General features: G+C 46.0%; 1 protein-coding gene across 1 annotated transcript; it reads right to left on the bottom strand.

The window, feature by feature from the left end:
* Positions 1 to 37,176: 37,176 nt before the first annotated feature.
* LOC138287044 (olfactory receptor 8U1-like) lies at positions 37,177 to 38,124 on the bottom strand. Its single transcript, XM_069227405.1, has one exon. It carries the CDS (start codon positions 38,122 to 38,124, stop codon positions 37,177 to 37,179), a length of 948 nt encoding a protein of 315 aa, XP_069083506.1.
* Between the last annotated feature and the right edge of the window lie 106,055 nt (positions 38,125 to 144,179).

Raw genomic sequence — 144,179 nt, 5'->3', positions numbered from 1 at the left:
CTTCAAGCCTACATTGCAGCTCTTTCAGCTTGCTTGGCTTTCCTCCCAGCCTCTATCTTTAGTTTTGCCAAATGCAGCTGGAATTTTCTCTCCTTTCTTGCGGTCAGGCCATGACTAGAGACATTGCTCCTTGTTCTCATAGGTAGTACAAATCTAAGGTTCTCCCCCTCAACTGCTGCACATAGCTCCTCAAAAAGCTATTGACAGGCTGCCCCCATTCATCATCCTCTTGGGTGTGGGACTCTGTCCAAGCCCTCAGTGCCAATTGAAACTCTGCCTTCTTGGTGGCTCCTCTGACAGGCACCCACATCCCTTTGTTGAAGCTTTTGAGCTAGTTAACATTGTAATCCTCCAGCTTAGCCTACTCAAACTCCATGACTCCACTCATAGAACCAGCCAGTTATATGATGTATAGAATTAAACATGCAAAGCAGGAAAATTTGCAGGAAAAGGAATAAAATGGTCTTTAAATGTGGGTAGGTAGTGTACAAGTAGCTATTGAATGGCATTTCACAAACACAAGTTCTATCCTCACCATTGATAACCATTGTTAAGAGTTGGGTCTCTAGTTGCAGATGTTTGCACCCTGTCCAAGTAGGGACTACAATCTTAGTAAGGGTAAGTCACAACACAACCTAAATTATCCTGTGCTCACCCTTTGGTATCTGGGCACATAGCAGGCAGGCTTAACTTAGAAGGCAATGGGTAAAGTATGTGTGCAATAACTCATAAGTAAACACAGTGAAAACACCACAATAAGTACTTCACACAAGTTTAGAAAAAAAGATAATCTTTATCTGAATAAATCAAGACCAAAACAACAAGAATCCAATATGTACGAGTCAAGAAATAATGATGCAGAAGGCCACAGAGGAGGAGATGATTTTGAAGAAACAGCAATGCATCAGTTCTTCTGTTGCAGCAGAGGGGATGCGTTGTTTCCTTCCATGCAGCAACGTGATGTATCAATTTTCAGGCACACAGCCTTGGTTCCTCACCGCGGCATGGGGATATTGTGATCCCCAGTGACAATATGTGAGAAATCCAGAATGCACTGTGAAGAGGCAATAGGCGCTGCGTCTATCTGGCAGGCAATGCAGTGATTTTCCAGCTGAGAGACAGGCGCTGCATTAGTTCTGAAGGAGATGCATCAGATTTTGCAGGCGTTGCATTGATTTTCCAACAAGGTGGATTTTCTCTCTCTTAGATGAAGTCTTTGATGGGACTGAGACTTCTTAATAGTTAACAGAGGCAAGCTAAGTCCAGTCCCTTAGAGAGCACTTGTGGGGCAAGGCAGAGTCCTTCCAGCAGAGTCAGGGGCCAATAGGCAGCAAAGCAACAATCAGGAGAGCAGTACTTCAAGCAAAGCAGTCCAGATTAGTCCTTTAGGCAACACAGCAGTCCCTCTGACAGAGTCTAGGAAAACACAAATGATGGACGGAATGCGGAACCAATCAAACATTCACCCCCAGTCACAGATCTGGGTTTAATCCATCGTTCTTTTGCTCACCATGCCACCCCAGTTTAGACCTAGCCACATGCAAATCAGTCTTGACCCTGTTCCTAATGGGAACAGTCCAGCCCGAACTGCCAGGCCAGGTCCTCACTGGAAAGGAAACAAGCATCCTGGGTCCAGTTTCAGGGTTTCACCCTTTATCAGCCAGGCTAGTTTGAATCCAGTGGCATAGTGAGCCCGGGACCCATGTCTGGGCATACCCGGCGCAGTTATGGCAGCAAAAGCAAAGCAAAACACAAATGATGGACGGAATGGGGAACCAATCAAACGTTCACCCCCAGTCACAGATCTGAGTTTAATCCATCATTCTTTTGCTCACCATGCCACCCCAGTTTAGACCTAGCCATATGCAAATCAGTCTTTACCCTGTTCCCCATGGGAACAGTCCAGCCCGAACTGCCAGGCCAGGTCCTCCCTGGACCTGAAATAAGCAGCCTGGCTGAAGAAGGGTGATACCCTGAAACCGGTTCCAGGATGCTTGTTTCCGCAACTTCACGGGGTCACTATGATGTTACAGGGCCGCATGTGTTGTGTTGGTTGCAGGTCGTGACGGACATTGGACTTGCAACACTCCTGTGTCAGCGAAGTAGGGTGAGATCAGCGGCTGCAGTGACGCAAGGCCTACTGGGTCTTTGGACTTCTACGAGGGGTAGCTAACAGGGTCGTTGGATCCGTCACACTCAGCGAGGTCCACAGTCTTGGGGCAAGCAGCGTCGTGGATCCGGGCGGCAGCATCCTTCGCAAAATCGCACATCATCATCCGCCATCATTAGACTGTTCTTTCGCCAGGAATTCACTTCCAGGGCCCAGGAACTGGAAATGACCCTCTAGCAAGCTAAAGTCCACAGTAAGTAGACTCAGGTCTGGATGGTAAATCCTTTCCTGTACCCGAGGCTTCAAAAAAGGAGTCAAGCTCTACTCCAAGCCCCTGGAGTTACTTCTCAAGCAGGAATACAACAAAGTCCAGTCTCTGTCGTCTTGCACAGGCAGAAGCAGCAACTACAGGACAGCCCAACACAGCACAGTCACAGGCCAGGGCAGCACTTTTCCTCAGCTCTTGAGCTCTTCTCTAGGTTCCTCTTGAATCCTTGAAGTAATCTACAGTCTGGGTTTTTTGGGTCCAATACCTACACCACTTCCTCTCTTTGAAGTTGGCAAACTTCAAAGTAAAGTCTCAAGTGTTTATTAGATCCTTTCTTGTTCAGGTCAAGCCCCAGCCACACACCAGGGGGTTGGAGACTGCATTGTGTGAGGGCAGGTACAGCCCATTCAGGTGTGAGTGACCACTCCTCCCCTCTCTTCCAGCACAGATAGCTCATCAGGATATGCGGGCTACACCCTAGCACCCTTTGTATCACTGTCTAGGGAAAGGTGCAAACATCCCAACTGTCAAACTGATCCAGACATGGAATCCACAAACAGGCAGAGTCACAGAATAGTTTGCAAGAAAATGCCTACTTTCTAAAAGAGGCATTTTCAAACACACAAGCTAAAAAACAACTTCAGTAAAATATGTATTTTTAAATTGTGAGCTCAGAGACTCTAAACTCCAAATTGCTATCTGCTCCCAAAGGGAAACTTCACTTTAATAACATTTGAAGGCAGGCCCCATGTTAAGTTATGAGAGAGATACGCCTTGCAACAGTGAAAAACTAATATGGTAGTATTTTAATGTCAGGACATGTAAAAACATAAGTACATGCCCCACCTCTAACATACTGTGTGCCCTGCCCATGGGGCTAACTAGGGCCTACCTTAGGGGTGCTTTACATGTATGAAAAGGGAAGGTTTAGGCCTGACCAGTGGGTACACTTGCCAAGTCGAATTGGCAGTTTAAAACTGCACACACAGACACTGCAGTGGCAGGTCTGAGACATTGTTACAGGGCTACTTATGTGGGTGGCACAATCAGTGCTCCAGTCCCACTAGTAGCATTTGATTTACAGGCCCTGGACACTTCTAGTGCACTGCACTAGGGACTTACTAGTAAATCAAATATGCAATCATGGAGAGCCAAATACAAATACATTTTACATATGAACACTTGCACTTTAGCACTGATTAGCAGCTGTAAAGTGCCCAGAGTAACAAAAACAGCAAAAGCAGAGTCCAGCACACATCAACAGCCTGGGAAACAGAGACAGAAAGTTAGGGGAGACCACAACAAGGATGCCAAGTCTAACCATTCTTATGCTCCCTAAAATGACATTCAGAGACCAGGTAATGGCGAGCAGTAATATGAGTCTGCACTTTCCTGTTGACCTCCATACCTTTTAAAAAACTTGTGTTTGAGTACCAATATACTGGGCATGGCATTAATGCGCATTTCTAATCTTTTAGCAACAGTTTGATACTCATCCATGTTCACAACAACATTACGATGTAATTCAGGGGATGCTTGAAGGAGCCCTCACTTTGAAACCAAGAGAATGTGGTATCAGCCATTTCTTTCCTCTTTCATTTAAATCTAGATCCTGCTATCATTCCAACGTATATTTCAAAAGCATCAAATAAGCTTCTCCAAGTAGCTGACGATTCTCACAAATTCTCTAAAGAAAAAGTGGGGGTTCATTGAGCAAATGCTTTTGATGTGCGAAGTCAAAGAATTTGAAGAACTAAACAACTTTAAATGCAAGTTAGGTAAAGATTTTCAGCACAAAATCTCCCAACGTTAGAATCCCAAGTAATGTTAGAAATATAACACAGAGACTGGACTAATGCTAGACAAAATGAGGGTTAAAGTGTATGTGCCAACCTAAATTCATTTTTTATACTGATCAACTATTTTGCATATCACTTAATAAATTGTAAACACAAAGGTGTGCTTGCCATTTATCAATTGACAAAGTGTGCGCATCACTGTCTACCACATTGTATATGTTCCAGGTAGGATTGTTTGGTTTTAGGAAAACAAGAGGAATTTAGACGTATATGTGAAAATGGGTATCAAGTGTAAACTTGGAACAAGTGTTCACATGGAACTCATTTACAGAACATTGTAAAACAACATGGGAATGCTAGGGGCATAACACAGGCCCCCACAGCCTTGCTCCAGGGCCTCCTCAGCACAATACATTGTGCACAGGAGGCAGGCTTCTGATTGGGTACGGGGGAGGGGGGCCCCCTCCATGTACTTTGCAGGTACCCCCATGTTTCGTATATCGCATATATTCGTATATATTCGTATATTGACTCAATCAAGGGGGAGAATATTTCAGTAAGACAGAAGCATTCCATAGTGAATTAATCTCAGAAGACAATCATTTATAAGTCAACTAACATTTCCCATATCCATTTCATCAGAATACAATTTTGTTTTCTACATATACAACTGCATGAAACAGGTGAGTTGAGAGAGAGTAACTCAATAGAGCCCCAGTTGAGAAAAACCATCGCAGAACAAATTATATTGGTATACAGCAAAGGAGAGCCAGTATTGATAAGTACAGGTATCCAGACCAGTGATAGTACTGGGTGTATAGTTAGATCTGAGGTCTGTCTTTAGATGGTGTAGACTGCGTTTCAACTCTGAGTGGGATATGGAGGACTCATCAGGAGTAAGCATAACCTGGGGAGTGGTTGAGAATTGCTTGGAAGGCCTGTGAGCTGGATAAGCATCAGGGGTTGACATTGTGGAGTAATAACAACAACAGTGGTCCCAGGATGGTTAACTAGTGTGTTTGAACTTCAATACTCTGTATTTAGGGAACAGTAAGAGTGATCAAGAAAATGTGACCACGATTGCTAGAGTACAAGAGAGAAAGATAGATTATTTTCACGAGGTATTACCTGTGGTATTGTAATATGCACTGCTGGTATTTGTTTATTTAGGGGTGTGATTTCTCAGTCGGAGAACTGCAAACCTCCTGATGATGAGTCAGACACTTGAGACAAGGATCTTCTATCCCTGAAGTTGGGCATTTCTCTGATCGGTGGAGCGTCATATTCATCTCTCTAGCTGCCTTCAAACATCTCACGGGCACTGTTTAGCTCTCACTTAGACTAAGAAGACACAATGCCAAAATAATTCAACACAGTCTAATTATTGAATGTATTAAGGCACTTCCCAAATATCAAATAAAAGTCACACAAATATAAGTGAATAAGCATATAACTCAAATGCAACAGAAAATGTGTCTATACAAACATAAACAAATTTATGACATGGTCAACATTTAAAAAGAAATATGCAATATATCAACAGAGCATGTATGCATAAGCTAAATAATTAAGATTTAAAATGCATCACCATGAGGGGAAGCACCGTCATCCTCACCAGTCAGACTGGAGGAACCCTTTTATCGGCCAAGGCAGGAGACCCCACCAAATGGAATCAAGAGATCTTGGGAAGCGCGTCAGCTCCACAGGTGAGTTCCTGTATTAGCACCAAATCTCCCATCTTTTCTAGAATACCCTCTCCTTCTTTAATGAAATCAAATGCTGGCTGTACTGCGTCTGCATCAAAAACATGCTAAAAGAGCTGGTCAGACTCCCAATGTTTGTTTTGTGGTAGAACTGTACGTTCCTCTGATATGACATTCTCAGCCTGGTGAACAAAATTGAGTCACTGGTCAAACATGGAGTCGGTGGTTAAATAAACATAGCATTACAGGCACTCACCCTGAATATTCAATGCATCCCACATTATATTTATATGTCTCCTGGATCAGGAAAATTAGAAATACTGGTTGACTTGTAAATGACTAGGATTAATTTGCGATGGAGTGCTTTTGTCTTACTGAAATATCTTTCAGCTTGATTGATTCAATACAGGATTCAGCTGTTGTATTATACTGGTCTTTAAATGAGTTCAATGTGAACTCTTCTTTCAAGTTTTCATATAAGAATGTCCAAGTATGAAAATGATCTTTATTTTGATGATGAACATCTCTTGAATGCGAATACATGCAAGCGCGTACTAATTACAGTTCTTGCTGAATACCATGTTGTCCTGTACTTTCAACAGGAATGTCTCCCAAAACATAAAACAGCAATTGGGAAATGGATTTGAAGCTGCTTCTAAGAAACATGTTGAATAAATCACGAAGCAGAGTTTAAACGCACATAACAGTGTGCATTCCACACATTGTAATCACTCTTCACAATAATTCTAGATGAAGGCATATGATTTGTAAGGTTCGCCACCTTAATGAAAAGAAGGCATGGCAGTCAAACCTATTGCTTGATGCATTTGACTGAAAATGTATATGTCTCAGTTGAAGGGAGAAGCCAGAAAATTAAAATACCTCTTACTTTGAACCAAAGATCTTATGGCATCAGACAAGCGCAGCAAGTCATTGTGACCCTCTCCAGACAAGCTCAATTGTCTCTTCTATGCAAGCATCTATCCATTCATCCGATCATCCTTCCATCTACCCACTGATATCTACCATTTCACCTTTACATTCTTTCATCTATATCATTTTTTCAACCATCACTACTATTCTGTCTGTCCATTCATTCATCCATCCGTCCAGCTATATCAAAACCAATCTATCTCAAAACCTATAAATTTATCCTGTAAGTCATACATATCTCCCATTCACACTTTCAATCATTCATCCCTACATCCACACTTTCACTCATTAATATATCCCTGCATTCATCCTTCCAACCAGCATTTCACTCCATCCAACCATCTGCCTATCCATCCTTCCTTTCACTCACCCATTCTGTCTTTCACTCCTTCAACTATCTTTTCACTCATCCATCACTCATTCATTTAGCCTTTCACTTTTCCATATACTGACTCATCCATCCATTTACCTTCCATCCATTCATCCATTTACTCTCATCAATCAGCCCATCTGTCCTTCCATCATACTTTCACTCGTCCACCCATTGCTTCTCTCATCCTGATTCCCATTGTTTCACTCACCTATCCATCTAGCCATCCACCCTTTCATGTCTCACATCCATCCATCCATCCTTTCACTCACTTACCCACGCATACATATTCATTATGAGCCTTTGGCTGTCGAATTTCAGACAGACGAAGCCCATCAAGAACTCCAACCCCACTCTGGCTGCTAGAGAGTGGGGTTCACAATGCTCCTGTCCAAACCCATCCATCTACCTCTAAACCTATCCATCAAACCTATCATCCATCCATTCTTTCAACCATCTATCTATCCATGCATCCAGCTATCCATTCTCTTTCCAACCTTTCACTCATCTATTCATCCTTACACTCACCCATCAATCCATGAGCCCTACGGCCCATCCATCCATCCTTTTACTCAGCCACCCATCCTTTCACTCTTTCATCCACTCATCCATCCATCCTTTTACTGAACCATTGACTCATCCATCCATCCATCCACTTATTCATCCACCATTTCATTCAACCATCCACCCACTCTTTCACTCAGCCATCCATCCTTTCATTCAGCCATCCACCCTTTCAGCCAACCACCCACCCACCCATTATTTCACACATCCATCCTTTCACTCATTCATCCTGCCATCTCTCTATCCACTCACCCATCCATGTGCCCTTTCCCTTGCACAACCATCCGTCCATCCGTCCATCCATCCATCTATCCATCCATTCATCCACTCAGATACTCACCCACTCTTTCACGTTAATCATGAGCCTTTGTATGCTAAGCTGTAGACAGAAGAGGCCAACCAAGAACCCCACCCACGCTGTAGATGCTAAAGCAGGGGAGGTTGGAGGGGAGGGCGTTCATGACTCCCCTGTAGAATTATGCGCACTTCACATTGCAATCAAATGCTATAAATTTGTATCTGGTAAATTGTTGTTGAAATATTTAAAGGATGGTTTCTTTGAACAGCTCATCTTGATAATTGTACTTTTTTGGCCTCAGTGCTTCCTATTTCTATCGCCAAAACAGTTTGTGATGTTCTGACGGAACAACAGAGGACACAACGATATATGTAAGTGATAAATGACTTTGAAAGTTAGCGCCCACCAACATGTACCAGGCCTCTCAGGTAAACAGTGGGTAACCAATTACTCAATTTGAACATCAGTATTCTAACCTAACATGCACAGTCAATTTCTCGTAAGAAGAATACACATGTTGAGAATCCATCTGCAGCAACATATAAATGAATAGCATGGTACAAAACACTGCAACAGGCTAAAGAAAGGGCAGAATATTAACGTTTTCTGATTGTATGCTCCCACCTGCTTTGATACTTTTGTTAGCTAATGTCAGGAGGGATCGTGTTTGCGTTTGTTCTGCATTCCTTCCTGCCAATGGCTTCTGAGTCAGTAAAGTGTAAATAAAACGACAACAAAATAACATAATACACTTTAGAAATGTACTAAGTGGCCTGTTAAATATTGCTAGCTAACAGCATGGGAGCACAATATTTTCCCTGATCTTGACTGAGTATTGTTGGAGAAGGGGTTAATTGTTTCTTATATAAAGATTCTCGACTATGGGATATTTCTTCAACTTCACTTCGGAAAACAAACAAGCCTTACTCAAAGTCAGTCAAATCAGAGGTGGGGTGGACAAGAACACGGCACAAATCTTGCCTTCCTGTCTTGGGAGCCTGCATGGTGTTAGTGATAACGATGGTAGATCAGGCACCATGATATTCTACTTATGGTGTTATGGTGGTGTTGACCACAGGCAATCACCAGTTGAGATTAACCATCGGCGAGGGCATTCCAGCAATGCAAATAGATGTTTCAAATGGTTCAGTAAGGTGAAGTTCAGGTGGTTCTCTCATTGGTTAGTTTTGGGAATTCCCTTATATGTTTTTAGGCTGTAATTTCTGATCCATGAGGAGTAGAATTGTCATGTTTGGTAGTTTGGGATAGTGGTGAGAAAGCCTACTTATTGATGTCATTGGTTTTCACATTACTATTTTAGAAATCCCACGTTTACAAAGTGGGCATTTCTTTGTGCTCATAACTATGCCCCTCATTACAACCCTGGTGGTCGGTGATAAAGTGGCGGTAATACCGCCAATAGGCTGGCGGTAAGTACCGCCAAATTATGACCATGGCGGAAAGCGCTCAGATAGACAGCCACTTTACCACATCGACCACCAGGGCGGAAACAACACACAACCACGTCGGTATCTGCCTACAGCCAGGCGGAAGACAATATTCTGCCCACTGTATATGACAGCCCAATCTGCCACCTTTTCCAGGGTGGTACCAATGACATCAAAAGCCTGGCAGAAACACTGCACAGAAGGGAAAGGACTCAACATTGGAGACACAGAGAACAACCACGCCGCCATGGAGCCCGAGCTGCAGATATTTCCGATACTATTCTATGTTCTGCTCCACCAACGACGGCGAAGACGACCACGGTGAGTACAGCCACTTAGCACACAGGGGAGGGAGGGAGGAAAAAGAGAGTGACACACACACGCACCACCCCCTCTCCCCCAACACCATATACACAATCAGATACAGTAAGAAAACATATTTACCCCGTACCCCTCAGGAATAATGCAAGGACGACTAGAATAGATGAAAGTGAGTGTAATAATATAAATACTGTAGATATATGTGCATCCAATCTAAAAGTATATACATATGTACAATTCAAGGGACACTGCCCAGTCCTCAATGTGCATGGGCCACATGACAAAGTCCAAGGCCCCACTTGTCTCCTGCAACAACACTGAGAGAACACTGCAGGGGCATCAGTTAAAAAAATAGGCAGGAACCTCAGGGGGACGGGGAACGGGGCACCTCAGCCGGAAGATGGAACAAATCTACTGGTTCTCGAGTGGGCAACATGCCCTGCGCTTGGTCCTGGGGAGTGCAAGCCCACAGTCTCTCAAGTGAGTGACTTGTCCACATACTCTGGAGGGGACATTGTGCCCTGTGATCTTCATCCTGGGAAGGATGGGGTGAGTGGGTGAATTCACTGGTTCTGGAGGGGGCATTGTGTCCTGTGATCTTCATCCTGGGGAGGATGTGAAGAGTGGGTGGCTTGATCTTCATCCTGGGGACGATGAGGTGAGTGGGTGGCTTCCCCACTGGTTCTGGAGGGGGCATTGTGCCTTGTGATGCAGATCTTGGGGTGTGCAAGGTCACAGTCTCACAGCTGGGTGTCATTCCGACAGGATTTGCATGGGGCAGGCCGTACAACAGCCCATGGAGGCAGGACTACAGACCATCCGCCGGTGGTGACGGCTGATCAGTGGTGACAGTGGTGCTGCTGCTGCTGGTAATGGTGGGGGGAAGCTCCAGCCCATCCCCTGCAGCCTCGGACGGCTGCCCACTGTAGGTGGTGGTGGTACTGCTGCTGCTGGTAATGGTGGGGGGAAGCTCCAGCCCATCCCCTGCAGCCCTAGATGGCTGCCCACTGCCGGTGGTGGTGGTGCTGGTAGTGGTGGGGGAAGGCTCCTGCCCATCCCCTGCAGCCTCGGATGGCTCCACAACCATGGTTGTTGGTGGGGACTTTGACCGAGTCCCAGCACCAGGCCTCTTGTCCTTCCTGCCTGCTGGTGTAGGCCCCTTGTCCTTCCTGGCAGCAGCTGTGGATGGCTCCTTGCTCTTCTTGGCAGCACTTGGGGCAGGCTCCTTGCCCTTCCTGGCTGCAGCAGGGGATGGCTCCTTGCCCTTCCTGGCAGCAGCTGGGGATGGCTCCTTGCCCTTCCTGGCAGTACTTTGGGCAGGCACCCTTTCTGTGAGGCAGCCTTGGTGCCCTGGATCCTTTACCACCACAAGTGGGTGTGGACACTAGTGGGCCCGTGGACTGGGTGGCTGAGGTGCTTGCCTGAGTTTTAGCCACCCTGGCCAGTTGTGAAGAAGGGGGAGGGGTAGGGAAGAAGTCAAAGGTGGAGAGCTAAAGCTGCTTAGGGATATTGGGGAGGGGAGAGGGAGAAGGTATGGGAGTGGAGGAAGAGGGAGTGGTTGTGGGAGGTGTCTGTCTGCTGTGTTTGGGTGCAGATGCATGGGCTGGATGCTGTTGTGAGGCGAATTGCTGTTGTTTGTCTGAGTGCTTACATTTGTATACCTTGGGAGGGGGGACAGACACAGTGGGGGAGGACACAGGGGACATGTGCATGGCTGTTGGGGTGGTGACTGCCAGTGAGGTGTGTGTTGTGATAGGTGTGCTGATGATGGGGGTAGTGGATGTGAATGTAGTGAATGCAGGTGTGAGTGTAGATGCAACTGGGAGAGAGGTGGAGGAGGAGGAGGACAGGGACACAGTGGAGGCAGTGGATGTTGGTATGTCTGTATCTGGATGGTGTTTCTGTGAGTGCTGTGGGATGAAGTGTGGTGATTGTGTTTGCCTGTGCCACTCTTGTGTGTTGACGTGTGTGCATGCTTGCCTGTCTTTGTGCTTGGGATAGGTTGGCGTTGAGGGAAATGGGACTGGGTAGAGGAAGTTGGAGGGGAGAGGGTAGAAACAGGGACAATGGCTGCCATCAGAGAGGAGGCCTGAGCCTAAATTGATCTCTGTTGGGCAGCCAAGCTAGTGTGAATGTCTTCCAGAAATGCATTGGTCTGTTGCATTTGGGCTGCCAGCCCCTAAATGGCATTCACAATGGTTGACTTCCCAAAAGATATGGATCGCAGGAGGTCAACAGCCTCCTCACTCAGGGCAGCAGGGCTAACTGGGGCAGGGCCTGAGGTGCCTGGGGCAAAGGAGATGCCCACCATCCTCAGTGAGTGGGCACAGGCAACTGGATGAGGGGCTGCTGGTAGGGCGGTGCTGGTACAGGGGGTGGCAGCTGTACCTGTAGCTGGGGTGGTCAAACCGGTGACCTCCACCACCTGGAAGCTTCCATCGGTGGAGGTATCTGTGCCTGAACTGTCCCCTCCAGTCCCCGCTGTGGTGCCCCACTCGCCCTCTGTCCCACTGGTGCCCCAACGTCGGTGGACTCTGCCTCCTGGGTCCTGTGGGACGTAGCAATGCCTCTGCTCCTCCGCCAGATGATGCTAATGCACATAAGGACAGGATGACAAAACAAAAAAGGGGGAGACAAATTATACACTTGGTCAATGGCTGCACCAACACCACTGTTGGTGTACACAGCACACTCACACACAGGGAACAGTCCTGCGCACTATGCGATGCACTACCAGTAACAGTGGTAGTCACTAGGGCATGGGGAGGGACACATACCGCCAACTGCAGCTAACCTGGGACCCACACAGCCCTGCCCAGTTGTGGGTGCCTACAAGCTAGGTAGGAGGACTATCACATCAGAACCCTGGCCAACATGGGACCTACTCTGAAATGTCAGGCCTGGCCTAGGGGGACCCACAGATACACATCCCCCACCCAGCTACCACCCCACAAGGCGTAAGTAGTAATGATGGGCACTGTACTCACCCCCTTGTGGCTGCTGTGATGCCCTAAAGTGCCCATCCAGCTCCGGATAGGCCACTGCCGGTATGCGGGCCATCAGGGGGGTCAGGGTTCGAGGGGCACCCCTTCCTCATTGGGATGCCATCCCCAGCTGGGCCTCCGCCGTTCTCCGTGCCCAGCGTTTCAGGTCCTTTACACTTTTTCCGACAGTGGGTGCTCCCATTGCCATAGACCCCCAGGGTCCACACGTCCTTGGCGATGACATGCCATTTACCCTGCAGACCTGCAGAGGTAATACAGACAAAGGTATTAGTCAGAGAGCCCTGTCTGTTATACTCATGGCCCACCATACCCCTTCCCATCGCCATTAGCGCAAACCTGGCCCAGCACACAAGCTGCACACCGCCCAGGGGATATCCACCAACCCCTCCACTCGAGGCCTTCACACACACCACTCCATGCATTCATACTCCATGCATTCTGCTCACAGTGTACTCACCTGTTGGTCAGGAGGCCCATACAGCAGTCTGTACTGGGGTAGGACCCCATCCACCAGTCTCTCCAACTCTGCTGAGGTGAAGGCAGGGGCCCTTTCCCTAGTCACATGCGCCATGGTTGGTTCCAGACACAGGTCACAGCACCACATGCAGTGTAGGTCGTCTCCTGTAGAAGGTCCGGTAGCAAGTGAGTGAACAAATAGAAAATGACAATGAAGTCCGCGGTGGTGCATACCGTTACTGCCAGCATACATCACCATTGGCCACTGTATCCCACAGGGCCCAATATTATCCAATGAAGCACTGCACAGCGGTTTCCGACCGCCTCCCACAACGGAGCACAACATCAGCGGAATTACCTCACTTACACCGGTTCCTCCACACAGGACAGGCGGTCGCCATTTCAGGGGGGGGGCAGGCCCTGGGTTATAACTGCGTCACAGTTCACAATTGTACCTACAGGACAGATGCCATTTATACATTTCAAATTAACATAATGCATTGTACTGTTGTGGCTACAATGTACAGTTTGTGACCAGCTCCTCACTCTTTTGCCCCATAGATTGCTACCGCTGAGGATGAATAGGAGATGGAGACATACCCCCATGTACAGACCCCTGGTAGACTTGGCAACAAGGGAGGACAGACACATTATCCTCACCTACAGACTTGACAGGGCCACAATCACGGAGCTGTGTGCCCAACTGGAGCCTGACGTAATTCTGCTATCTGTCAATCCACTGTGATCCCCCTCTTGTGCAAGTCCTATCTGTGCTCCATTTCTTGGTAACTGGTTCTTTCCAAGTGACAGTGGACTTGGCAGCAGGAATGTCACAGCCATTGTTCTCAATAGGGCTGACAAGAGTGCTGGATGCCCTGATTAAACACGTGCAGCTACATTGTTTTCCTCCAGGTGTAGGATTTGGCCACAGTGAAGGCTGACTTCTATGCAAAGGGACATACCCCCAAGATCATTGGGGCAATTGATTGTACATATATTGCATTTGTTCTCCCCTGGCAAAATAAACAGTGTTCATAAATCATAAGAGATTTCACTCAATGAATGTCCAGATGGTGCGCCTGGCGAACCAGTACATCTCCCACGTCAATGCAAAGTATCCTGTCTGTGCATGATGCCATTATCCTGAGGAATAGCAGCATCCCAAGTGTGATGGCCCAACTACAGAGGCACAGGGTGTGGCTAACAGGTAAGCCTTGTTCCCACCCAGTGGATGTTGGTATATGGGTATGGTGTGGGCCATATGGCATAGTGTGTGGCAAAAATGTTGTCCCTCAATATTTGCAGGTGACTCCGGTTACCCCAACCTATCATGGCTACTGACCCCTGTGAGGAATCCCCGGACAAGGGCAGAGGAACGTTACAATGAGGCACATGGGTGAACAAGAAGGATCATTGAACGTACCTTTGGCCTCTTGAATGCCAGGTTTCGGTGCCTCCATCTAACTAGGGGATCCCTGTGCTACTCATCCAAGAAGGTCTGCCAGATCATCGTGGCATGCTGCATGTTGCATAACCTTGCCTTGAGACGGCATGTGCCTTTTATGCAGGAGGAGGAGGCTGGAGATGGCCGTATGGCAACAGTGGACCCTGTGGGCATTGAAGATGAGGAGGCAGAGGAGAAGGATGAGGACAGCAGAACTGCAGTGATTCAACAATACTTCCAATGACACACAGGTAAGCCAGTGTAACTTCACATTTCATTGTCATTTGTTTCTTTCACATTGTCACTGGCAGGCTGTGCTTTTCCACTTCTATGCCCACTCACTGCACCCTTTGGCAACTCTTTTTGCAGATGTTGGTGCCCCACTATTGCTCCTGGTGTGTTCACTGCAGCCAACTACAGGTCTATCCTATGTACACGTTACTGTACAGTTGATTTGCAATGTTTGAACCTTGTTAAACAAATACATACTTCAATCATTTGACATACTCCATGCTTGTATTTTTTGAAAGTGTGTTTATTGAAATGCTGTGAAGAAAAGGGGGAAGTGCAATGGGCTGTGGTGATGATGGAGGAAAGTCCAGGGTATTGTTCCAATCTATTTGTAGCACAGGTGCTTTGTCCAAGGGGGACGTAGGAAGGGGAGAAATGGCAGTTCAAGGTGGACAAGGTGACAGAGTGGACACAAGGGTGACAATCAGGAGAGTCTTATTTCCTGGCGGGGGTCTTGGCAATAGTCTCTGGCTTCTGCCTGGATCGCAGGGAACATTTGTGGGGTGGTGCTTCTTCTGCAGGGGGAGAGGTGATGGTGGCCTGTTGGTTCTGTGGCGGGCCTCCTGTCCACTAGCAGCAGGGGGGGTGGAGGGCAGTTCAGTAGTCTGGCTAGTGGCAGGGGCCTGCTGCCACCCTCATAATATTGGCCATGTCTGCCAGCAGCCCTGCAATGGAGACCATGGTGGCCTACGAGTACTCCCTGATCCCCTGGTAGTGTCTCTCCTGCAGCCGCCTGTTCTCCTGCACGTTGTGCTGGATCAGGCCCAGCGTATCCTGGGAATGTTGGTATGCTCCCAGGATCTTGGTGAGTGCCTCCTGGAGAGTCGGTTCCCTGGGCCTGTCCTCCCCCAGGCACACAGCAGTCCTCCCAGTTTCCCTGTTGTCCTGTGCCTCTGTCCCCTGAACCGAGTGCCCACTTCCATTGACCCCAGGTCCCTGATTGTCTTGGGTGTAAGGTGTGCCCTGTGGTCCCTGTAGTGGTGGACACACTGCTGATTGACGTGTCCTAGGAACAGAGGCATGGGTATGCTGGGTGGGTGTTATGGTGGTGTTTCCTGAGGGGAGAGGCTCTATGGTGGTGTGTGACTATGGCTGGGTAACCGAATGTCCAGAGGTCCCTGATGGGCCAGATTGGTCATCCAGATCCAGGCAACCAGAGTTGCTGTCATCACTGTGGGCCTCTTCTGTGGGGGGACTGGATATTGCTGGCACCACTTCTCTGGTGACATCGGCTGGGATACCTGTGCTGATGTAAATGCAGTGTTATTGTTTCTCTTTGTGACATATTGTGCATGGGTGGGTTGCCCTCTTTGGTTGTATTTGTCCTGGCAGCTTTCACTTTTGTGAGCTGGTATGTGGTGGGCTAGGTGATTCTCTCTAGTGTGCATGCTTTAGTGATAGGTGTCCATGCAGGTCTGTGAGTGGTGTCCATGCATTGGTATTGCATGCAGGGCTTGGCATTGGGATGAGTGAGATGTGATGGTGGGGTGTGTGGGAAGTGGTGGAGTGATGAGAGTGAGGGTGGGGGTATTTGATGGAATGCAGGGGTGGGTGATAGTAGTATAGAGTTGACTTACCAGAGTCCAGTCCTACTCCAGCCATGCCCTCAGGATCCATGATTGCGAAGACTTGCTCCTCCCATTTTGTTAGATGTGGGGTTGGAGGTGGGAGGCCACCATCAGTCCTCTGTACAGTGAGTTGTTGTCTTGCTACAATGAAACGTACCTTCCCCCGTAGGTCATTCCACCTCTTCCTGATATCATCCCTTGTTCGTGGGTGCTGTCCCACGGCGTTGACCTTGTCAATGGTCCTCCGCCATAGCTCCATCTTTCTAGAAATGGATATCTGCAGAGCCTGTGCTCCAAATAGCTGTGGCTCTATCCTGATGATTTCCTCCCCCATGACCCTTAGCTCCTCTTCAGAGAATCTGGGATGTGAGGTACGTGGGTGATGTATAGGTGATGATGGCATATGGCTCTGGTCTTGCCTGTGGTCGTGGTGTCTGTCCTGTGCCAATGGTTTGTAGTCGTAAAGGGTTGTGGGTAGTGTGGGTGTGTGTTTTATAGTGGTGTAGGTGTGTGGGTGTGGTGTGTGTATGTGAGTCAGGTGTGAGTAGTTTACATTTTCCAATGTGGTGTTGTTTTGTTTGAGTGTGTGTATTTTGAGCGGGGCGGTATGTACTGCCAATGGTTTACCACCATTGAATGTCCACCATGGTGATTTGTGGGTCATAATGTGATGGGTGTAGTTCTGTTGGCATAACTGTGTGGGTTTGGATACCCCCAGTTTATCACTGACCTTTGCTGTGGCGGAACTGTGTGTTTGGCTGAATAGAGACAGATCTGTGTGTGTGTCATAATATGGTGAACGGATATCCGTAGTGGCGGCGGTATGTATGTTGGTGGCAGTCAGCGTGGCGGTAAGTGGGATTTACCGCCAATGTCATAATGAGGGCCTATGTATTTTGCAGCTGTGTCCAATCCACGTCTGGTCTGTACTCGATGACAGCTCCCCTTGTGCGTTCCATCCAGACAGCCTCAACTGCATCTGCATACCGATGGGTGTTCCTGGGCTGGAAGGGTGGAGGGACTCTCTCTTACACTTCAAAAGGTAATGACCTCATCCTACACAATGGACTCATCATGCCCCACAGATATTCTGTTACCAGGACTGGGTTGAAAGGAGTTGTGTTACACTTGAAAGACTTCCTTTGAAATCATCCCTACATCAAAGACATTTTTGAGTATAGGTACAGGGCTCTGATCCCATCTTTTCAGAGCACTTTGGAACTGGGACTAAACTTCTGTCAGAAGGACAACTGCAACACACCAAGGACTCATCTGGACCGTTCTTCTACTGTTGCCCTGCTACCTGTTATTGTTGGGTGCCATAAAGGACTCACTGTGACATGAATGACTCTCGCCTCACAGGGAGACTGCTGGATTTAGAGCAGCAACCCTTTTGTTTGTAGGTGACTGAGTTACACTTATGTAAGTTAGACGCTGTTGTTCCAAACCTCACAGCTCTCTAGCAGTACCTCACCCAAACCCTGAGTAGTTATGGTGATTTCAGGCAGCCTACCCCATGGACTCTGGAGACCTCTCAGGGAAGTCATGGTGTACCCTTTTTCTCTTGTTATAAATACGTCTCTTATAAACACACAGTGAAGAAGATGCAGGACAGTTCTCAATATGTTTATTGAAAAGACTACAGTCTAGGATAAAATGGATGTGTTGCAATGTGTATGTCAATGATAACAGAAGCAGAATGGTGAGTACAAAAGTGGTACCTATGAAAACCCCCACCATATTGCAACAACTTGAAATATGCCATTCCTAGCAACAAGGTCTAAACTCTACCCTACAGAGAGAGCAGGGCATGATAATCCTAATCTGCCAGTACACTGTTCATGAGAAATGCCCCCAACCCCATTGGGATGAGATCGGCCCCTTAGTCTCCGGATCAGGAATCGTAGAGGCACAAGGATGAGATCTGCTGCAAAGTGGTGTGGAGTCTAGATGGTATATCCTGGTAGAAACCGCTCTAACAACCTTGGTCTTGAGAGGTGTTTTTATAGGGCACATGTTATTGTTTGTGCAGGAATCCCGATGCAGGTTTGTACTGAAAAATCAGATTGTGTGTGCAAACTTATTTTACCAATTGTATAACAAATACCTGACATATTTGTATTCTGTTCTTGTCAACGTAAAACAAAAGAAGCACAATGACATTACCCGTGTACATCACTGATATAGATGCTTTCTCAGAATGACACTGATTAGGAAAATGAAAACGGTTCTCTAAAATGCATTTATCTGCAAGCAGTGCTAAAAGGAAATACATAATTAAATAGAATAGATCAGAGCATGTTAAATAGGTCAAAGGGGACAAGGTAAAAAGGGCAACAGGCTTGCAAGCGAAAAGCTAGGCTATCTCCTGTGCCCAGACAGGGAACTAAAATGGACCCACAAATTGGATTGCTTTTCTGCTTGTTGACCTGCTGCCAGCTGCTCCTTGACTTTGGGTTCACCAGGCACTGTTGGACTGACAGAAGGAACCACCATTATTTGCCTTTATGTGTTGGCCTGCCTGCCCTTTGGTGCCCCCAAGTGTACTCTTTGGACTGGGCTTCCCCAGAATCGGTCATGGGACCGTTTGTCTGGCCCTCAGAGTCCCCACATACAGCATCTAATGAGGGCTTTGTATGCTTTCCTTGCTGGAGTGTACTTCTAGCACGTGATTGAACACTTTATCTCCCTTCATTATTTTTTGGTGTCTGATCATCGCAATCCTTAGTGCCTTTAGTATTTCCCAAGCCCATGCTCTCCAGCTACAGAGAGTCAGCTCTGTGCCCTGGGAAGCCCCTTGTAGAGCCAAAGGAAGGATCTGCAAATGGAAGACGCTACTGCCTGGTCCCAGGTGAGTAGGGTAGACACTTTTCTGTGCACTCACGAATGCTTGGGTCCGATCTCCCACTAGTATGAAGGACAAGAGTTGCCCCCTCCCACTGCTGATGGTACTTGTAGGAGCAGCACCGCTCAGAGATTCCTTACCATATGCTCCCTGAAATGAGTGGCTGCAGGACCTCAGTTCTGCTGTGGGGAACCCAGTGAGATTTTTCCCCCGCGGCTGCCCTATTTACTGTTTGATTCTTTTGACAGCAGTGTTCCAGAAGGTCCCAGAGTGTCCCTGACCAGCTGCAGTGCACGAGCTATAGTTATCTTATGCCACGAGTTGTAATTACTTGAAATAACTCTAACTGTAACTGCTGAATTTGTCTGTTTTTGGTCAGTAAATTCAGAACCTAACTATAACATCCCTGTAACCTTAGGATATTTAATTATATTTCCTAACTATAACAGCCCAGTAACCTTTGTTTTTTTCACTGAATTTTTTTTTCAATATAAAGTAATTTTCATGACTGTACGTTAATTTAACCACATTTGGCCATGCTCGGCCGTGGTTGGCTGCAGAGAGGGAGAGGGAGAGAGATAGAGATAGAGAGTTTTTTAGGTTTTGAGGAATGATTTACATAGAATGAAATATTTCTGGACAAATTGAAAAACAAAGAAACATGTATTTGTCTATTAAAAAGAGTGAGATCTCCTTTTATTATGAATCTTTTGAATTTAAAAAAAATAAATTAAAGAAGGAAAATAATTACGGGCACACCTGGAGAGATTTAATTGTAAGGGCCTGTGACCTTAACCTTTAGGCCATAGGTTTCTCCTTACTGTGATGCTTCCAGACATACCTAGGCAAAAACAACAGATGATGGATGGAATGCAGAACAAATCAATCATTCACCCTCCATGGGAATGGTCCAGTTTGAATTGCCAGGCCAGCGCCACCCTGGACCAATAACAAACATACCGGGACCAGTTTTGGAGTATCACCCCTCATCAGTTAGGCTAGCTTGAAGCTGGTGGTATAGCGAGCACAGGACCCACATCTGAGCATACCCTTCCCAGGGCGACAATTGCAAAAAAGAACAGATAATGGACTGAATGCCGAACAAATCACACATTCACACCCAGTCACAGATCTGGGTTTAATCCATCAGTTTGTTTGCTCACCATGCCATTCCAGTTTAGACCCAGCCATATGCTAATCAGTCTTGACTCTGTTCCCCATGGGAACAGTCTTTACCAAACTGCTAGACCAGGTCCTCCCTGGACCACAAACAAGCGGTGTGGGACCGATTTCAGGGTATCACCCCTGATCAGCCAGGCTAGCTTGAAGCTGGTGGCATAGCAAGCACAGTACCCATGTCTAGTATAACCTTCCCACTTAGGACAACCACTGCAAAAAGAACGGATGATTGACAGAATGCGGAACAAATTAAACATTTATCACCAGTCACAGATCTGGGTTTAATCCATCAGCTGTCCACCAGACATACCTGTGACAGTCAACCCATGTAACATGAATGTTCCTTCAATAGGAAGGTTTAATATTGAAATAAACACACTGTCAAGTGATACTAGATGACCCTTCTGCCTACTGAGTGACAGCCCTTGACCATTAAGTCAGAAGTGACTATATTCTGCTCTGCAACCAAACGTAAATATAACATTCGTAATAAATATCTTTTCAGTCTAAGGGCCTTATTTATACTTTTTGGTGCAAAACTGCACTAAGGCAGTTTTGCCCCAAAAAGTTTTGCACCGGCTTGCACCATTTTTTAGCACCAGCTGGGCACCATATTTATGGAATGGTGCAAGCCAGTGCAAAGGGTAGGCTAGCTTAAAAAAAAATGACGTTAGGCAGTTTTGAGTCAAAATAAATGATTCTGACCAGATTAACATCATTTTTTGACGCAAAGCGGCATATTTATACTCTGTTTGCACTGAATTAGAGTCATTATTTTTTTACTCTAATTCAGTGCAAAACTAACTCCATATTTATACTTTGGTGCTAGACCCGTCTAGCACCAAATTTATGGAGTTAAAGTCATTTTTTTGGAAGTGGAAACCTATCTTGCCTTAATGAGATGCAAGGTAGGCGTTCCCGTGCAAAAAATGACTCTATGGCCATAACACCATATTTATACTCCCATGCAAAAATGGTGCAAGGGATGGAGGAGGGGTCAAAAAATGGGGCAGGGCAGGTGTTAGGGGACCTGTGGCCCTATTTCCATGGAATAAGCTCAGAGGTGCCCTCCCTAGGCCCTAGGGGCACCCCCACCCACACTAGAGGGACTGCGAGGATGGGGGACCCCATCCCAGGTAAGTACAGGTAAGTGCATTTTATTTTTGAAAGTGCCATAGGGGGCCCTGAAATAGGCCCCAATACATGGCACCGGGTGCAATGGCCATGCCCAGGGGACCCCTGTCCTCTGTGTTGGCAATTGGGGTGGAGGGCATGACTCCTGCCTTTTCTAAGGCAGGAGTCATGTGGCATGGTAGGTTTAGCACCATAAAATGACGCTAATCTGGTTAGAGTCATTTTTTTTTACTCTAACCTGCCTAAAGCCATTTTTTGGTGCTAAACCCTCTTCTTCTATACTGCCAGCCCCACCAGACTAAAGTCATTTTTTTGAACTCTAGCCTACCCTTTGCACCGGCTTGCACCATTCCATAAATATGGTGCCCAGCTGGTGCACAGAAATGGTGCAAGCCGGTGCTAAACTTTTTGGTGCAAAACTGAGTTAGTGCAGTTTTGCAGCAAAAAGTATAAATAAGGGCCAATATTTCGTAAGTTTGCGCCACTTTTGTGTCATAAAATGACGTTAATGCGGTGCAAAAAAAGTTTAAATCAGGGCCTTGGTGCTAGATGGGTCTAGCACCAAAGTATAAATATGGAGTTAGTTTTGCACCGAATTAGAGTAAAAAAAAATGACACTAATTCGGTGCAAACAGAGTATAAATATGCCGCAGAGTATAAATATGCCCCTAAATATGGCGTTAAGGCCATAGAGTCATTTTTTTGCACGGGAACGCCTACCTTGCATCTCATTAGGGCAAAGTAGGTCTCCACTTTCAAAAAATGACTTTAACTCCATAAATTTGGTGCTAGAGGGGTCTAGCACCAAAGTATAAATATGGAGTTAGTTTTGCACCGAATTAGAGTAAAAAAAAATGACACTAATTCGGTGCAAACAGAGTATAAATATGCCCCTAAGTCTTTAAACTGATTGCTTGGAGAGACCATTGCAATGACGATCTTTCTATGTCTCTCTTCTATTGAAATAAGGGATGGAAGAGAGAGATAAAGAGACAGTGACAGGACCACAGTGGGAGACGCGCGGCCCCCACGGTCCTAGCCTGGTCCCCACATCCTGTGGGAGCCAGTGTTGCTCCCACAAGCAAGGAGCAGCTTTCAGTAGCAGCTCCCTGCTTGTGGGAGCAATGTTTTCATCTGTTTCCCTGCACGCATATTTGCATGCAGGATAACAGATGAACCCCCCTTTCTGCCACTGGGAGCTGTATGACAGCTCACGCTGTCAGAAAGCAATCTTTGTTTGCATTTGTTTTGTGGGAGCTGTCAGCTGCCATCAAGCAAAATCAAACAGCCATGCACCAGGGGTGGGCACCTTTGGACATACCATGAGCCAGCCCTGGGGAGTGGTGGTCCCCAGAGCCATCTCTGGCTCTAGAAGTGGGCCCACACAGCCACCCTCCAACAAGCATTGCCCCCTTCACTATTTTATTGTAGCCCGAGGAGGTGGTGGCCTTTGGGGCTGCAGGGGGATCAGGAGTCTCCTGCATTATATATTTTTTTAAACCCGGGAGGGTGGCAGTCCCCGTGCTTCCCACGCATCCATTTCCTATTTCACCCTGGGGAGGTGGGGATCCATGGGTCTATGGGTGGGTGGCAGGGACGCCCCTTGCAATGGATTTAAGATTGTTCCCTGTGGAGGTTGCTGTCCCGGGTGCGGCAGGGGGACTGCACAGCACAATTCTGCATCATATTTGTTTAAAGGCCTGGGGAGGTGGCAGCTCCAGGGGCTGCAGGGGGTCAGACAGCTGCACCTTTTTTTCATTAGTTTAAAGCCTGAGATGAGATGGCTGTCCCCAGGACTGCAAGGGGGGGGCAGCAACCCCCCACAATATATTTCTTTAAAGCCCTGGGTAGGTAGCAGCCCCTGGGGGTGCTAGCGGAGCCTGGCCACCCCCACATTCATCAGAAATAAAGCCCCAAGGAGGTGGCCTCCCCTGGGGCAGCGGTGTGGCAGCAGAAGCTGCCCTGCTTTCAAAATATAATTACGCCTGGGCACGTGCCCATCCAGGGACTGATTTTTTTTATTTTATTTTTTACATTTTTGCTGCTAGTTTGCGGATTCACCACAAATTCATAGCATTTTTGACAATTGCTTTTTTTACAGCACCAGGGCTCATGGGTCAGGGTGTCTCTAGACTGGTCCTGTTTATTTCTTTTTTGTATTTTTGGTGGGATTTGGGTGAGGCTCAATCCCAAGATGGTTGCCAACAATTCCTGGTTGAAGTGTTGGCGGCCAATCAGAGCTGTGAATTTCCCTGCACAAGCACATATTTTCTGCAGAGATATCGCAAACACTTTGCAACATCAAGTATAAAGTTTGTTTTATCTTTAATATCTCCAGAACTATTGACATGATTTACACAAAATATGTAGAAGCATAATATGCATATCAAAAGCTAGCTTTTTGCCAAATTCAGTGTAAGTCTGTCCAGCAGATCATGCTGTACTGGTGTTCAAAGGTCCTTTAGGAATTAGCATTAGAAATGCATGTTTTTTTACCCCCCCCTCTTTTTCTCGGCCCTCACTTTCTGTGCGCAACAAGACTCATTGAGGCACTTTTCTTGGGAAGTTTGGTGAAGATTTGTCAAATGGTGTCAACGATGTAGGCAAATCAAAAAATACTTTTTCTATAGAAACATGGCCCTAACTACAACTACCTAGTGGGTACTGCCACTAGATTATATAAATATATATATATATATATATATATATATATACACACACTAAAAAACCAAAGACTACAGGGACTTTATAGTTAGATTCAGATTTTGCATGCACAAAATCTTATAAATCCAGCTGTACAGTTAGTTATTTTAGCAAGTATATCTCCTGACCTAAGGGAACTCTAACTTGTGCCCTCGCCATGCACAGTTTTCTCATCAATAATTCTACTGCAAATGTTACAATGATATTATAAATGATGTCAAAGATGTCATGAGAGATAGAATATGTCATGGCAGGGCACGAGTTATAGTTACCTGAAATAACTCTAACAGCTGAATTTCTTTTGTGCTTGTACAATCTGAACCTAACTACAACGTCACTGTAATGTTTGTTTTTTAGTGATTTTCTACTTTTTAAAAAGAAAATTCTATTTCCTAACTATAACATCCCTGTAACGTTTGTTTTTTTCAGTGAATTTCTAGGATTTTTAACGTTAATTAATATGCCTATTGCAATGCAAGGTGGTGGTGGGGGGGTTGGATGCTGGGCCTGGCTCCCCATTTCCTTATTTTCTGCAGTGTCCTACAATGATGAAGGGGGTCTGCTGTAGACCCCCAGCCCCGGGTGCTATCACCTCCCTGATGCAATTGGTTGTAAATAAGGGGGGCTGCATATCCCATGCAGCCCCAGTGGGGCTGCATATCCCATGCAGCCCCAGTGATCGCCACCTCCCATGGACTGAACTAAAATAATGAAGGGGTCCATCACGGACTCCCAGTCTCGGGGACCACCACCTTCCCATGGCTGTTTAAGGACCGAGGGGGGCATGCAGCCCGCCCTTGTGGAGACAATAATGGTCCTGAGGACTACCACCCGAGGTAGCACTTACTAACTAACCAGTAGAAAGTGTTCCAGTTGGATAGACATATTGCACAAAACTGTGGACTCGTTGGATAAGCAAGCAAGGGTGCTTCCGTTCTGGCCATGATGATCATTTCACAAAAATTAAACCTCAACAGGACGCGCTTACCAATATAAACACAGCAGGTACTCTAGTTGAAGCTCTGCTTCTGAAAAGGACAAATGATCCTAAATCCTGGGTTTGGCGAAGGCAAAGCAAGTGTGTTTACTCCACGAGTCAATATTGAAAAACTATCTGAAATCCTTTGTGGATGTGACTGCATCTGTTGGAGTGCAATCATCCAATCTCATATCCACACAGACCCTCTCACACCTTCTCTCTCACCTAGACAGACACTCTCACAGCAACTTTCACACCTAGAGACACCCTCTCACACCAATTCTCACACCCAGAGAGACAAGCCCTGCGTCAACTCCTGCTGCGCATGGCCAATACCTGTGTTCAGCGTGGGGTTGGGTGGTTAGTGGGATTGACAGCAGGGACTGGCCACAGGCCAGGCCCTGCAGCCCATCTCCACATCGCATGGCTAAATGCGTGAGCAGCACGGTTGGGTCGTTATTGGGGTTTGGCTGCACCAACCCCACTGTGCACGGCCAAAGGTCTTGTACGGCAGGGACTGGATTAACATATAGTAATGAAAGTTACTTTACGTTATAAAAAAACAAGGAAATTCACTGAAAAAAGCAAAGGTTACGGGGACATTATAGTTAGGAAATACAATTTTTTTTAACTTAAAATTACAGTTAGGTTCTCAATTTACTCGCACAAAACTATGGAATTTCAGCAGTTAAAAGTTATGGTTATCTCAAGTAACTATGACTCACGCCCTAAGGTTACTAGAACTTGCGCCTTCGCCATGCACTGGTAGTTACCCCCAATAGTATGCATGATATTTTTTATAACATTATTGCTAACATCGCTGTAACATTATTGATGTGAAAACTGTGCATGGCATGGGCACAAGTTAGGGTTACCTTAGGTCATGAGTTATGGTTACTTGAGATAAATATTACTATTACACATGCCATAAGGTAACACGGTCTCACCATGCACAGTTTATTTATCAAAGGTTTTACTGCAAATATTACATTGATATTATCAATGATGTCATGAAACATGGATTGATTGCCGTAATTTGTCTAACAACCATGGCCTGAATTTATGGGCATTGTGGCACAGGGCACCTGGCTGTGCTGCCCTCATTACAGGAAAAAGGCAGGAATGTGTCGTATTAATCCAATATGGTGCATTCCTGTCCTTTCCTCCTGTCCTCGTGGTGGAAGGGTGTCTGTGTTTCATGTGGGATTGTTTTTGGGCAGGAAGGAGGTGTTTTCCTCTTTCAATATGATCCACAGAATGCAGCACACATTGAAAGAGGAAGAAATTAGGAGGAGTAAAACTATTTCTCCTTATTACACCTCACCTACGTATTTTTGAAGCCACTCAAAGCACGCAAAGTGGCTTTGCATAGCTTCTAAAGTATAACTCAGTGGTTCGTGCCATGCAGGTACCATGTCGTGTGGTGCAAACATGGCATAAAACCCTCATATCTGGCCCCCAGTATCTTACAAAGCCCTTCTGAGATGGCTGTCTACTGATGGAGCTCAGTGACAAATAGTTTACAAGGGAACTACAGGCCAAATTAGCAGCCATAGCACTGAAGGAAAAATGCTTCCATTGGAAGTAAATAAACAAGCTTTAGAGAAGAAGGCCAGCCTAGGACTCCTGAGGTCTGAGAAAGATGATGGCAGCAATACTGAGGTGACTATAAAGGAGCCACACGCCCCTTGTTTGCCCAAGGATATTGTGCCTAGCTTTATGGTGGTAGAATAATTGACAAGTGATTTGCCTCCTATGAAAGAGCATTGTGATTGCACAGGGTTCTTATTGTGGGGGTGTGAATACCTACACAGGGAAGGGACACTATCCTGACTCTAGAAGAAGGAGTAACTAACTTATATATTCTCAAGAAGGATTAATTTGATCCTACACCTGAGGAGCAAAAGAAGATACACACAAAAACACACAACAACCATGGGTTTATTTAATACCTGTCTCCTTGGAAACACTGAAGGGTTTTGTGAAATGCAGTGGAGTCACTATTTATAATGGCTATATGATCTACTCATTAGAGTGCACATCTCAAGTGTTTGCAATTCAAAGTTAAACCAGCATCTAGTGGATTCCAATTTGATTCACCCCAGGCAGCGTGGGAAGTCAGCTGACTTCTGGGTGCTCACCACGCTGTATAGGAGAGAGGGAATCCAGCCCTCCCTCAGGGAAAAAAGAGAGGAACAAGGATAAAAAGAATGATTTCTCACAAAGGTTGGAAATGTCTAACTGGGGGGGAGTCCCTCACTGTTCATAAACCTAAGTGGGGTAGTATGAGGAGGAAGAAACCCTGCGATGCCCCAAAGGCTGGGATATGCCGGGACTGACAGCCTAAGTGCAAGAAGCTCCTGAAAGGTAAGCGGTCCCAATGGATTGTAAGTGAGGTATTGGTGTGAATGTTTACCCAAGGGAAACCGGGGTTTGGTTTGAAGCTACCTTAGTCCCTGCAGATGGGGTGGAAGTTGAAGCCCTGTCTGTCTTACGTAACACTACAGTGAAGTAAAGGTAATGGCCAATCATCAACATGGCCAAGGTAGGGCTCTGAAGGATTCAGAGCCAGCAGGACCAGAGTAGTGGACTAAGTGGTGTTCCCAGAGCAAATCCTCTCAAATGTTTTCCATACGAGGTCAATGCTAACAATGAAGTGAAATTTCATCTCATAGCAATAGTTATCTTTGAGTGGGGGGAGTTAACCGGCCCCAAGAAGGTAGCTGTAAGCCCTGCCATACCAGTGGGATGTGGATGGGAACCCACAAAGTTCTGCTTGGAAGGAGGTGGAAATGAAGATCCTTAACTCATGAGCTGGTAAGTTCCAGTCTTCCAGTGGTCCCTCCCAACAGCTATTGGGAAGAAAATGTCCTGTACAGCAAGGCTCGAGACCCAAAGTCTGGGGGGGAACTGGAAGACTGGACGTTTTGCAGCGTTGCAGGGCATTCCTCAAAAACGTAGCCCATTTAATCTTGTTGATGGGGCAACTAGGACAGAACAAAACATGGAACAGGTGGTAACCCACTTTGATTTTCTCCAGATGTTTGAAAATGTTAAGTAGTTATGTCACTCCTACACCATCTGTCAAGCCACTTATTAAGATGGAAGAAACCTCTCAAGGGACACAAAACCTACATTGAGAACTGTGTTCTGGGCCTGTGATCCTAAATGGCTAGGACATACAGAAATTTAACAAAACATGGAGGCCGCAAGGAGTTGGTCAGACACTAGTAGGACTAGTAAGGACAAAAGGTGTGGGAGACAGAGCCCATGGCTCCCAGGATCCCCAAAGACAAAGCAACTGGGATTTACACTGTGCTGGAGAATATGGGGACAGTTGCCTACTTGGTGGACCTTGATACCCCAGACTCCCTCTCTCGACTAGACTTAAGGTCTGCTTGTAAGAAGTCTATCTTTTTATCTTTGTTTCTCCTTTTCCATGAGGGCCGCTGGGTGCCCTTCCTTGACAGCATCCACCTGAGACTTTTAAGCACACTGGTATCCATCCACACATCAGCTGCCTAACCAGTCTGTATAGGGTCAGTCTGCTTCGTATCCACCTGATTCGGGTCTCAATCAGATCATGCAAAATGTGGTCTTTCTTTTACACTAGTGCATCCTTCATGTGGGCATACAAGTCAGCTATCTCTTCACACTGAGTAAGATGTATATCCCTATCCAGTACAGAAATTACTCATTACGTACATTCACATAATCACTGTCATGGTCACCCTGAAAAACCACAAAAGGAAAACACCTAGACTGAACATAGGTAGGTGAACAAATCAGATGCATATATGGAGATGGCAAGCATGGCCATCCAGAGCCCCAGGCCCATCCAGCAGATAATATGAGGTGTTACAGGGATACAACTAATTATGAGTCATGTCACTCACTGAATTGTACCCAAACTCTAGCCATGGAGTTCAGGGAAAGTAACATTTTGAACTTGATGCAAAGCTAGTATTGTGGCAAAAGCATCCAGGAAAAAAACATTCTTACATGTACACAAAAGAAGCAGTGAAGCTTCCAGAACCTGCTAGAATCTTCTAGAACCTTTTAGAAACTTAAAGAATGAACTACAAATTTTCAAAAACCTGCTGATATTTCGAGAACCTGCCAGAAGCTTTCAGAATGCGCTGGAAACTTCCATAAGAACCTGCACAATCGTTTGAAATCTCAGGGCATCTTGAACTAAGAATGATATGATACCCCACCATGTGAATCACACACTTGCTAGGCAATTGGTGTGTCCAGAGAGATCCAGAAGAATCTGTTGGCATCCTTTTGGGGCAGTGCTAGGTCAGTTCATCTAGAGCCTCAGTTATCTAGCTCACAGTTGTCAGCAGAGGTCAGCAGCTACTCAAGAGGAGAAAAATCAAACAAGTTAATCTATTTACCAGTCATCCCAAAGTAGATCCTGTGAACTTATGAATACAGGCATACTAGAATTAGGTTAGTCAAGATTTAAGAACTATTCAAAAGCTGCACTTAGGAGAAAGAAATAGACTTAGGAACATTGTGTTCAGACCACTGACGGACATGAGAGGGCTGTAGGGCTCTCATCATTAATCACCCCTGCTAGGTCAGATATGTTAGTTTAGTGCTAATGATGAGACATTCACCTTGAGTTTTGACAATCACACACTAGTCTCTAAAAACATTTGCACAGAGTAAGCAATTCTCCATAAAAAGTGCTACAAATGCAGCTGAACAACAGAACACGAGTGTCTGTAGATCATTGTGATTTGTTTAAACACATCCTTGAGTCAATATTAAAGTGTTGATGCATTTAAAGCTAAAATATAGTACACAAAAAGGATTTACATTTTGCATACGTACAGATAATGTCATACAATTTTGCATAATTATGTGAAAGCAAATTGCACAAACTTTATATAGTCCTAATTTTTACCTTCCTGGTTAGTCTTTTTTTTGGGGCTCGGAATCCTTCAGTTTGGAAAGGCTGTGGCTGTACCCACTGCTGAGTTCCAAGACACTGGGTACTTTCTTACAGAGGGTACACTGAATCAGAGTTGCTGCTGTAGAAAAGTTCAGAGTGTGATAAGTTTGATTCCTTAGCCCAGAAAGGTTGCATCTTCATTTGATGGGCTGGGTGGTTTTACCCAGTAGCCTGGAGCTCTGGAACTTCAAAAATGATCTACATCCAAAGCTTTAAGAAGTGGTAGAGGAAGTCCAGTTAGAACCAGCCAATGGTCTCAAGACATCAGGAAGAACCTTCAGGGTCAAGACTCACACCAACAGAGGCCAGCATTTTCCAATTCACATCCAGTTGGCAACAGTCAGCTGGAAAGATCAGGAAAAGGTTTCTTGCAACTTTTAGTCACCCTAAAAGTAGCTAAGAAAGATCAAAAGTGCAGTAGAAAGCCGCTGTCAGAAGCAAGATAATGTTATTGTTTGTTTCCTGAACAATATATCTATTTTTCCCATGTGACTCTTGCTTGTCTTCATAATATTGACGTTCGTTTGAATTCTTCTAATTTTGCATAAGCCTCTGTTACCCTTTGTAAACTATTACAGAGGGTTCCAATGCACTCATTTTGGACTTAAAAGGAAATGTAATCATTGTAAAATGTATTATGACACACCCAGCTCAGCCTAATATGTGAATATGGACATTATCTTGAGCAAAACTGCCTTTCAAAGGATAAATGTTGATCTAGCTCATAACCTGTAAGTGTAAATACCAAACAAGAAACAAGTCATGATAAGTGAAGTCATAGGTGTACTCTTTACCACCTTGTTTTCTATTCTGCTTTGCTAAGGAATTTTACATATTACATTCACATAATCAAATAATATTACAAATATTAAGATGTGTGTATGTTTTAGATTCCCCTCATGCTCAATCCTTTTTTATCTCCCATCCTACTGTTTGGGCAATCTCTACCTCTTTTCAGTTGTTTCTTTCCTTTTGGTGTCTGTATTGTGCAATACTTGAATATTCTATGTTCTATTTGTTTTAAGATTACATATTGATTAGTATTTTTGCAAAACCTTTGTGCATTGAAATATAAAAATTTGCTTTGATGCTGCATACAATATTAGACTGAATATTGTTGCACATATATGTCAGAATTGTAAGGTAAATGGCTTGATGAGGAAACCTGTTTACCTCTTTTGGCAGAATACAGATCCTAATATGAATTTAGGCAGAAGGGAGTCTTTGTCACTTTGGTGTCACTATGTTACAAGTGCCATTTAATATAGTGCACTTGTAATAGGGCGGATGGGACATCTGTCATGTTTGTGATTGGGTATCCCATCCACTAAACTCTAAATCAGGCCCATAGTATACTTTTTATACAGTGAATAGTACTCAAGTTTATTTCAATCTGGTGGCCAGCCATTTGCTATCTCTAGTAATTTAAAAAAATCCTTACATTTGCACAAGAGCTCTGCATGGTGACAGCCCTACATGCTCTAGGCAGGGTTGAAACATGTCAATCCCCATTGCACATAGTTTGAAAATTTGAGTTTATATTACAATTTGGCACTGATTGTATACAATTGTAATGTACTGACTAGCTGTTGTGAGCCTCAAAACCTAATAGGGTAAAAAATAAGATTATGTATGCAGGGTTTTGTCAATTGGCTTTCAGTGAATCATTGAAGGTTAGTCTGAGTGCATAACTACCCTAATAAGTATTTCAGGAAGTGATGATTTGAGACTGAATATTTGAGCTACCATTGTAATAGCCCTGGAGTTTTCCAAAACTAATTATAGAACAGGAACAGCGGTGAGCATTAATAATGGAACACCCTCCAGAGAATGCCTGGAAATGTATGTAAAGAGAAAAGGTTTCTGGTAACATTTCTAATAACATTTTAATTTTGGAACATTAAACGCAAGTTGCAGGTAGGGAGAAAGTGTGGTAGTGTATAGCATGCTCAGGTTTGATTCAGATATTTAACCCTAAATTGACAGCTAAAGTGGACTGTACCCTTTAGCTACCCCTAGATGATGGGTAGTCACAAACATTTCTCAAGGGGCCACAAGTATGGCCTGTGGTACGATTGAGTAGAATATTGATGCTAGCAGGGTGTGGTGTGATGGGGAGCTGTGTAAGGTGGACATAGGGGAAATGAAGCATGTACAGGGAGTAGACAGTGAGTTAAGGAGTTATTTTAAAGGTTTCATTCCATACTGCCCTCTAATTTAATTCCCTGGTTTCTAAAAGAGTCAATGATTTGACAATACTGTATTGAGCTGTATCTGAGTTGCTGTCCCTCTACCAGACCCTGGAGTAAGCCTCCTCTGCATGCTATTGCTACCTTTCGTGAGTATAATATACAATGGAAGTACCATGGAAATCCTTGACAAGATCCCCAACTAGATGTGCAGTTCACTGTGGTGAGCAGACACCCAATTTCCACCACTAGGGGTGATTCAGTGGAAAGTTTTACCATGGTGTTTGAAGACATTACGTTTAACCCTAGCTTGTTTACTTTGACAGAGTATACTGCTAATGATCTCTATATCAAAATGCTGAGCGTGTTCCACAAACTGTGCTATTTCTTTGATGAGAGCAGTCGCAGGGTCTCACCATCAGAACCACTCACACTTGAGTTGTTGTATAGTGAGCAAAATGGAGTTATGAAATGAGGAAGCAGGCTTTTCATTGATCCAGGGCTACCCTTTTGACATATTTTGTGCTCTTCAGCAATGGCTTTGATCACATACATATTTGATCATATTTCTCTGCTACTTTTGTTACAGAGATAGGAACAAATAAATGTATCTAAACACTGGTGGTATGTGAAAAGAAAGGAGGATGGCAATCCAGCAATCGTTTGATTTTACCTGTGGGGAAAGAAAATCCAATCTCATAATCCTCTCCCAAAAATGTGGTGTTATGAGAAAGTTATGGGCCTTGAAACAAGGTCACCAAATTGTATGTTCATGGTCAAATCATGTCCTTGATATGCCTTTGTCCTCTTAATTAGAGGTTAGACAGCCGCTGAAGGCTTGTTTGAAGCTTAAGCCAGGTGCCTGGCTCTGGCTCAGCTCAAGGACCTCTTGGACTCTCAAGCTCAAAATCAGCTGAGCCTTCATGTTTCTTCTGTCTGCCATCCACACTCAGCTCTAGCCTCATGTACAAAAAGACAGAACATTTATCTTTTGGTGTACAATTAGAGAAAGAAAGAAAGACCCGGGTACTGTCCATGAAGTGCACAATGTTAAACCAGAAAACATGGAATAAAGTTTGTTATCCTAGGCAATCATCTTACTTCACCTTGTCTCCTTTTTCTTCATTTTCACACATGAGACCACATTAAAATACATGAGTTCAGGATGTGTGCTGGCAAAACCTTCTTCTGTTTGACTTCATAGACGATCATACTGGTTGATGTTTAACAACAACCTAGGTCACATGGAAAGTACACATCACAAGTGCCTCTTGGTTCACTAATGGCGTTGCCATTAGAGATGGGGGCCCCTGTGAATGTTTGGAGCTCTTGGTTGAAAACTATTGCCCCTAATGAATACCACACAATTATATAGTTTGATGTACTCAGGTGAAACACTTCTACATGTTACAGAAATACTTTTTATTTCTGAATTGACTTTATCATATTTTTACAATCTTGTACACAACATCATTTAACATGAAGGTTTCCCAAAAGATAAGTGGTGCAGGACACCTATTGTTCTAATTATTCTTTAATTTAGGAGTCACGCCCACTCATTAGTTAGAACTGTATAAAAATGTGTTGCTATTAACTAATTTATTCACACTCAAGGGCAGGTTCACTAAGGACTTATGTTGTCCCTGCTTGACAAATGACGTACTGGCATGTCGTAAGACTTTGCAAGAAAAGCAAGTTCTTAAATGGAACTTACAAAGAGAAGCAATGGGCAATTTGTGCCCCCTTTGGTAACTTTGTAAAGAAATATAACACAACATAGCGGCCTGTGGTAGGCGTTCATGCTTGGAACAAGGCTGTTCCTGTGCATCCACCTATGGAATTTGATGCAATCCCAGATTTACTAAAGTCAGTAAACCTGTGATTTCTCCAAAATAGTGTGTACGCCACAGAGAAGGGTAACGAGGAGAAATATGTTTATTTCTCCTCTTTATGTCCCAGGGGGGCTCCTTTGGAACGGCGAAGAAGCATCACCCCCCTGGCTAAGCCAGGAGATAAAAGATAAAATGCTATTTAACTAACATTTTATTTTTCATCTGATGGCTAAGCCAGCAGTGTGTTCAGGGTGGGGCAGGGCTGGCCCGTGGGAGGTGAGGGGGGGAAGAAGGGAGAGTGCACTATGTACACATGTGTGTTTGGCCAGCTGTCTGAGGCCTGGCAAACACACACATGCACTTAGGTTTCTCCAGCCCATCTGTATACATAGCCGGGATGGAGAAACAGCTCAGACCCCAGGCTTATGTCTGAGCGGCACTCAGGGGCACTCAGACAAATCCTGATGCTGATTACATGCTATGTTTCACATGTAAGTAGCGCCAGGATTGCTGTGGCACCTGTGCTGGTGTCCCACAGAAAGACAAGAGGAGCGACGCGGCAGGAGGCAGCAACGACAACGACGGGAAAGAGATACTTTTTTTTTATTTTTTATTTTTTTATTTCTCCCTCGTTCCCTCCCGCACCCCTCCTCTTGAGATTTGCATCAGCCGCCACTGTTATGTCTTCTTTCTATGCTTAATAGATCCTGCAACGTGCATAAAAAGAGGAAAGTGCCTCTTAGGATTGTTTTTGTATAGGAAATTATGTGTATAACACAGGCACCTATAATGCATGCACAAGGGTGCCTCTGTTGGCAGTTGGCAGAAAACAGTACTCCAGCACTGCGTAGAGGGCAGAATTGTGACATATCTTGGTAGATATGGCACATTTCTCTATCATTTTAACGCAATGCAGCAAGGGTTCTTGCTGGGTTGTGTTGCCCATTTATTTACAAACACTTTCAAAATTTTGGAAGGCTAAGTGGGGGGTTCAAACACATGGCCTTCTGAGAGCTGTAGATGCTGGACCTAACAATCAAGTAAAAATAGATCAACTTTCCTGTAGTCAAATCCAATCTGCAATGCTTAGCATTCACTTCTTTCATGATGGAAAGTATGGAAAGCAACCTGAACCCCTAAATCCTCAAATCCTTAATAATTAGTGATTTCTTAGTACATATTTAGTATTTTTAAAAGTAAGTTTAAAAAAACTCAGTGTTGCATAGCACAAGAATGGACATACATGTTCAGACTGACAAATCTAGAACTTCTAGCAGTGCAGACAAAAGAGCTACTGTTTTAGTTTTCCTGTATCTGATACACTATGCAATGAAAATATTAAAGGTACAATTTTCTGCACATTAGAGAAAATTGGTGTAACTGATTGGTGGCTGCTAATTTTCTAAATGTGGTCACTTACTATCTTAGGGTGTATCAGTACTGGAAGAAATTGTATTCCATTATCAATGCTATCAAGAATTGAAATGTCCCAAAACAACAAGTGGTGAACTTGTCAGGTTGTACTCATCAGCTCTTCACAGAGGTGCTAAGATTTTTTGGTGTTTTATTATTACAGACGAAAACAAGAGTTCTCATTAACTGGATCCAGACACCTCTGCCAATGTCATACAATGGTCAAAAGACTTCTCTACCTGCAACTCTATCAGATAGTGAAGCTTTCAATTAATTGTGGTCAATGCCCTACATTTAGAAATCTGTAACCAATACACAAAGTTGTTTGTCTTTAACCCTACATTTATTGCCTAAAATACCCCCTTTATGTTTTTTTGGTATCTGAAAATCTATATTTACCCGATGTAATGACATTTATTAGCAAGCAAATATATGCCACAACTCTATGCAGTTGCACACAGTAGTAAGCCCAAGACGACTAGTAGAGGGTAGCAGATCCGGCATGCTTTGACTTTAGAGTAGGTAAACCCCCAAAAACCCATGAGCTTGAGAATATTCCCAAACTCCTTTCTGTCTCTCTCACTTCCCTTAAGATGGTCAGCGACTTACTTCAGCAAAGTGCAGAAGAGTAGGAACATGAAGGCCCAGATCTAAACCTCATCAGATTGTTTGCAAGAGAAGAGTGTTCTCAATGGGGAAACGTTCTACTTGTGGAAAAAAGAAAATATGGCCACAATGTGGGTCAGCTCTTTCACAACACATAATTATATACTGCATACAGGTTCACATGGTGGAAATAAAAAGTCTTACAAATGTCACACGCCAGTTATACTCCTGTCAATCTGCACCTGAAGAAGCTCCCCAGGATTACTACTGCCAACAGTTCCAACACATGGCAATTTAGGTCTACTTTAATGGGCAACACGCCATAGACCAGAAAAGACAATGTCACAAAGCATTTACATTTATACCAAAACCTGTCAGCATGTCATTGTTGTACTTTTTAAAACTGTTATTGCAATTGAGAGGGTTGGTTTCTAATGGATAGCAGGCAGGAGAGTCTTAGGGATTTGGTTAATTTAAGAAGATAAATCTAGCTGCAAGTTGATTTTGTCCATCAGACAAATGTACACATGTAGGAATGTTTGTAATGACACAAATACAGTTAAAAATACTTAAATAGAGACTTCTAGGGAAAATAAATAGTTGTCTATGAATGTCTGTATGAAGAACTATGCAGCAAATATTTGTAAAAATTACACAGATGCACATAATTATACCTCCTTCTGCATCCCCTCTCAAATACCTTCAAAGCAACTAAAACCTCTGGAATTCCTCTGGGAAAACAGTTCCTCTTTGTCTTAGTGGAATGTGTCTATAGGTGTTCTCCTGCACATAATCTTTCTAACTGCACCTTTTACTTCCTTGTTTCTCAAACTGTAGATTAATGGGTTTAACATGGGGATCACCATTGTGTAGAACACTGAAGCCATGCGGTCCTGCTCCATAGAGTACTTTGAGCTGGGTCTGAGGTACATGAAGACAAGCGTTCCAAATAATAGGACGACACATGCCAAATGAGATGAACAAGTAGAAAAGGCCCTCCACCTATCCTCTGAGGAGATGATATTAAGAATGGTGTTGACAATGTAGGCATAAGATACCAAAATGAATATAAGTGATCCAAGGATAAGACCTCCAGCCACAAAAACCATCATAATGACGTTAAGCGAAGTGTCCGAGCAGGATATCTTTAGAAGTGGCGGTTCATCGCAGTAGAAATGGATGATTTCATTTGACTTACAGAATGACAACCTGAAGGTACAAATAGTATGCAATAGGGCATGAAGAAATGCTACACAATATGCCCCCACTACAAGATAAATGCAAGTTGACTTGGTCATAATGGTGTTATAAAACAATGGTTTGCATATAGCTGCGTAGCGGTCATAGGCCATCACTGCTAAAAGAAAAACCTCCGTACTCCCCACCCCTATAAAGAAAAACATCTGTGTTGCACATGCTAAAAATATAATAGTTTTTTCCTTTGACAGAATATTGGCTAACATATTAGGAGTTATGATGGAGGAATAGCAGAGGTCTACGAAGGATAGATTCATGAGTAAGAAATACATAGGTGTGTGAAGAGATGGAGAAATCCTGATCAGAAGTATTATACTTAAATTCCCCATCATGGTGATGATATAAACATTGAGGAACAGCACAAACAGTGGAATCTGAAGTTTTGCATTTTCTGTGAGTCCAAGGAGGACGAATTCCATCCAAAAGGTCATGTTTGCTCCTGCCATCTCTCTTTAAGATGAGACCTGCGGGGTAAGCAATATATGTTAAAATAAGCCAGGCACTTTTTCTCCTTGTTGTACCAGCCTCAGGTAAATGCACCATTGTGGCACAAACTCATATTTACAAATCTTTGTAAATATGGGTTTACGTCAAAATATATGAGTGAATGCAGAGGAAACCCTACAGAACCTCAATGGTAGGCAAGGCAGAGCTTTACTAAATTCTCAAGCAATCCAGAGCAGCAGCCAAAACTGATGTGCTGCATTGCGTGAAAATGAGAGAGCAGGAGAATATTACATCTACAGGTCAAGCATCCCATCTCCCTAGCGCTGGAGCAGAATTTTAATGTAGCGCACCATGCACATACCATTGCGCTAGTGCGAGGGCGTGTGTGGGAGTCTAGCATAGATTTTGTACTGGAAGGCTTCCACATGCCCAAATGTTCAAATGTCTTAAACAGTTTTGCTGAAGAAGCAGCATCTGAGCACTATTGGCTGCTAACCAATGTCAGACCTTTCATGTATTTGTGTTTTATTGATGTTGGGTTTTGAGTCCCTGCTTTCAGTGAAATGGACAGTCCTTTAGACTGTAAGGTTCCATACTTGTTTGGTGTTGACTCACTGCGATTTTACTGGCATCTTAAAAGATGATCGTCTAGCATCACGCTTGAGCATTCCTGCCTTTATCACTGAGACCTCTAATACAACAAGCCTGCATTGACCTCTAGTGTAAACAAACTACTTCAGCCTCCAGCTTTATTTTTCAGCAGTTCATCAAAGAGATTTTGCATAAAATAAATATTACAGGCTTTTACGGCCCTGATTAGGAGAAGGATGGCACTCATTTATTGGCAATTTGTGTAGGGCAGTGCAGCAGTGACCTTGCGCATTGCCCTATGCCAAACTGAAAGGGCAGGAATGCACCGTGACCTATATATACGAGAGGCTTGCTATGCTGTTGCATCACTTTTAGTACACTGGCACTGTTTCAACACGCTAGAGCCAAAGCAGGCACCCTTGCTCCATGATTTTTGAATCCTGAGAGGCATATTCATCTATCTATGTGTGTTGCAGAATGCTAATAATAATAGATATGCACTTTAAAGTATCCCTATCCAACTAAACCACTATTTATCCCACAAATCATAACAACATATTCAGAAAACACATACCCAATTAATTTTATAATTTACATTTAATTAAACAAATAAAATATGTTTCAGCGTATTACAAAATTGTATAATTAATACAGTAATCAATGTTGATTTTTATATGTTCAATTTAAAAGATTACCCACATAGGCCCTCATAATGACATTGGCGGTAAGTGCCACCTACCGCCGCAGCGATGGCCGCCGAAAAAATGTCGCTGCGGCTAACACCCGTCCGCCAAATTATGACCACAGCCGGATTTCTGCCACATGAAGGGTGAAAATACAGCTGTGGCCATGCTGGCAGATAGTGTTAAGGTGGCGCTGCTACCACCAGCAGCGGCGCACGAGTAGACAGCTGCCAGCCCTATTATGAAAATTAATATGGGCTGGCGGTGTTCTGCTGGTAGGCGCTGCTGGTAGTAGCAGTGCCCCTTACCGTCCCCTGCCAGAAGATCCCTTGGATGCAGGTAAGTTGGGTTTCTGACAGGGGAGGTGTGTGGAGGGTGTTGTGTGTAGGTGTGTGCATGAATGTGTGAGTGTATGCGTGAATGTGAATGTGTGTGTAGTGTTGTTTGTTTGCATGTATGCATGTGTGAGAATGCGTGTATGAATGGAAATGTGAATGTGTGTCTGCGTGTCAGTGTGAATGTGGCACCAATGTGTACGTGAATGAATGGATGCATGCATGAATGAATGCGTGTATGCCTGTGGGAGTCAGTGTGTGTATGCGTGGTGCGTGTCTGTGAGTGTGCGTGTACAGGGGTGGGGGATTGGAAAGGGGGAGCGTGGATGGATGGGGGATGGGGGCATCTGGGGAGTGTTAGGAGGGATGAGGAAGCCTCCTACCAGTGACAGGGAAGGAATTCCCTGTCATAAGTAGGGCCTACCGCCATGGTTTTCGTAATGCCATGAAAACCATGGCAGTAGGCAGGGTCAAAATGCCTGCAGTGGTACAGTAGCAGCCGCCAGGCTGGAGATTCTTATCTCCGGCCCAGCGGCTGCTACTGCCATGGCGGTTGGTGTGCTATTGTGGCGGGTTGGCTTCAGCCAACCTGCCAATGTCATAATGTGGCGGTATGTACCGCCAGCCTGTTCGCGGTACTACCGCCACATTAACACTCACCGCCGGAGTCATAATGACCACCATAGTCCCTGATAACATCCCACAATCTGAAATTACATATAATTCTGTAATTTTTTTTAAACATAATTGCATCTATGTTTCACAATAACATAAACAATGAAATAAAAACATAACATAAAAATAATAGATTTATAACAATACTATATCAACAATATTATAAATATTGATATTGTTGTAAACAGTAAAAAAACACAATATGCTTACCTATGATATTCTTGTAATCGCAATATTTTAAACACAATGTGATGGGCAGATGATATTTTGAGTTGATATTTAGATAGAATACTAAATAGTGGAAAGAAATAAGTTATGCACCTTGGAACTGGGGAAATGTGTTAGTTATTCCAGATTCTGAGATGTGAATCTCAAAAGTGGGCATGAATTCCAACTATTGAACCCATGCATTAGTATTTATTGTCTCTGCAGTTTGCACCAAAGTTAATTCCAAGTGAGACATTTCAAATTGTAAGTAAATGGTTGTGCTGGAATACTGTTACTATAGTTTCTCCTAATTTGCAGATATGCTATTTAGCAACTACAAAACAACACTAAAAGAAAAATATTTAATTACTTTGAACAATAGAGTTCCTCTACTCAATTAAATATTTGTTCTCTTGCTTGAAAACCCTTCTTAACATCCCTATTGCATCCCTTGAGCATTGGTTGACACTGGTAGGGCCCTAAGAAGATACTCTAATGCATGAACTGGAGGATTCCTTTTTTTAAAAGGATGGAGGTGAAGCGGAATTGCTTCCAGTTCGGTCCATGAACCTCAAGCCCATCCGTGATGTCAGCATACCACGATGCACACTGACGTCACAGATTCCCAACTAGAGCAGTGAGAAACAGCAGGTGGGTGCTCTGTCCCAGGTGCGTAATTGAGGCTGAAAACAGAATCCTCAGGATTGAGGGAGACATCATTCGAAAGCAGAGAGTCTCCCCTTTCCAAGGATCTCTTACTCAACCACTTTTCTGTTATGGATCACAGTAACACTGTTGTGTAGCCATTTTACCTATAGCTCCATGCACGTTATTTTAACACACTAGGCCATGCAGTTGTGCACTCTAACCTAGATATATTTTATTCAGCTTTATTTTATTATTGTTACAATAGCCACTTTTACAGTCTTGTTTTATTTTCTGTTTAACTAACTGTTTTTGCCTAGACCAGCACTCTGTTCTCGAACAAGACATTCTTGCTCACTCTGTCCTTCTTCCAAGGCTACAGCAAGGTACATTGCTGGTGAACGTGGTATAAGTTTAGACATTCGTAGACAACACACATCCTTACCTAGGGACATTTACTCAGAATATCAGCTGTTTTATTATAAAAACACTTCCCTGTCCCTTACAATTTAGAGGGAGATTCCAGCCAGAGAACCACAACTGTATGCTGATTGCCGAATGCTTCGTCACAGCTGTTTTGCAGACTTCAGGCCTTTGCTCAGGTATGGGGGAACCTGAAGGGCAGAATTAAAGCGTAACACGCTGTGCTCTATCATAGCCTAGGTAGGAATTAGTCTATTGACTGTAGTGACAATATGGTATTGTTATTCTTATACTTCACTCTCCTTGTCACAATTTTAATACTATCATGCTGTGTTGTCCAGGTTATTGCAGCTTACTCAGCTATCTAAGATGCAGTTGCTTCATTAAAATAATTATTGAAACATATACTGCCTCCATTTGTCATTGTATATATGAGACTAATGTAATTGAGGGAAACGGTTGAGGTCTGAGTGACCATAGCTTCCCTGAGAAACCAACTATGTCATGCGCTCGGCTGCCAAGTCTTCCCTGCCCTTGGGTAGAGGTGAGCCACTGCTAGTTACCCAGAGAAAAACCCGGATTGGAGCGACAGGTGTCACCTGCAGTGGGTTAGACTTAGTCTCCCACACGGCAGGCACTTCTGGCCCTCAAAATCCAGTAGTCTCATTAGAATAATGAGAGCCTACATACCAACACCACGATCCAGAAGTGACAAAAATGTTAATTATTGTATCAGTTATTTGTATGAAACAAAATAGAGGCTGAAAAAAATATAGATATATTTTTGGGGGGGCACCCGGCTCAGAAATCAGCCGATCTTCCAGGAAGCAAAAATATATTTACAAAATGTATATTGTCACCTGGGAGTGCAATTGCACCACCAAGGAGGCAAGTAACGCGCTCCCAGGGTAAAAAATAATGGTTGCACATATATTTAAAGTTTGTGAATCAGCTTGCCCCACTGAGACAAATAAAATGTATGTTTTCCACTGAGGGAGTGATTGCACCAAGGAGGACAGACAGGGCCCCCCAGGAGGAAAGAAATTTAGTCATTATCTTCTGTTTCCCCTCAGGGAAATGGGTTGACCCCTCCCCTTGGGCATAATTATTGTTTAGAGATATGTTTTGCCCTAGGGGACACTATCACAACCTCAAGAAAGGTGTAGTTGCCCCCCTAGGGGGAATAAATGACCACTAGACTACCAGAGAGTTTGAAGGCCCACATAAGCTGCATGTTTTTAGTGTTGTCAATTAAAAACTGCCCCAATTTTGAAATGCGGGCTTTTTTGATTTTGCTATAATAAACAAGGGCCAGAATGAAAAAGATTTTGCATGATGTTTGTGTGATTTTTTTACACATGCCAAATACAAATACTTTGTTGGGATTTTACAAAGCATTGCAAAAGGATATTTGAATTGCTCTGTGATTTGTTACATTGTGCTGCCTTGTGTTAATTTTTCTCAGAGAGGTGTTCTATGGGTGGTGTATGTGCATTGGCATGAATCTATCCTTGGATTTTGCCGCAAGTCCATAACTACAAAGACTAGCAAACATAGAGTAGCAGCAAAATCTGGTGACTGTGTAGAAATATTTTTTGGGAGGAGAAAGCCTCAAAGGATAGTTTTATGCAGGAAGCGTTCACTTCCTGCACAAAAACTATCCCAACCTGAGTGCAAACACCCTTGCACTATTGCACAAAGGTACCTACATTGATGCAAGGCAATACACAGTGTGCCAGCACATGCAGAGAGCAGAAACATGCCATTTGTCTGAAAATATGCTCCAGTTCTGCTTTTCTAGGTGACACATTGCAGCAACATTGCTCACTGTGTTGGACCATCTGAAGTATATGTGGCATGCTAAAGTAATACTTTGTTTTGTTTAGGTTTCTTTTTAGTGTCGGTGGAAAAGCTGCAGCACCATTGAAATGCTAGTTTTTTTTGTTGGCTTTTACACTTTGTCACACACATCTCACAGGCAAACACATCCATCCACCGGTTTATAATTATACTTCTCTCTTCTATTTAGGTCAAAGTATTTTTGAAGGAAGGTTGTTGACAGGTTTTAGATGGCCAGCAGAGATGGGGCCTCAGTGGATGGCAGCTTCCTATGTTGTCACCCGAGTAATGAAGGGCAGTTCTGAGGAAGGATCAGATACTGAGACATCTATTTAAAGGAAAATGTAGCAGAATCTGAAAGTGATTTTTCAGTCAGAAGAATTCCATCTGATAACTTATCTCCCAGAGAGTCTGAGGAACACAGTCATGGTAGTCGTACTATTTCTTCACAAGAATAGTCTATGCAGTGGAGCAAATATATCATGAGGTGGCCAACCCAGAGAGAAGGCATGTGCGGAGGCAAGGAAAAACGGAGTCGTCTCTTGGTAGTCCCCCAATTTGGTACAGCCCTAAATTCCCCCATTCAATGCAGATGCTAGATGTAAAGTTAATACAACTAATTTTTTGGCAATTGACTATGCCCATCTATTTTTTAATGTTGACTTCCTTGAGGAAATGTGCAAACACAGATTTGCATGCAGAACAGTTTCTGAGGGAACATGGAGGCACTCCTGGGCATCAGTCTCTGTGGGGGTGGGTAGAATGTTTCCTTCCACATGTCAGATTCACAGGATTTTGGTCACCCTGCATCATTCTTTGATGTGGAGTTAGTACTCAATTCCTCCATAGCAGAATGATGTAAGGCAGTGGTTCCCAGCCTGTGGTCCGGGGACCCCTGGGGGTCCGCAAAGCCGTCTCATGGGGGTCGCGAGAGCCTAGAAAATTAAAAAATATTAACAAATATTAACAAATTAGGTCCCCAGCTTCTAGTAATGACTCAGGAGGGGGTCCCCGGATTCCCATGATGATTCAGTGGGGGTCCCTGGGTTCCATTAATGTTAAAGTGGGGGTCCACAGAAATCAAAAGGTTGGGAACCGCTGATGTAAGGGATCAAGGAAACGCAAGCTGGGGAGCATGAGCAACATTTGGGATTCATTAGAGTAATTTCCTAACAGAGAGGCCTCAGGCAGTCACAATCAATCTTGAGAAGTTGTGGTGAGAGGGCTGCCTCTCGGGTAGATTTGAAGCCAATTTTCTACTTGGTTATAAGAAGCTCCAAACATCCCAGAGCATTGTATTACATCCCAATGAACTGCTTGCATTGAAATTCTATGATAGGTGGGATGTGTATGTACTCATGACAATCCATGATGACAGTACTTTCTAGCCACAGTTTTGGGTCAGTTGGCTGAGATTCACGGTCCCACATATACTTGATTAAAACAACTGCATAGCTAGAGTGGATATGAATGGCTAGGTTCTTCAGCGATGCAACCTGAGTCGTAAAACTTGCACTTGGTATGAGAGGCTGTTAACTCACTTGACCCAGATGGCAACATGCAATGGGTTTGGTATCTATTGTCAGACCACCACAAGAAGATTGAGGTCTATCTTTGACAGTTGAACATCATTGAAAGTCTTACTGCTACAGAAAGAGCAGCCTCCACTTCATTTGCTTTGGAGGACATGGACATGGCAATTCCTCAGGCCTGGCACTTTGTGACAACCACATTCCTACAACAGCTAGAAAGATTCAACCATGCCGTCTGTGTGGAATCTGCTTTAAGGAAGAAAAGAGCAGGAGACTTGCTGTTACTTTCCTAAGTCCCCATCTCAGCCAGCTCTATATTTTCAAACTTTCTTAATGTTGTACCATACACGTGTAAATTATTGTAAATTATTGTAAAATTGACTGAGGTGGAGCTGACATGGCTCTGTATAGATATAGACCTTTCAAGGGCCTCTGCTTCAATAGGCAAGCAGCTTAACAAATTGTTTCCTCTACTTCCTCTACTTGGCTCTGTAAGCCAATTCCTAAAGTCATAAGTAGTTTATGCAGTGCTCTCTGGGGAACTTAGGCAGTCATATCTCCTATGTTTGCTTAACGTCAAAGGTTGATATACTCACTTAGTTCAAGGAATGTGGGTTTTGGAAGCTTTTCTTGGATACCCCTAACATTCAGTCACAAACTGGAAGGAGTTGGATTTAGCACAGTGGGTGTGCTAAAGGTACATGAAAGACTTTGAAGGAAACAGCTACATTAGCTTAGGTTAGTTGTGTTTTCACATGGATATTGCATAGGTAGAAGGCAGGTAGTCAAGGTAGTGAAGATACACTTGCTGTCACTTCTTCTTCACCAAAGGACTCAAGCCCATCAGTGCCACACTCACCCTGATACTCAATCACTCCCTCATTCACTAAGCAGATAACTCCAAACCATAAACAATGCAACAGCCACAGTCCCCCTCATTCTCCCACAATGCACACAACTTACACCTCAAAGAGTGTCACTTGAGCCCCATCCACAGCTCTCCTCAAACTCCTGATAGACACAACCAATGCCTTATGCAACACTGACCCAGTAAACTTCAAAACCACCTCAGATTCAGAAACCTTCAAGGCGTATTTGCCCAGCCAAACTCATATTCACATACATTCCATATATACGCAGTACCATAACAGGTAGTAGTGACTTCTCCTACTTTGTTCCAAAAGGCTGGAATGACCTGCCTGTGCTCATCTATGCTGCTTCTAAAATTGCCTTCTGCACAAAGCTGAAGACTTGGGGGCATAGTTACAAAAGTGTTTGCACCACACAAAGTCCCCTTGTTATCTTCTTTTCAAAATGTACAGCTTTCATAGGCTTCCCTAGCTGCTGGCTGAGCTAGGGACCAAAATCCACAGCTATCCACATTGCAAACAAAGAAAAGTTTTCAGTGCAAAAATGTGATGTGCCTATGTTGTGTTTTGGGTCTTTTCCTGTTGTGGGCACTTGGTCTACCCACACAAGTAAGGTATTGTTATTACCAGGAGACATGACTGAATGCTAGGGGGTGGGAAAATTGTGGCTCCCCCAGAAATTCCAGACAATTGTCTCACTTTTATGCCATATTATGTGAAAAGTCTGCTTTCAATTAAGGTTTAGGGTTTTCATGTGCATCTGGTTAAAATTATCTGGTGTGAGACACACAAACCATACACACCTGGACTTTTCTGGTTGTCTAGTTTTAAAAACAAATGTGCAGGTTAAGTTACTTTACCTGCTGGTTAAGCTAGGACCCAAAATCCACAGCTCTCCACTTTCCAAAAAAAGGTCAGTTTTCAGTGCAAAAATATGATGTGCATACATTTTATGCTGGGAATGCTGGGTCATAAAGAATGTGTGGCTCCCCATCAATTTCAGAGGTTTTTTTCACAGAAATGTTACAGTTTGAGAATTGCAAGGGCTTCTGAATAAAATCATCTGTTGAGAGCTGTAGGCAAGTGCCCATTTTGTATGGCCAGGACCAATGAGTTGCCTTTATTAGCAGGTGGCTCCTAGAGAGCAGTGTAGGAGTACCAATGAGATGGGAGACATGGGTATGGTTTGCTTCCTGCCCTAAATAAACTGAAACTATGTGTTTGGGACTCACTTCAAGGTTTAAACCAACCACTTTCCTTTTAGCTGTCTGATGCAGGTGAGAGGGGAGAACCATACGTTTTTGAGGCGGTCCATTCCCCAATGGGTATGAACAGTGGAACACATACCTGGGAGTGACCATGCCAATTCATTTGAGGGGGCATGTAGGAAAGTGCTCTTTTTGTATGGTCACCCCCACACTTTTGCTCCAAAGCTGATGGTCATGGCACTGAAAGTGCGCTGGAGCCTGCTAACCAGGCCCCACTGCCATTGCTCTCTCCCTAAAATATGGTGGATGGAATCCCCAATTGGCAAGGACTTTAAGTTCCTGGTAAGTGGTACCTTGTAAGTGGTACCTGTAAGTAGTACCAATGGTACCCAGTGCATGGGAGTCAGAGGGGTCACCAGGGCACAAAGCTCTGTTTTTTCCACCCTGAGTGACCCAAGAAAAAAGATGTCAGAACCCCTGCCATTGAAGACTTCATGAGCAGTGCAAAGTGCTCAAATTCAACTTTGCCCTCACCATGAGTAGCACAGGAATTGCACTATTTTTAATATATGTCAGTCCCCCCAAAAGTAGACCTTCTAGGCCCAGGAGGCAGGGTACATCATATTAAACGTATGTTCATATAAGTTAAAGCTTATATGTCCCTTTAGAAGCCTCCTTCCAGTACTATAAATGATTGGGGAGCCATATAGGTTGAAATGGACTGGCACCTTGGCAACTCAGGGTTGCCAGCTTGTTAGAAGTTGGGTCTTTGCTTGGCAGTCAGGTTACCCCCTGTCCAAGCAAGGACCCTCAATCTATTAAGGGTAAAGGAGAATCACCTTCAGTTAACCACCGCTAACCCCCATGGTGGCTTGGCACAAGCAGGCAGGCTTAACTTCAGAGTCTAGGTGTAAAGTATTTGTACTAACACACACAGTAACTTAGTTAAAACACTACAAAATGACACAACATATGTTTAGGAAAATAGATTATATTTATCTCAACAAAACAAGACCAGAATGACAAAAATCCAACATACACAAGTCAAGTTATGAATTTTAAAGCAAAAAGAGTGTTAAACCTTTTTGTAAACAGTGAGAACTTTGTTATAGTTCAAAAGTACTTGGGTTGCGAAAAGGCCAGCGATTTTTTGATTTTTTACTCGCAAGCGAGACACTGCGTCGTTCCTCCTCTGGTCGGGTCAACGTGAGTCATTTTTCCTCTCCACAGGAGAGCGATAAGTTGATCCAGACAGACACTGATTGGTGAGCGTCATTTTTCCTCTCCGCAGGAGGGCGATGAGTCGATCTGGACAGACACCGGTCCGGGCAGACTTTGCATTGTTTTTCAACACCCAGCAATGTTGCATTGAAAATGCGGTTGCACGGTATCCCAAAACCGCGCTTCGTGGGGGTGGGACATTTTTAGACTCAGTTAGCGGGTGTTGCGTGTCGTTTCTCCAGCCACGTTTGTCGATCTTCCAGCCACGATGCAAGTGGAGCATTGATTTCAGATGCAAAGCCAGCAGCGCGTCATTTTTCAGCCACGTCATGGGATGTGCGTCGACAATTTCCCCACACGGCGGTCTGTGCGTGAGTTTTCAATCTTAGTCTGCCAGCTTCACCTCTCAAGGGGTCAGGAACTAGAGAGGGCACCACTTGGCAGGGCAGGAGTATCAGCAGAGAGTCCAGGTGCTGGCAGGAGAAGTATTTGATGTCACTGAGACTTCAACAACAGGAGGCAAGCTCAGGACAAGCCCTTGAAGATTTCTTCACAAGCAGGAATGCACAACATAGTCCAGCCTTTGTCCCCTTTCACAGGCAGGGGCAGCAACTGCAGGATAGCTCCACAAAGCACGGTCACAGGCAGGGCAGCACTTCTCCTCAGCTCTTCTCCTTGGCAGAGGAAAGTCTCTCTTGTTTGTGAGATCCTGCTTTGCCCAGGTCAGGACCCAGACATACACCAGGGGGGTTGGAGACTGGAGTGTGTGAGGGCAGGCACAGCCCTTTCAGGTGTGAGTGACCACTCCTCCCCCCCCCCCTCCTAGCCCTTTGTGTCACTGTCTAGAAAAAGGTGCAAACAGCCCAAATGTCAAACTAACCCAGACAGGGAACCCACAAACAGGCAGAGTCACAGAATGGTTTAAGCAAGAAAATGCCTACTTTCTAAAACCAACTTTACTAAAAGATGTATTTTTAAATTGTGAGTTCAGAGACCTCAAACTCCACATATCCATCTGCTCCCAAAGGGAATCTACCTCCCCTTACCCACCGGCAAATATGCCCTTTTAATTTAGGGATTGCCTGACGCTTACCCTGACTAGGGGGGGTAGGGACAGTCAGTATATTTTTGTCTGACTCATATGGCTGTGGTGCAGTGGTGCTCTGGCTGCTAGTGGTTCTGAGCGGAGTTCAACGGGTGCTGTATCTGCTGCTTTGTTTGTGCTGGTGAAGAAGGTGCCACTGAGGTGGCACGTCAAAGTTTCCAAGAGTTCCCTCAAGGCACATCTTTTAGCAAAGTAGGTTGTTGCTGGGCTGACCACCAACAAGCCTTAGTTGTAGCAAATAGAGTTGTTAGATACCTCGACATGCCGGATTCTGGGGGAGAATGGTAGCTGCCTGAAAATTAGTTGAGGTCAGGACTATAGCTCCCACAATGCACTGAACCATTTACTTCTGGATGATCCCAAGGCAGGCCTGATGGCCAGTAATTCTCTGGTCTGGCAATGTGATCTTCCCTGCAGGCTGAAGGGGTCCAGGGTCTGTAGTCAAGGGTAATTCTGGAACAGATTGAGTTGCGGAGTGGTTCATCTTTCTTTTTGAGGTAGTCTTTGGTCCAGGTTGAGTCGTTATGCTGCAGTTTTGCTATCATAGTCACAGACCAATGTTATGCACTTTTGGGTTGTCAAGGTCCTGATATCACATTCACGGGTCTTTTCTTGCTGTCTTTTTGCAAGTTCATCAGATGTAAGGTTGTGGTGCCAGGGGTGTACCTTAAATTCTAGATTTAGGAGTGTTAAGTGGCCAATAGAATGCTAGCCCCAGAAGCTGGTCTACCTCTGAGGTGACCACATCCAGTGGACGGTTGCACCTTCTCTACCCATAAGCCTCTATTCTGCCAGTTGTAAACCTGGCAGAACCCATTCTCTGCTGTACTGACCAGGTAGCCCACCCTAGGGGTGTGGCTAGCCTTCTAGCAGTGCACACCGACAGACTACTGAATTTTTCTGTAGGATTCACTGGTGCTTGCTTCTCGTCCTTGGAGAGGCACTCTCTCACAACCATGCACAAAGTACTTCTTGTATGCAATATATAACAAGATTTTGAAACTTTCACAAAAAGAAGACACTGTCTGGCTTAAGGCACATAGATTAGGAAAACTTGCAGAAAGCTTTAGCCATAGTAGATAATGGAATAAACACCTTGTCGAAGTGCATATACACACTTAAAAACATTGCTTCATCTGCAACAGACATCAAACAAAACAATGTCATTTTTACAACATGAAGAGAGTCAGCTTAGGTCCATTATGCAGTTAGATTGTGTTACACGTTCTGAAAAGTGGTTGAGTTCTCTGGAAACATGTCAGCTCCTGTTTGCCATGTTTAATTTGACATGCAAGCAACAAATAATGGCCAAGAAAGAAGCAACATACATTTTGTTGATCCTTGAAAAGTTAGAAAAGTTGCCTTCCCTGGTAGCAGAAAAAACACCTACAATTTGGTTAATACACTGGGGGGCATATTTATACTCTGTTTGCACCAAATTAGTGTGATTTTTTTTTACTCTAATTCGGTGCAAAACTAACTCCATATTTATACTTTGGTGCTAGACCCATCTAGCACCAAGGCCCTGATTTAAACTTTTTTTGCACCGCATTAACGTCATTTTATGACACAAAAGTGGCGCAAACTTACAAAATATTGGCCCTTATTTATACTTTTTGCTGCAAAACTCCACTAACTCAGTTTTGCACCAAAAAGTTGAGCACCGGCTTGCACCATTTCTGTGCACCAGCCGGGCACCATATTTATGGAATGGTGCAAGCCGGTGCAAAGGGTAGGCTAGAGTTTAAAAAAATGACTTTAGTCGGGTGGGGCTGGCAGTATAGAAGAAGAGGGTTTAGCACCAAAAAATGGCTTTAGGCAGGTTAGAGTAAAAATAAATGACTCTAACCAGATTAGCGTCATTTTATGGTGCTAAACCTACCATGCCACATGACTCCTGCCTTAGGAAAGGCAGGAGTCATGCCCACCACCCCAGTGGCCAGCACAGAGGACAGGGGTCCCCTGGGCATGGCCATTGCACCCGGTGCCATATATGGGGGCCCATTTCAGGGCCCCCTATGGCACTTTCAAAAATAAAATGCACTTACCTGTACTTACCTGGGATGGGGTCCCCATCCTCGCAGTCCCTCTAGTGTGGGTGGGGGTGCCCCTAGGGCCTAGGGAGGGCACCTCTGGGCTTATTCCATGGTGTTCCACCATGGAAATAGGGCCACAGGTCCCCTAAGACCTGCCCTGACCCAGGTCTTAAAAAATGGGGCAAAGCAAGCTTTGCCCCATTTTTTGACCCTTCCTCCCTCCCTTGCACCATTTTTACATGGGAGTATAAATATGGTGTTAAGGCCATAGAGTCATTTTTTTGCACGGGAACGCCTACCTTGCATCTCATTAAGGCAAGGTAGGTTTCCACTTCCAAAAAATGACTTTAACTCCATTAATTTGGTGCTAGACGGGTCTAGCACCAAAGTATAAATATGGAGTTAGTTTTGCACTGAATTAGAGTTAAAAAAAAATGACGCTAATTCATTGCAAACAGAGTATAAATACGCCACTTAGCGTCAAAAAATGATGCTAATCTGGTCAGAATCATTTATTTTGACTCAAAACTGCCTAACGTATTTTTTTTTTTAAGCTAGCCTACCCTTTGCACCGGCTTGCACCATTCCATAAATATGGTGCCCAGCTGGTGCTAAAAAATGGTGCAAGCCGGTGCAAAACTTTTTGGGGCAAAACTGCCTTAGTGCAGTTTTGCACCAAAAAGTATAAATAAGGCCCTGGGTATTGATCTGCCCATTTCAACACTTCAATTCACCTTGTGTTTGAAGCACATTCCTGTTGAAAGATTTGAAAAGCTAGGAGATAGTGAGGTGCGTGAGCTACCCTTTACGCAAAAAGTTTTCAAAGGGATAAAATAGGGCTTTCTTAATGGAAGAGAATGCAAAACTTCTGTAAGTCATTCGATAATTTGTAAACAGCTGTCCTTGCACAAAGAACGTAAAGCTTCCGCTGCAAATTTAGCTTGTTACCTGAATGGTATTCTTGTCCTTTTCATTAGTCCAGCATTGAAGAGGCTCTCAAATGGGAGTTATGTGATGCTGAAAAAAATTAGCTTTTGTGGTATGCAAGCCAGAATTACCTATGTAGTCTCATTCTCCCACATTGTTACATGTTGCAGAAGTGTTTTTTCCCCCACACAAGATATAAAAGTAGCGGAAATCTGGCCTCATATTGCTCTTTGAAATGTAAATTTTGACAAGGTGAGGAGACTAAGAGGTCTTTCATTCAAAAAATATGGGGTGCTTACATCTGCCCAGAGACCTATGCTCTCCAAGTGGCAAGGTCATCAGCGAAGATACAGCCCCTTTTAAATAGAAACTTTCCAATACATTTCTGTGTAATCAAAGGTCAAATTTTTAAAGCGACTATCACTGCTGGGATTGTATACTTCTTTAGGGTTGCTGATTATAGGCCTGTCAGCACCTTCTAGTGCATATTTGACATAATACCTTCAGCCATGCACTTTATTTTTTTGGAATGACTTTGGGGCAATTGATGCCTTTTTACAAAGAACACAGTTGCTTCAATAAATGTATTGAACCAAGTCCTGCTTCTGTTTCGTCTTTGCATGTATGAAACTATGTAACTGAGAGAAAGGGATATGATCTGTGTTAGAACTGGGGTTTTTGGTTGGCAGTCAGGTTACCCCCTGTTCAAGCAAAAGCCCTCACTCTAGTCAGAGTAAGTCACACACAATCCAAGATTATCCTGTGCCCACCCTCTGGTAGCTTGGCACGAGCAGTCAGGCTTAACTTAGAAGGCAATGTGTAAAGTATTTGTGCAATAAATCATACAATACCACCATATAGCACCACGAAAATACACCACACAGTGTTTAGAAAAATATATATAATATTTATCAGGATAATTGTAGGTCAAAAAGAAAAAGTTGCAATGGGAAATTTGTAGAGATATCACTGAAAAGTGATATAAAGTGTCTTAAGTCTTTAGGATATAAACTTAGGGGGTTATTCTAACTTTGGAAGAGTGTTAATCCGTCCCAAAAGTGACAGTAAAGTGACGGATATACCACCAGACGGATTACGAGTTCCATAGGATATAATGGACTCGTAATACGGCTGGTGGTAAATCCGTCACTTTTCCGTCACTTTTGGGACGGATTAACACCTCCTCCAAAGTTAGAATAACCCCCAAAGTCTCTTTCACGAACAAAAGTACCTGGTTTGGAGTGAAAAAATCTCCTCAGAGGGCCACAAAGGAAGAGGTGCGTGGAAAAAGGATGTGTGCTTCGATTTCCCCCCAGCACACACGGACTCGCTGCGTTATGTTCCACGCGGGGAAGGCGTGCGTCGTTTTCCGGCGCGCGGACAGTCTCTTTCTGTGGATCGCGGGGATTACCAGATGTCCCGGGTCTGTGCGTGGATTTTCCTGCTTGTTCTCCGGCTGCGCGTTGGTCTGCGGGCCTGCGCGTCGAAAATACAATCTCACAGCAGGCGTCGCGTCGATTTCTCCTCTAGACGTCGGTCTGCGGGGCTGCGCGTCGAAATTACGATCTCACGGCAGGCGTCGCGTCGATTTCTCCTCTAGAGGTCGGGCGGCGTTGTCCTTGCAAAGCCGTGCGTCGGATTTTCGGTCGTCCCAAGAGCGTTTCGTCGATCAGCGTCGGTGTGCGGCGTTTTTCTCGCCGTGGAACAAGCTGTGCGTCGAAATTTTCGCCGCACGGAGCGTCCAAGTGAAAAAGAGAAGTCTTTTTGGTCCTGAGACTTCAGGGAACAGGAGGCAAGCTCTATCCAAGCCCTTGGAGAGCACTTTCACAGCCAGACAAGAGTTCAGCAAGGCAGCAGGGCAACAACAAGGCAGCAGTCCTTTGTAGAAAGCAGACAGGTGAGTCCTTTGAGCAGCCAGGCAGTTCTTCTTGGCAGGATGTAGTTTCTGGTTCAGGTTTCTTCTCCAGCAAGTGTCTGATGAGGTAGGGCAGAGGCCCTGTTTTATACCCAAATGTGCCTTTGAAGTGGGGGAGACTTCAAAGAGTGGCTAAGAAGTGCACCAGGTCCCCTTTCAGTTCAATCCTGTCTGCCAGGGTCCCAGTAGGGGGTGTGACAGTCCTTTGTGTGAGAGCAGGCCCTCCACCCTCCCAGCCCAGGAAGACCCATTCAAAATGCAGATGTATGCAAGTGAGGCTGAGTACCCTGTGTTTGGGGTGTGTCTGAGTGAATGCACAAGGAGCTGTCAACCAAGCCCAGCCAGACGTGGATTGTAAGGCACAGAAAGATTTAAGTGCAAAGAAATGCTCACTTTCTAAAAGTGGCACTTCTAGAATAGTAATATTAAATCCGACTTCACCAGTCAGCAGGATTTTGTATTACCATTCTGGCCATACTAAATATGACCTTCCTGCTCCTTTCAGATCAGCAGCGGCCACTTCAACAGTGTATGAGGGCAGCCCCAATGTTAGCCTATGAAGGGAGCAGGCCTCACAGTAGTGTAAAAACGAATTTAGGCGTTTACACTACCAGGACATATAGCTACATAGGTACATGTCCTGCCTTTTACCTACACAGCACCCCGCTCTAGGGGTTACCTAGGGCACACATTAGGGGTGACTTATATGTAGAAAAAGGGGAGTCCTAGGCTTGGCAAGTACTTTTAAATGCCAAGTCGGGGTGGCAGTGAAACTGCACATACAGGTCTTGCAATGGCAAGCCTGAGACAAGGTTAAGGGGGCTACTTGAGTGGGTGGCACAACCAGTGCTGCAGATCCACTAGTAGCATTTAATCTACAGGCCCTAGGCACCGGTAGTGCACATTACTAGGGACTTACAAGTAGATTAAATCGTTCAATCAGGTATGATCCAAGGTTACCATGTTTAAAGGGAGAGAGCATATGCACTTTAGCACTGGTTAGCATTGGTAAAGTGCGCAGAGTCTAAAAACTAGCAAAAACAGTATCCAAAAAGTGAAGGGAGGCAGGTAAAAAGTTAGGGGTGACTACCCTAAGGCTGTCAGGTCTAACAATCTGGTCCACCATGACTTCCCTGAGGAGTATGAGTCTAATGCGATAGGCTGACACAAATAACGTTTACCTCTGGTACTAGTGAGCTGCTCCTACCTAGTTGGAAGTGATAATTCGACAATTGTCACATGGTGTGGGTTCAGACTCATTCCTCCATACTCAGTGGACCTGAAAATCCAGCAGTCTCATTAGTAAAACAGGAGTCCTACGACCGGTGAGAGCTGGCGTTCTGGATCTTCTGTGAGAACAAGAAAGATACATTTTGTGACAGAGTTCTTTTCTCATTCTTTCATTTGTATGGATGGTGAAGCAAGGTAGAAAGAAGACATATGTGTCAAGAGAAATAAATACATTATCCCTAGCGGCTTGAGAGCTGAAAGTCAGCTACTGAAATGGACACACAAACATAAGGCTATGAATACTACATATACCATGACATATTTTCCATCATGAAAAAAAAGAGTAAGAAAGAGTAAGAAAAAGGGTAAAGATTATAATTGATTGTGATTTATTATAATTGTTCCTATTGACAGGGTGGAGTGCTAGATCATCTTATATTTAATGATGAAAGGATTCCTTAAAAAAGAGGGGGTTGTACGGGCCAAACTCCTGATCCTGTTGCACCCAATGAGCTGTCTTTAAACTAAATTGGTGACTATAATAGGAACAGATGTAATGTGGCCTTGGCCAGTTTCTGTGTAAACTACAAATTACACTGTAGTTAACTTCTGGTAGCTTTGCGCTGGAAAGAGACAAAGTCAAAAGTTCAGGCTGACAAGAATGGAGCATGGGCTGGTTACAGGACCAAGCTAGGGTCACTGAACAACGTATCTTAAATCCTGGTTGTGGATTGTTAGGTGGTCCTGCATCAAAGATGCATCACACAGCAGCGGTTCTGAGGAGCTGTGAGGTCCTGCATCAGGGATGTGTTCAACAGCAGTAGTTTTGATGCAGAGCTGCAAAAAGATTAATTGTGCTGCGCCGGTTCTCCCCAAAGCACCACAGCCGGCAGAACAACTTTGGTGGGCAAGACTCACAGCAGGCAGAATCCAGGTGCAGGCTTTAAGGTTGATTAATCCCTTCCTCTCCATGAGGCTGTGATCATCAGGCCAACAAACTAGTCATTGGATTCAATCAGGTGGTTCTGGATCCATGATGGAGGTCCAGTCCTTCTCAATAAGTCAGCAGGGCTGCAGAGTGGCAGTCATTATTACAGCAGAGCAGCAAAGCAGCCCTACTTCTGTGTTTTATATTGGTTGAGGAGTGCTTTGAAGAGTTGGGTCTGAGGGTCCACTACCTATCCTTGAGGACAACTTTAAAGATTTGAAGAATGAGATGTTCCCAGAGGTTTCCACCCTCAGAGGTGTCTGGAATTTCCTTCCTCCCTGCTCTGGCCCCAGCTCATCTGGGAGCACAAAGGACTAGTGTGAGACTCCTTGTGAGTGTGATGAGGCATGAAATTTGTAATATGCAAGCATGGTAGATGACAGTTGCACTCTCACATTAAGTCAGATGGACAATCATGCCAACACCTATTTCCACTGGGAAATAGGTGGGACTGGGACTGTCTGGGAGCAATGGATAAAGGACAACTGCCAGCTAAACCTAGTCATGTGACCTAGGATACAGGCCACCAACATCAAATAGTTAAGGCAAGAAAATGTCTAAAAGTATCATTCTCAGAATTGTGATTTAAAATCCATCTTTACCCTTAAAGAGGGCTTTAATTTAAACTTTCTTACACACCAAACTTGACTTTATTTCACACTCTCAATTGAAAGTTATCACTTATTAAAAGTAATAAGGTAACTCATTTGGAAGAGGTAGACCTTGCTGTAGCAAAACATAATTGTTTCACTACCATGATATGTAAAAGCTAAAAGAATATGCCCAACCTTTTAAATACACTGCACACTGCCCTGTGGGCTGTTTAAGGCCTATCCTAGGGTGAACATTTGTTTTAAAAAGGAAGGTTTAGGTCTTGCATGGCAGTTAAAAAAGTGCCCATACAGGCTTCTATGGCTTGGCTGGCACATACTTCAAAGGTTTCCTAAGTGGGTGGTACAATTAGTGTCACAGTATCACTAATAGCATTTGAGTTACAGGCCCTGGGTACATGTAGGACCACGTTACTAGGGACTTACAATAAGGGTGGAAATCCTGCAGTAGCAATGTTGGCGGACAGCTGTGCCCTGGCACTGCTACAACCAGCACCTCCCCACCAGTAAGACACCGCCAGCTGTATTCAGGCCATTAGTACAGCCTGTTGGTGTCCTGCTGGCAGGGCGCTACTGGAGGTAGCAGCGCCCCTTCCTGTTCCCTGCCAGACAACCTCCTCGCCAGACAAGATAAGTCAGGCATTCGACAGGGGAGGTCCTGGAAGGGTGGTGATATTGTGTGTGAGGGTGTGGTGTCTGCCTGTGTGTATGAATATGTGTGTTCATGTGTGAATGCGTCTGTGAGTGTTCTGGTGCATGCGTATTGTATGTGTATGAGTGAATGCATGCATGAATGTTGAAGTGAGTGCGTGTCTGGATGTCTGTATGTATGCGTGTCTGAATGGGTGTTAGGATGTCTGTACGAATGTGTGCCTGAATGGGTGGTTGGATGTCTGTGTCAATGCGTGTATGAATGCGTGTGAGTATGTCTCTATGAATGCGTGCTTGAATGCGTATTGGTATGCATGAGTGAATGCGTGTATGGATGAGAGGAGAGTGGATGCGTGTATGAAAGTGTAGGAGAATGAGGGTATCTGTGTGCTTGTATGCGGGGATGGGGGTCTCGGGTGCTGTGGCTGTGGGGGAATGGGAAGGGGATGATGTGTTTGTGTGCGTGTATGGTTGTATGGGGTAGAGGCAGTTGTGTGGCAGGTGCGTGTCTATGTGTGCATGAATGGGTGTCGTGTGTGTGAGTGTGTGAATGTCTGCAGGTGTGCGTGTATGGGTGTGGGGGTGTTTGTGAATTAATCGGAGGGGGTAGTGGGGTGAGAGAATGAATCAGAGGGGGTGGGGTTGTGTTTGGATCAGGGTGGGGAGGGCGTGTATGCATTGGAGGGGTGGAGGGGTGAGTATGCATCAGAGGGAGTATGTGTGTGTGTTTAAATCGAAGGGGTGGGAGTGTGTGTATGCATCATAGGGGGTGGGGGTGTAGGCATCTGAGTGGGTGGGGGAGGGTGTTTGCATCGGGGTGGGGTGAGGAAGCCACCTACCAGTGGCAAGGAAGGAATTCCCTGTCACCGATAGGCCGTACTGCTATGGTTTTCGTGGTGTTGATAACATAGTGGAAACCATGATGATAGGCCAGCCCATAATACCGTCAGCAGTACTATGTGGGCCGCTGGGTCGGAGACCAACATCTCTGGACTGGCAGCTCATACCGCCATGGAGGTATGAGTGGAGATATGGCGGGTTGGCAGTGGCCAACCTGCCACACTCATAATGTAGCAGTATACACTGTCAGTCTGTTGGAGGTGATACCGCCACATTAACCCTGGCGGTCAAAAGACTGCCAGGATCATAATAGGCGGTCTGAACCTCCACCTAGAAAACACCAACGACATCAACACCACCACCCTGCTGGACAACCGCGCCAACCTTGGCCTCCAACAACTCATCACATTGTCCACTCACACCAAAGGCCACACTCTCGACCCCATCTTCTCAGCCAGCCGCTATGCCTCGTTCAGCCACACCACAACAGACCATTGCTGCATCCACTTCTCCTACCAGAAACCAGTCACTCACCACCACCGCACACAACCCCCCCCGACGCAACTGGAGCAAAATCTCAACAGAGCAGCTGATCTCCACCCTTGCCCAGGCCCCACCCTTGGGACCCCGGGCCCCAACACAGCCGCCAACAACCTGCATCGATGGATAGAAGACTGCGCCAACACCCTTGCACTGCTCAAAACACCCTCAAACATCCTCCACGGCACCAAGGCCAGCTGGTTCACCCCAGATTTACAGGATTCTAAGCGGAACTGCCGCAGAATGAAGAAAACCTGGTGCCTTGAACCTACCGAATCCAACCACATCGCACTCAAGACTACCATCTGCAAGCATCACCAGCTGATCCACACCACCAAAAGGACCCACTTCAAAAAACGCATAGACACCAAAACCCACAACAATAAAGAGCTCTTCAGCATTATCAACGAGCTCTCCAACCCAAGGCCCTGCTCCAATGAACCCCCTCCATCACAGGAGTTCTTCAACTCCCTCGCCACCCATTTCCATCGAAAGATAGAACAAATCCACAACAGCATCAACCCCCAGACCCACCAGCAGACTACAGACACCCACGAACCCAACGCCCCAAGCAACACCAACCTCCTTCACACCTGGACCCTCATCAACAAAGAAGACACCACCAACATCCTGGCCTCCATCCACTCCGGCTCCCCATCGGACCCCTGCCCACACCATATCTTCAATAAGGCAAGCAACATCCTCGCTCCCCACCTCTGCGACATCATCAACAGCTCCTTCAAGTCTGCCACCTTCCTGGAAAGCTGGAAATACGCAGAAGTCAACGCACTGCTGATGAAACCCAAGGCGGACCCAGATGACCCCAAGAACTACCGGCCGATCTCCCTCCTCCCCTTCCCAGCCAAGGTCATCGAAAAAATCGTGAACAGCCAACTATCCCGCTTCCTGGAAGACAGCAAGGCACTCAACACCTCCCAATCCGGATTCCGCAAAAACCACAGCACCGAGACCGCACTCATCGCTGCCACAGATGATATCAGGACCATGCTCGACAAAGGCAAACCCGCGGCACTTATGCTCCTGGACTTCTCTGCAGCCTTCGACACCATTTGTCATCACACCCTCCCCACACGCCTCCACAACGTCGGAATCCACGGCAAGGCTCTCGACTGGATCTCGTCATTTCTCGCCGGCAGAACACAGAGAATCCGCCTCCCACCGTTCTTGTCCGAAGCCTCCAAGATCATCTGTGGAATCCCCCAAGGATCCTCCCTCAGCCCAACGCTGTTCAACGTCTACATGGCCCCACTCGCCAACATCGCATGAACCCACCACATCAACATAGCATCATACGCAGACAACACCCAGATGATCCTCTCCCTCATGAAAGACCCTACAACTGCCAAAATCAACCTCCACAATGAACTTCACGTCATCACCAGCTGGATGGAATCAAGCCGCCTCAAGTTAAACACAGATAAAACAAAGATCCTCATCTTCGGCACCGACCCCTCACCATGGAACGACTCCTGGTGGCCCACCTCCCTAGGAAACGCACCCTTGCACCCAACCTTGGATTCATCCTGAACTCAGCATGACTCAGCAGGTCAACGCAATCTCCTCCTTCTGCTACAACACTCTTCACACGCTCCGCAAGACCATGAAAACGGTCACCCACGCCCTGATTAGCAGCCGTTTGGACTACAGAAACGCACTATATGCTGGAACAACGACCAAACTCCAGACGAAGCTGCAACAAATCCTGAACGCATCCGCCCGCCTAATTCTGGACATCCCACGCAGCAACCACATCTCACCCCACCTCAGAGACCTACACTGGCTACCCGTATCAAAGAGGATCACCTTCAAACTCCTCACCCACGCACACAAAGCCCTCCACAACACAGGCCCAGCCTACCTCAACAACAGACTCACCTTCTACACTCCCACCTGCCATCTTCGCTCCGCCAGCCTCGCGTCCGTCCCCCGCATCCGCCGCACCACTGCCGGAGGAAGATCCTTTTCTCACCTCGCCGCCAAGACTGGAACTCCCTACTGCTCCACCTACGCCAGACCCAGGATATCCTGACATTCAGGAAACGCCTCAAGACATGGTTCTTCGACCAGGAGCTTCCCCCCAGCGCCTACAGACCCTAACGGGTGAGTAGTGCGCTCCATAAATCTCATGATTGATTGATTGATTGAATGACCCGCAATGTATCTTATGACAGCTCAGAACCTGATGAGATTTTTCAAACATTGTGTAAAACTGTTGTTAGAAATGGGGTTTTTGGTTGGCAGTCAGGTTACCCTCTGTCCAAGCAAGAAACTTCACTCTAGTCAGGGTAAGTCACACACAATCCAAAATTAGCCTGTGCCCACCCTCTGGTAGCTTGGCACGAGCAGTCAGGCTTAACTTAGAAGGCAATGTGTAAAGCATTTGTGCAATATACAATACCACAATATAGCACCACAAAAATACACCACACAGTGTTTAGAAAAGTATATAATATTTATCTGGGTATTTGCAGGTCAAAACGATAAGAGATGCAATATGAATGTGTAAAGATATCACTGAAAAGTGTCTTACGTCTTTAAAAAGTAAACAAAGTCTCTTTCAAGCACAAAGTACCTGGTTTGGAGTGGAAAATCTCCGCAAAGGGCCGCAGAAGAAGAGATACGTGGAAAAAGGGTGTGTGCGTCGATTTCTCCCCAGCACACACGGACTTGCGTTGTTATTTTTCATGCGGGGAAGTCGTGCATCGTTTTCCGGCGCTCGGACAGTCTCTTTCTGTGGGTCGCGGGGATTACCAGATGTCTCGGGGTCTGTGCGTGGATTCTCCTGCTCGTTTTCTGGCTGCGCGTTGTTCCGCGGGGCTGTGCGTCAAAGTTTCGCTCTCACAGCAGCCGTCACGTCGATTTCCTCTCTGGAAGTCGGGCAGCTTTGTCCTTGCGAGGCCGTGCGTCGAAGTTCCGGTCGCCCCGAAGGCGTTGCATCAATCAGCGTTGGTCTGCAGCGTTTTTCTCGCCGCGGAACAAGCTGTGCGTTGAAATTTTCAGCGCACGAGGAGTCCAAATGAAAAAGAGAAGTCTTTTTGGTCCTGAGACTTCAGGGAACAGGAGGCAAGCTCTATCCAAGCCCTTGGAGAGCACTTTTACAGCAATACAAGAGTTCAGCAAGGCAGCAGGCCAACAGCAAGGCAGCAGTCCTTTGTAAAAAAGCAGACATGTGAGTCCTTTTAGCAGCCAGGCAGTTCTTCTTGGCAGGATGTAGTTTCCGTTTCAGGTTTCTTCTCCAGCAAGTGTCTGATGAGGTAGGGCAGAGGCCCTGTTTTATACTAAATTGTGCCTTTGAAGTGGGGGTGACTTCAAAGAGTGTCTAAGAAATGCACCAGGTCCCCTTTCAGTTCAATACTGTCGGCCAGGGTCCCAGTAGGGGGTGTGGCAGTCCTTTGTGTGAGGGTAGGCCCTCCACCCTCCCAGCCCAGGAAGACCCATTCAAAATGCAGATGTATGCAAGTGAGGCTGAGTACCCTGTGTTTGGGGAGTGTCTGAGTGAGCTGTCAACTAAACCTAGCCAGACGTGGATTGAAGGGCACAGAAAGATTTAAGTGCAAAGAAATGCTCACTTTCTAAAAGTGGCATTTCTAGAATAGTAATATTAAATCCCACTTCACCAGTCAGCAGGATTTTGTATTACCATTCTGGCCATACTAAATATGACCTTCCTGCTCCTTTCAGATCAGCAGCTGCCACCTCAACAATGTATGAGGGCAGCCCCAATGTTAGCCTATGAAGGGAGCAGGCCTCACAGTAGTGTAAAAACGAATATAGGAGTTTTACACTACCAGGACATATAACTACACAGGTACATGTCCTACCTTTTACCCACACAGCACCCTGCTCTAGGGGTTACCTAGGGCACACATTAGGGGTGACTTATATGTAGAAAAAGGGGAGTTCTAGGCTTGGCAGGTACTATTAAATGCCAAGTCGAAGTGGCAGTGAAACTGTACACACAGGCATTGCAATGGCAGGCCTGAGACAAGGTTAAGGGGCTACTGAAGTGGGTGGCACAACCAGTGCTGCAGGCCCACCAGTAGCGTTTAATCTACAGGCCCTAGACACATATAGTGCACTCTACTAGGGACTTATAAGTAAATTAAATTGCCGATCATGGATAAACCAATCAATAGTACAATTTACACAGAGAACATATGCACCTTAGCACTGGTTAGCAGTGGTAAAGTGCCCAGAGGTCAAAAGCCAACAGCAACAGGTCAGAAAAAATAGGAGGAAGGAGGCAAAAAGTTTGGGGATGACCCTGTCAAAAAGCCAGGTCCAACAACTGTGAATATGGTTTTAATGCAATGGTTTTAAGTAACTTTTCAAATAAAGTATCTAACTATCTATCTATTGTGGGGCATTTTCTAATGTCTATGGTCCAAGTACACTAGACAATACTTGGTGCTGATCCATAAGGTCATAATGCTTTCTTCTTTTCCTGATGAGACCAATGAACCCCTTTGCGAGTAATTGAAATCTCTTTAAAAACCTTGAGAACAACACTTGCTTTGAGTGTGTGTTTATAACAGTACAGCATTATATGCTCAACTCACTTGTTTTTCAGAAGCCAGAATTGGATTCTCAGACTGGTATATAGGAAGAATTTATCTGGAAGCCAAATTCAGTTGACCCCTAAAAATATAAACAAACTACCTTGCGCTCAATACAGGTGCACAAGTATTTCCCATCTGTGGTCGTTTTGTGTAAGGTACACAAAACAAATTTTTCATTACAGTAGATGTATACTGCAAAACATAACTCGACCAATAGCAGGGTGAAGCTATGATGCTGATACCAGTCGTGGCACACAGGTGTAACAGTGGGCGGGGTGTGGTGACACATGCAGGGAGAAAGCAGGAGTGTGGCGGAGAGGAGAAAATAGCAATACATTTAAAAAAAATAATAATAAACATACCTGTACGCAGCGCCACGCCCCGTTCCTCTGCTGGCTGCAGGCACAGGCTCCCAGCCTGCCCTGCAGGCAATTCTGACACTGCTTAAAGCAGCATCAGGATTGGCTGGAAGCACCCAGCCTCTGAGCTCCCAGGCAGACAGGGAGCCTGTGCAGGCTCTCTACAGCTCAGCAACAGTGTTGCTGGGTGGAGAGAGAGCTGTACGCATGGGGTTTGGCCAACCAGAGACAAAAACTGGGCTGATTGCAGAAGCCCTGTCACTTTTTGCCCCTACTTTTCACTCATACTGGTGTTTTCCTGACTGATGGTGCCCTTGGCACTGCTAAACAGTCCCAGCGCCTGTGCTCTGATTAAAATGGAATATGCAAATTAGGTTAATTTTAATTGGCTGTGCCAACCTAATTATAAGTCCTTAGTGTATGGTACAGCATGTAGGTTTAGGGGCTCCAGTGTAGATAGTACACCCATAGCTTCACTGATGTGGTGCCCAGTGTCATTTTAAAAGCATGCCTGCCTTGCTGGCTGCTGTTAAGTGAAAGTTAACCCCAATTTACCTTTGGAATTAAAAGTAGTTCCAAAGTCCTAAGTTATCTTATTTTTACAAAGAAGTCACCCCGAAGGTATGCCCCAAGTGCCTTCAGGATTGGGGGAAGAGCAGTGTAACTATAAGCAGGGAGTTTATAGAAGATGTTTTATAAGCCCTGGTGAGGGAAAAATAGCCAGATTTGTGGTTTCTCATTGTAGTGAATGGGCTCGATAGGTTAACATGGAGAGACTTTATTTCAAGTAATACAGTCTTATTTTCCATAGGAAGGAGCTAAATATAGCGGGCTTGGTATCAAATTAAAAGTTACAATAAATTCAACAACTTACCACTGTTGAATTTAATATAACTTAGACAGGGAAAGAGTTGTGGAACTGTTGCTAAAAGTTACCAACTTCAGCCCTATAGTGCCCTATTCTGATTGTTCAGCCTCTGGAAGCCTAAGCTTTGCTGCCTTGATGAGGTGTGAAGTGGCCTGGACTGAAACAAAGGAAGCATCTCCAGAGAGGAGATTTGCCTCAGCAGATGGTACATCAGGATGGGGGAGAGCATACAAACTGGACTTTAAAGGATCGAAGGACATTTGAGACAGCAACTGCACCTCCCCTATTTCCTGCAGCCCCAGACAACCACATGCCCCCTGATTAGATTTGGAGAGGGTCTGGAAAGGGGCGTGTTAACAGAAACTTAGCCACATCAGTGGGTAGACTCAGCCTGATCTAAACTCTAAGATTAAATTTTTGTCATCCTTAATTTTTGAGGAATGTTACTCCCTGGGACTGATTTTTGCCGCACTTCCCCGGAAGTGGTCACTCAAGAGGGTGGTTGCCTGCACGAGATTGGACAGGAGCACCCCACAGCTTGCCACCCCAGGAGCAAGGATAAATATGGCAGAGCTTCCCCACACTTCAGATCCCTGCTGGAAGAAAAGACAAGAAGAAGAAGGACTGACATGCTTCACCCTTGCATACACCTGTGCCATGCACTCAAAAGGACTGCACCAGCTGCACATGTTGGGCTTCACCAAGAAAAGGACTTTGCCTTATTTCTACAACCCCAGGAAGAGGTTGCAGAAGCTACAGGTACCAAGGAGTTGCCCAGAGTCCTCTACATCACGCCCTGAAATAATAGCCTAGCTGACCTGTGTCCAGTGGCCATTTTAGGAGTTTGACCAGGTGCATTCTGTAAATTGCAGTCCCAACCTCCAAGGAGCTTTAAGAACCTTGGGGTAAGTTTGTGGACACTTTGAGGACCCAAAAGGTACTTCTGGACGAAGATCCAGAATCTTTGGAGCAACTCTGGAAAAAAGCTCCATAAGTGAACTGACCTGACTTTGAGAGTCAAGCCAGTCAACGTCGACCGTGACCCGGCCTGACTCACAGGTTCACCCTGCTGGAAAACTTCAGAGCTCCAGACTTCCAGGATTTTACCGGGGGCTGGCAGAAAGGCAACCCAACGATGTCACATCTAAACCAGTTTGCTGAAGATGACCGCCCAATGTCATGGAAGAAAAGCTACAAAAATGTTTCTAAGTCCGAATATAAATGTTTGACCAAGGTCTCCCATGCAGTGTATCCGAGGAGGGCTCCATCGTGGTCGGCCACAACTTTTGACTTTGTCCCGGTCAGAGGAAATCGTCCAAAAAAAGAAGAAGGTAGAAACTTGACTGAGGCCTCATAGGCAGTGTATCTGAAGAGCGCTCCAGTGTGGTCAGGATCAACTTGTGACTTCATCCTGGTCCGGGGAAAATCTTCAAGTATTTTTTTAAGTGTCAAGGTAAAACATTAAAAAAGGCCTCCTGCTCAGTGTAGCCGAGCAGGGCTCCATCATGTTCGGCCTCAAATTTTGCCTTTGCGCCAGTCGAGTGGGAACAGATGTCCAGAGTGGCGCATTTTGTATCTAGGCACTAAAAAACATTTAGGCCCTCATTAAGACATTGGCTGTAAAAACTGCTTACCGCCGCTGTGACTGCCACCAACATACAGCTGCGGAGGCGAACATCCATCCACCAGATTATGAGACACACTCACAAAACCAATAGAATACTGCCACAACCACAAATCTGCCACACCAAAGGAATGTGATAAACTATCGGTACTACGACCCATACAATTACGCCCACCAAACAACACCCTCCAAATTATGACCCATGAATCACCACAGCGGACATTCAATCGCAGTAAACCAATGGCAGTGCATACCGCCGCAGCAGAAATGGCCACCCAAATGCAAAACAAAACATTGGCCAGAACCAAAAACCCATACCTGACACAACTACACACACCCCACACATCCACCAACAGCACTATAAAACCCACGCCCCACATCACCCACAATCCTTTGCAAACATCTGAAGACGATACACTTTGCCTCACCACTCTTAGACAGAACTGCCCATATACACCACATCTACCTACACATCTCTCACTCATCACACAACACACACACCACTTCACACATTCCCCTCTGCACAACACACTCCACACAACACCCATGACCCTACAAAGGCACCCCTGGTTCACCGATGAGGAGTTGTAGGTGATGGTGGAGAAAATTCTCAGGGTAGAGCCACAGCTATTTGGTGCACATATACAGCAGATATCCATTGCCAAAAAGATGGAGCTATGGCAGAGGATCATGGGAAAGGTCAAGACCGTGGGACCATATCCACGCACAAGGGTCTACATCCAAAAGAGGTGAAACGACCTATTGGGGAAGGTGCATTCCATTGTAGCAAGGTACCAGGTCGCCATCAGGAGGACTGGCAGTGGACTCCCACCTCCTCCCCCACAGTTAACAGCATGGGGGGAGAAAGTCTCGGCAATCCTGCATCCTGAGGGACTCACTGGAGTTTCTGGAGGACTGGACACGGGTGAGTCAACATTTGCTACCTATCACCCCCATACCTGCATACCACCATCCCCCCTCACCCTCAATCCCATCATCCCATGCCATCCCACACAGTGCACCACCCCAATTACCAGACCCAAATGGCAACCCCTGCATGCCATGCCCACTGCATGCACATCCCTTCCAACCTTGCATGCACACCCATCACCAATGCATGGACAGCATGGAGAACTAACAATTCCACAATCCATCTCCATCCACAACCAAAGGTGACAGGACAACGCAAATAACACTAGGAAAGATAGTAATGCGGAATATGTCACAGACATGTAGCATAATTCAACACTTACATCCCCACGGGTGCCCCAGCCAATGTCAGAGGTGAGGAGGTGCCACGGCTACCCAGTCCCCACCCTAAGATGCCCCTAGTGATTCATTCTGGAGCTCTGGATCTGAATCAACTCCTTGGCCCATCTGGGAGCACTGGTCAGTTGGCTACTCCATCCCACAGCCAGGCCACCACAGAGCCCCCCCCTCTGAATACAACACCACAGCATCCAGCCAACACCCCCAGTCCGCTGTCCCCAGGACACATCAATCTGTAGTGTGCCCACTTTTAAAGGGACCCGAGTCCACACCACACAGGCAAGACAATGAGGGTACTAGTGTCAGTTGGAGTGGGCACACCGTTCAGGGCACACTGGCACGGGGGGCCAGGGACACTTGGAGGACAGCTGTGGGCCAGGGGTAGGAGAGGCCCAGGGAACTGACTGCCCAGGAGGCACTTACAAATGTCTTTGGGGCTTACCAAAAATCCCAGGACATGATGACCCAGGTGATCAACATCATACAGGAGAACCAGCGGCTGCAGGAGGTACACGACCAGGAGGTCACACAGAAGTCTAGGGGCCAGATGTGTCAAGATTTTTAAGAAATCGCTATTTTCGACATGCAAAATGGGATGTATCAAAATTGTGAGTCGGAAATAGCAATTTCTTAAAATTCGCTAACGTAATTTGCGAGGTCCAAACACCGAATCGCAAAATAAATAGCGATTCAGTATCTGAAAATTGCAAATTGCGAAAACGGCAAACCGGAACACCCTGATGACATCACAACCAGGAAGTGAGTCAGCCCATGCTGTCTCCAGGAGCCACAACCACAGAGGCAGGCGGGGAGACACAGCCCAGCACCAGGGAGCCAGCTTAGTGAGCCTGCCAGGATCAAACTGCATCATGGCCAATGATGGGAAGGAGAAGGTCAAGGGAGACAGAAAGAGCAAGATCAAATTCAGTGAGCAGGAACTGGAGGTGCTCACTGAAGAGGTTGTCAGGAACCATGACAGACTGTTTGGAAAGAACTCACTACAGGTGCCAGAAAGTGAGAAAAGGAAACTCTGGTTGGAAATCCAGACAAAAATATGCTCAGTGGGTACTGCGCAGCGCTCGGTGGAGGAGATCCGCAAGAGGTGGTATGACCTGCGTTCCCGTGCCAAAGAAAGGGTAGCCAGCAGGCTACAGGAGGCAAGGAGTACTGGAGTAGGACCACCCACCCACCATCTACAGCACTGGAGGACATGGTGGAGTCCACACTGCTCCCTGAAGCTTTCAGTGGGGTCACTGACACCTCAGTCACACCCAGCACCAGCAAAGGTAAGGCCAGTGATGATGTGTATCCCCATATGTGAATGTACACATTGCCTTCAGAAAACAGCTATCAGTGCAATGCAATGTGATAACTAGTCCATTCCACATCTTACATACAACGCACCAATGCCTTATGGGTGTGCTAGTCCACAACCCTAACCTTCAAATACCACATAGATAGCAAGTAAGTGTACAGCCACACAGAGGAACAACACACACAACTCACAGTGATACGATGTCAGTGTACATTCATGACTATTGTGCAAAATTTTGAGGTACATCCATAAATGACATGCTGCACATTTTTGTTGCAGATGCCTCAGGCCCTGCCGCAGCAGAATGTGGAAATGTGGGGGATGTTGAAACACAGCCACAGTTCGACTCCAACACCAGTGAGTCATTGAGTATTGCACCAACTAGGCACAGGGCAAGGGTGTTACCTCTCCCAGAGCTGAACATGGAATCAGACGAAATGCCGGATAAAGTCCACACACCACCCCCAGAAGCTACATCCACAGGAAGACAGCAGTCTCTGCCCCAACGTCAGTCAACTCCCCTCAGGAGGTATCATGAAGCAGGCAGACAGTGCACAGATGAAGGAGACGGCCCATCAATCTTTGGCGGCCTTGAAGCGTCCATGCTGAAAGTGCAGCGTTTGCAATGCAAACACATGAGGTTAATGCACAGGCAGTTGGTGTCAATTGATCATAACATGGGGGCAATGCACAGGCAGTTGGTTTCAATTGATCATAACATGGGGGCAATGCACAGGCAGTTGGAGTCTCATAATGGCAATATGGGAGTACTGCACAAGCAGTTGGAGTCTCTGTGTGAGGGGCAGCAAAAAGCTGCAGAAAACACTAAGGAGTTGACAAACGCCATTAAGGAACTCTGCACTGAGACTAAACATGAGCATGTCAACCATCGCAGGCGCCATCACCAATTCATGGGAATGTTCAATGGGTTCTACAGGTCCGTCAATCGGTTCGCTAGTTCAACTGCCTTGATATTACGGCGTGCTGTGGCCACACAGGTGGAGACTGCATATTGCAGTCAGGACGTTGCACAGGAATTGGTGCAAATAACCAATGTTCTGCATGCAATGCAGACAGCACGCAGTACTACAACCAGCGAACTGGGTTTTGGGGATAGTGCGTTGTCCTCTAGCCATATCAATCTTACAGTCCCTGTGATGGATCCTAGGCATACCAGTGCCAGACACAGTACTGCCTTTGACCCTGCTACAGGAGGTGCCAGAGAGGGTACTGCGCACTCAAGTGGAATGCGTGGACGTAAGAAGTAACATTGAGGGATTCAGGGGACTACCTTCACATGTAGCAATACAGTTATACTATGATGTTAATAGTGTGACATTGTTAATCGCTCATGTCTGCCTATAGTGCATAGCTATGTCCTATTGACACATATGTTACCTGAGGTCAAGGTAATAAAGATGCTGACTACAGGAATACATATTATTGAGGTTGTGTTTTCATTACTTACCTCAGAAATGGTTGCGCATGATGGCAGCACACCTTTGCCTGCCCTCTGCTGCACTGGTCCTGTCTGCTGGCTGTAGGGGTGGTATGGGATCATCATCCTCATCTGAGTCTGGCTCCGTTATTTTCACTGGTATGCCCCTGGTGGTTGCTATATTGTGCAAGATTGCACATGTGGCCACTATTGTACATGTTGTCTCTGGGCTGTACTGTAGTGCGCCTCCACTTTTGTGAATACACCTGAAACAGCTCTTCAGCATCCCGAAAGTGCGCTCCACCACATTGCGGGTTGCCCTGTGTGCTGAACTGAACCTCCGCTCCGCTGGTGTTGCAGGGTTCAGGTAGGGCGTCATCATATAGGTGCACATTATGTAGGCACTGTCTCCTAGAAGGAACAGAGAGTAAAATGAGCACTTGTGCCATCTGACATCAATGCAACCTTGTAAATTGGCAATTTACCTAATAGATGGCCTTCACCTAATTCCCCAGCTAGCAGTCTTGTGTGAATCCCACTGTGGCGGAATATGTACAAATCATGTGTGCTCCCTGGATACCTGCTGACGGGATCAGTAACGATGTAGGAGGCATTGCATATCACCTGTATGTTCATTGAATGTTGATTTTTACAGTTGCCGTACACATACTCTGTGGCTGATGGTGGATAGATTGCAACATGTGTCCCATTGATGGCACCTAGGACATGTGGGAACTGTGCTATCTGGTAGAATGTGATTTTAGTGTGCTGTAATTCCTGTGGGGTGTGGGGGAATCTGATGTACTGATGTATTCTGCAGAGCATGGCATTGAGAAATGCGTTGAAAAATCTAGAGAGGGCACTCTGTGATACCCCCCCATCTCCTGCTAAAACTCCTTGATAGCTCCTTGAGGCTAGTAGGTGCAGGGAGCATAATACCTGTGTAGGAGGCTGTCCTGGCTTGTAGTGGGTACCAGAGGTACTTACACCTTGTGCCAGGTCCAGTTATCCCTTATTAGTGTAGAAGAGGTGTTTCTAGCAGCTTAGGCTGATAGAAGGTAGCTATGGCAAAGCAGCTTAGGCTGAACTAGGAGACATGTAAAGCTCCTACTATACCTCTGGTGTTATATGCACAATATAATAAGAAAACACAATACACAGAAGTACTAAAAATAAAGGTACTTTATTTTTATGACAATATGCCAAAAGTATCTCAGTGAGTACCCTCAATATGAGGATAAGATATATACACAAGATATATGTACACAAACCAAAATTCTGCAGGTAATAGCAAGAAATGTAATGCAAGCAGGGTAAAGTTACACTAGATTGCAATAGGAGCACATAGGTATAGGGGCAACACAAACCATATACTCCAAAAGTGGAATGCGAACCATGAATGGACCCCAAACCTATGTGAGCTTGTAGAGGGTCGCTGGGACTGTAAGAAAACAGTGAGGGTTAGAAAAAAAGCCCACCCCAAGACCCTGAAAGGTAGGTGTAAAGTGCACCTACTACCCCCAGAGAGCACAGAAGTCGTGATAGGGGGATTCTGCAAGAAGAACAAACACCAGCAATTCAACAACAGTGGATTTCCAGACCTGAGTACCAGTAAGACAAGGGGACCAAGTCCAATAGTCGCGACAGTGTAGAGAGTGGGCAGGAGCCCAGGAAATGCCAGCTGAGGGTGCAAGGAAGCTGCCACCAGATTGAAGAAGCTTGGAGTTCTGCAAGAAAGAAGAGTACTAGGAACTTCCCCTTTGGAGGATGGATGTCCCACGTCGCGATGAAGCTTGCAGTGGTGTTCCCACGCAGAAAGACCGCAAACATCCTTGCTAGCTGCAAGGGTCGCGTTAGGGTTTTTGGATGCTGCTGTGGCCCAGGAGGGACCAGGATGTTGCCACTTGGATGAGGAGACAGAGGGGGTGCCCAGCAATGTAGGCAGCCCTCACAGAAGCAGGCAGCACCCGCAGAAGTACCTGAACAGGCACTTTAGAAGAAAAGTGAACCGGAGTCCACCCAAAGTGACAAAAGGGAGTCCCACGACGCCAGAGGACAACTCAGAAGGTTGTGCACTGCAGGTTAGAGTGTCGGGGACCCAGGCTTGGCTGTGCACGAAGGAAATCCTGGAAGAGTGCACAGGAGCCGGAGCAGCTGCAAATAACGCGGTGCCCAGCAATGCAGTCTAGCGTGGAGAGGCAAGGACTTACCTCCACCAAACTTGGACAGAAGAGTCACTGGACTGTGGGAGTCACTTGGACAGAGTTGCTGATTCCAGGGACCACGCTTGTTGTGCTGAGAGGGGACCCAGAGGACCAGTGATGTAGTCTTTTGGTGCCTGCGGCTGCAGGGGGAAGATTCCGTCGACCCACAGGAGATTTCTTCAGAGCTCCTGGTGTAGAAAGGAGGCAGGCTACCCCCAGAGCATGCACCACCTTGAAACAGTCGAGAAAGCCGGCAGGATGAAGCGATACAAGGTTGCTAGTAGTCGTCTTGCTATTTTGTTGCAGTTTTGCAGGCGTCCTGAGTAGTCAGCGCTCGATCCTTTGGCAGAAGGTGAAGAGGGAGATGCAGAGGAACTCTGATGAGCTCTTGCATTCGTTATCTGGTAATATCCCCAAAGCAGAGACCCTAAATAGCCAGAAAAGGAGGTTTGGCTACCTAGGAAGGAGGATTGGCTACCAAGGGAGGTAAGAGCCTATCAGAAGGAGCCTCTGACGTCACCTGCTGGCACTGGCCACTCAGAGCAGTCCAGTGTGCCACAAACACCTCTGTTTCCAAGATGGCAGAGGTCTGGGACACACTGGAGGAGCTCTGGGCACCTCCCCTGGGAGGTGCAGGTCAGGGGAGTGGTCACTCCCCTTTCCTTTGTCCAGTTTCGTGCCAGAGCAGGCCTGGCTGATCCCTAAACCGGTGTAGACTGGCTTATGCAGAGATGGGCACCATCTGTACCCATCAAAGCATTTCCAGGGCTGGGGGAGGCTACTCCTCCCCAGCCCTCACACCTATTTCCAAAGGGAGAGGCTGTTACACCCTCTCTCAGAGGAAGTCCTTTGTTCTGCCTTCCTTGGCCAGGGCTGCCTGGACCCCAGGAGGGCAGAAACTTGTTTGAGAGGTTGGCAGCAGCAGCAGCTGCAGTGGAAACTCCGGAAAGGCAGTTTGGCGGTACCTGGGTTCTGTACTAGAGACCTGGGGGATCATGGAATTGTCCCCCCATGCCAGAATCGCATTGGGGTGACAATTCCATGATCTTAGATATGTTACATGGCCATGTTTGGAGTTACCATTGTGACGCTGTACATAGTTAGTGACCTATGTACAGTGCACGCATGTAATGGTGTCCCCGCAATCACAAAGTCCGGGGAATTTGCCCTGAACGATATGGGGGCACCTAGGCTAGTGCCAGGGTGCCCACACACTAAGTAACTTTGCACCCAACCTTCACCAGGTGAAGGTTAGACATATAGGTGACTTATAAGTTACTTAAGTGCAGTGGTAAATGGCTGTGAAATAACGTGGATGTTATTTCATGCAGGCTGCACTGGCAGGCCTGTGTAAGAATTGTCAGAGCTCCCTATGGGTGGCAAAAGAAAGGCTGCAGCCCATAGGATTCTCCTGGAACCCCAATAACCTGGGTACCTCAGTACCATATACTAGGGAATTATTTGGGTGTACCAGTATGCCAATGTGAATTAGTAAATTTGGTCACTAGCCTGTTAGTGATAAATTTGGAAAGCAAAGAGAGCATAACCACTGAGGTTCTGGTTATCAGAGCCTCAGTGAGACAGTTAGGCATCACACAGGGAACACATACAGGGCATATACTTATGAGCACTGGGGCCTGTCTGGCAGGGTCCCAGTGACACATAGACTAAAACAACATGTATACAGTGAAATATGGGGTAACATGCCAGGCAAGACGGTACTTTCCTCAACCTGCACATGGGTGGGGATGCTATTTGTCCTGTGTGTTGTGCCCTGCAGCATGGGTTGTAGCTCAGCTATCAGGTCAAGTATCATGGTCGAGCTCAACCTGTACTTCTCATAAATCTCCTCCTCTGTCTGGTCAAAAAGGGTTATACGCACTCTGAAAGTGTGCTCCTGTCTCCTCCTCCCTCTCCTCAAACCTGCCAAGATCCTCATTCTCCTCGCCATCACGTAGAGTCAGCCATTGTGGAAAAGATGCTGAGTCATTCTGGGCCTCTTTTTATAGTTTGCACCTGGTTACCACCTGGTTTCAATTCGTGGTAAATTGCATGTGCAAAATGCCATTCTGCAATTAATAACAATTTGCGATTTTTTGATGCATCGCATTATGACGTGGTTTTGCGTGTCACAATTTGCGTTTCGCAAATAGCGGCATGATTTACACAATCGCTATTTGCGAGTTGCAAATCTAGGTTGCAATTTGCGATGTGCAAATAGCGAGTTGGTATTTCATGTTGCTATTTGCGAAACGCTGATTGGGACAAGCAAAACCACGTTGCATTCGCAAAAATTTGCTAATTTTGCAAATCCTTATTTTCAGCCTGCGAATGCCTTTCATACATCGCAGAAAGCATTTTTGTATTCGCAAATGGCCGACTTTTGCGATTCGCACCGTTTGTGAATGTAAAAACGCTTGATACATCTGGCCCTAAATGCAAAAACGGCCTTCACTATAGGGGTGCTGGGTGACATGGCCAATACCTTGTGGGAGGACAGAGCAAATCAGAAGGCCACTTCCACTAGCCACTCCACCCAGCAGCCATCAACATCAGCTGCAGCTAGGTGACAGGAGGCCCTTCCAGAGGACCCAGAGGCCACTAGTACCCCTCCCCCATCAAAAGTTGAACCACCCCACAAACATTCCCTGCAACCCAGACAGACACCAGAGACACTGCCTGGAAATAGCCCCTCCAGGATGTCCCCCTTGTGTTCCACTGAATCAGCGTGTCCAATTTAAACTGCTGTTACTCCCCTTACTATGGCCCCTTGGACACTGAACCTGTGCAACAAAGAGACTGGCCCACCACATTGGTCTTTTCTCAACCATCACCCCACTCCATTGCACTATCCCTCCATTATTGTCACTTCAATAAACACCCTTGAACACAACAGGAGTAATAGTGCTTTATCAGACAGAATTGTGCACTGTATTGATCTGTAACATCCTGTGCAAAGGTCCTGTAATGTGTGAATCCATCCAATAAATGGCTTTAAGCAGTCTCTAGTCATCACATCAGTACACAGTTGTGACCACACAAACATCTGCAAAATGGGAAGGCATAGGTGAGAGTCAGTTAGGATTCTAAGATAGTGACTGGCATCATGCTACAGCCACACAGCACAACACTGGAATGGAGAAAAGGTTATTTCAACAGCCTTACCTGAATATCATTAGAATTACTGCTGTATCACATGTGTCCGGTTGTCCAAATCCTCCTCCTCTTCCACCTCCTCGCTGTCCTCAGTATCCACTGCTGCCACATATGCATTGTCACCCCCTCCTCCTGCAGATAGGACACATGTTGTCTGATGACCAAGTTGTGCAACATACAGCACACAACAACAATCTGACAGACCTTCTCAGGGGAGTAGCATAGGGATCAACCTGTCAGATGGAGGCACCTGAACCTGGCCTTCAGGAGACCGAAGGTCCTTTCAACAATTCTCCTGGTACGCCCATGAGCATCAGTGTACCTATTCTCAACCCCTGTAATTGGATTCCTAACAGGGGTCAAGAGCCAGGGCAGGTTTGGGTAGCCGGAGTCACCTGCAAGAACTGAGGCACACACATTAGCCTTGCACAATGGCATGGGGGATGACTCCTGAAGGCATACACTGGCATACATTGGATGGGGACTCAGGCTCACCTATTAGACACACTCTGTGCCTCTGTAGTTGTGCCATCAGCTGTAGTATGCTGCTATTACTCAGGACAAAGGTGTCATGCACTGACCTAGGATACTTGTCAGTGATGTGGGAGATGTACTGGTCAGCAAGGCACACCTTCTGGACATTAAATGAGTGGAAACTCTTCCTATTCCTGTTCACTGTTCATTGGCCCGGCGGGGGGGAACTAAGGCAGTATGGGTCTCGTCAATGGCCCCAATAACGTGGTTATATGTCCCATTGCATAGAATCCAGCCTTCATAGTGGGGAAATCATCTACTTGGGGGAATGCGATATAGCTGCACATGTGGTTGAGCAATGCTGCCAAAACTCTTGCCAGCACAATAGAGAACATTGGTTGTGACATTCCTGCAGCCAAGCACACTGTCACTTGGAAAGGGTCTGTTGCCAGGCAATAGAGCACTGATAGTACCTGAACAAGAAGGTGGATTACTGTGGTACAACGGATAGCAGGTATCAGGTCAGGCTCCAAATGTGCACACCACTCTGTGATTGTGTCCCTGTCCACCCAATAGGTGAGTATGATATGCCTGTCCTCCAGTGTAGCTAATTCCAGAAGGGGTCTGTACATGGGGTCTTGACTCCTTCTCCCATTCCTCAAAAGACCGAAAAGTAAAAACGGAGTGACAACAGGAAATATGGACCCACCACATCAGAGTACACAGAGTATGTTTGTATGTTGGACACTGTAAATGCCTAGGTGTGTACCTTCAACACCAATGACACAGTTTTTATTCAGTAATTGTGTACCAGCAGTATAAAATGGCAACTACTTGTCCTCGTTGGAGGGGCAGGTGGAAGTGAGCTCACTCTGATGGTGTTCGGCGGCAGGGGGGAAGGCGGTCTGCACCGCCGTGAAATTCCTCATTGGTTAACATGGGGCTCTATGGAGTTGTTCTGCTTTCATACTTATCTCATATCAGAGCTTACAGAACATATCAAGAATGCACTTCTGAGTTCAAAGAAGACCTTTATTGTTGTTAATTCTTCCCCACCCACAAGTTCGTGAGAGACAAATTAATAGATTTACCGCCGCGGTCAGAATTGCCCCTGAAGCACCGCCAGCCTGTTGGCGGTGCTTCCTCCATCCCCGGCCCTGGCAGTCCATGACCGCCATGGTCGGAATGACCCCCATAATGTGCTACTGGTGAACATTGAGCAACTAATATGCGCAGTAGTGAAACACAAAGTCATTGGTCAAACATAACTAACAGCATCACATTCCACCCTATGACCAATGAATTTTTGTTTCACATATCTCTTGTTTCAAACAAAAAACTAAAAAAAAACATCAGCACAAAAAAAAAACATTATCAGCAAGTCAGATTTGAATGAGCAAAGCAATCACTGTAAAGCAATGGAAGTGGATTAACATATAGATCTCGTAACCTTTCACCTCAGATACATCTACACAGAAATGACTGAAACTTTTATACTCTGAATGAGATGATAGTGTCTCTAAAATAGCAATTTGATGTAGCATGAGTACTACTCATGTAAAGGTGCACGGTCCACCTGAAAGGTTTGCTGGAAGGTAAGTGAAAGTCAGAGTTCCACACGAAAAAACACAGACAGTTAACTGTTAAGGTTGCTTAGTTCCAGTGGAAGAATGCAATCAAACAAGTTGAACTGGAACTGAAGGCGCCATTTGCGCAAAATGGATCCATGCTGCTTTTACTTTACTCAGCCAGGTTCAGGTTGGGGGTTCGGTCCCTTCCCCGACCCCTCACGCACACACCCGAAGGGGGACCACACAGCACACTCAGGGACAGTGGCGAAACGTGGTAGGATCTGCAAAAGAAACAAGTATGACTTTTCTTGCAAATAACATTTGTCATTTAAAATGTACCCTTCCTCTATTCCCTGTTTTATAATCAGCAGGACGTTTTTGGGGCCCTTTGGTATAATTTCTGCAGGTTCTGGAGGGTCACTTAGGGCTTCAACCCACACCTCAACACTGAGGTTTTTATCTGCTGCACCACAGCTTCCCTTTTCATGCACTGCCAGAGGGGCTGGGGCAGACTCATTCTTTACCAAACCTCCATTCACTGCACTATTGACAAGTTGGGCCATTCTGTCTCCAATTTGTATGAATGAATCAGATTCTTTTCTAGGTATCAGCATAATTTTGATTTCTCCTTGGTAATCTGCAGCAATCACTCGCCCTAAAACCTGATCAATTTGCCATATCTGTCCTGGTAACTTTCCTCTCCCAGTGACTGCTTGTGGGACAGATTTCTCTTGCGTGTGCTGCACAGTTTTTATCAAATCTAGGGGAATGTGCATCTCTCTCATCTCTGCCCACCTGTAAGTGGCTTTTTCTCCCAGCTGTTCACATTTCTGGTGCACCCACTTAGCCATCCCCACTAAGTCAGAATTCTGGGTGAACACTTCTCTCTCTGAATTTTTCTCTGTAACATCTGCAAGTGAATTGAACCAGTTAGGTGCAAGCCATGTGGAAAACCAAACGGCTAAACCATTGGCAATGAACCAAGAATCAGTGTAAAAATGACACATCTCATGTAGCTCTTGCTTTAAAATCTGACACACATTGTACAACGCTGTTCCTTCTCCTGTGCCAGAAAATAACATTTCAGTCAATAAATCATTAGTCAAACAAACATGCTTTTTACCCTCAGTGGACACGAATTCAAATGGTGCACACAATTTCACTGGTGACTCTTTTACCTGTGGTACTCTAGCCCTGTCTTGCAGGTACCAGATCCAGTGTATGATCTTAGCTACGGGCACTCTTTTCTTCCCCTGTTCCTGATTTACATGTACATCAGTGTTTCCCTCTTGCACTGCGCAGAAACCTAAAGTCTGAATTATTTCATTTGCCAAATCACAAGCGCGCAGCTGCATATAATTTTTCCTAGTGACCATATACCAAAGTGTTAGGATTTCACTCAGATGAGGGCAATTCTGTTTCCAAAAATCAAACAAGCTAATGAAACTCGGTGTCTCTTGCTTAGTGCAAACAGTAAGAAACTTTAAAATCTTTTGTTTTACTTCATTTTGCAACTGTAACTCGTAAATCACATTCTGAGCTCCGTGGTCGTCCTTCTCTGTGTTATCAGTTAAGGAATGCACTTTGACTGCCAAAAAACCTGGCTCACACGGAGGCTCAGAGTAGCTCGAAGTTGTCTTAACCCCCTCATTACTGGAATGGGAAGAGACAGAGGCCCTCATTCTGACCTTGGCGGGCGGCGGAGGCCGCCCGCCAAAGTCCCGCCGTCAGGTTACCGTTCCGCGGTCGAAAGACCGCGGCGGTAATTCTGACTTTCCCGCTGGGCTGGCGGGCGGTCGCCTTCAGACCGCCAGCCAGCCCAGCGGGAAAGAGGCTTCCACGATGAAGCCGGCTCGGAATCGAGCCGGCGGAGTGGAAGCTGTGCGACGGGTGCAGTTGCACCCGTCGCGTATTTCACTGTCTGCACAGCAGACAGTGAAATACATGTAGGGGCCCTCTTACGGGGGCCCCTGCAATGCCCATGCCAGTGGCATGGGCACTGCAGGGGCCCCCAGGGGCCCCGCGACCCCCCATACCGCCATCCGGATCTCGGCGGTCCGACCGCCGGGATCTGGATGGCGGTAGGGGGGGTCGGAATCCCCGCGGCGGTGCAGCAAGCTGCGCCGCCGCGGAGGATTCAATGGGGCCGCGGTACACTGGCGGGACCCCGCCAGTGGTGCCGGTCCGACCGCGGCTTTACCGCCGCGGTCGGAATCCCCATTGGAGCACCGCCGGCCTGTCGGCGGTGCTCCCGCGGTCCTCCGCCCTGGCGGTCAAAGACCGCCAGGGTCAGAATGACCACCAGATTCTTCTAAAACAGCATTTTTATACATTTCAGCATTATCTTGCATTAATGTATTCTGGCTAATTTGCTCACGTAAATTCTCATTTTCATGTTCCAACTGCCTACATTTCTCCTGCATTTCTCTGTAAGCAGATAAAAGTTCCCAAACCCTTCTGTCAAAAACAAAAGGATCATCATTGCTTCCAAAAGGCACATTTTCTAAATATGGTTCATCACAACAAGAAAACATATTTCTCACTGCACCATCAGGCAGTTTAACTACACATGCATTTTCAAACATAGTCTGCCGTGCTTCTGTAATTCTCCAAACAACAAAAAACAATTACACTTTTAAATTGTGCACGTAGAAATCTATAATTCAACCCTGCCCCGCTTCTGGTACCAAAATGTTCTGCTTTCCTACTTATCTCGTATCAGAGCTTACAGAACATATCAAGAATGCACTTCTGAGTTCAAAGAAGACCTTTATTGTTGTTAATTCTTCCCCACCCACAAGTTCGTGAGAGACGAATTAATAGATTTCAAGCACAAAAGTAGTCACAGCATTAAAACAAAATATATCACAGTACTTCTCAGTTGCAATGTACACAGCAGGTTATATATATAAGATATTGATAAGATATTGAATGCAAAGCAAAACAAATACTTCACCGTGTGAGAAACTATTTACAGCTTCATCTTTCTGGGGTCTGCAAGTTGATGACTCCGGTCAACTGCGAGAAAGAGATTATCCACCCACACATGAGACTGGCAACTGGCACCAAGTTCCAGCCCGAAGTCAGGCAGATTCCAATCTAATTCTCTGAAGCCCCGAGCCATCCTTACCAAAGCGTGCCCCCTCCTCTCAGACTCGGGAAAACTACGCAAGCCTTTGGAGACTGGCCAGATCTCCTAGACTTCTCCTTTTCCCAAGCCTGAGCAGAAAGGAAAACACCAAATGTACTCTCTCTTATCATGTCTAGTCTGGTGTGAGAAGAAAACAGCTTGGTTCATCTTGTGGAAAAACACAGCTTGGAAAAATACAGCTTGGATTCTCAACTGCAATGTCTAACTCCACGTTAAAGGCAATAGGCAGCTAACCTAAATATCAAATGTAATGTCTAATATCATGTCAAAGCCAATAGGCAGCTGAGCTGAATACAAAATGCAATGTCTAATATCCTGTCAAAGCCAATAGGCAGCTAAACTGAATACAGCATGTCAAAGCCAATAGGCAGAATACAGAATGTAATGGCTAATGCAATGTCAAAGCCAATAGGTGGCTAAACTGAACAAAACATATAATGTGCTACTGGTGAACATTGAGCAACTAATATGCGCAGTGGTGAAACACAAAGTCATTGGTCAAACATAACTAATAGCATCACAGGAGTATAGTAACCAATGAAGATCACCGCCGGCGGTGACGGTGTACACTGCCGCAGACATGACCACCATTTTCTGACTGCCACTTCACTTAAGTCCCGACTTTTCACAGGACAACACCTCAACTGCGTGTGCTGCTGTGACCATTGTCTGGAACCTGCCATGGCCTGTGCGACAGGGAAAGGGCCCCAGTCTTCACTGCGGACGAGTTGGAGTGCCTAGTGGATGGGGATCTACCCCTGTATGGACAGCTGTATGGGCCTCCAGACCAACAGGTGAGTACACCATGGGTACGTTGCATGCAACATGGCTTCATGGAGATGTGGGTGTGTGCTGGCAGTGTGTCATTTGGGGGGTATGGCTGGTGGCAGTTTTAATGTAGAGGTATTGGTCATGTGTGTACCCGATGTGGGAAAATGCAGTTTGTAGATGTGTGACAGGCTGGATTGTCTGGTTCATGGTGTCCCTCTGTTTGTGTTTCCTCTGAAGGTCACACCCATCAGAAGAAGTGGTTGTGGCGTGTCATTGGCAAGGACGTGCGGACCCTGGGGGTTTATAGCCGGTGGAGCACCCACTGCAGGAAATGGTGGGAGTACCTGAGAAACTGGGCCCGGAAGACTGCAGAGGCCCAGCTGGAGATGGCCTCCCAACAAGAGAGGGGTTCCCATCGGAATCTGACTCCCCTGATGGCCTACATACCGGTGGTGGCCACCTAGTGCTGGATGGACTCTTGAGGGCATCACAGCAGCCACAAGGAGCTGAGTGCAATGTGTTTGACACCCATCTCTGTTAGCTGGCACAGGATTTGGGTGAAGGGTACTGGACAGTGGATGTCCCAATATGCCAGCTTAGACATTGCTGCATAGTCCAGCTTCGGTTATTTGGGTAAATTGCTTGTTTTAGGTAGCTGGCTTTCCATGGCAGACAGAGCTTAGTTGCTCCCAGTTGGTGTGCATATGGCAGTGTTTGGCTCTTACCTGTTGTGGTACTTAGCCAATGGTATGAAAGTGTGGTCCATACTGCCCATTCTCAGTCTCAGTGTGTGACAGTGATGTGTATGCCATCTGTGGTGTTGGTACTGTGATTAACCCTGACTTTCTTTCTCCCCCACTCCTTTTGTCATCCTGTCCATGTGTGCATTAGCATCATATGGCGAAGGAGCCGGGGCACCAGTGAGTAAGGGAGCTACAGCCCACGGGACCCAGGAAGCAGAGTCCACTGACGCTGAGGGGACCAGTGGGAGGGAGGGCGAGGGGAGCACCATGGCACGGACAGGGGACGATACCACTGACCCTGATACCTCCTCTGATGGGAGCTCCATGGTGGTGGCGGACCCCTCTGGGACCACCCAAGCTACAGGTTCTACCGCCACCCCATACCAGCACCACCCTCCCAGTAGCCCCCCACCGAGTTGCCCGTTCCCGCTCATTCAAGAGGGTGGGCATCTCCTTTGTCCCAAGTACCTCAGGCCCTGCCCCAGTGAGCCCTGCTGCCCTCAGTGAGGAGGCTATTGACCTCCTGAGATCCATCTCTGTAGGGCAGTCAACCATAGTGAATCCCATCCAGGGACTGGCCTCCCAGATGCAGCAATGCAGTGCCTCCATGGAGGGCATTCACGGTGGCTTGGCTGCCCTACAGACATAATTTCAGGCTCTGGCCTCTTCACTGATGGCAGCCAGTGTCCCTGTTTCTTTCATCCCCCTCCAACTACCACTTCCCAGTCTCCTCACCCCAAACCCATCCCACACACACATTCAGACAAGCATGCACACAAAACATCACACAATACTGTCACAGACAAACACAGGCAGCACACTTCAGGCCACAAGCACTCACACAGGTAACACACAGATGCACATACAACATCATCCACTGCCTCCACTGTCTCCCCCTCCTACTCCTCCCTCACAATCACATCCACACTCACCCCTACATGCACTGCATCAACAGTCCCAAAACCTGCCTCCTGCACATCCTTGCCCACAGTCACCACAACAGCAGACCCACACCTGATACACCACATGTGCAGTCACCACCACCACCATCACTACCTCATCCAGGACACCCACCTCATTTGCAGACACCACAACAACATACATCCACATATCCTGTTTGACCTCCCCCGCCCTGTCTGCCCCCTCGAAAGACACACAAACACTCTCAGATCCCCAACAGCCATCCACCTCACACACACACACTGTCCAAGTCCAGCACACCTCCTCCTACAACCACTTCCTCTACTTCCACTCCCATCCTTCCTCCTACATCCCCCTCCATTGGCCCTAAGAAGATTTTCCTTTCCCACCATGACCTCTTCCATCCCCCTCCCCTCTCCTGCATGTAAGAGGAAGGTCCCACCTCCCCAGCCCAGTACCTCAAGCACACAGTCTGACACTGTTCCCCCCAAAGTTTCCGGCTGCCACTAAGGGGTACATGAGTGGGACGCTGCCCCCTCCAACAAAGGACACTCCTCTGCCCCCAAAACGGAGGTCTAAAGTGCCACCCACTCCCACACATACAACCAAGTCCAAATAGACACCTCCAAAACCTAGGGCAAGGAGACCACTCCCAGAACAAAGGCCAAGGAGACCCCTGCCAGGACAAAGGGCAAGGAAGCCCCTCACAAATGTAAGGCCAAGGAGGCCCCACACAAAAGTAAAGCCAAGGAGGTCCCTCACAAAAGTAAGGCCAAGGAGGCCCCTCACAAAAGTAAGGCCAAGGAGCCCCTTCCATCACCAGAGGGCAAGATGCCCCCTCCATTGCTAAAGGACAAGGAGCCCGCTCCACCACCAGAGGGCAAAGAGCACCCTCAATAACCAGAGGGCAAGGAGCGTTGTTGGGCAAAGAGCCCCCTCCAAACCCAGTAGGCAAGGAGCCTCCTCCATGGACAGTGGGCAGGAAGCCCCCTCCAGGGACAGTGGGCAGGAAGCCCTCTTCAGAACCAGTGGGCAAGGAGGCCCCTCCAGGGACAGTGGGCAGGAATCCCCCACCAGAACCATTGGGCAAGGAGTCCCTTCCAGGGACAGTGGACAGGAAGCCCCCTCCAAAACCAGTGGGCAGGAAGCCCCTTCCAGGGACAGTGGGCAAGAAGCCCCCTACAGAACCAGTGGGCAGGAAGCCCCCTCCAGAACCAGTGGGCAAGAAGCCCTCTCCAGGGACAGTGGGCAGGAAGCCCCCTCCAGAACCAGTGGGCAGGACTCCTCCTCCAGAACCAGTGGGCAGGAAGCCCCTCCAGGGACAGTGGCAGGAAGCCCCCTCCAGAACCACTGGGCAGGAAGCCCCCTCTATGGACAGTGGGCAGGAGGCCCCCTCCAGAACCAGTGGGCAGGAAGCCCCCTCCAGGGGGGACAGATGCAGGAATCCTCCTCCAGAACCAGTGGTCAAGGAGCCTCCTCCAGGGACAGTGGGGGGGAAGCCCCCTCCATGGACAGTGTCAGGAAGCCCCCTACAAAACCAGTGTGTGAGGAGCCACCTCCAAGGACGATGGGCAGGAAGCCCCCACCAGAACCAGTCAGCAGGAAGCAAGTAGGCAAGGAGCTCCCTCCAGCTGAGGAGACACCCCACCCACCCCACCCCTTTGCCCCCTGAGATGCCTGCCCATTTCCAACATAATGCCCCTGAACAGTGGAGTCCGGATCATGTCAGGAGTCAAGTTGGGCCTTGGACGTTGCCCTGTGACCATGTGCCCATTTTGCACTTTGGACTGGCCAATGGGCCTTTCTGTACATTTAGGCCCTCGTTATGACATTGGTGGTAAATCCCACTTACCGCCATGCCAACTGCCGCAACACACCTATTCGTCACTATTCAGACACACACAAAAGTTCACCACACCAAAGGTCAGCGATAAAGTGGCGCTATAAAAACCCACACCGTTACGCCAACAGAACTAAGCCCACAACATTATGACCCATGAATCACCATGGCAGACATTCAATGGCGTTAAACCATTGGAGGTACATACAGCTGCGCTCAAAATACACACACACTAACAAAACAACACCATATTGGTCAATTCAAACTACACACACCTGACACACATACACACACTATACCCACACCAATATAAAACACACACACATATTACCCACAACCCCTTACAATGACAATCCATTGGCACGAGAGAGATAGAACGACCACAGACAAGACCACAGCCACACACCACCATCACCTATGCACCACCCACGTACCCCACATCACACACCTCAACACATCTCCCCACACACCCTCACACTACATCCATGGCACCACAAAGACACCCCAGGTTTTCGGAGGAGGAGCTAAGGGTCATGGTGGAGGAAAGCATCCGGGTAGAGCCACAGCTATTTGGATCACAGGTGCAGCAGATATCCATTGCTAGGAAGATGGATGGAGTTATGGCAGAGGATTGTGGACAGGGTCAACACCATGGGACAGTACCCAAGAACAATGGACGACATCAGGAAGAGGTGGAACGACCTACGGGGAAGGTAGATTCCATTGCAGCAAGACACCAACTCGCTGTTCAGAGGACTGGTGGTGGACACCTACCTCCTCCCCCACAACTAACAACATGGGAGGAGCAAGTCTTGACAATCATGCATCCTGAGGGCCTGGCAGGAGTAGGAGGAGGACTGGACTCTGGTAAGTCAACTCTTTACTAATTTTACCCACGTGCCTGCATGCCATCACATACACCACCCTCACTCCCATCACTCCACCACCTCCCACACACCCCACAGCACAACCCACTCATCCCAATGCCAAGCCCTGCATGCACCACCAATGCATGGACACCACTCACAGCCCTGCATGGACACCTATCACCAACGCATGCACACTAGAGAGAAACAGCTAGCCCACCAGATAACAACTCACACAAGGCAAAGCTGCCAGGTAAAGAACAACCATAGAGGGCAACCCACCAATGCAAAAGATGTTACACACAGAATCAATAACACTGCATTTACATCCCCACAGGTCTCCCAGGCAATGTCCCTGGAGAAGAGGTGCCAGCACAGAAAAGGCACACAGTGATGACAGCAGCTCTGCACGCCTTGATCTGGATGACCAACCTGGCCCATCAGGGACCTCCGGACAGTTGGTTACCCAGGCACACTCGCACACCACCACAGAGCCTCCCCCCTCACGAAACACCACCACTGCACCCTCCCAGCGGGCCCATACTTCTGTTCCCAGGACACGTCAATCAGCAGTGTGTCCACCACTACGGGGACCCCAGGCTACCCCACAAACCGAAGACAATCAGAGACCTGGGGTCAGTGGCATTGGGCACACGGTTCAGGGGATAGAGGCAGAGGACAACAGGGAAGCTGGCAGGACTTCTGTTGGATAGGGGGAGGACAGTCCCAGAGAACCGAACTTTCAGGAGGCACTCACCACGATCCTAGGAGCATACCAACATTCCCAGGATACGCGGGGCCAGATCATGGACAAGTTGCAGAAAAACATGTAGCTGCAGGAGAGACAGTACCTGGGGATCAGAGAGGACTTGAAGTCCATTTACACCACCCTGGTCTCCATTGCAGGGGTGCTGGCAAACATGGCCAACAGTATGAGGGAGACAGTGGCACAACAGCGGGCCCCTGACACCAGAAAGACTACTGAACAGCCCTCCACCTCTGCTGCCACTAGTGGACAGGAGGACCTCCCACAGGACCAATTAGCAACCAGCACCCCTCCCCCTGCAGAAGGTGAACCACCCCGTAAACTTTCCCTGCGATCCAGGCAGAAGCCAGAGACTACTGCCAAGACCCCCGCCAGGAAATACGACTCTCCTGATTGTCACCCTTGTGTCCCACTCTGTCACCCTGTCCACCTTGAACTGCCATTGCTCCCCTTCCTATGTCCCCTTGGACACTGCACCTGTGTTACAAAAAGATCGGACTCTAACTTGGACCTTCCTCCATCATCACCCCAGCCCAATGCACTTGCTCCCCTACTCCTTAGCACTTAAATAAACACCCTTTGAGAAATTACAAGTATTGTGTATGTCAAATAATTTCAAAATGTATTCGATTAACAAGGTTCAAACATTGCAATTCAACTGTACAGTAATGTTTATATAGCAAGGACCTGTAGTTGGCTGCAGTGAACACACCAGCAGCTATAGTGGGGCACCAACATCTGGAAAAAGAGATGTCAAAAGGTACAGTGAGTGGGCATAGAAGTGGGAATCCACAGCGTGCCAGTGACAATGTGAAACCAAAAACTGTTAATGGAAAGTGAAGTTAGACTGTCTTACCTCTGTCTCATTGGAAGTATTGACGAATTACTGCACTTCTGTTGTCCTCATCCTCATCCTCTGTCTCCTCATCTTCACTGTTCACAGGGTCCACTGCTGCCACACGGCCATCTCCAGCCTCCTCCTCCTGCAGAAAAGGCACATGTCAGCGCAAGGCAAGGGTGTGCAACATACAGCATGCGAGTAGCACAGGGATCCACCTGTAAGATGGAGGCAACTAAACCTGGCCTTCAGGAGGCCGAATGTCCTTTCTATAATCCGTCTTGTTTGCCCATGTGCCTCATTGTAACGTTCCTCTGCCCTTGTCCTGGGATTCCTCACAGGGGTCAGGAGCCATGAGTGGTTGGGGTAACCAGTCACCTACAAATATTGAGGGACAACTGTTAGCCACACACTCACACTTACACTCACACTTAGGGCCCATACCATACCCATACACTATCATCCACTGTGTAGGAACCAGTGCTCACCTATTAGCCACACCTGGTGCCTCTGGAGTTGGCCCATCACATTTGGGATGCTGCTATTCCGCAGGAGAAAGGCATCATGCGCAGATCCTGGATATTTGGCATTGACATGGGAGATGTACTGGTCCACCAGGCACACCATCTGGACATTTGTGGAATGAAAACACTTTCGATTTCTGAAGAACTGTTCATTTCGCCGGGGGAGGGGAACAAATGCAATATGTGTTCCATCTATTACCTCAATGACGTAGGGGATGTATTCCATTGCATAGAAGTGACATTTCTGCTGCCAAGCCCACTGTCCCTTGGAAAGAACCAGTTGCCAGGAAAAGGAGAACTGATAGCACTTGCATAAGAGGGGGAATCCCAGTGGGGGGTGACGGATGACAGATATCAGGTCAGGCTCCAATTGGGCACACAGCTCTGTGATTGTGGCCCTATCAAGGTGAGGATAATGTGCCTGTCCTCCATTGTTGCCAAGTACACCAGGGGTCTGTACAGGGGGGGATGTCTCCATCTCCTATTCATCCACAGCGGTTACAATCTATGGGGCAAAGAGTGAGTAGTTGGGCATTATCTGTACATTATGACCACTACATTGCAATGCGTTTTGTGATTGTCTCAATATTGTGGTGGGATATGTCCATAATGTGTTTATGTGTACTGAGACGCAGTTAGAATCCAATGTCTGCCACCCCCCTGAAATGGCATCAGCCTGTCCTGTATGAAGGGACATGTGCAAATGAGGTAATTCCGCTGATGTTGTGCGCCGTTGCAGGAGGCGGTCGAGAACTCCTCATAGGCGGTGCAACTCCTCATTGGTCTATATTGGGCCCTATGGGGTACAGTGGCCAATGGTGATGTACGCCGGCAGTGACGGTACATACCGCCGTGGACATGACTGCCATTTTCTATCTGTTCACTCACTTGCTACCTGACCTTCAACAGGCGAGGGCCTACACTGCATGTGCTGCTGTGACCTGTGTCTGGAACCGTTACTGGGGAAAGGGCCCCTGCCTTCACCTCAGTTGAGTTGGAGCAACTGGTGAATGGGGTCCTAACCCAGTACCGACTGCTGTATGGGCCTCCAGACCAATAGGTGAGTACACTGTGAGCACGATGCATGGGGCATGAATGTATGGAGTACTGTGTGTGAACGCCAAATGTAGGGGGGCATTGGTGGATGGGCCCTGGGCAGAGTGCAGCATGTATACTGGGCCATGTCTGTGATAATGGGGATGGAATGGGCCATGGTGGGCCATGAGTGTAACAAGCAGGACGGTCTGACTAATACCTTTCCCTGTGTATATTTCCTATCCCTGTTTATATTTCCTCTGCAGGTCAGCGCCCATCAAAAGATGGTATTTGGCGTGCCATCACCAAGGACATGTGGACCCTGGGGGTCTATGACAGGAGGAGCACCCACTGTCGGAAACGGCGGAAGGACCTGAGACACTGGACATGTAAGATGGCAGAGGCCCAGCTGGGGATGGCCTCCCAACGAGGAAGGGGTGCCCGTTGAACCCTGACCGCACTGTTGGCCCGCATACTAGCGGTGGCCTATCTGGAGCTGGATGGGCGCTTGAGGGCATCACAGCAGCCACAAGGGGGTGAGTACAGTGCCCTTCATTACTACCTACGCCTGGTGGGGTGGTATTCGGGTGGGGGATGTGGGCCTGTGGGTGCCCCTAGGCCAGGCCTGGCATTGCAGAGTAGGTCCCATGTTGGGCAGGGTTCTTATGTGAAAGTCCTCCAACCAAGCTAGTAGGCATTGTACTAACGGACAGGGCTCTGAGGGTCTCAGTGCTTCAATTGGCGTTAGGTGTCCCTATCCATGTGCTGCTGACTAGCATTGTGACTGGTAGTGCATTGCCTAATGTGTAGAGCTGTTCCCTGTGTATGAGGGTGCTGTGTACCCCAATGGTGGTGTTGGTGCCGCCATTGACCTAGTGTATTCTTTGTCTCTCCCCCCTTTTTGTTTTGTCACCCTGTCCTTATTTACATTAGCATCATCTGGCGGAGGAGCAGAGGCACTGGTGACGGAGGGAGCTGCATCCCACAGGACCCAGGAGGCAGAGACCACCAACGCTGAGGGCACCAGTGGAATGGAGGGTGAGGGGACACCACAGTGGAGACAGGAGGGGACAGTTCGGACACGGATACCTCCTCCGATGGAAGCTCGTTGGTGGTGGTGGACACCTCTGTGCCCACCTCAGCTACAGGTACAGCCGCCACCCCTGTATCAGCACTGACCTCCCATCAGCCCCTCAGCGAGTTGCCTCCTTGGATCCATCTCTGTTGGGCAGTCAACCATTGTGAATGCCATCCAGGGGCTGGCAGCCCAAATGCAACAGGCAAATGCATTCCTGGAGGGCATTCACACTGGCTTGGCGGCACAACAGGGATCGATCTAGGCTCTGGCCTCCTCTCTGATGGCAGCCATTGTCCCTGTTTCCACCCTCCCCCTCCAACTTCCTCCATCCAATCCCATTCCCCTCAACCCCAACCTATCACAAGCACACAGGCAGACGAGGAGGCACCCAGGATAACACACAAGAGTGGACATGGCAAACACAAGCACCACACTTCATCCCACAGGCACTCACACAAACACCATCAAGATGCAGACATACCAACATCCAGTATTTCCACTGTGTCCCCCTCCTCCTCATCCTCCCACTTGCGTCTCCACTCACACCTGCATGCACTACATCCTCATCCACTGCCACCATCATCAGAACACCCATCAGAGCACACACCTCATTGACATGTCACCACCCCCACATCCACGCACACGTCCCCTGTGTCCTCTTCTACTGTGTCTGTGCCCCGTCCTCCCAAAGTACACAAACGTAAACACTCAGACACCCAACAGCCATCCACCTCACAACAGAATCCAGCCTATGCACTTGCACCCAAACACAGTAGAACCACACCTCCCACAACCACTCCCTCTTCCTCCACTCCCAGACCTTCTCTCATGTTGCCCCGTCCAGGGCCAGTGGCTTTGTACCATCTTACCGCTGAGGTGCCCCCCCCGTTCCCCGTCCCCCTGAGTTGCCTGTCTATTTTTGACCAGATGCCTCTGCAGTGTTCTTTCCGTGTTGTTGCTGGAGTGAGGTGGGGCCTTGGACTTTGTGATGTGGCCCTGTGGCCCACGGACATTGAGGACTGGGCAGTGACCCTTGCATTGTAAATATGTATATACTTTTTTTATTTTGATGCATGTATTTCTACTGTATTTGTCGTATTACACTCTTTTTGCTCTATAGTTGTTGTCCTTGCATTATTCCTGAGGGGTACGGGGTAGATATGTTTTATTACTGCATCTGCTTCTGTGTATGGTGTTGGGGATGGGGGTGTGTGTTGTGCGTGTGTGTGTCACTCTCTTTTTCCTCCCCCCTCCCCTGTGTGCTAGGCGGCATTACTCACCGTGGTCGTCTTCACTGGCATTGGTGTTCGTAGTGGAGCAGCACGTAGAAGAGCATGGAGAACACATGCAACTCGGGCTCCATGGCAGCGTGGTTCTTCCTTGAATCTCCAGATATGAGTCGTTTCCCTTCTGTGCAGTGTTTCCGCCAGGCTTTTGTTGTCAGTGGTACCTCCCCAGAAAAGGTGGCAGATAGGTGTGTCATATTACAGTGGGCAGAACATTGTCTTCCTCCTGGCTGTTGTTGCGCTTTCCACCGTGGTGCCTGTTGATTCCACCACCGCCATGGTCATAATTTGGTGGTAGTTATCACCAGCCTATTGGTGGTAATATCGCCACTTTAACAATGGCGGTCAAAACATTGCAAGGATCATAATGACCACCTTAATCTTTAACAATTCATATCTCAGGTTCCCTACATGGGACTTTTTTCGTTTTGGTGTCCTTTTAAAGATAAAAATATTGTATGTTGTGTTTTACTCAATTCCTGTTTTGTTGATATTAAATGCTTTACATAACTGTCTCCTAAGTTAAGCCTAACTGCTTGTGGCCAAGCTACCAAGGATTGAGCAAGCATTAATTTACTGAAAATGTATCTGGACCTAGTGAGGGTCTTTGGCCTATTGCTTAGTGTAGGTACCTAACTGCCATTCCCAATAATCCACTGGCACTCCACATGCATCAAGCAGCACAGTGCTGGCCCTAACAGCCTAGGCAAGTGGGGTCTGACATGTTTCCAGATGTCCTGTCGGATTAATCCACAACAAAGGTGTTTTCTCATAAAACGACTTACATACCATGAAACTCATCTGGCCTCATTTACAAAGTTCTGAATCATTCCGGAAATCATGCATGGACCTGGCCTTCCTGGAACTACATTGGGCGCTTCTTCCTTGTCAAACGCAAGTTGCTATCGTACCTTTCAACCACGAGTAAACACCCTGAGAGGCAAGTATTAAGGTAAATTAAGTAATGCACTGAACAGCGTACGCGCTCTTTAGCCCAGATGCTCCCAGTATAAGTCCAATAAAGGAGGCGATCCAGGCCAGAGTTTTAGGATAACCACAAACGATGTAGCCGAGTTACTGTGTTTTAAAAATATACCTTAAGCGCGCAGTCTGAAAATCGGACATTACTCGACTTACACTGTACGCCCTGGTTTAGACGAATGAGAGAAACCGAAAGCCACATTTACCACACACATTCAACCACAGTTGGACCCTCAGGTACAGTAAACGCAGGTGGGGAGGTGACTACCCCAGGACTGAAAACGTTGAGATATGTGGTCATGTTATAGATAGATGGCTTCCACAACACCACATGTTCTTGACTCACAGATCAAACTTTCTACAGCTTCCAACCTGTACATCTGTTCCTCTTGTGTCCCTCCTTTAACTCACCCCCATAGATCCAGACTTGATTTATTGCAGTGAATGACGTATCGCCATAGCTATGTATTAACACCCCTTCCAGGAAGCATCCTCGAATTATTAATAGTATCGAAGCGTTGTCATAACACATGGAACACTCACGGGTCATCGGTCACCACAACTCCATGTGTACTTGCATATACGGGATTTGTACTTGGTGACATTTTTGACAAGACATTTTTGGCATTAATGAAAACATCTTGTATACACTCTAAAGGCATTTATGGATTAAGATTTTTGTTTTTTCGGGGAGGGGGAATTTTGAATATTATTATGCATAGTGATACTTGGACATTGTTCCATAAGAGAGATAAAGTCAGGCTATCGGTTTTCTGCATTTTGCTTTTATAGCACCATAAACAGAATACTAATGGGATGTTCTATATTTCTCATTCTGGGGTACCTATGAATAAACAATTCTAAACCATTTAAAAAGAAAAAAGAGACATATTGAAGCTAGGGATCCAGTGTGCGTGGATGTGTGACGTACCCCAAATAAATGAACATCTCTCTGTAAGGACACTACCAATGTCATTTATTTGCACTGAGATTCATTAAATGAAAACATATCTTGAGTGGAAACATTGGTCTTTCTGGGCCTGCTTTACTCTAATGAGAGGAACCGAAACAGCACAAACCTTCAACTAGATTTGTACTGTCGGGTACACTAAACAGAGGATTGAAAATTTGGGGTCTGGTGGTAGAAATTTCTGTGCTCATTTTAGGCGGGAAACCAGGCGGGAAACCATAAATAAATGGGTGCCACAACACCACGATTTACGCAGTCTTACTGCAAGAAACTTAAAGCAAACTTTCTGCAACCTTTAGTACTAACTCTAATCCTCGTGCGTGCCTCCTTTAGCTTCCCACCGCGCTGGGTCCTCTGAATGACAGTCGTTCGTATAGCTACCGACCCTTCGTAGTCTATAGTATCGAGCTATTAGGGCACAAGATAAAAACCGCACTGGCCATACGTCACCGCACATAGATTCATCTACGATCACATTGTAGCTGTAAGCGTTTTGTTTTGGGTAATATTTTTTGGGAACCATGAAAACATCGCAAATATATACATGACATGCATTAATACAGTATAAAAACCTTTTTTGTGGGGCTGAAGTTTTGGATAAAGTCGTTCGTGGACATAGGTTAAGGTTGTTCTGTAATCGAGACAAGGACAGGCTGATAGGTTTACTCCATTTTAGGTTCTTTGGCACCATGTACCTACTATCCATGTGGTGTTGTATGTCCCATATTATGGTGCCTATGAACTCACCCGCTCATGCACTGCAGCAGTGGGGGTGTGACCTACTCCAAGCAAAGGAACACCTCTTGGCAAAGAAGGATTCCATCCAACTCTGAATGCGTTTTTCATCTCATAATAATTTCATATATTTTTTCATAGTTGAAATTGTTTTGTAAAGCTACACAACATAAAACATTCAAGTTTATTATGAAAATGACCTTTAAATAAAGCAAACTAATTTACCCTGAGATAAGACCACCGTGTTGTCATTAAACATTAAAGTGGCGATCCTGAAAGTTGATTTGCGTATAAATGCATTTATAAATATGACCGAACAGCGACATGGTAAAGCAGAGCTCAGTCATATATGTAGTGACCTACGACCGAACCATAGACACTGCAGCATGAGTAAAGCAGGGTGAGGAAAGACTGGCCAACCATTCCAATTCTGTAAATCAAGCTTTCTCGATAATTCATACATGCCATGGCCTGACACAACACACTCACCCACCTCTCTTCTCCTTGAGAACATCTAACTGGCAGGGGACTGCTAATGGAGGGTGAGCCCCTGCTGACCAGACCTTGTGGGCACGAGACACTAAACATGGAGCGGTTTGGCAAATATCTGAGAATATATATCTTTTTTTGCCTCATTATGGTCCAATCCCAGGAGAACTAGGGCTCGAGTAGTTCAAATAATGAAGCAAATGAGAAGAATGTTACAAACTCTAAATGCTCATGTGTGTAAATAATTGCATAATTGTTTACCCTTTTGTTAGTTTGCTTTAATGTTTAAACTAATGAACAGACAGGTCTCAACTACAGCTTAAATCACAAACATTATAGTTGCACCAAATATTCATTTACTTTTAGCTTTGCTTTAACAAAAATCAGAATACCTTTGACATCAATGATATAATTTAACATGTTTTCAGTGTTGTAATATGCAAGGTCATAAACAGTGCATGGTGGATGTACAATTAACAGTTAGCTCAGTAAACTATAACTGGTGAATTTCAGTATTTTACTTTGGGTTTAATTATTCGTTTGTATATTATTACAACACATAACTATTATGCCACTTTAATCTTTCTATTCAGTGAATTTCTAAAGTTTTATTTATTGCCTTACAGAAAGAACAGACAGAATTTTTTTTGTTTTTTTGTGCATGTTTGTTTTTTGTATCATTGTTAGTGCATGGCCTGGAGTATGGAGAAGAGCTTCATGAGGGATCAACCTTTTTTTCAGGGAAAATGTCTGTATATTTTGTGGATGTTTGAGGCCTAAGGTTAAATACTTCCTATCCATTTTCTTGAGTGTTTTTTGTGATTTGTACTGTTTGAGGCCTACTCTGTCCTGCATTCGGCCCTCGTGTATATCTAATGTATGTTTTACATTCTCACTGATGCTCTGATATGTTTTTTAAAACATTTGGGACAGATTTAAGAGCCCCTAGCGCCATTCCAACGCCACATTAGCTTCATTTTTTTATAATAATGTGGAGTTAGAAGGCCAACAATGGCGCACCAAATTTACAAAGTGGTGCAATGCATGCATTGTGCCACTTTGTAACCCTTTGTGTTACACTATGCCTGCACCATTCATAATGTATGCCAAGGGGGCATTCCCCTGTTAGGGGAGGCCAAAAAAATGGAGTAAGGAAATCTAACAGTTGTCCTTGTGCTGTTTTTTTGGCACTTTTAAAGCTTGCTAATGGGCCTCTGGGTGCTTTCTAAGATTAGCGTCAACATTTTTGACACTAATCCTGCTATGCACCAGAACATGCATCAAAAACACTGATGCTAGTTCCCTAACTACTGTCATGGAGCACTGTATGTTAAATATGGTGCACACATGGTGGCGTTAGGGGGATGCTCAGGGGTGCAAGAAAAGTGGCCCTGCACTGTGTATAGCACCATTTTTCTTAAATATGCCCCCTCACGGCTTGTGGATGGCCTTGTATTAAATGCAAAATGTGGAATATTTTTGTCTGTATGTGTGCATGGTGCTTAGGGTCTGGGTGGCTTCTGGAGTTCAGGACCATGTAGCCAGTCGTGTTCTTTTTAGCCCTGGGCAGAATATTGGTTACACAGGAGTAGTCAGAGTAATTTTGGTAATTCTGCATTACTCTTTGAGGCAGAATTACTGATAATTACACCATTACTCCTGCTAGCGTGATTAAGAGTAATTTGGGGATAAAATCCTACAGTGAGAGTACAGTGAGAATACATTTAGTGAGCAGCCACTCGTGCCCACTATTCATGTTCTGAGGCACTAAGTAATGATTTCTGGTGCAAAATTGTTAGAAAATGGGTCAGTAGTTGTGTGGCATGCACAAATAGTAGGTCCACAATTGTCATCCACTGGGAACCAAACACCCAATCACAGTGCTTGACTCTCACAGGGCAGCAAAGCAGTACAGTCCAAGGCCTACTACAGGGCAGAGCCGGACTGGTAATGCTGGGCACCGGCTGATCCTGCAGTGGGCTGGAAGAGCACTCACTATTCACGTTCTGCTGCATTAAGCAATGATTTGTTATGTAAAATGGTTAGAAAATGGGTCATAGGTTGTGTGGCCTGCACAAGTAATGGGTCCACATTTGTCCTCCACTTGGAACCGAGCAACCTATCAAAGCGCTTGACTCTCACAGGGCAGCAAAGCAGAGCAATCAAAGGCCTACTGTAGGGCAGGGCTGGACTGGCAACAACGGGCACAAGGTGATCCCACGGTGTGCTGGAAGAGCGGGTGCCGGTTTAAAAAGAGGGGGCTGTTTTTTCACTGGGGGGCTGATTTTTTAGCAAAATCAGCTCTCAGTAACAAAATCAGTAAGCCACCGTGACAGTCTGCACGGTGCAATCTGCACCAAGTCCATGATGCTGCCAGACTCCCCGTCTCGCTCCCGGCCGGCGCCAGCAGCAACATTGTAGCAGAGCAGGCTCAGCGCGCAGGTACTTCACACATGCTAAAGACTGCACTGCTTTTATTTTTATTTTTAAAAAGTGACATCACCCTACCCCCATGGGGTCATTCAATCTACTAGAATGAAAGCGCTACACATTTGACTGCCCTGGTGAAGCAAATCCGACCACTGTAAAAGGGATTCAGCGGGGGTTCTCCCTCTCAGAAAAGTTTGAAAAAAGAGTGGGCAAATTGTGCATTTTCATGCAAATTTGAGAAAGCAAAAGGTTAATAGGGCAGGTGAAGGGTTGTATGACATCAATAAAAATATTTCATGTGCTATCACAAGCGGGCTTTTTACTTTCAAGGTGCGCCTCTGTATCCTGCCACAACCCCAGCCCTTACACACACTGTACTTATTTTTCAAATTACATCCAACCACCACCATGGGCTAAAAGACACCAGACTGAAGGTTCGCTCCAAATTGGTGTTGGATTAAAGACTGCTGAACACTTAGGAGGGGGAGTCTGGGGGTGAAAAGGCATAGCGAATGTGTCTTAAAATGAAGCCTCCATCATGACATCTCTATAGAAGGCCTCCAACCTTGCAAACAACAGTTTATGCAGCTGACAGCTAGAGTGAAATGTGTTTATCTTAAGGTGAATGGACATTCACATGGACTTATTCACAGGGGACAGTAGAACAACCCTAAATGCTAACCCTAAACACCTTGAATTAGGTTCACCTGTGCCAAAGAAAAATGCAAGTATTAACCCAGCTTGGAGAATAACTGAAGAAAAAAAACAATGATGCTGTAACTGATGTCAGAAACTGCACTTTGTGAGGAGCTTTCTAAATACCCTTTAAAAATCTCACCACATGTTCACTGAACCTTATTAACAAAATATTAGCTAAGTGTGTGCACATATTTAGTTACTGAGACTGGCTCAATTAGACCCATTTATACAACCTTTCTCAATCTGTCTCCCTTGAAATAAGATGGGTGCAGATATACAAATAATTACTGAAATGTTGTGGGATAAACAGATTTGGCAAAATCAAATGTGCACAAGAAGGCATGACAGACCCAAATAAGTATACATGCATCCATATTTCGTAGCAGAGATGCACGTACTCAGAAGCACGTACTTTACATGACCACAGCCCACATGATGTTAGGTGACAAGACATGCACGCTTCCTGTCTACTGAAATGGTGCTGTAGCCCAAAGCTGCCATTGTAAATATGCTGGACTCACAAGGAGGAGCAGGGATACTGAGAGCACAAGGTCTGTCAGGGGATAGCTGGTAATAAAACCCAACATAAACGCACTTTCTCTCTATCACGTATTCTCAAACACATTCACAAATTCACACACAGATGTACACACTGATCAAATACATTGATAATAAATCTGCACTGCTTTCATGTCACTTATGCAGTACTCAGATCTTTGTGACAATTGACTGATGATCACCCACAAAAGGCCTCTCAACTCACGACAGCAGCATGAGGTACAGGTCTGGCTCTAGCTCGCCGAGAGGTGGGAGAGTGAAAGACAGGCTGGCCGAACAGCCCAGCAATAGCAGAAATGGCCAGGCATGGCATGGCTTGACAATAAGCCATTACAGTGACTCCCACCGCACTTTGCCATGAGCACAAACTCTGCACCAGGAACCGCGTCACACAGCCAATCCAGCTGCTGATTTCTTGCTGTTGCACAGCATGAAAGCAGTGCCAGAATTGGCTTGAGTGGAGAAACTCACCGCTCATTAGGAGACTAGGAATCTGTGGCTTTCAGCAAGCCCCACTCAGTAATGTGCATAAGGGAGAAGCCTAGTGTGCATGTCAGGCAGCCTGGAGAAAGGAAGCTGTCCAAACTGACATGCACTCTTTGCTGCCTATATGCCCTGTGCTGCTTCCCATGTGTGTCTATCACGTTTAAAGCCCTGACCCTACCCTCTTCATCGTGCCCATGGCTGAAGGCTGACTTGCGATTGTGCTAATTGGATTTTGTTAGTTATGGGGTCTCTGGTTGGAAGTCAGTTTACACCCTGGCAAAGCAGGGACCCTCACTCTGGTCAGAGTAAAGGAAAAACACACCAGTGTAACCCCCGCTTATCCCCTTGGTAGCTTGGCACATGAAGAAAGGCTTAACCCCAGAAGAAATGTGTAAAGTATTTGTACCAACACACACAGTAATACAGTGAAAACACTACAAAATGAACACAACACCAGTTTAGAAATATAGTTAATATTTTTCTAAATCAAACAAGGCCAACATGACAAAATTCCAAAATACACTAATCAATATATGAATTTTTAAAAGAATAAGGCCCTCATTACAATCCTGGCGGTAAATGCCGCCTACTGCTGTGCTGACAGCCGTCAACATACCGTGACCGCGGCAGTAATCCACCATGGGTATTATGACCCACACATTGAAATCCGTCACTATACAGACACCCACACAAGTCTGCCAGACTAAAGGTCAGTGATAAACTGGCGATAGCAAACCAATGGCACCAATGATGTTGGGGATATGTCCCAGGGCATAAAAGTCAGCCTTCACTGTGGCCAAATCATCCACCTGGGGGAACACGATGTAGCTGTGCATGTGTTTAGGCAGGGGAGACAACACTTTGATCAACACGTTGGAGAACATTGGCTGAGACATCCCTGATGCCATGGTCACTGTTGTTTGAAAGGAACCACTTGCCAGGAAATGGAGCACTGACAGGACCTGCACTAGAGGGGGGATTCCCGTGGGCTGGCAGATAGCTGACATCAGGTCTGGCTCCAATTGGGCACACAGTTCTTGGATTGTGGCACGATCATGTCTGTATGTGATGATAATGTGTCTGTGCTCCATTGAGAAAGGTCCACAAGGGTTCTGTACACCAGAGTGTGCCGCCATCTCATATGCTGCCTCAGCGGTTGAAGCCTATGGAAGAGAAGGGTGAGCAAAGGGTCATATTTCCACATCTTTTCCACTAATGTTGAATAATTTACTTTACAGAAGCAGTATGTGAACTCGAGACTCACTTGATGTGCCAATGTCTGCTGTGACGCAGTTAGCTGCCATGTGTGGTTCTAAAAAATCTGGACCCATGTAATTTACTTTGCCACAGCAGTACGATTTTAGTATCAAAAGACCGATAATGACTAGTACACTAAGCATGAGCATTTTCGCTCAATTCCAGCAGCGTTTTCACCTCGAAATCGCGTTTTCGTCCTGCACTCGTGGCTCCCCTTTTATACACGGCAGCCATTTTTAAAAGTTGCCCTCACATAGGCTTATAATACAGTCAGATTTGATTCCAAGGACATGTACACCTTGATTGACTTTTCTCTGACCTGGGCAAGCTGGAACCATTGCCTCAGGCCAAACCTGTTTGGTCAGTCCCTCTCCCAGTGGCCGAATCAGATAGCATCAAGGCACACCATGCCATAAAACCCTTATTATCGCTCACACACCCTGCCTAATCTTGCTGACACCTGCACCTGCTCTTTTCTTCTTCTTACTTTACGAGGGGGAGGTGCCCGTTTTTATTGGGGGTCCCCACTTATCTGATGTAAAATACTAGGCCTTGCCGGGTTATTTATTATGGGTTGGATGACATGAAATATGAGGTTTCATCATGACACTGTTTTTTCCTTTGTAGTGAAAACATGTGAATGACCAACCAAAATGTCAAGAATGTTTGCCTGAAGCTTAAAAAACTGTATATAAGGAAACCTGACTTTGCATTGGGAAACAGTCTCCTGAGAACATACAAACCGTGCTGTTGTACTTCTAGGACGCTTGTTACTTGGTTGCAGCCAATAAATTCGATCTTTGACTTCACCTAGAAGACTCTGAGTTTCTGTGGTCTGAATCAGGAAAGTACCCGAGGTCTTTGGGTGTACCCTGGCACCGCTGGGTTACCGGATCAGTACCGGTTCTGAAAAACCCAGTACCTCAGTTGGCGCCCAATGTGGGGCGATACCAGAGGTACCGGTCCAAGCCTGAGGTCCGTGAGGAGCTTCGTGTGAAAATTCTGGAGGAAGGCCGCCACTTCATCGACCCCTGCATGTCGACGTTGTCCGAAAGTCTTTGCTGCGAGGTTCCCCGCTTCCCGACGGCTACGAAGGACTGCTGCCCTGGCTATCGCCCTGATTTGGACCCTTGATGTTTGGTAGAGCGAAACGATAAGACGAGTCTTCTGGTGACGTCATCGATATTTTCAGTTAAGTATAAGTGGAGCGTCTCCCAGTCCTTAGTTGGACACTTGGTTTGGTCCTTAGTTGGACATTTGGTTTGGTATCCCTTCGGGATCACTTTGATTTGGAACTTGCAAGTACCAAAGCCGAAGGACTCGTGTATTCACGAGACTATTGTAAACGATAATCCTTTGAAGTTTGAAGCTAGACTAGTGAGCGAAGATGCCTGGTCTTAGCAGACTTGGAAATTTGTTTTGTCTTGGGTGTAAAAGGGACTCCCGGTTGGAGGACTCATGTCCGGTTCCTCCGATTGGAACTCCAACCTATGAACTATATGTGAAGCACGGAGTAGGCCCCATCACATATAATGAAGTATGGATCCGTTACACCAGAAAAGATGGTGTTTTAAAATGGCCCCAAAATGGTAGCTTTGACACAGAAATCTTAGATAACCTCGAAGTTAGACTTTTTAAGAAGAAAGCCCGGCCGGCAATGTTTGATTCTTTCCGCTTATGGCGTAAGGAAGCCAAGCAAAAGGAAATTAAATTAGCTAAGAAAAATAAGAGAGAAAAAGGTATTTCGATTATGCAAGCTGCTATACAGTTTAAAGATAACGAAGTAGAACAGTTGAATGAGCAGTTGCATAGGCGACATAAAATGACAGTAGATAAATGCTATCCAGTTTTGCCGCCTCTTCAGCAAGATGCAGCAAAAGACTCTGAAAAAGATCCCCTAATGTCGCATTTGCTAAGTTCGCCACCACCCTATGCGCAGAATGCCACGGCACCTCCGCAACCTCTAGTTGCACAACCAGTGGATGCATTGCCTCCTGCTCCTCCACAGCACCCACCAGCTATTCTTCAGTTGGTTCCTATTCCTCCGGTGCAGCCTCCTCAAGGGCCACCGGCTTTGACATCTGCTCTGCCTTTACTTCCTACAACTTTGACTACTATAGCGACTACCACTCCTGGTATTGTTTCTGACACTGCTTCTGTCTCTGCCTTGTCTCATTCTGTTTTTCCTCCTGTTCATTTGTCAACCTCTCCCTCTGTCCGTCAGAGAATGACATACACTGTGACTAGTCTTTTATCCCCTCTCTTTGGGTCATTAGCTACGACCCCAGTTTCAGAGCGTAAACAATTGCGTAGCCAATTGCCTGATGGTAGGATGAAAGAGACACTGAATTATTTGGCGCATAAATGGGTTACTGAACCAGCGAGATATGAACTAGAGTCTGTTATGGATGTCTTCCATCAGTGGGAAGAACCGAAACAGAGATACGTTTTTGAGAAAATGTGTACTTTTCTTTCTGAGGATTTAGAGGAAAATGGTTTGGAGCCCAATCCGCCTAAGTTGTGTCGTGTACGGTTCGTTTTTGCGACAGGTTTGATTGTGGGTTCAGATGTCGAGAAAGCAGTTGCGATGTTATTGTCGTTTAGGACTGAAGGTGTTTCCAGGTTATTGTTTAAATATGATTCTTCTGCTAAAAAAAAAGGGAAACAGTACCCCATGAGAGAAGTTCCCCCACAATGGAGGGAAGGGGACCCAAATGCTAATCCACCTGTCCTGCCTCATTTCCAGCGTGTATGGGTACACGTTCCATGGAAGCGAGCTGAAGTTTTAGCCCTTAAACAGACATTGCCTGATCCCCGTATGAATCCTACAGGGAATTACAAGGAATTGTCACAGACTGCGGGGTCTTGCATTATGAATTTAGCTGACATAGACATGTTGTTTGGGAATGTTGTTCCACAGCCTTTATGGGGAAAGATTCGCCATACAGACCATGCTCAAGAGTTAGGTGACACATGGGCTAATATTGCTGCTGCAGATGCCCGACAAATTGGTGGTGCTAAACCTGAGCCTTTAGTGACAGAGCTTCCTGGTAGGATTATTGATTACATGAAAACTATAATGCCTGCGATGCGTGTAAACTGGGATAAATTGTCTGCATGTAAGCAAAAGAAAGAAGAAACGGTATCAGATTTCTTCACCAGGTTTGAAGAAACATTTGTGGACCACAGTGGTCAAGATATGAGCACGGAAGGTGGTCAACGTTTGTTCGTCGATAAATTTGTGCATAATCTGCTTCCTGAGTTGTGTAAAAAGTTAAAAGATTCAGAAAGTTCTTGGGCAGTTTCCTCTTCAGCGCAGATATTGGCTACTGCACAATACTACGAAAATAGAGATAAAGATGAGAGAGATAGAGTAGAGAAGAAAACTAAAGAATTGAAAACGAAGGTTCTGTTACAACAAGCGTACCCGCCACGTGGTGTTCAAAATAGAGGTGCACAGAGTAACTATCAGAACAACTATCAGAATAACTATCAGCCCCAACCGTTTCAGAGAAACTCGCAAAGAGCTGAGTATGCTCAACCACGTACCCCAGTAGGTCCCAATCAGTGTTCATACTGCAAGGAAGAGGGTCATTTCAAGTATAGTTGCCCTGCTTTGCTACAGCGCGCAAATGGTACTTCTGGTTTAAGAGGTCGAGGTGTTCCACAAGCACCTAGAGGAAGAGGACGTGGATATGTTCCCCAGAGCGCGCGCCCATTCCCCCCTCAAAACTCAATGAACAGATTTGATCAGCAGGTTAATGCATCTGGTAGGACGGCTCAGTACTATACTGATGATTACTATACAGAGGATGAGCATTTGGACAGTAATGATTGCTAGGACAGCCATAGACAAAGAGAGGGAGTTGTTTCAGTTCCAGTAGATCAGAGTGGGCCTTATGTTAAGGTGATTGCATCAGGTGTGTCAGAACCTTTTCTGTTGGATACTGGTGCTACCAAGAGTTCTATTATGCACTCAAAACTCCCTGGCGCACCTTTGTCTGGCGAAACAAATGTATCAGTAGGTTTTTCCGGCGCCCAAGTTAGAAATCCGATTTCTAACCCTATATCTCTTTCTGTTGGACCTTGTAAATTTGAAACACCCCTTATTTTGACGACAGGTTGTGGCAAGAACTTGTTAGGATTAGATCTGTTAAAGAGATTGTATGCGACATTGTATTGCTCTCCTTCTGGAGTGCAACTCACATTGGGTAAGAAAGTGGTTTCACCAATGTATTTGTCAAAGGACAGATTTCCACCAGAATTTTCATCTCTTCCTAATACTCTTTGGGCTACTGGACCTAATGGTGTAGGGCTTTTGGAAATTCAGCCATATGTGATAACATTAAAAACCAATGTTAAAATGCCACGTATTCCCCAATACAAGATCTCTAGTGAAGGGGAAAAAGCGTTGTTAGCAATTATTTGTGATCTGATTGAGAAGGATGTAATTGAAGAGACAAGAGGCAACGTTTGCAATAGTCCTGTTTTGCCTGTCTTGAAGCATACTGACCCTACTCAGCCACCTGTTTATAGGTTTGTAATTGATCTTAGATAGGTGAACAAAATAGTTGTGCCACAGTTTCCAGTCGTTCCCGATATCACTGCATTGTTGACAATGATTCCAGCTTCAGCCACTTGGTTTTCAGTGAAAGACCTGAACAAATGCTTTCTTCAGCATCCCTATTGCCAAAGAGAGCAGGGACATTTTTGGCTTCAATTTGGGAGGACGAAGCTTCAGATTTAAGAGAGCTCCTCAAGGCTATTGTGAAAGTCCATCTATCTATAGTCAGGCTTTGAAAGCACAGCTTGACACTCTTATGTTACCTGATGGCGCCACTCTCATTCAATATGTCGATGATTTGCTAGTTGCTGCAGATACTAAGGAGATCTGCAAAGAAGCAACATTGTCATTATTGTGTCATTTGTCTGATTTACACCACAAAGTGTCCCTTTCAAAGTTACAGTATTGTCAAAAAGAAGTGACCTATTTAGGTCATCTCTTTTCGAAGGAGGGAAGGCAACTGACCCCAGAGAGAATCAGGGCTGTTGCAGCAATGAGTGTGGCAAGAACACAGAGAGAAGTGCGTGCTTTCTTGGGTATTACATCATATTGCAGACAATGGACACCTAATTTTTCGTTAATAGCCAAACCCTTGGTGGCATTAACTTGTAAAGATACACCAAATCCCGTCCCATGGTCTGAAGATTGTCAGAAAAGTTTTGTCGAATTACGTGATGCATTATGTTCAGCTCCTGTGTTGGGTACCCCCAACTACAGCAAGCCTTTTACATTGTATGTCCATGAGAAAGAAGGTTGTGCGTTAGCAGTTTTGACACAACAGTTTGGAGACAGGGAGCGTCCATGCGCCTATTTCTCTTCAACCTTAGACCCAGTAGCTAAGGCACTACCGAGCTGCTTAAGAGCGGCAGCGGCAGCTGCTGTTTCTATCCGACAGTCTGCTGGTTTAGTGATGAATAACACATTAATCGTAATGGTTCCACATGCAGTGGACACGTTGTTAAACAGAACCAAGACACAGCATTTAACTAGTGCTCGATTGTCAGGTTACGAGTTGACATTGTTAGCAAGCCATGTACATATAAAAAGATGCACTACACTTAACCCAGCTACGTTATTGCCAATTGTGATGGAGTTAGATACTTCTGGACAACATGATTGTCTCCATAGAACAGAAGAAGAAACGAAAGGGAGAATAGACCTTCTGGACACTCCCCTTGCAAAGAGTGATGGTAGTTTGTGGGTGGATGGTTCATGCTTTAAGCTCCCAAATGGTGACACGACTGCGGCGTATGCTGTGACAACTTTGTGTACGATTGTTGAAGCTGCACGTATCCCACACAATTCAGCCCAAGCAGCTGAGTTAATAGCCCTAACAAGAGCATGTACAGTATCAAAAGGAATGAAAGTGACTATCTATACCGATAGCCAATATGCGTTTGGTGTGGCCCATAGTTTTGGGCGTTTGTGGAAGGAACGTGGGTTCCTGACCTCGCATGGAACTAAAATACAGCATGGTCAGTTGGTAAATGAGCTCCTTGATTCACTTACTTTACCGTTGCAAGTTGCGATTGTGAAGTGTAGCGCACATAAAAAGGTGACTGATGATGTTGGTCGTGGGAATGCATTTGCTGACGAGGTCGCAAAAGAGACGGCAAGGAATGTGATGAGCCGAATGTATGTTGCGGGCCCTGCAAAATGGATTGGTGATGTTGGAATGTGTGAAGACACGATAGAAAGCGTGAAATTGATTCAAGCTGAAGCCACCGAGAGAGAATTGAGTGTGTGGAGAGAAAGTACGGGTAAATTGGATGCAAATGGTTGTTGGGTCGAGTTGTCAGAACATCAGAGATGGTTGCTACCCGATGCGTATGTGCTTGCAGTGGTTACAATGGCTCATGGAATGGCTCACATCAGTGTGAAAGGGATTTGTAAGTTGTTGGCCCCAGTAATGCAAAATGCAGGAATTCCCAAGTGCGCAGAAAATGTGGTTAAAAATTGCATGGTATGCCTAAAACACAACCCTGGTAGAGGAACCCCAACTCCAGCTGGTCATTTTGCACCTCCTACGTATCCGTTTGAGGTTTTGCAGCTAGATTTCATCCACATGGAGAGGTGCAACAACTTAAAATACGTACTCGTTGTTGTTTGTGCCTTTTCAAGATGGGTGGAAGCCTATCCCCTAAAAGACAATACTGCGCTATCCACAGCCAAAGCCCTTGTGAAAGAGTTCTTCCCTAGATTCGGAATGCCGAGAATGATCCGGAGTGACAATGGAAGTGAATTTGTGGGTCAAGTGATGAAGAAAGTATGCGAAGGGCTAGGCATAAACCAAAAGTTTCACGCTGCAAATCACCCCCAATCAGCTGGATTAGTGGAGTGCTATAATGGCACTCTAAAGCTAAAATTGGCCAAGATACAAGCGAGCTCTGGTCTTAAATGGCCTGACGCTCTACCCTTAGCACTCCTATCAACCAGAATGACTGTGCATTCACGAGTGAAACTTAGTCCTTATGAAATAGTCTTTGGCCGCCCGGCCAATATATGGGGAGTGCCCAGGCCCAAGAAGTTTAGCGAGATAGAGCATCCTGTTTTGCTTGACTATCAGTATGAATTGACGGCTAAATTGCGTGTTTTACATCAACAGGTCCACGACACCCTGCCTCCGGTCTCTGAATCTCCAGGTCATCCCATTGAGCCTGGATCCTGGGTTTTAATAAAGAACTTTCAGCGAACCAAAAACGAGCAACCCAGGTGGACCGGACCGCACCTCGTTCTTCTCTCCACAAGATCAGCTGTTCGAGTGGAAGGGAAGAAACACTGGATCCATGGGACCCATTGCAAAAGGGTACCCCTACCTCTGCCATATGACCGGTGGGTCCAGGAAGGTGTCGCCGACTCAGAGACTGAAACCGTGCCACGTTTTCTGCCTTTCAGCGATGCACGAATAAAAGGAACACTCACTGAGAAAGAAAGTGATGACATTTTACAATCAGCAGTATCACCGTCAGTTCGATTGGACACTACAGAACCTGAACTCCTTTTTCAGGACCACACGATACCTGGGACTAACCGTTATAATCTACGACCAAGAATAAAGGACAAATAAAACAGTTTACTTTTCTTCCCTTTAGCAAAGTTCTCCAATATGGAAAATTATTTTTGAATGACTTTTTGTTTTTTGTGTTTTTCGAACCTCCATCCGGGTTCAGCTATAGGATCGTGGCTGAAAAGACTTAGGGGGGTAGCCTGTGGACACAAGGTCTACAGGTCTGGTTTGTTCTAGGGCGGCCTGGAACATTCAGAACACTCCTAAGTGAAGTAAACCAACCACCACGAACGGCAACGGTTAGAGGATGGAATCTTTCCAAAATGGAGAACATGTTGAAAGACTGAGTTTCAAGAAGAGAATATGTGAAACGATAACCAGGAAACGTTTTTTGCTGCTGTGCATTTTTATGTTATTTAGTATACTTATGTTTTTTATAGGATATGTTTTATTCTATTTTAACGTGATATTGGCACCCACTACCTCGTCTACACCTCCTCCTTCCACTGTTTCCCCACATTCTTTTCAACTCCTCCCTAAACATGAATCGGCTAGGAGACTAGAGTTCATTAATAACTCCTTCATCCAGCTTTTGCACCAACACCAACTAGTGGTAAATACAACTAACTGTTGGGTGTGTGGCCTTATGCCTCACACAGCAGATAAAGGTATCCCTTATCTGATCCTGCCTTTCAGCCACAATGGTTCTGTGTGGGCATTCAGAACGATATTCATCTATGCACACTACCCCCTACGTTTTGCGGAAGACAACCCTAAGAAAAATGCTTTAGTTAAAGGTATCATAGACATGATGAAGGACAATATCTTCTACGAGACTATCCCCAGAGATGAGACAATAGCATATATAGGATGGAACATGACCGGATATGAAGCCACAATGAGTGAGAAACAGCAAGCTAAGATATCTTCCCCAATTTGGGTTGTACCCCATCAGGGTCACCTGTGTCTGCAAGGTACTGGCAAGAATCCCAGAACTCAGCTAGGGGAAAGCGTCTGCACTGAGACATATGTCTTCGCATCTCAGACCTCCCCTCCACTCTTGGCAGCTAAGGGTACCTATTTCATCTGCCATGATAGAGCCTTTACATGGTTGCCCCCTGACTTTTCGGGCACATGCTTCGTTTCGTTCCTGTTGCCCCCTACCTACACAGCAGCAGCAGATTACCACAAGACAAGGATAGTTAGAGGTTTCATAAGTAAAGAAGACACTACAGGACAAGAATTTGGAGATTTCGTAAAGGGTTTTCTGCCGTTTTGGGGTCCTATGGTTAACAGCAGGAACATAAGGCAATTGACAAGGGTGGTTGAATCCACAGTAGTTGAAACCGCCGGTGCCCTTAGTAATTTGACTGCTGAGCTCCAGTCGGATCGTCTTATGACCCTTCAGAACAGGGTCGCATTAGATGTCATACTTGCAGACCGGGGTGGAGTATGTACATTGATCCAATCGAGTTGCTGTGTTTTCATCCCAGATAACGCTCCGACAGTCTACCAGGCCATTTCCAAACTGCATACGATCTCTGAATCTATTCACGTGGATAAAGGAGATTGGTCATTGATGGGGTGGTTCTGGGAGCTGATATCCGCCTGGGGATGGAAGACTCTGATAGTCATTGGGATGATCTTGGCCATTCTTTTCCTGTTCTGTCTATGCGTGCAGTGTGCTCCTGCGATATGTGGCCTCTGTGTTACATCATGCATAAGGAAACCTGCACCAAGAGACGAGCTAAATACTAGGATGATGTTACAGCAACATCTCAACGACTTTAGAAACATAGACCTGGACTCAGATTAGCATGAGAATAGGTTTATTGCCTATGTAAGGGCAAAAGGAGGGTTTGTGGTTCTAAAAAATCTGGACCCATGTAATTTACTTTGCCACAGCAGTACGATTTTAGTATCAAAAGACCGATAATGACTAGTACACTAAGCATGAGCATTTTCGCTCAATTCCAGCAGCGTTTTCACCTCGAAATCGCCATTTTCGTCCTGCACTCGTGGCTCCCATTTTATACACGGCAGCCATTTTTAAAAGTTGCCCTCACATAGGCTTATAATACAGTCAGATTTGATTCCAAGGACATGTACACCTTGATTGACTTTTCTCTGACCTGGGCAAGCTGGAACCATTGCCTCAGGCCAAACCTGTTTGGTCAGTCCCTCTCCCAGTGGCCGAATCAGATAGCATCAAGGCACACCATGCCATAAAACCCTTATTATCGCTCACACACCCTGCCTAATCTTGCTCACACCTGCACCTGCTCTTTTCTTCTTCTTACTTTACGAGGGGGAGGTGCCCGTTTTTATTGGGGGTCCCCACTTATCTGATGTAAAATACTAGGCCTTGCCGGGTAATTTATTATGGGTTGGATGACATGAAATATGAGGTTTCATCATGACACTGTTTTTTCCTTTGTAGTGAAAACATGTGAATGACCAACCAAAATGTCAAGAATGTTTGCCTGAAGCTTAAAAAACTGTATATAAGGAAACCTGACTTTGCATTGGGAAACAGTCTCCTGAGAACATACAAACCGTGCTGTTGTACTTCTAGGACGCTTGTTACTTGGTTGCAGCCAATAACTTCGATCTTTGACTTCACCTAGAAGACTCTGAGTTTCTGTGGTCTGAATCAGGAAAGTACCCAAGGTCTTTGGGTGTTCCCTGGCACCGCTGGGTTACCGGATCAGTACCGGTTCTGAAAAACCCAGTACCTCAGTTGGCGCCCAATGTGGGGCGATACCAGCGGTACCGGTCCAAGCCTGAGGTCCGTGAGGAGCTTCGTGTGAAAATTCTGGAGGAAGGCCGCCACTTCATCGACCCCTGCATGTCGACGTGGTCCGAAAGTCTTTGCTGCGAGGTTCCCTGCTTCCCGACGGCTACGAAGGACTGCTGCCCTGGCTATCGCCCTGATTTGGACCCTTGATGTTTGGTAGAGCGAAACGATAAGACGAGTCTTCTGGTGACGTCATCGATATTTTCAGTTAAGTATAAGTGGAGCGTCTCCCAGTCCTTAGTTGGACACTTGGTTTGGTCCTTAGTTGGACATTTGGTTTGGTATCCCTTCGGGATCACTTTGATTTGGAACTTGCAAGTACTAAAGCCGAAGGACTCGTGTATTCACGAGACTATCGTAAACGATAATCCTTTGAAGTTTGAAGCTAGACTAGTGAGCGAAGATGCCTGGTCTTAGCAGACTTGGAAATTTGTTTTGTCTTGGTTGTAAAAGGGACTCCCGGTTGGAGGACTCATGTCCGGTTCCTCCGATTGGAACTCCAACCTATGAACTATATGTGAAGCACGGAGTAGGCCCCATCACATATAATGAAGTATGGATCCGTTACACCAGAAAAGATCGTGCTTCTAGGACGCTTGTTACTTGGTTGCAGCCAATAAATTCGATCTTTGACTTCACCTAGAAGACTCTGAGTTTCTGTGGTCTGAATCAGGAAAGTACCCGAGGTCTTTGGGTGTACCCTGGCACCGCTGGGTTACCGGATCAGTACCGGTTCTGAAAAACCCAGTACCTCACATGCCCTGTGTCCCCCTGAAATGGCAGCTGCCTGACCTGTTAAGAGGGACAAGTGGATATGAGGTAAATGTGCTGGCGTTGTGCGCCATCGCGGTAGGTGGTCGATGACCGCCACGCAACATCGCATTGGTTATTATTGGACCCTACGGGTTCCAGGAGCCAATGGCGATGTACGCCGGCGGTGACGGTACGCACCACTGCAGACGTGACTGCCATTTTCAAACTATTCACTCACTTGCTACCTGACCTTTAACAGGAGAGGACCTACACTTCAAGTGCTGCTGTGACCTGTGTCTGGAGGGGCACCTGCCTTCTCTGCGGAGGAGTTGGAGAAACTGGTGGATGGGGTCCTACCCCAGTACACATTACTCTACGGTCCCCCAGACAAACATGTAAGTACACTATGAGCATAATGCGTGGGCCATATATGTATGTGCTGTGGATATAAACCACGTGTTGGGGAGTGCTGAGGCGTCCTGGCCAGAGAGAAGCTGTAAGGTGGTCAGTGTTTGTGCGTCAGGGCATGGGTGGGAACTGGTAGGCAATGAGTATGACAGTCCGGACGGGTGAGTGATTTTCTTTTCTACTGTCTTTTCCCTCCACGTCAGTGCCCACCAGAAAAAGGGTATTTGGCGTACCATCGCCAAGGAAGTGTGGACCCTGGGGGTCTTTCACAGGCTGAGCACCCACTGCCACAAGAGATGGGAGGACCTGCACCGCTGGTCAAAGAAGACAGCTGAGTCCCAGCTGGGGCTGGCCTCCCCACGTGGAAGGGGTGCCCCTAACCCCCCTAATGTTCCGCATCCTGGTGGTGGCCTATCCGGAGTTGGATGGGCGCTTGAGTGCATCACAGCAGCCACAAGGGGGTGAGTACAGATTCAGAATCATGACTTTGCGTGCATTGAGGTGTTACCTGGGTGGGGGATGTGTCCTCTGGGTGCCCCTAGGCCAGGGCAAACATGGCAGGGGAGGTCCTTTGTTGGGCAGGCTCTGGAGCACTCCTACCCCAATAGTGTAAGTGGCCACCTACTACTGGGCAGGGTCCTGTGGATTTCTGGTGTGCAGATGCTGGTGTTAGGTATTGTACCCCATGGGCTGGTGACCAGCTGTGTAACTGGTAGTGCATGGCCTAGTGCATAGGGCAGCTCCATGTGTGTAGTGTACGCTAATGGTGGTGTTGTTGCTGGCATTGACCAAGTGTATCCTCTGTCTCACCCCCCCTTTTAGTTTTGTCACCCTGTCCTTGTGTGCATTCGCATCATCTGGCAGAGGAGCAGAGGCACCGGCGACGGAGGGAGCTGCATTCCACATGGGCCTGGAGGCCGAATCCACCGAGGGTGAAGGCACCAGTGGGACGGAGGGCGAGGGGAGCACCACGACACGGACAGGAGGGGAGACCACAGACAGCGACTCCTCCTCTGATGGCAGCTCCCTGGTGGTGGTGGACACCTCTGTGCCCACCCCAACTACAGGTACAGCTGCCACCCCCCCACCAGCACCGCCCACCCAGCTGCCCTCAGTGAGGAGGCTATTGACCTCCTGAGATCCCTGTTTTTGGGCAGTCAACCATTCTGAATGCCATCCAGGGTGTTGAGAGGCATTTGCAACAAACAAATGCATACATGGAGGGCATTCACTCTGGCGTGGCAGCCCAACAGAGAGCATTTCAGTCTCTGGTCTCAGCACTGATGGCAGCCATTGTCCCTGTGTCTAGCCTCCCCCCTCCAACTTCCTCTAACCAGTCCCAATGCCCTCAACCTCAGCCTATCCCAAGCACATCTTCAGACCAGCATTCACCCAAATCAACACACAAAAATGGCTCTGGCAAACATAAGCACCACACTTCATCTCACAGGCACTCACACAAACACCATGCCCATGCACACACACCAACATCCACTTCCTCCACTGTCCCCCTCTTCCTCATCGTCCACCTCACTCCCAATATCGTCTCCACTCACACTTGCATGCACTACATCCTCATCCACTACCTCCATCACCAGCACGCCCATCACAACACACCCCTCACTGGCAGTCACCACCCCCACAACCATGCACACATCCCCTGTGTCCTCTCCCAGTGTGTCTGTGACCCCTCCTCCCAAAGTACACAAAGGCAAGCACCCACCCACCCAACATGCATCCACCTCACAACAGCATCCAGCCCATGCACCTTCACCCAAACTCAGCAGACAGACACCTCCTACAACCACTCCCTCTTCCTCCATTCCCAAACCCTCTCCATCTTCCCGTCCCAGTGTGTCTAAAAAACCTTTCCTGGCTAACGTTGACCTCTTCCTTACCCCTCTTCCTTCCCCTAGGTCCAGGGTGTCTAGATCTCAGGCCATCAGCTCAGCCACCAAGCCAGAGTCCGCTGTGGTACCTACAACTCCCAGAGGATCAAAGGGGGCACCCGTCAGGCCAGGCAGTGTGCCACCGACCCCTGCAAAGGACCAACCCATTCCGCCACCTGCCAAAGTGAAGAAGGGGCCAGCATGCAGCATGGCCAAGGAGCACAACCCACCCAGCAAGGCCTTCTCCAAAACTCAGGCTGCCAGTGCCAAGGTCCCAGCAGCATCTGCCAAGGTGAGGAAGGGGCTGAAAAGCCAAGGCCAAGGCTCTTCAGGCTTCGGAGGCTCCAGGTGAGGGCCTGCTACCTACCATCAGAACCGACAGCCCTGCCACCTGTACCGCGGCAAGCACCGCCACAAGCACTGCCACCTGCACCGCCACCTGCCCCGCTGCTGCCACAACAACTGTCAGCAGCAGCATTCCCAGTGGACAGCCTTCCGAGGCATCCACTCCCCTTATCCTTGGCAGGATGAAGCAGAGTGGGCACTAAGGCCTTCCAGAACCAGTGGAGAAATGCATCCACTTCCCCTATCTTTGGCAGGATGAAGCTGACTGGGCACAAAGGCCCCTCCAGAACCAGAAGAGAAATACATTCATTCCCCCTATCCTTGGCAGGATGAAGCAGACTGGGCACAAAGCCCCCTCCAGAAACAGGGGAGATGCCACCCCCTTGAGAGACTGTGGCCTTGCACTCCCCAGGACCAAGCAGAGGGTAACCCACCCACTAGAGAGACTGTGGCTTTGCACTCCCCAGGACCAAGCAGTGGACAAACCACCCATTATAGAGACTGTGGCTTTGCACTCCCCAGGATTAAGCAGTGGGAAAAGCACCCACTTGAGAGACTGTGGCTTTGAACTTCCCAGGACATAGCTGTGGGCATGGAGCCCCCTCGAGGAACAGTGGCATACTTCCATCTTCCGGCTGAGGTGCCCCCTCCTTCTCCATCCCTCTGAGGTGCCTGTGTGTTTTCGACCTGATGCCCCTGCAGTGTTCTCTCCGTATTGAGGCAGTAGTCAAGTGTGGGCTTGGCCTATGATTTTTGGCCCAGTGGGCCATGGACATTTGCAAAGGACAGTGTACGGCCTTCTGTATATATTGTAAATATTTGTATATACTGTTTTTCTATTAATTACGTTAATCTGTATATTTTTACAATATAACTGATTTAACTCAATTTCTTTTGTCCTTGCATTCTTCCAGGGGTTAACGGGGTGTAAAGGTAATGTTGAGGCATGTGTTTGTGTTTATGGTGTTGTGGGTGGGGGTGGGGGTGTTGCATGTGTGTGTTACTCTCTTTTTCCTCCCCCCTTCTCTTTGTGGTAGGTGCAGTACTCACCGTGGTTGTCGCCGCCGCCTCGTTTGATATTTCTTGTGTATGAGGAGGTAGACCAGCATGGGGAGGACCTGCAGCTCGGGCTCCCTGGCGTCCTGGTTCTTCGTTGATTGTCAGAAGGTGAGTGGTTTCCCTTCCAAAGACTGTTTCCGCTGTGCTTTTGATGGTGTTGGTACTGCCCCAGAAAAGCTGGCAGATTGGCGGGTTGTAATAGTGTGGGCGGTACGTTGTCTTCTGCCTGTCTGTTGGCGGTGACCGCCGCTGTGTTTGTTGCTACCACTGTGGATGGTTTGTGTGTTAAAGTGGCTGTCTGTGTTGGCGGTTTCTGCCGTGGTCGTGATCCTATTTTTTTTTTACCGCCGGCCTGTTGGTGGTATTACCGCTGCTTTAACACCGACCGCCAGGGTTGGAATGAGGGCCTAAGAGTCGTAATCCATAGAAAACATTTAGAATGCTGTTGTTACACAAAAATACCTGGTTTGTGTAAAAAATAATGCCAAATGGGCAAGTGTGTGTCGGAAAAGTCAGCGGTACGTCGATTCCTTAGTCGCAAGTGAGGCCGTGCTTCATTTCCTCTCTGGTCGGGTCGGCGAAGCATCGTTTTTCTCCCTTGCAAGAGAGCAATGCATCGATTTCTGGATGGGCACCTTGGGTCCGGACAGTCTTTGTGTTGACTTTTCTCGGCTAGCGATGTTGCATTCGAAATCCGGTTTCAAGGTGTCGAGGGACCGCACTGCGTGGGGTTTGCCTTGTTAACAGCAGCCGCAAGGGGCTATTGCATATCATTTCTCCAGCCGTGATGCATTGATGTTCCAGCCACGGTGCAAGCAGAGCCTCGATTTCAGCCGCGAGGCCGTCGGTGTGTTCTTAGCAGCGTTGCGGATAGTATGTTGAAAGTTTCTCCGCAGGGCGATCTGTGCTTGGATTTCTGTCTGTTACCACCAGCTTCATCTTTCAAGGGCCCAGGGACTGGATAGGGTATCTCTTTGCAGGGAAGGAGTCTCACCAGAGAGCCCTGGTGCTGGCAGAGGAAGTCTTTGATAGCCCTGAGACTTCAACAAAAGGAGGCAAGCTCAACTCAAGCCCTTGGATATTCTTCTCAAGCTGGTATGTACAACAAAGTGTAGTCTTTGTCCCCTTTCACAGGCAAAAGCAGCAACTGCAGGATAGCTCAACAAAGCCCAGACACAGGCAGGGGCAACAATTATCCTCAGCTCTACAGCTCCTCTCCTTTGCAGAGGTTCCTCTTGAATCCTTGAAAACATCAGATTTTCAGGATTTTTAGATCCAACACTTATACTCATTTCTGCCTTTGAAGATGGCAAACTTAAAAGGAAAGTCACTGTTGTTCACAAGATCCTGCCTGTAAAACACATCAGTACATGTCCCACCTTTAACATTTTAACATACATTGCGGCCTGCGCATGGAGCTACCTAGGGCCTACCTTAGGGGTGCCTTACATGTATAAAAGGGAAGGTTTGGGCCTGGCAAGTGGGTACACTTGCCAGGCCCAATTGGCAGTTTAAAACCGCACACACAGACACTGCAGTGGTAGGTCTCAGCCATGTTTACAGGGTTACTCATGGGTGGCACAACCAGTGCAGCAGGCCCACTAGTAGCATTTGATTTACAGGCCCTGGGCACCTCTAGTGCACTTTACTAGTAACTTAGTAGTAAATCATATATGCCAATCGGGGATAGGCCAAATACACATATAATTTACACAGAAGCACTTGCACTTTAGCCGTGTTCAGCAGTGGTAAAGTACCTAGGGTATCAAAAACAGCAAAACAGAGTCCACCACAAGGTCAAAACATGAGAAGCAGAGGCAAAAAAGACAGGGGAGACCACACCAAGAATGCCAGGTATAACAGTAGTGGAAACAATAAGACTGATTGGCAAATTAGGTTTGAGATGTCAAACAACTATAGAAAAAAAACTACTCCTTAGAAGTTGAAACATTGGATCATAGCTATTTTTTGGAACTTCTTCAATTTCTTAAATAATTTGATAAATTATTGAAAAGGCACCTTGAGGATGCCATTAAAAAGAGTAAAAATACCATGAGGTTGAAAAAGGTGGACGTGTCAATCTGGTTATTCTGATTTCAAAAACAACTGTGAACTCTCTCATAGATATTATTTCCTCATTACTAAAAGAGTGTATTTCTGTAGGAATCAGCTGAAATGTTCTCAACACAGCTGCATACAACACAAGACATAAACATTGTAGATCAGTGCTCTTTTATGATCAAGTATGTGACCAATGATGTCAATGAACGTCTAGTGCTGTTGGTGAATTGGAAAATGGCAACTGAAAAGGGATTATGTGAACTGGTTTGCAATGCACTTCAATCCGTGAATGTTAATGTTGCAAATTGTGTTGGTATTCAACAGATAGAGCCTCAGATATGCAGGGACAGTGCGCATGTACTTAACCTTGTCATTACTGATGTTACTAAAGTATCTGTATCTGCAACCTCACTGGTTGGGCTGTTAAATTCTTGTGTTGTACTTCTCAGGGATTCATACCTTCGAATGAATGTGTGGTGAGACAAAAGTATTGAAGCACAGTACTGGTCCATCTCTACAATTGGAGAAAGAAGATGAAGGGCCAAAGATGTAGCACTCAACAACGGTTTGGTTTACACAATGACTCAAGCAAACCGTACATGAGGTTCTTCAAACTGAGATATCCCCTCAGATGAGATCAGATACAGAGCCATTTAATTTCGAAAGTCACTAGTAACATTTGACACCATTTAAACTACACAGATGTATCTGTTTCTTTTTCAAAATACCACTCCTCTATTTCTGTACTTGCAAACACAAAGTATTGATGTATTGCAGGCATATTGAATGGTAACTAAAGCCATGGAGTCCCTACAGCAACAGAGTCAGGATTTCAGCCAAACAAATTTATCAATTGGGTAAAAGACAAATTGGATCAGTGTGATGGTGAAAATTTGATTCAAGATGACTTCTCAGAGGTTAGAGTAGGGAAGTAGAAGATGATGACTGGCTAAACTGTGACTGGTAAACCCATCAGGTCACCTACTTATAAATTCAGGATAGAAGTTTACAATGCTGCAATGGACAAAGTAGTTACCAGTCTGGAAAATCTGATTCACAACTCATGGTAAATCTTTGCAGATTTGGCATGCTTGGACCCCAGAAACCTTGAAGACATCCTCCACAACCTTCCTTCAAATGTCCTTCAGCAACTAAGTGGTTTGCTAACTAGATTTGATCCAGAAGCATCAGTTGAAAAATGTCAGCATGAGTTACTTTAGTTTGCATCTAAGTGGAACAGATTAAAACTCAGTATTGAGAAAGAGTATAATATCATCCAAGACGTTCACAATGAGGAAGACTTAGACACCTGTTATCTCAACTTTGAGGAAGAGATGTACAACACACCAAGGCTTGACAAAATAAATCTTAGTGTAAGACATTATGATTGTAGAGCTTGCTGCTATAGTTCATGTTTGCGTTATAACATGTACAGTAAAGCCTACACTTCTCTCCTTAAAGCCTACAAGTTGACATTGATTCTTTCCTGCTCTCAGGTGACTTGTGAAAGATCTTTTTCTAAGCTCACGTACATCTTAAACAGGCTGCATAATTATCTCTCTCTCAGTCATGTTTGGAAGCCTTTCTGCACATTTCCATTGAAAACGGTTCCTTGATGCGAGTAAGCAATTATACAATCGCTGACATTTTTGCCTCCAATGTAAATTGATGCATTACGCATATTAAAATGTGAGCTCAATTTGCCACATTTCAGAAGATGAGCACTGCTAATAAATATTTTATTTGCATGCTGCATGTAAGACTCAAGACTTGAAAAGCATTTGACATCTGCACAATACGTGAACATTTTGGGGCAGGTGTACAACTGTCAAGCAACATAGTGAAACAACCAGAGTTGATCCCCTTGCTACGGCTCTCTTTGAGCCTGCTTTGCACCACTCACACATCTTTGCACCAAGGTGAACGTTTGTGAACATTATTATTAGTATAGGATATCTACTGGAAGGATTTCCATCAACTACAAAATCCTATTCTTAGACTAACTTCAAAATGTTTATCACATTGTATTTGAGCTGTGCAGTAGAGCACACATGCATTCTCATAATGCCTCAAGGAGGTGTCAGTTATTGTCTCAAATGTAGGTCTACCTTTGTTAGTAGACACGTCTTTGCATCACCTTAAAACAAAACTCATGAGTGATTGCATGGGAACTCCCACATCCCACCCATGAAACACTTGCTTGACACAAATTATTACAAAGTAGCGCAAACTGTGATAAATATAACACTTGCTTGAAATTAAGTACACTTAAATTATGTTTTTTACAGTATTCCACATTAGGGAAATTGCTTCACGCCATGTTAACTGTTGAAAATATCGAAATGCCCACAATCATAATGTTGTACACTGTTGCACTTTAAATAGGTTGCTTTATTTTAGCACTGTTTAGAGAACACAGAATATAAAAATCATTTGATTTTTTGCATATTTGCTTGTACGTTTTGTCCTCTAAACCTTTGCACAGGTGTTTGAGGTAATGTATGTTTTAAATCTCTTGTTTATAGTATTTTATATGAAGAATACATCTGCTATATTTAAAATCATGTTTCATGCTTGATACATTTGTTTTTGGTGTTCTCTGTAGAAATGTCTGTGATATATGACTGGGTTTATTGGTGCACTATAAAACCATCATTTACTATGCTTTAAAAAGTTAATACAATGACATATGTAATGAAAAATGTGTTGTAAAAGCACAATTTTGGTCTTTTTCCATTAAATGTTCTTGGGGGGAGAACTCCCTTCAACTCCCCTAGTAGTGGTCTGGTTGGCTCGCTGTACTTGCTCGTTACACACCGTACAGGGACTGGTATGACTTATACTTTGTGTTCTCTGATTCACTACTCTTGTGTCTAGTTTTGGTGTTCTATGTAGGAATGTCTATGGACATGTATGGCTGCATATCCTGGTGCACTTTAAGCTCATCATTTTATGCTTTGAAAGTTAATACAGTTACATATGTAATGGGAAATGTGTTATTAAATGCATCCTTTTAGTCTTTCTTTTTACAAACATTTACTGGGGGATAACGCTCTCAAACCCACGTAGCAGTCGTTAGGCTCACTTACTGCACACGCTTGCAACACATTATACAGGGGCTGGTCTGGCAAAATGTGGCTGCTTCGGTTTCCCAGTCCGACTCTGCTACAGGGGGGTGATGTGGTCTAGTAATCACCATGCACAAGTAGCCAACAATACCACTCAAATGATTGAACAGTCTTGTTTTTTCATTGGAAAATGTAAATTTCTTACACACACTACTCAATACTGTGCAACAGTTTACAACTATACACAAAAGCTGATGGAAATACTTCTGGGTGATATTGCGTAATCATGCTTGTCTCTCCCAAAGGGAGCTTAAGACCACCAAATCATATGTCAAAAACATTCACAGGTAGTAAAATGCAATTTCTGATTATGATTCAGAGTGAGAGTACTTAATACTGGCAATAAATATATCTACTCTGAGCACAAGTGGCTGTCAGTCTCATTATTCAAATAAAACATTTGCAAAAGTATGCTATAGGCATGCTTGACTGGCTTGTGCTATCAAGACTACTATTAACAAGAGATACACAATTTAACCACAGCCCCTAAATGGCATCACCTTCATAATAACATCACCTATGTATTTGTAGACTTTAACCCCTAGAGGGTGTTGGCAATTGTTTGTCCTGTTCAACATAAGAGCATTCAGCATAATGCTTCACATCTAACACAATGCCTAAAGAACATCAATTTGGTAATACTACAGGTGTAATGACTAGGGGTGGGCGAAGAATTCCACCATGGCGGCAGACCTAGCAGAGTTTTGCCCACTCTGCCTTCTGGGCTGAGATCCCCAAAAACTCCACAAAGTTACTTGGAGTGGAGATTTTTCTCTCTCATGGTTTGCCAAAGTTAAGTTGGCAAGTAAGAGAAATCACTAATTTGGGGAGAGCAAGTGAGATTTATGAACACGGGCCGTCGCAGCAGGTCACTACCACTCACATTGAGAAAGCTGCAGCTCACATTGAGGAAGCTGCCACTCGGGTAGAAAAGTTAGCGCCCTCTTGTGGTCCACTTCATGCCGTTCATCATGATTTTGAAACACTGGATAAACTCCTGTCAGTGAAAATCTGCGTAAACTTAGCAACTTACCCAAATTCTGCGCTTGTGGAGTTTTTTGGCACTTCGCTGAGTTCCACCCAGTCAATGTGTGCACATGTTCACGTGTAACCAGCCATATGCCTCCTACCCTTGCTGCCTCACGGCAGCCTTGTCTTAAAAGGTGGACACTGGGGGTAAACATGCACAGTCCATTTTACCATAAGTTTACTGTGGGTGAGTCACAGGTAATGAGGCTCCCTCACAGTGAAAAATCACAAACCAGGTGATCCAAAAGCAAATATTCCTGACAGATCAGATGGTCAGAACTGCCTTCTCACAAAAATGCATCCTCATGTCCAAATATCACTAAATGCTGATTGTAAGTTGAGGGGACATCCCACACCAAGATCACATTTAGCAAGAACAAGTGGCCGCTTGAGCTCGCTATTGCTGTTCTGCTGGATTTAGTGCGATCTGTTAGTGCAAAATGCATCCTCATGTCCATTTTGGTCATGAGGGGTTATTTTGGCACTAAGAAATAGAGCTAAGGCATTATTATTCTCATATAATTCATGCGCATTCTCGAGGACTTTTTAGGTAATTCCTCATGATTATCCTGCACTGAATTGTGCAAGTCAAGCCCAGGCCTGTTTCTTTTGTTGTCAGCTACCTTCTACCCCATGTGCTGCCACCTGTCACACATGGACACATAGGTGTAGTAGGTATAGTTAGGACAATGTTTCCACTGAAAAAGCGTTTTTTGACTTGGCTATATCTATGGCACCGTTTGACGAATCTTCATGAATTTTTCCCAAAAAAAGTTTGCCAGTGATTCTTGTTGTGCATAGGAAGCTTCGAGGTGATCTGTCAAGTGGGGCCAAGAAAAAGGGGGGGGTCAGAAAACATGTGCTTTGCATGCTGATCCCCATAGGAGTTTTGAACACAACTACAGCCTGAGCCACTGGGCAGAACTACACCAAATTTGGCAGAAAGGTAGGCTTCGGTACCCAGATTACCCGGATTATTATTTACTGTAAATCTGTTCATTAATTTCTGAGAAATTAAAGGGAAAATTAATTTGTATGTCTAGGGTTGCAAATTTGTTGCAAAGTTTTCAAGAAGTGTGTGCACCAACAGAAATGCTGTTATGGCTGGCCGTGACCTGACCAGAAAGTTGCGGCAGCCATTTTAGGTAACAGTACATGGTCTCGGGGGCTGAAAAATAAAATGAAAAGTGGCATAAGGGGTCAGGGTGAATGTACACTGACCTCAGGGCTTCGATAGAGGGTTATGTGAGGGTGAAATTCTTTTTTTTGACTCCATGCAATATTTGTGAATACATCATGATGCTCAGTGCGGCCTCCCCGCATAATGTCACAAAGACTTCTCAAATATCTGCAATTTTTTTTTTTTTAATTCACAGGTTTATTTCTGCGATAAATAATTTACTCAGAAGCACTCAGACACTCATGCACCCACTCACAGACCCACTCAGTCATACAACTGCTTTCACACCCACTCAGACACTTGCGCACACACTCCCATACCCACTCAGACATTCATGCACCCATTCTCAGACCCAGACCCTCACACACTCACTTAGAGACTGTTGGGCCTAGCCCTTTTACAGGGTCATTCCCCAGACTTTTTTCTTTTGCCTCCTTATTTTTCTCACCTTTGTTGGCTGACGTTTTGACTCTGAGCACTTTATCACTGCTAACCAGTGCTAAAGTGCATGTGCTCTCTCTAACAAATTTGGTATGATTGGATTATACCTGATTGGCATATTTAACTTACCTATAAGACCCTTGTAAAGTTGTATCCCTATACCCAGGGCCTGTAAATGAAATGCTACTAGTGGGCCTGCAGCGCTGCTTGCGCCACCCACTGAAGTAGCCTGTCAAACCTATCCAAGGCCTGCTAGCGCAGAGCCTGTGTGCGCAGTTTCCTGCCACAGGGACCTGGAATCTAAATTTACTTGCCAGACCCAGAACTCCCCTTTTACTACCTGTAAGTCACCCCTAAGGTGCACCCTAGCTAGTCCTTTGGGCAGGGTGCCATGTATGTAGAAGGAAGGACATGTGCCATGTAGCGTGGCCTGTCCTGGTAGTGACAAACAGCCTAACTTGGTTTCTCACTGCTGTGAGTACTGCCTCCTCATAGGATTGCATTGGAAGTGCCCTGCCTTATGGGTAAGGGGTATTGTCTGATTTATGAGGGGTAGCGCAGGCATGTTTGGTATGGTTGTGATAGTGGCAAGAAATGCTGCTTACTGGTGTAGGTGTATTTTTTATTAATATCACAGAAATGCCACTTCAAGAAAGTGCGCATTTATCTGTGCTTATGACTTTGGTGTTTTGCAGGTTGTCTCCAATCAACGTCTGGGCAGACTGACAGTTGGGGCTTTGTCAATACTTCTCAGACAACCTGACCACAGGTAGGGTGGAGGTGACACAGAGGTGCATCTACATATTGTAAAGCCGTCCTGGGCTGAGAGAAGGGAAAGGCGGGGCACACCTACATTTGTAAAGACTGTGCCCTGACCTCACACAATAGGGTTGTTAACCCCCCACTGATGTTTAGAGCCTGTACTGAAAGGAGAGAGGGATCACTCCCAGAACCAGTTGTAACTGGCTGGAACCTCCTCTCCCTACCACTGAAAAACACTGTAAGAACTGACTATATGTACAGGGGAATTTTCCCCACAATTTGAACACTCTGGGAACTTGAAACTGGACACAGAATGCTGATGAATGGACTCACTAGGAAACCACCTTGGACTGCTGCTGCTGTGCTGATCTGTGACCCGCCTGGTCACTAGAGGAAACTGCCACCATCTGCAACCCTTGTGCTGGCCTGTAGCTCAGCCCACCAGCCCTGTGCTCCCTTGTCTCCCTGTTGTTCCCAGGGGCAGGGTGCTGGTGCCCTGACCCCTACACCTATCACTGTAGGTCCTAACTAAGCGCTGGAAAGAGCTCTCTCTTGGAACTGCAGAAAAAGATCAACGCCGCAGCCCGGGCTTTAGCTTTGCCCTAAGTGCTCTGAAAAGCGCTTTACTTCTGCCCAAGGACACCGCCGCAGCCCGGGTTGCAAAAACTTGCTTTAGTGCTTTGAAAGCGATTGATTTCCTCCCCAGGATCACCGCCGCAGCCAGGTTTGTTAAAGTACTCGAAGCGCGGGGCACACAAACAAAGGATCCGGAGCAAACGTGCTTCTCTCGGCGCCCCCGAGGCACCTCCCGCTTCAGGGCACCAGCCAGCTTCGGTCCTGCAGGAAGCCTCCCGGCGGTTCGGGAGCAGCTTCCCTCACTCGCGCACCACATCGGGTGCAGGCGAGTGTTTCTCTCGGGCCCCCGGAGGGGTCCGAGTTTTCTTCCACCCCAAGCAGGACTCGGGTAAGGTGCGGGGAGCGCCCCCCCTTCCCCAGTCGCTGCGCAAGGAGCGGGACGCTCCTGTTTTTGGGCAATTTGTTCTCTCAAGGCAATCGGGAAAAGAGACCTTGGCGAAGGTCCCTTCCTGCCTTGTTTGCCCACTTAATTTTCACTGGGCCACACCCGGCCCCCACCCCACGGGGTGTGAGGTGGCCAAGGCAGGCCCCCCAACAAGGATCACGAGTCCCTGGAGGGGCCCGTTCTAACCACAAGAGAGTGAGAGTGCTGAACGACCCTCCCCCCCAAAGGGCACCGCGTGATTCCCTGTTTTTGCGCATAGGAGCGCCGGAGGCCCCCGTGCTCAACTTTAGGCACTGGAAAACAGGTGCTCTTTAGGAAATCTGGGCTCTAGGAGCCTAATACAGACTTATAGATGTTTTAGGTTTCCTACCTGTTTACTGTTTATACATATATGTGCTATTGTTCCTTTTATGGGAATGTCTGGCTGATATGTATTTATGTGACTGGTGGTATATTCTCTAATGTTCCTTTTATGGGTATTTAGGAATTGTTCATGACAAGTGCATATACCTTTTACTATAATTCCTGACTACTGCTTATGTTGCAGAATCCTGAGTACTTACGTGTTTTAATGTGACAACTGCATATTCCTGCAGAGTATTAGTAACTTGTGTGACATTCTGACAACTGCTAAGGTAGCAGGGTAATTATTCATGTGTAATGTTGGTCTAATTATGTTTTGTGCAATACAGATTATTTTTACATAGCTCCATGTTGTGTTTACTTTGTGGTTTACATTTTGCGTCACGTGTGTTATGTGCAAACGCTTTACACATTGCCTCTGGGATAGGCCTGACTGCTCGTGCCAAGCTACCAAGGGGGTGAGCAGGGGTTATCTTGGACGTGTAACTCCCTAGTCCTGACTAGAGTGGGTAGGTTCTGCCTGGCTGAGGTGCATACCCTAGCCAACCAGAAACCCCATTTCTAACAGAGACCCACCTAGACACCCACTCAGATACTGATACACCCACTCACAGACCCACTCAGACACTGATGCACCCACTCACAGACTAACTCAGACCATCACACAACCACTCACAGAACCACTGATGCCCTCATACCTATTCTCAGACCCAGACAAATACGTGTGGTGCGGGTGAGATCTGCTTCGAGTGCGGGCCTAAAGATAGTACTCGTAAATGCCCTTTGTGAATTTGAAAGTCATAAACTTAGATGTTTGGTCTAAGTTTAGACCAACCGTCAATGTTTACCTTTGTGAATCAGGTTTTATCCCTCACCAAAAAGCAGGACTTGCTATTAACATTGGGTCATACTAAACATGACCTATTTACCCCTTTCTGATCAGGATCCACTGCTCAAACAGTACATGATGACAGACCGAATGCTAGCCCATGAAAGAAGTAGGCCTCACAGTAGTGGAAAACGAATTTAGGAGTTTTCAACTACCAGGACATATGAAACATACAGGTATATGTACTGCCTTTTACCTACATGGCACCCTGCCTTATGGGTTACCTAGAGACTTCCCTAGAGGCTACTTATATGTAGAAAAAGGGGAGTTTAAGGATTGGCAAGTACTTTTAATTGCCAAGTTAATGTGTCAGCAAAACTGCACGCACAGGCCTTGTAATGGCAGGCCTGAGACATGGTTAAGTGTCTTCTTATGTGGGTGGCACAACCAGTGCTGCAGGCCCACTAGTAGCATTCAATTTACAGGCCCTGGGCACATGTAGTGCACTTTACTAGGGACGTACACGTAAATTAAATATGCAAATTGTATAAGAGCCAATGTTACCATGTTTTTAGGGCGAGAGCAGATGCACTTTAGCACTGGTTAGCAGTGGTAAAGTGTAGAGAGTGCTAAAATCAGCAAAAATTAGGTCAGAAAAAGTAGAGGAAGAAGGCAAAAAGTTTGGGGGTGACCCTGCAGAGAGGCCATTTCCAACAGTTACCTGCTGGAATCCTAGCCTGGCTAACTTTTGAATGGGACTACCTAACTGGATACTTTGAGGTATCGAATTAATTATGGCATTACATGCAGCTTGATGGCCAAGTCCAAAATTAATATCACTTTTAAAGTTAAGCACCTTTTAGACTCTGTGTCCCAGCTGGTCCAGTGCCCTCACATAGACCATGGCAAAGAGGCAGCGGAGATGAGTGAATGACTCCCAGGCTTATAAACCCCCCCTTGCTTGGTACAAGGGTTACACAACACAATAATAAATATGCACCATAATTTGTGAGTTCACTTCAGGGACCAATTCCCTACAGGGTTCATACTTTTGAAAAGATAAAGAAAAGAAAAACATTGTGGCATGTACAATAACCTGCTGCATTAAATCACTGGTTCAGATAGTGTCTCCAGTGGAGATTAGGGAATAATTTTAAAAAACTTTATTATTTCACAGCTCCTGATAATATGTGTGGCATCCTCTGGAACCATATCTCTGTTGTGTCCATTCTTTTGACGAATGAAACAAAAGTAAACAGGAGAGTTTGAACAATTATCGATCAAAACACACACCAGTATCAGACAGACCAGCAACTTTGAGATATGCAGCTAACTGCAGCTAATTGGCATGGCGGCTGAACACAGCATGGAGTGGAAGAACCACCAACAGGCACTCACTATTGAAAGTTTCCCTAGATTATTGAATGCACAATTAAAGAGAACAAAAGTACACTCGGACACAGATCTGTAAATTTTGCAAAGTGGCCACAGTGTTTTACTTATATACTAGTAATCCTTATTGCTTCGATCTTGACTTCTTTTTCTGACTTATCACCGCTCTACCAATTTACAGAGAGCTTAAAGAAGGCGGATGGGAAGGTAACTCTCTTTGGCCACCTCTTTCCCTGGTGAACAATGGTCTTTATATAATGAAAAGGAGACACAATCAGAGTACATCGACCCTGTCCAACAGTGGGCAAAAAAATGCTGCTACTCGCGACTTCAAGCAGGTGGTTGTAACACAGCAAGTGTAAAACAACATCTTTCTTAGCTCTTTTGTCCAGTGCCACTCAGTGCTTACAGCAGATTTTAATAGTGAAGAAAATGTACCCTGGTATGCAAATAATTTCACCCCTAGCCTACAGCAGGGTTTATACTTTCTGGTTTGGGGCTGAACATTAGGGGCAGTACCCCACAGCCAGGCACACAGGAGCCTGTTCTCAAACTACATTTTGTAGTACGTTTAGTAGTACTACAGTAGTAACACTAAAGTATTATGAAATACAACTCAGAAACCTACCAGTGTAAATATCCACCTTCACCTCACCTCATAATAAGAATCTCCTTTGTTATGGGGAGAGCCTGACACATGTTAGCATACTGCTTAATAGTAAATGTGGGTGGGAACAGCAAAGTGCCCTGGAAAAAGTGTCATACCTACCATTAAATGGGAGGGCTTTAAGGAGTAATTAGGAGTGGTTCAGGGAGGGTTAGGGAGGAGTATGGGCAGGGCACGCATCCACTCATAGAAAAGTAAGCCCATTGCTCTTCACAAACTACACTTTTTAAATTACTCAAATCAGAAAGGGAACCATTCAGTAGTAAATTACTCCAGCTCAGAGCAGAAATAAGTCCAGCACCACACATAGCCATCTAATGGTACTCCAGAACCCTTCCTTAGTAAATAAAGGTGGTAGGAAGATAAAATAAATGAAAATCAGCCAGAGTGGACATCTTCCTTTAGTGAACTATATGATTTAAAAAAAAAAAAGTATTAAGCTTATTATCATGTTAGACATTATTGTAAACTAATTTTATACATTTGTTTAATGTAGAACAAAAGAACAAAATGTTACAGCACTATCATATTAATTTTGAAGTAAATATATTATTAGTTTAAATATATTAAATAAAGTAACATAATTTTCCAAATTTAAACTGGAGAATAGCAAAAAACGTATAAAGTTACTGCTCCATGAAAGAGTAAATTTACCTAGGGCCTATTCACAAAGACAAATTGACACATGTAGATTCACTCATTGACAAATTTACCCTTGCACCTACTGCAATTGCATGCATGCTGTAATGCCGACAATGCCGGAAATCCTCAATGTAAGATGATACAGCATTGTATGAGCCTCGGCCAGTCACTGAAGCATAGCAGCAGGTCACTGTGTGCAGCACCACAGTTCTAAGGCCTGCTAGAAGGCAGCAGCCTTAATCGAATGAGGTAGAATTTTACGTAACTTGACCAGGAAGCAAAAACACTGCCTAGACAATGGCATGCAGCTACTTCTTTCTAAGTGACAACTCTGTTAAGCTCTTGCCTATTAACACATCTCATCGTTCTCCCATCACCTCAAGGTGTGCAATAAGTGCAAAAGTTGACCCAGTATCCCCTACTTAAATCCTGCTGAAGTTCAGTTTTTTCCTCTCCGAATTCCCTTAGATCATGTGCAGACAGATCCTGGTGCCTTCCGCTCAGCACCCTCTGCAGGCTGTCTTGTACCTGACTAACAGCAGGGTGGCAGCTGTGCTGCGTGAGTGCTGGGTGAGCTTCCAGTCTGTATCAGTGCAAGATGTGCTTGTGGGAATGCACTGAGACTGTTGCACCTGTGTGAGTAAAAGGTGAGCGGTTCGCCTGTGTGAGTGCAGGGTGATCAATGTGCCCGAGAGCAGGGGTGAATAGTGCGCATTGTGAATGCAGAGTAAGTGGTGCGCTTGTCACACTCAGTGTGTGCTTGTTTCCTGCCTAGCACCAACATGCTTTGGAAGGACTGGCGTACATAGTTGCCTGGCGACTGGCTTGCTGATCTTGATGGTGGAAGATCCTAACAGGGGGCGTGAGACTTACCATTGTTTACACATTCTCTGGTACCTCTTCTGCACAACCCAGTTGAGTGACTAGAAGCTCTGTTGACTCGAACTAAGAAGTGGTCTTGATCCCACTTAATGCATTGTGCTAGGCTAAGATGGGTTCTAGTATCATAAAATGACTGCCTTATGTGGAGCAAAAACCTCTTGCAAATGGGCAAACATCGGATAATTTCCAAACCTTTGAAGGTGAAACTCATTGCGAACTGGAAAGGAGATCTTCTGCTAGCACTTGGACTTGCAAACAATAGCACATTGCTTACTTGCGCCAGATCCTGTTGTGTTTCCAACATCCAACCGTTGTCCACCAAAGACACGCATATGGTGCACCTGCATACAATTGTAGTGATAGTTTCAAGGTACTGTGTTATAATATCGGGTCACCTCTCACAGGTTATCATGGGGTCAATCAAAAATGCCACTCAGATGTGGTAGTGAGAAACATACGAGTTGCATTTCTCCCACATGACACAAACTGGACTGAATCACTACAGCTAATGGCTGTGGCAACCCGACCACCTAAGCTATTGTGATGGCATTGGGCCTAGTGTGCTCCTGAAATACTGATGAGGAGGTAACAGTGTTTGTGGATTTTCTGAAGCCCAACTATTTTGTGCATTTGCTTTATGTTCTTGCAGACTATCTAACTACAGCTTTTAATAATTATTTCATGAAAAAGCTGATATGCCTGATCTATACTGATGAAGAAGAAGCGTATAGACCTTCTCAACAGTTACTTTACAGAAGACTAGACCTTAGTAACAGTGACAGTCACACGCTGTCCAAGTGTGACTGACTGGGGGAGTTTTTTAATGCATAAATTTAAGCACTATGAAACACCTGATAAGAATACATATTTAAAGAGGTATTTATGAGAAAATATGTGACCTGAGCTTTCAGCCAGGCTTCTCTACAGAGCTATGCTGTGTCAGCTCAAACATTCAACTAACTTGTCAGTTTTCAAATTGTTTGCGCTGGATCATCTCTAGCGAGGATGTGTTGTAATATTCTCCTTTTGGGAGTTTGTTGGTTGAATTTGTGTAATTATGGTTAGTGTTATTTGCTGAGTGTATAGCCAGTGTATCCAGAGGTGTTTGACAATTTGGGTACATACAGTCCAGGAGGATTAGAATTGCCTGGCCTTGGATTAGAAATCTGAAGTAACTGATCATATGGTATCCACAGTGTTATTCTACACAGTTTCTTGTTTACCTACAGACATCAGAACTACACGAATCCTTCTCTCTTTTCGACATCTGCTAAAGACTCATGTGTTGAAGCTCTACCTGACTGCAAGAAATTGGGTTGTTGGTTGTGAACGGTGAAACCCTATTCAAGCAACAATTGTCGGGGTGAACCACAACACAAAAAAGTGACTCAGTTAACCTGTGCTTAACCCTCTGGTAGCTTGGCACAAAAGCAGTCAGACTAGGGGTATGCAAACCCTCACCTCTCCAAAGGACACTGGACTGCTGCCAGCATTGTGCTGGATTGTGTTGTTTGCTTGGCTTTCAGTTCCAGCACCTTCAGTCTCCTCTCAAGAGCCAGCTTCCTTTCCTCCAGGTTACATCTGGTCATCTGGAGCCTACCTTCTCTCCCTGACTCTCTGTCCATCAACTCATCAGGGGGCAGGCCATGGGAGGACACACTGCTCCATGCTTTGGCAGGGGGCTCCTCTCCTGCAGGAAAGTTGTTCTCTTCCTCCTCAGAAAACTTCAGCTCAGAGTCTAGGCGGATCCCTCCTCCTCTTTTAGGTCCACTTCCCCCTCCTCCTCAAGGTTGTTTTCCTTTGGCTCCTCCAGGGTGGACTGGATCCTGTTGACGCACAAATGGCTATCTGGAGTTCCACCTTTGTGGCCTTCTTTACTGTATTAGGCCCCTTCTTCACACAGAGTATTTGCAGCTCAGCTTTGCTGAGGTTTTTAGTCTTGAGCAGCTCTATCTTCATTGCACCAAAAAAAGAGATGGGGAAAATGTAAATTAGAAAAAGGGAGAAAAATAGACAATCAGAAATGAAGGGGGATTTTAAAAGAGGTCAAATCTAGTGTCAAATTATGTATCAGTCACTCTATGGCACTGCACAAATATAAGCTCTGCATCCCACCAAGGAACACCATTGTGAGAAATTGGGTTGTTGGTTGTGGAGGGTGAAACCCTACTTAAACAACAGCCAGAATCCTTGTCAGTGTAAACCATAAAAGTGACTAAATTAACCTTTGCTTAACTCTTTGGTATCTTGGCACATAAGAGGCAGGTCAGACTTAGGCCCCGATTTAGATCTTGGTGGAAGGAATACTGTGTCACAAAAGTGATAGATATCCCAACTCCATAGGATATCATGGGATAGTGAGAAGGTGTATGGGATATCCATCACATTTGTGATGGAGAATTCCCCTCTGCCAGGAACTAAATCAGGCCCTAAGTCTCTAAAGCTGCAGGCTGTAGCCAACAAGGGATCTGTGAGGCTGCATTCCTTCCAGACTGGAGTCGCTGAACAGGATTTGCAGCTCTGGATAAGAATGTGGAGGGAGATACTGCAAAGCCAGGCTGACTATCAGTGCGTCATATGTGGGTCACCAAGCAGGTGGACCCCAGTCACCTCTCTGTTCTCAGAGAACATTTTGGCAGAAGTCGCAAGTTTTATGTTTCCACTCTCTATGTGTGTTTATCACTACTTCAAAGGTCCAGGACTGGGGTGGCACCAGGAGGAGGGCCAGGACTCACTCATGTTGGGTTCAGGTGTGGTTTCAAGATGGATGGAACATTTTCTGTCTCTGCCACTCTGATCAGGAGGCAGGCCAACTAGCCCTTAAAGTCATTCCAGTAGTCCTGAGCAGGTGCCATCAACAGAGAAGCCCTCTGAGGGCACAAGGAAGGCTTCAGGCAGTGGGGCAGTCCTCTTGGTGCAGCATGACAGTCCCCTGAAGTACACAGGAAGCCACATGCAGCAAGGCAGTCCTCAGACAGTCCTTTGCGGGTCCACCAGTGAACTGAAGAGTGGGTCTGAGCGTTTCGGTTTTATACCTCGTACCAGCTTTGAAATGGAAGAAACTTCTGAAGTTTTCTCCCCCACAGAAGTGTCTGGAATTTTCTGCCTCCCTCCACTGGTCCCTGGATGTCTGGAGGGGAGAATGTTTAACATTATTCATGTGCATGTCAACTTTTAAAAACTATGCACCCTGTCTTATGAGCAGTATACCTACTCAGGGGCGACTAATAATAATTACAAGGTTTAGACTTGTCAAAGTGGGTAATATTGACGAGTCAGCTTTGTAGTTTAAAACTGAATAGTTAGGCTACAGATAGCAGTCCTGCAGTAATGTTTACACTATCACTGTAGTGGATGACATAATGACATAATTAGTGCTATAGTCAACTTGTGACATTTAACTGTACAGGCCCTTGGTACAATTCTGAGCAGTATACCAGTGTTGTATGCGCAAATTAAATATGCCAATAGGGCTCATGACAATTTCATCATGCTCAAAGGGAGGGCACATTCACTTTACTGATTAGCAGGAGAAAGGTGCTCAAAGTGCTAGAGGGTTAAGCAAATATGGCAAAGTTCAAGGGTGCCATTGCGGAAAGGGCATTGTCCCTACACTTTCATTTTGAAATCCCCAACAGTTTAGATTTGAGTGGTAGGTGCGAGTGCATTAGAACACTGTAGGAAAGTCCTCCTTTTTGCCCTGGTCACCCCCACACTTTTTGGACAGGTACTGGTGGTTACTGACTCTTGGCTGTGCCCTTGGTACTGCTTACCAGTCCCAGGGCCAGTGCTCTGTGTAAAATGGATATGCAAATTAGGCTAATTATAATTGGCTAAGTTAACCTACCTATAAGTCCCTAGTATATGGTAGGGCATGTAGGTTTAGGGACCACAGCATAGGTGGTGCACACCTAGGTGCACTGCTGAGGTGCCCAGTGTCATTTTAAAAGCAGGCCTGCCTTGCTGGCTGCTTTTAAATTAAAGTTATATGCAAATTCGACTTTGGAATTAAAAGTAGTTCCAAAGTCTTAAACTACCTTATTTTTACATATAAGTCACCCCTAAGGTGTGCCCTATGTGCCCCTAGGGCTGGGTGCCATGTAACTATAAGCAGGGACTTTATAAAAATAGATTTATAAACCCTGGTGAGGTAAAAACAGGCAGATTCGTTTTTCCCTCATTGAAGTAAATGGCCTTCATAGGCTAGACTGGGGAGACTTTATTTTAAATTTTAAAGTCTCCTTAAATGTTGCATACCAAGAATTTGGTATCAAATTAATTGTTATAATAAATCCCACAACTTCCAGTTGTGGGATTTAATATAACTTGTGCAGGTAAAAAGTTTTAAACTTTACTTAAAAAGTTGCCAATTTCAGCCCTGCATTGTTTTTGCTGCTGTGCTCTGATTGGCCAGCCTGCAGCAGCTTAGCCAAGCTGCCTTGATGAGGTGTGAAGTGGCCTGGCTTTACACAAAGGAATGTGCTTGGGGGAGAGAATCTCCCCTCAGCAGATGGTGAGGCAGGAAGGGGGAGGGCTACCAAACTGGTCTTCAAAGGCAGAGAAGGACATTTGGAGCACCCAGCAACACCCCCACATCCTGCAACCCCAGACAACTAGGTGCCCCCTTGATTAGATTAGGAGAGGGCAGGAGAGGGGTGTGTTTATGATTTTTAGCCACACCAGTGGGTGGGCTCAGCCAGATGTAACCTCCAAAAATCAGATTCAGCCATGTTGGATTTTTAGAGACTGTTGCCTTCTGGGATGGATTTTTGCCACACTTCCCAGGAAGTGGTCATCACAGGGGGATGACCCTGTGCCTGATTGGAGAACCAGGACCCCCCTGCTTTTCACCCAGGAGCAAGGATAAAACTGGCAGACCTGCACCCACACCTCAGATCCCCACCAAATTTCAAGAAGAAAGAACTAAAGGAGAAGAAGGACTGCCCTGCTGGACCCCTGGCCTGCACCTGGAACCTGCACTCAGAAGGACTGCACCAGCTGCACACTTGGGCGTCACCACAAGAAGGACTTTGCCTGGCTTCAACTGGTTCAAGGAGGGACTCCCTGTTTGCTACAGGTGAAAAATTGCTATCCAGAGTCCCCTGCACCAACTCCTGAAGAAAGTGACCAGCTGACCACTGTCCAGTGGCCAAAAAGGAGTTTGCGCCAGGTGCATTCTGGGAGTTGAAGTCCGCACTCCCCAAGGACCATCTCAGAACTTCTGGACCCTTGGGGTGAGCTGTGGACCCCAAAATAACCTTAAAAGAACATCTGGGTGAAGCCCCAGAAGTTTGGAGAAGATTTGAGAATTTTTGTAAAAAAGCTCCATAGAGGGACTGACCCGCCGCGGAAATTCTAGCCGGCTTGCCTCAACTGTGACCTGGCCTGACTTGGTGGTTCGTCCCGGTAAAGAAAAATCTCAGAAAAAGAGACTAAGTCCGAAGGTAAAAAGTTGACCGGGACCTCCCAGCCATCGTATCCGAGAAGAGCTCCATGGACGTCGGATCAAGATCCAGGTTTACCCCGGTCGAAGGATTTTCACCTCGAAAAAACGACTAAGTCCGAAGGTAAAAATCTCCACCGAGGAAATCCACATCGCGTATCCGGAAAAGGGCTCCAGGAGGTCGGATTCAACTGGCAGGTTCGTCCAGCTGAAGAAAATCTTCAAAATAAAGACTAAGTCAGAAGGTAACTTTTTAACCGAGGCCTCCCGCGACTTGTAGCCGAGCAGGGCTCCATCGCGGTCGGCCTGAAACTTTGACTTAGCCCCGGTCGAGGTGCAACCAGATGACCCGATTGGCGCTTTTTGTTTCTAAGCGCTAGAAAAATAATAATTCTTTAAAAATTCATATCTCCGGTTCCCCTTAACCAATTTTATTAGTTTTTGTGTCATTTTAAAGATAAAAATATAAACTATTTTTATAAATTGGTTTTGGATTTTTAAACTGTTTCCTGTGTTTTATTTAATTACTGTTTTGTGATATTTGAATGCTTTAAACACTGTCTCCTAAGTTAAGCCTTGACGCTCGTTGCCAAGCTACCAAGGGTTGAGCTGGGGTTAATTTACTGAGACCTAAATGTACCTAAGTGGAGGTTAGTGGCTTGTTGCTAGGTGTAGGTACCTACCTGCCCTTACTAATAACCCATTTTCCAACAAACACTGTTAAATTATTCAAAGGGATGACCAAAGAAGACAGATAATCAGTATGTTTGCTTTTAAAGGTGCAATGACTGATGTACAGTTTTATTTAAAAGTGGAGGTGATGATTGCTTATTAAGGAGAATGAATACATGAAAACATTGCTAGATGGATTTGCACTAGTGTTTATCTCAAAGGAATGTTTCTTACGGGATCAGCTTAGTCTGGAGGCCACTGTCATAACTCTCATGACTCCGTGATGTACCCACCTAACTAAAATGTCAGCAGTGGGCACCTTGTCCTCATGCAGTACTGGAGAGGTTCTTTGTTGATGTTATCAAGTAAACTCAAAACAACTTATGCTCATGTTTCTCATTATTTAGGGCCTCATTATTTGGCTTGCGGTATTCAGATCGGCAGCATTGTGGTGGTGGCCAGGACCGCCACTGCTGTGGTGGTCTGACCACCACATAAAGACCCTGGCAGTCAGACCATTAGGGCTCCAACAGCACCGCCAGGATCCATGATCCTGATGGCCTGGTGGTGGCGGATATCGTAATACATCAGGACAGTGCTGCATGCAGCGCTGCCATGAGTGTTATGACCTTGTTCTCTACCAGTCTTTTTATGGAAGTTCCTCCACCGTGAAAAGGCTGGTGAACAGGTGCAAGGGCCACAAGGGGTCCCCTGCACTGCCCATGCACTTGGCATGTGCAGTGAAGGGGTTCTCCTTCCCAGCACCGCTGCAATGTTCCCTCTCTGCCTTGCAGACAGTAAACATTGCAAGGGTACTGGTACACCCTGTGAGCTACAGCCACCGGCTTGATTTCGAGCCGGAGACAATGCTGTAGCCTATTACCTACTAGGACAGCAGGCGCAAACGGAGGTTTCCGCCTGTCGACCTAGCGGGAAACTCTTAATAGGTCCAGTGGGGTGGTCTCCACAAAGGCGGCGGCCACCCTGTCTGGAGTTTGGTAGATGGGCTTTCACATCCATCAAACTTATAATGAGGCCCTTAGTTATTCACATTTCTGGGTCCTTAGTCATTATTTTCACATTTAAGGACCTGAGGTCAGATAACGTATTTTTCCAGGAGCCAGATGATCTTTGCAGGTTTATGATCACTTCTTGAGGCTCTCACATAATGAAGGAGCCATGATACGTGATATTAAGTGGTTCCTGTATGGCAGGGGTCCCTCTCACTCTTGATCTGATTTGAACACTTCCTAGACAATTTCTTCTCTTTTTCTTTACGGTTCATTCTTTTGTGAGGGAAAGTGTTCCCAGGTCTTTGGTTGGAGAAGTGTGGTGGAGAAATGACCAATCATGACACTCTAATGTTGACTGCTGTACTTAGTAGGTTTACAATTGTGATGATTCACATTCAAATAACAAAATGTGGTACAAATAACAAAAACTATTTGATTTTTTCTCATTTTGTAATGTCATTAGAACTTTAGGCCATCATTATGACCCTGGCGGTCAGGGTTAGTATGGCAGTGGTACCGCCAAAAGGCTGGCTGCAGCCAACCCGACAATTTACCACTTATACCGCCATGGCGGTATGAGATGTCCATCTCCGTCCCAGCGGCCAACAGAGTACCGACCCTGGCATTATGAGCCATCCTACCACCATGGTTTTCTTGGCGTGTATGCATGGTGGATGTGACTGTAGTGGGGGTGGAGAGAAGGGTAATGATGTGTGCACGTGTGGCTATGGGGGCGTGGGGGCAGTTGTGTGATGTGTGCATCTGCAGGTGTGTGCATGTATGAGGGATGAGCGAGTGGATTGCAAGAGTGTAGGAGGTGAGTTTGAATGTCGGCGTGGGGTGTGTGTGTGTGTTTGGACTTGAGGGGGTGTATTTGAATGTCGGTGTGGGGGTGTGTGTTTGGATCGGAGGGGGGTAGGGGTCTATTTGAATGGAGGGAAATGGGGGTTTGTGTGTGTATGGGGTGGGTGAGGGGTTGAGTTTGGATGGAGGGGGGTGGGGGCATCAGGTGAGAGTTAGGGGGTGGGGGAGCTTCCTACCAGTGACAGGAAAATAATTCTCTGTCACCGGTAGGGCCTACCACCATGGTTTTTGTGGCATTGCTAAGTGGGTGGATGACAGTCTGAGTGGGTGTGTGAGTGGCTGCATAACTGTTTGAGTGGGTCTGAAATCAGTGATATGAAGCATGTCACACCTTTAGGATCATCACTTTATCCTGAAGTGCAGGTCAGTCAGAGTGGTATATCTGCTCAGTGATGAGAGGTCCAAGGTCCAGTGTTCCTGCATTTTACCTGCCAGAAAAAATTATGAGGAGAATTGAATGCAGATTGATTACGGGCTGCGGGAACAAGGGAATCTTAGAGTCTACCTCCCTCCTGCCATGTCACTGAGGTAGACTGCAATACTACCCTATGTCAACCAAATTGCCATTTGCTTGATACCCTCCCTGGGCTCAGCCTCCCACCCTTCACCGACTCCCATTGCCATTTACCATCTCCACACAAAAGATGTTAAAAGGGAACAGATAAAGTAATAGAAAACTAATTTATGGACCTGGGCATCCTGGCGAGGATGGCTAATCCTTATTTTGGGGATATTAACTTATAACTGCATGATGCAGATACAATTTATGGTTCTGGACCAGGTAATTTAGGCTTCCCTGCACCGTAAAACTTGTAATTTGGCCTTAACCCTTTGAATCACTTTTATTTTGCCTCTCCAAAATCATGCTCTTCACCATGAAAAAAAATTGAATGCCACTGCTCATTTCAGATTTTACAAACAGTTTTTTTGCATTACTTTTCTCAGTTCTGTACTCTTTTCTCATCTATTATTTTATATATATATTCACTGAAAAAAGAAATGTTACAGGGGCATTATATTTCGAAAATAAAATAAAAAAAAAACAAAGAAATTCACATAAAAAAACGAAGGTTGCAGGGACGTTATAGTTATGCTTACATTTGAAATGTACAAAACCATATAAATCCACCTGTTATAGTTAAAGTTACTATAGTAACTATATCTTGTGCCCTAAGGTTACTATGACTCGCACCCCTGCTATTCAGTTTTTTTGTAAATGTTTTTACTGCAAATAGTACATTGATATTATCCTTGATGTTATCAAATATGAAATGTGAGCCATAATTTGTGAGGTAATTAGCAGTGATAGAGTTCTTTCAAGTAACTATAAATCACATCCTATTGTAAACTATAACTCACTCCTTGGCCAGGCCCTGAACCCAACCTGGCACTGTGTATGGCCTTCACCCATGCACAGTAGGGGTTACCCACAAGTGCTGGCCTGCGGCCAGTCCCTGCAGCGAACCTGCCTACCACCCAACCACATGTTGTGTACGGCCTTTTGGCCGTGCATGGCAGAAGTTGCCCGTGGCCCCCCTGGGGCTGAATCTGGGGTGAGAGTGGCTGTCAGAGTGTCTGTCTGGGTGTGAGAGTGCGTACATCAGTGTTTCAGTGGGTGCGACAATATGTGCGCGGGTCTGTGAGTGGGTGCATGAGAGTGTCAGTGGGTCTGTGAGTGGGTGTGTGACAGTCCGAGTGGGTGTGTGAGTGGCTGCATAACTGTTTGAGTGTGTCTGTGAGTGGATGCATGAGGGTCAGACTGGGGCTATTAGTGAGTGCATAAGGGTCTGAGTGGATCTGTGAGTGGGTGCATGAATGTCTGAGTGGGGTCTGTGAGTGGGTGCATAAGTATCTAAATGGGTGTGTTGGACCTGGCCCTGTTTGCAGGGTCATCCCCAATCATTTTGCTCCCTTCTTCCTCTTTTCTGAACTCTTTTTGTTGGCTTTAGAAGTCTGGACACTTTACCACTGCTAACCAGTGCTAAAGTGCATATGCGCACTGTGTAAATTGTATTGTTGTTTGGTTTATCCATGATTGGCATATTTGATTTACTAGTAAGTCCTTAGTGAAGTGCACTAGAGGTGCCGTGGGCCTGTAAATCAAATGCTACTAGTGGGCCTGCAGCACTTGTTGTGCCGCTCACAAGGGTAGTCCTGTAACCATGTCTCAGACCTCCCACTGCAGTGTCTGTGTGTGCAGTCTTGCACTGCCAATTCGACTTGGCAAGTGTACCCAATTGCCAGGCCTTTTCTTACATGTAAGACACCCCTAAGGTAGGCCCTAGGTAGCCCCATGGGCAGGGTGCAGTGTATGGAAAAGGTGGAACTTGTACTTATGTGTTTTACATGTCCTGACAGTGAAATACTGCTAAATTTGTTTTTCGCAGTTGCAAGGCCTATCCCTGTCATAGGTTAAATGGGGGCCACCATTAAATATTATTAAAGAGCAGATTCCCTTTGGGAGCAGATGGACATATGGAGTTTGGGGTCTCTGAACTCACAATTTAAAAATACATCCTTTAGTGGAGTTGATTTTTAGAATGTGTATTTGAAAATGCCACTTTTAGAAAGTAGCCATTTTCTTACTCAAACCATTCTGTGACTCCGCCTGCTTGTGTGTTCCCTGTCTAGGTCAGACTGACAGTTGGGCTGTTTGTAAATCCCCTCTAGACAGTGACACAAAGGGAGCTTGGGTGTAGCCTGCAAATCCTGATGAGCCATCTAGGCTAGAGTGAAGGGAGGAGTGGTCACTTACACCTGAATGGGCTGGGCCTGCCCTCACACAATGCAATCTCAAACCCCCTGGTGTGAGACTGAAGCCAGGCCAGGGCAAGGAAGGATCTTGTGACCAACAGAGACTTTCTTTGGAAGTTTGTTAACTTCTAAGGCAGAAAGGGGTATAAGTAGGGGACTCAGAACCCTAGATTTTCAGATTACTTCTGGAACCAAGAGGAACATCTTCCAAGGAGAAGAGCTGAAGAGCCCCTTTGCCTGTGCTTTGCTGGGTTGGCCTGCAGTTGCTGCTTCTCTGTGAGAGAGGACAAAGACTGGACTTTGTGGTATATTCCTGCTTGTGAAGAAACTCCAAGGGCTTAGACTGAGTTTGGCTCCTGTTTTGAAGTCTCAGGGCCATCAAAGATTTTGTCTGCCAGCACCTGGACTCTCTGCTGAGACTCCTGCCCTGCCAGTGGTGCACCATCCAGTCTCTGGGCCCTTGAAAGGTGAAGCTGGAAGGAATGAAATCCACGCACAGGATGCTGTGCAGGGAAACTTTTGACGCACCACCTGCAACGCGGCTGTAAAAATGACACGCCACCTGCTTCACAGCTGAAATCAACTCACCACCTGCATCGTGGCTGGGAAACAAACTCATCATCTGAATCAAGGCTGGAGAAATGATGCAAACACCTGCTTGTGGCTGCTGATATTGATGCAAACCCCACACAGCACGACTTTCAAACACCGTGGAACTGATTTTTCATGCATCATTGCTGAATCTCAAAAATCAATGCAAGCCTGCATGGATCTGAGGTGCCCGTTATGAAATTGATGCATGGCTGTCTTGCAGGAGAGAAAACGGACACATCGTCATTGCGACCGGCGAAGAAACAACACACGTGCCCGCTAGCAAGTGAGAAATTGATGCATCGCTGTCTTTTCCGATGCACGCTGGCTCGTGCATCTTTATTTTTTACTCAAACCAGGTACTTTTTGTAACAACAACGTTTCCATTTTTTTCCATGGAGTAAGACTGTTCTTATTTTAAAAATTCATATTTTGACTTGTGTATGTTGTTTTTTTATCGCTTTGGTCTTGTTTGAGTTAGATAAATGTTGCTTATTTTTCTAAACTGGTGTGGTGTCCATTTTGTAGTGTTTTCACTATATTACTTTGTGTGTTGGTACAAATACTTTACACATTGCCTTTGAGAGAAGCCTTACTGCTTGTGCCAAGCTACCATTGCCCTGGCTAGAGTGAGGGTCCCTGCTTGGACAGAGTATAAACTGATTGCCAACCAGAGACCCCATTTCTAGTACTGGTGATCAGCGGTTGGGATTGGACTTGTATTTGTACTTGACATACAGTGATTAAGTGTACACTATTATTTTCAGTGCAGACCATTACGTGAACGCCAGTTCCAGCAAATACACTGCCTATTGATTAATATCAAAAAGTCATGTACACTGATGGCTCAGCACAACCTGCAATAGGCACAAAATATCAATACTCCGCTGCTTGTGTTGTCGTAAGCGTCTACATGGAGGATAATAAATTTTGTCCCCAGTATAAATTCATGCAAACCCCAGGGGATTGCACAGCACAATTAGCAGAGCTAAATGCTCTGGGGATGGCACTGGAACACACGGATCCTGCACAGCTAACACTGATTATCTGCGATTCGTACTATTGTGTCCAGTCCTTCAATGACTACCTGCATTACTGGCGGCAGAATAGGTTCAGAAATTCTAAAGGCAACACCATCAAACAGAGACTTCTGTGGGGGAAAGTAACGGATCTGAAGGAAATGCTACTAACTGTCCATGTTGTACATACACTTGGACACCAGCGCATTGGAATACACGATGCTGGAAATACACTGGCTGGTGAAGCAGCCAAATCAGCAGTAGCTACAGCTGCTGTTGCTGCAGTAACTTGTTCTGGAATGAAACCGCATGATGACATATGGGCTGCCGTGAAAGCTACGGATGAAGACTTACCCTATCCAAAAGAATTTCCTTCGAAATATTCCTACTGAATAGGAGGCTTCCTTGACACCGAAGTAAAAATACCAGGCGTGGGAATTCGAGTAATTCCCAACAAAGACTTAAGACCAGAATTCATTAAGGCAGCACAAGAGGGGGTTGCATCTGCCCATGCTTGAGTGGTGGATACAATATCATTATTGCAAGCAGGTTATTGGTCGCCAGGTCTGTATAAACAGACCAAACAGTATGTCCTTGGTTGTGACATCTGCCAACAAATTAAGGGCTCCACCGTCAAACGCCCACCGCAGACACCCCTCCTAATTTCCAACAAACCATTACAATGTGTGTACTTGTACCATTGTGGTCCCCTAACACCGGATAGTGCACACAAATACATTTTAGTTGCTGTTGACTCTTGCTCCAGCTTTCTATGGGTGTGGCCTCAATGCTCCTCTGATGCTCGGACTGTTATTAAGGATTTGCAAGTCTTTATAGGCACATATGCAGTTGTGGCTTTCCACTCGGACCAGGGTCCTGCTTTTGCCTTAAGAGCAATCAGAGACGCCATGGCTTCGTTAGGGGTCCAACTCCATTACTTGTCTCCATTTCATCCTGAGGGAAATAGTGCTGTGGAGTAACAAAGCTGTGTTTTAAAGCGGTCATTAACAGACAGGGTATTAGGTAGGGGTAGTAGTTAGCTAAATCACCTGTATGGAGTCCAGAGAGCACTTAATAATCTGCCTATAAAGTCCCTGGGGGGGTCGTACTTCATATGAGTGCCTGTTTGGAACTTAAATGTATGTTCCAGATCTTGGTGGTCCTGGTGTGGAGGCAGCAGAAACACCTTTTGACATAAATGAACGTGTCACTATCTTGCAGCAATTACAACAGTTCCATGATGACAATGTTTCTGCCAGTGCTGCCTCCCGAGGAATTAAGGTTGTACCAGTAACATCCACTGGATGGATTCCAAAAGTTGGGGATCGAGCACGTGAAAAAGTTGCTGTGAAAAAGGAGTTTGATCCTTCTTATTGTGCACCAGTCCCAGTATTGGGAATACACGGTACCAGAACTGTCATTCTACCACTGTTGGCTGGTGCTGAAGAAAATCGCTTTGTATCTATCAACAATGTCAAGTTACACTATGTTGCCGATCCTGCACAGCAGACCTAGAGGAACAGCCAGTAGCTCCCAAATCCCTCTCACTACTGGTCAAGAGATCCCTCTACAAGTTTTGAGCAGCAACGCTGACACCTCTCCAAGCTTGGGGAGGGTGGAAAATGATCTTGCATTAGTTCTACTAACATCTCTTACAACAAACGATACAGAAATTACTGATCGATTTGACACAACTTCAACACGGATGGATGGCGTCATTTACTGTGAACCACTGTGGGAGACCCCTACCCCCTCTCCTCGTACAAATACGGCTCCAGCTTTTGCACAAACTACCTCTGGATACTTTGCTGAAATCAACAACACTTTCTCAGACTCTTTTGCCTCTTCTACATCTGCACTGCCCAAAAAATAAAAGCTGATAAACTGGCAAATTACTTTATTTTGCCATGGTACTATCAGTGGCTTTCATTGACTGTATTAGCTTTCCTCTTTGGATTGGCTTTGTCATAACATTCATTCTATTAATACATAGTCATTTTCTTCCTAAAAGATCAACAGTTGAATTGATGGACTAGGTCCTAAAACCCAATTTTTCTCTCACAAGGTCCGCAGAGACTTGTCTTTCGTGAACATTTCCGCTATACCAATTCCAAATGGAATTGTTT

Source organism: Pleurodeles waltl, chromosome 4_1, assembly GCF_031143425.1.
Source record: "Pleurodeles waltl isolate 20211129_DDA chromosome 4_1, aPleWal1.hap1.20221129, whole genome shotgun sequence".
Taxonomy (NCBI): Eukaryota; Metazoa; Chordata; class Amphibia; order Caudata; family Salamandridae; genus Pleurodeles; species Pleurodeles waltl.
This window is presented reverse-complemented; position numbering and strand designations above follow the sequence as displayed.

Excerpts from the sequence above, each read along its gene's own strand:
- LOC138287044 (XM_069227405.1), bottom strand. The coding sequence starts at position 38,124 with ATGGCAGGAGCAAACATGACCTTTTGGATGGAATTCGTCCTCCTTGGA.